We start from the raw sequence: 144,179 nt of genomic DNA on the forward strand, positions 1-144,179 counted from the left end.
GCCCATTGAAAATTTGCAAAATGAGCTGTAGTGGAGTGTTTTCCTCTTACAGTAAGATGGGCAGAAGAGTGGTTCTGGCACTATTAAACATCTGTAGATCTAAGCTTTTAGCTATGAAATTCCTGTTAAACTTGAAGAGTCAAGTGACTAAATTTCTTAATAAATCTGAAAATTTAAGGGACCACATTTGTTAGACTTATTTTGCGATAACATAAATGCAAATTTGACATCCTAGCATTCTGGGATAGATAAATTATATAATTACTTTTATTTATTCATATCACCTCTGTGCCAGCTGTTAGAAAATGAATTACCATGTTGACAGAGAGATGGATTGTAGGTTGTTCCATGTTCACATATTTTATTTAAACTTAATACTTCAATATTTGAAATTTTTGGATACTATGTCTTTTTCTTTTACTATTTGTTTGCTCTCACTAAAGCTTATTCTTTTATGCCCTATTTAAAAGAGCACTTAAGAATATACTTAGATCATTCACAATTTAGATCAGTGCTTGACCAAATGCTTAATTTTAAATGTGTATAAGTTCCATTAACTTCAATAGGATGGGAGTATATGCATAAAGTTAAACATATATTAATCACCTGCTAAAGTTGTCATATGCTAATAGGTTTGTGCACAGCACAGTAGTTCACTTAGGTGATACATATGCTGTCTCAGTGCTGTGTATGGGACAACCACCAGGAAGCACATCCGTCTCATGTGCTTTCAGTCAAGCAATGTAGCTAGCTTACAGAGATCCTGAGTGGCAACACACCTAAGATAAAGAGTCTGAGAGTGGTACCGAGGTATATATGTGCTAAGATAGCTACACTGCCTAATTTCAGAGGTTTGGCATGTGCTGAACAGGTGTGAGTGGATGAGGCCTGTATCACTCAAATGTCATAGTGTGGCTATAATTATTTAATTAGACTGATGTAACAGTAGTACTTGTGCTTGCAGAGATCTACCAATGGTATTTTAACCATTTCTGAGTAATGTTTTTTGAATGGCAGTTACAGTTACTTGTTCTTCCTGCTATTAACATATTGCTCTGATAGAAGATCACTTTTCAAAAACAGGACCTTTACTTTGTACATGGAAATTTCCTCTGTGACTCCCATTCTGTTTCCCTGTTCTACCAGTCTAAGTGCCCATTTTCTTTCTTTTCTTAGGCATCTAGATCAAACAAAATAGCTTCTGAGAATAGGTTTGTCATTTTCAGAATCAGAATGCACTTTGTGTCTGTTATAGGCTGTGATGTATGAAGCAGAAAGAAGATTGATTTTCACAAGCTACCATGTACCTGAAATAATGAGAGTGGCAAATTACTTGTTCACTGAGCAAACATGACAGGAATGTCATAGAGGGAATGTATAAACATGCAAACATATAGGGGTCACACAGATGTTACTTTTACAAAGGGACCTTACCCACCAGAGAGACATTTTTAAATCTGCATTAGTTTACAGAAGAAAAGTTGAATAAAACTTTATGTACCTACTTGCACAGGCAATAGAAACTTACTCAACTAATAAATAATGTAAGATTCAGTACAGTATAGAGCATAATTTAGGTGGGTATACTGCTTTTGTACATGGACCCCAAGTCAGGGGTCATTTTTGTTATTTCCTAGTTATCTGGACTTCCTGGAAAAAGAAAATAAAAGATAGGTTATGGGAAGCTAAGAGAATTCTGGTTGCTAATATTCTTTTGGCAGAACTTTTATTTCTTAAATGATAAATCCGTATTTAATGGAGACGCATATATTTTTTGTGTGTCAATAGTGCGTTTGTAGGATACTCCCTTGTCACCTAGAAAATGTTCTAGTGTTTCCAGAGGACAGCTAGAAGGTTTCTAAGGGAAGCTTGATTGAATTAATTGATTGAATGCCATTTCATGTTAAAACACAAGCCTGGTACTGAGAGAAAATGATTGATGGAGATTTTATTTCAGGTTCCAGAGGGTAGGGAGGAATGGGACAGATTAATAATCACAATATCAGTCGCACTGTCCTATAAACTACATGGTTTATACCTCCATAAATGGTTTATACCTCTTTGCACTATTTCCCATTGTTTCTGGAATGCCAGTTGTTTATTCATCATCAGATACAGGCTGATGAAGTCCCCAAAACTGAAAGGAAATTCATTATTTGACATTCTATACTATGATAAAAGAATTAAATGGAAATCTATGGTTACACTGATGACCATGGCCTGTGTGAACAGTGTATAAATATTTCACACCCAGTCTTACTACATCTGTTTATGATGTTGGTGCCAAGCAACATTCCATTAAGTCTCTCTTCTCTGCCCACCCAACCCTATTCTAGTCCCAAGGGGTTTGCACCATCAAGCAGGAGGGGAGCAAACGTTGTTCCTTCCTGGGTTCTGTCCTATTGCCATATCCTCTCTACTTGCTCAGCAGTGAAACACACTGCACAGCTGGGAAGGGAGAAAACAGCAGCAGAAGGAGCACCGAGGTAGGACCCACACCAAGCTGACTGCAAACAGCACTCCTGGGTGGCAGGTGACAGATTAAAAAGACAAACTCCATCCCTGCTAGCTGCCTTGTGTTGACCTAGTAATCAGCAGCATTAATAAGCCACCCATCCCCAGAATGGCTGTATCACTAAGCAATAAAGGAGAGTTTCAGCTTTGACAAATTAAATAAGTGGCCACTGTCATGCCACACTAACAGCAGCTTTTCAGTCCTGAAAATAATTGTATTCAAGGGCCTTCCACAACATAAACCAGCATTGACTCTACCTCTTATATTTGTTGTTTCAAATAAACCAATGGCTGTAATACTTTCGACTTGCTTATTTGTAGTGGACAGTTTCCATCTTTTTATTGTCATCTCATTCATCCCACCCTTATTCCAATCAAGTCTTACGGAGTTGCATGCACTCAAACATTTGAAAAATCAGGCCATTTGTATTTTGTTGACTAAGTTATAACTTCTGATTAAGATCCCTAAGGGCCCCTCTATATGTTATACTTAAGGCATGATTAACCAATTAATCACACTGTAAGTTGTGACCCATCTACACATTCAACCAATTAATGGAGTCAGTGGCGATGTGTACGGGGTGCACAGGGGTACACGTGCACCCCCTGAGAGCGCTGGTGCACCACCTCACAGCCAGCATTCCTGGGCAGGAGGTGGGCAGGCGAGAGTGCTGGTGCCCCCCCTGAAAGAGCTGACTGTGGAGTGGGGGAGCCAAGAGAAGCGGTCCCCCCCCAGCCGATTGTGCTCACCCAGAAGTGCCAACAGGACCCTTCACCTCGGTCTGTGGGATTGGCAATGGGGGGATCCTCCACCCTGGTTGCTGACTGGCTGCTGGGAGAGGCAAGTGTCCCCCCGACTCATGAGGCACCAGTCACCCATGAATGGAGTGATAAAATAAGAAACAAGCTACAAAGTTATTCCACAACAAATGTGGAATACCTTTGTAGCTTGTTCTAATCATGCCAGTAATTAAACATGTAACCAAGTGTTCTCCTTGTGGCTGGGAGTCCTATCAACTGAGGGGCTCCCAACCACCGGCTGCTAGCCCCACAGCTGACAGGGCTCACAGTGGTGGTAGCATTCCTGGCACTACCCCCACTGTGAGACTTGTTAGCTGTGGGACTTGCTGCAAAGAAAACACTGCCCCCCGCCCCATGTGAGCCTTGTCAGGTGTGGTTTTTGCAGCAGGGCTCACAGAGGGGGCAGAAGGGAGAATGCTACCACTGTTATGAGCCTTGTGAGGTGCAGGGCTTGCAGCAGGGGCAGCAAAACATGTAGCATGGCAGAAGGCATGATTGCGTGGATCATACATGAAATCCCATTGCACCTTTACCTGCAGGTGTAGAAGGGCCCTAATTTTAAGTGGCTAACTTTGTAAACTTGGATCTGGAGTTTCTTCAAGTGAAACTACTTCAAGCCCTTGAGAAGTCATCTTCAGTTGTGTGGGGTATATGCCTTATTTTGAAGTTTTTCTTTCAGGAGTCTTCTAATGAGAATCCATTCCTTACTAGGTATAGTCACACTAACTAAAAGTCAAAACAAAAATCTCTCTTATATTAGGATAGCCAGTTTGAAGATTTGTGGACAGAAGGCAAACATAAAGCACTTAAGAGCAGGACAAAAGCTCTAGTGCTAGTATCAAACAAGAGATCTCTCTGAGTTAGTTTAGAAGACGCAGCCCTATCTTGCCTTATGCCTAACTAACAGACTAACATAGCTATACCTCTCCAGTGTTTAACAAGATCATACTGTCTCCCTGAAAGGCAGATTTATATATTTGGGGAAGCTATTTGGCTACAGGTTTGGAAATCATAAGTGTTGGGTCCTCCTCAACAATGTGTCTGAACCTGGCTTGAAGAGACCAGTCAGTGCTGCTTTGGGACTGCTCTTATGAGGCAGAAAAGAGATCAACATGTAGCATGATCATGCAGTACATTTTTTCCAGAGAGCTTGTTGGTTGATGGGGTAGTGCTGTGAATAAACAGAATAAGGGGAAGTGAGGGAATATTCATTTTAATATTGACTTATTAATGTATTAGGGGAGAAATGTGGAGATAGCATCTCAGTCTGAAGCAGTGCATATTTTTTCAGCTCAGAAGGAAAAGTATTTCAGTTCCATGCACTATAAAATAGTAATAATTTGGTTCAAATGATCAAGTTTATAGCTTTTTAGTGTAAATGATGTAGGATAGACATCATCATCCTCTCAAAATGTGATCATCCTGCAGAAATGTTTCTTAGCCATCTCCTTAGGGCTCAGGGAGAATGAAAAGTGAGGAGAGGTTTCATTGTAGTACTTTTCACCAATTGCTGCAAAACTTTAATTCTTAAATACAAGAGCAGGTTGCTAAATTAGATGCTTAGAACTTTCTAACTGTGAGGGCTCTTACGCACCAGAAAAGGTTTACCTAGAGAACTTGTGCAATCTCCATCACTAGAAGTTTTTAAGTCTAGGTTAAACAAAGTTTGGAACAGTTTATATAGTGATGATATTGCCTTGAACCGGGGCTGGGTTAGAAAATCTCTTGAGGCCCCTTCCAGCCGTGTTTTTTGTGATGCTACAGTTCTTGTCTTTCGGCAGCTGAAGAACCATTTTGTCTTTGTGTAAAGTTGCAGAGAAAATAACTGCTCAACCTTGTACTTTAACTTTGCAGCTGAGTATCATCACATACTGCTAAAAGTTATAATAAAACTAGGATGATGCAATATAATATTAGTATGTCACATTGTGATTACTTTGTGGGTGCTTGCAGCTCCCTGCAGCTCTATACATGCATTAATGCACCATAGTTACTGCTCATTATGTTTAGTACCTGTACTAACTCAATGTGAAATAACTGGTACTACTCCACAGTAGCACCAGTGTTCACATTTTAAGTGCTGCTAATGCTCAGTAGACTAATTCTACTGAGCATTAGCTCATTAGCATGGCTTTTGTTGTGATGTGTTAATGTGCTTTTAGAGTCTTGTGTAGACATGCCCAGTATCTCCTATCTGTGCCTGGTTATTGGGCTAGATAGGAGAGATGGTTGTGAATCCCACATGACTCAGCATTCTGCTGACCACCTCATGTATGTCTAATAACATGGGGATCTCTCCTATGAGGGTGCTGCATTTGCTAGTGCTCTAATCAGATGCATCCCCTCTATATTGCTCAGGGTTGCAGGTGTCTGTACAGCTAAAGCCTGAATGCCACTGTACTAGGGTAAAGGGCCAGATCGATCTTGGCAGGTCCATGATGATAGAATGAAATTATCTTGCTTCAGCAAAGCCAACCTAGACTGAATTCATCATGAGGTCAAGGTTAGTAGGGTATCTATTGATGACTTCCCCTGAGAGGCTAGAGAACACTGATTGAGATTACATACAAGCCCTGCTGATGGAGGCATAAAACATTTGATAAGTCCTAGATACAGCCTTTCTGTTGAGGTTGAGCAACCTGGCAGATTAGGGTTTGGAGACTATACTAATACTGTCCATGTTCTGCCTTTTTTATAGTAAACAGGGTTTCTAATTCCAGGGCTGTCAATCAGACACCTGTTACAGTGATTAAATTCACCTTAAAATTGTAAAAAAAAAAAGGAAAAAAAGAAAAAGAGCTTAAAAAAGCTTCATTTAAATATTTTTTGTATTTTCATTTTCAGGATGAATAAGAGATATTTACAGAAAGCAACAAAAGGAAAACTTCTTATAATAATATTTGTTGTAACACTCTGGGGGAAATTAGCATCTGGGGCAAACCATCATAAAGGTAAGGAATTCCACTCTGTTTCACTACATTGTAATATGTACGGCCTCCATCAGCAGAATGACAATGATGTAGCTTATTGGACCTGTGTCACTTTTCTGTGTGTATTTGTTTCTCATAATAAGTGATCCACAGATCAGTAATAGGAGAAGTTTTCAATGATCAGGGTTATTTTAATTCCTTGAGGACTAGTCCCATATGAGTTTAAGCAGTCCAACTGTACTTTTATGATTGTATGACTGGAACAACTTCTTTGCTATTTTGTTATCAAAGATGGTCAACTTGAAAGACCGAGTAAACATAAAATAAAAATGCTTCCATCATAAAAATAGATGCATCAAACAGCACATATAAGTGCTGTAGATGAATTCCTGAAATGAACCTCAGAAAGAAACAATCTTCAATAACATTTATGCTGCTATTGCATGCAAATTACCTGTCAAGGGTAACTTCATGGAGAATACGTACTGAATATTATTGTCTAATTCTACACTGAAATAAAGTGCTAGGAAAGCCTTGTTTTCCAGTGTGCCTCTCTCCTATGCACACTGGTGCCTGGAATATGACACTGAAGCAGTCCTCTAGTAACTTCAGCAATGTGAAGCATCTTTCTGTCTGGCAATTCAAGTCTCTATTCTGTATAAGCATATGTGTGATGGTTCCTTGACACCTGTAAATGTCTTTCCTTTTTTTAGTCTTTTTGTTTGTGGTTTGTGTCCCCAAGCCAAAGAATAATTTCCCTACAGCATGAGTTAAGTTTCCCTGCAGTCCAAGGTAATTTTGAAGTTCACTTCTTACCCTGTGCTGTCTGCTTATTGGCAATTTATTCTCTGATTCCAAGTAGACTGAATATATTGAGGCACATAAACATAAAAGTAAGGAGTTAAAATGAGAAAAAGATAATAAAACAAACTATTCTCTTTCTTTCAAAGTAACAGGAGGGTTTTGTAGGTGCCAGATACATTTATGTGATATGGAGATATGTTTCTTCAAAATATATAATCAGTTAAGCATTTTAGGATACCAAGTCCTTTTCCATTGAATTTCTTCTAAGTTTTCAATATTGTGGTGGATAAAACATGTTCTTTCATCATTCCCCTTTGGACCCTGTTCAAACTTTTGTTTGATACCAGTTACCTATCAAAGGTTTGACCTCATCCACAGTGGCCAATCAAACTATATTATTTCATTATTTCAATCAGGATCCTGTTTAAATTGCATGAAAATGTGATTGTTACTTGGATTAAAAAGTGTATATAAAAAGGATTGGTCTTTTAAGCCAGTTACATTTCATATTAAAATGATAAAGCTGTGTAAAAAAAAAAAAATATTTGTCAAGTTACTGCGGTGCAAATGAGAAGAGATACTGGCATACCAGGTCCAGTTTTCTGCAGAGATGTGTACAAAGGAAATCATAATGGGGCTCTATTTCTTTTCTGTTCCATGCTTGGCATTCTGAATCCTAGCCTTAGAGAAAAAATAACTTGAAAAAAAATGTCATGTACACAAGCCAGGTTATTGGATTTAGGGCAGGGGTGAGCAATTATTTGGGCCCCAGGGCCACTTAGGGAATTTTGGTGAGCGGTCACAGGTACCCTCTCCTGTGCTGGGTCAGCACCTTCCCCCTTGCCCTTGCAACAGCTCACCGAAACTCCCTAAAGTGGCTCTGCTCTGTGCTCAGCTGGGCAGCTGGGATGGGGCCATGAGTAGGCAGGAGGCAGCATCCAAGAGCGGGATGAGTGGGTGGGACTAAGGCCAGGATTGTAGGGTGGTGACAGTATGAGGCCATTCCACAATCCGCTCCCTACACAGCCCTGCAGCGGATACCAGTTCTGCGGGCAGAGACATATGGGCAGCTGATCACAGCTCTGCCCTGGCCCCATGCTGTCATTGCCCCATAATCCTGGCCCCACCTCCAGTCCCACTCCCAGACACCACTCCCCACCTCCCCATGGCCTCATCCCATCTACCCAGCTGTGTACCCTGCCCACATGGGTCCCACCCCCATCAGCGCGTGTGGAGCAGATGGCCTGGGGTACCTGGGCAGCAGGGCTGGGCCTGGTGGCAACAGCAATCAGAAAGAGCTGCTGCAACTAGAGCTGCCAGTAAGACTCGATGATGCTCTGGGGTCCCTTCCAGCCTGAATGTCTATGAAGCAAATCTGGGCACTGCACTGCCCTGGCTTTGCTGTGTGCATGGGGATGGTGGGATCAGGCTGTGGCCCTGTGCTTGGTCTGGGTGGGACTGAGAGACCTGCTGTGGACTGAACTAAATCCCTTGGCACGCTGGATCTGGTCCATGGGCCTTATTTTGCCCATGCCTGCTTTAGGGACTTTGTGTTGTGTTTCTGCAAGTTAACATTTTTTTTCCAACTGTAATGCTGAAGGCCGTTTGCAAATAGGGGAACAATGGGGAAGTTTTATTCTTGTGGGAAACACTAAAGAAAACAACATGACTGCAGTATTTAATTTAGCGCAGGCATCTATGCTCATATTCAGATTTGTTTAGAAAGAAAAAATATTCAGAAGGATTTTTAGCTTGTGGTTTATTACATCTGAAGAGCTGCTGCACTTTCTATATACTTTCAAAGGCACAAGTGGGATTTAGCTGTTCAACTTCCATTGCCTTTTGAAGAAATTCACAGCCTTACTTCCCTTTTGTACCTTTGAAAATCTCCTCCACAGTCTACAACAGGAATGGAGTTAAGGTGGACCCAAGGAGGGTATGACCCCATTCTCCTCAAAGTACATTTTCCAAACACTGAAAAATGCAGTAGCTTCTTAGTGATAATTACCTATTGCATCATTAGTCTTCATTTATAGAAGTCCCTAATAACATATTGACATGACAAACTTAATGACTGTGAAGAAGCCCCTGCAATCTATTAGATCAATTATCTACATCTTTACAAGAATCTTTTCATCCTATTGACTTAGGGCCAGATCTAAGTCAGCCTTATGTAGGTCCCTACGCAGGCCTTAAAGAGCTATTTAGTGACTAAGGTCCCCTCCTACATACTACAGGTATTGCACAATGAACTGTTTAATTGTGTATTTACTTTAAGACCAGCCACACATGCAAAGTAGCTATCACATAATAAAATGCTCCAACCAGCTATAAAGTTAGACATTGAAAATGTTAACTGGGGGGGCTTCTAACCACAGAGGTGCACCAACCTGAAACCCCCAGGCTTTAGGGATTGAGGCAGCTACAGTCCCTAGGATTTGGGGGTTTCATACACTCCCAAGTCCTAGGGATCATGACTGCCTTGATCCCCAGGGCCCAGGGGTTTCACACACCCTGGCCTGGGAGATCATAGCTGGGCCTGGGAGATCATGGCTGCTGCAGTCTCTCAGTCTCAGAGGTACATGGGGCACCCCTGTGGCTGGGAGCTTTCTCCCTCTACCAGTGATAAGATGTGATGGGATCTAATGTGAGATCACACAGTCACACCTCCTGTCATGCACATGTGGTGTGGGAGGAGGTACAATTGTGTGTTAGATCCTATTGTTTCTTTACCTGCTGGTGTAGAGGGGGCCTAAGTCACAATAATTGATCCATATCAACCCTATTTCAGAAGCAGCAAAACTGTTTTGGCACCTCTTCCAAAGTCCGTGTTTCCTTAGAGAGCTGCAAAGCATGCATTTTCACTCTGACACTGTGCTCATTCATGTGGCTCATTACAAAATACCATGGTGTTTTGTAATGAGCCCCATTTCTAATGAATCCCACATGGGGAAGGAGCTAGAAAAGGTGCCCTAAACCTAGACTGTCTTATCTGCTTCTGACTGGATAATGGTGTCCAATGGGCTAACTCTGCCTGCTGTTGAAAACATTATAAAAAGACAATGATTTTTACAGTGAGGAATATTTGCACCTTGGTGCATAGCTAAGGCAATGAATGACCAGAAAAAAGAACTGCCATAATCTTCAGGGAATTAGTGAGATACAACATCGATGTCGCAGCACTGAGTGAGACAAAACAACCGGATGAGGGGAAGCTGTGGGAAGAGGGTGGGGGCTACACCTTCTTCTGGGAGGGGAGCCCAGGACAGATGTGTTCACAGTGTCAGCTTTGCCATCAAAAACCAGCTCATCAGACAACTTACAGAGTTCCCTGTGGGCATTAATGAATGTCTTATGACCTTTCATTTTAAGTGCAGGAACAACCAGTACACCTTTGTCATCAGTGCGTATGCCCTAATGCTTGATGTTGATGGTGATGTGACAGAACAGTTCTACTTTAACCTTGATCACATTCTGACTAATACTTGCAAGGAAAAGATCATTCTCCTTGGTGACTTCAGTGCCAGAGTTGGATGTGACTTGGAACTCTGGAGTGGCATCATTGGGAAGAAATGGGGACCTGAGGAATGCCAACATCATGACTATCTTCAAGAGAGGAGGAAAGTCTGAGCATTGAGGTATTGCCCTCCTTTCCACACCAGGGAAAATATTTGCCTGCATCCTCCTGAACTGACTTCTACCTCTTGCTGAGAAATCCTGTCAGAATCTCACTGTGGTTTCAGATCATCCAGTGGGGCAACTGACATGATCTTTGTTGCCCATCAGGTCCAAGAAAAGTACCAGGAAAAACAGCAGGACCTGTATATGGCCATCTTCAATCTCACTAAAGCCTTTGATTCCACGAGTCATGAAGCCTTGTGGAAAGTCCTGGCCAATTTGGATGCCATGAAATGTACATCAAGGTCCTGAGGCTTCTCCAGGATCAGATAACTGTGACCATCTAATGTAGCAGACTGGAGGCTTTTCTATTTGTAATCCAAACTGGGGTCAAGCAAGAATGTGTCATTGCCTAACTCTGTTCTTGATTTTTTGACAGTCATCTTGGTTTTCATTCCTTCTTGAATTGATGTAGAATACTGAACAGATGGAGGGCTCTTCAGTCTAGGATGTTTTTAGTCAAAAGCCAAAGTAGTCAAAACAACCATCCTTGATCTTCAATACACCAAAGATTACACCATCCTTGTGCACACCGAGAAAAAACTTCAGACCATGTTAGATCTTTCTGGAGTAGCCTACTAAACTTTGGGCCTCTCTCTCAACATCAAGAAGATTAAAGTGCTGTATCAGCCTTCCCCAGGCCATGAATATGACCTTCCTCCCCAAATTACCATCGAGGGGAAGACCCTAGACGTAGTCGAGCAACTTTACCTCAGTAGAGAACTCTTTCCAACATAGGATCTGATGTGCCTCCTTTTGGAAATTGCTTTAGCATGTCTGTATTCATTGTGATCTCTGCAAAAACATGAAGATCCAAGTCTACAATACAGTCATCATCCTTGTTCTCCATAGGTGACATGTAGAGGGAGTGCAGGGGGGCACATGCCTCCCCCGAGATTGGTTGCCACCAAAGCTGTCGCCAGCTTCTGCTGGAGGTTGCTGCTCACCACTGCCCACCTGCTCCCCACCCCTCCCACCGCTGAAGCAGCCAGCAGCATCTTCAGGTGGTCCCTGCTTGCTGCTCACCATCCCTCCCTCCCCCCCCACTACCGCCACCAGTGTCTGTGGGTGGTCCCTGCTTGCCACTGCCAACACTGATGCTGGCGCCTGTGGGCAGTCACTGCTCACCACCCTGCCGCTAATACCACCAGCGGTGTCTATGGGTAATCCGTGATCCCCGCTAACCGCTGCCGACCCTGTTGGGGGCATCTGTGGGTGGTCACCAAGCCCTGGTCAGCACTCGCCACCCCACACCCCCCGCCACTGACCGCACCAGCAGCATCTGCAGGAGCTCCCCCGCTTACTGCAGTTGCACTCCCACCACTGCCACCTCGCTCCTGCTCCTGCTGTGCCCCCCCAGCCGCGGGGGGCATGCATCATTCATGGATCGACTCCATGGAGGTGCTTTCTGTTGAGGCACTGCAACATTAACCAAGTGGCAGCCCATTTTGAGGTAAAGTTCCTTGCCTTTGAAGCAGAGAAAGGAAAATAAGAGAAATCCTAGCCAATGGCCTACTGTCCCCTGCAGAAAGATCTGCAACTTCTGTGGACAATTCTGTGGCTCAAGGCTTGTGCTCTTATGTGATCTCAAGGCCCATCAGTGATAGAAATCATCCTTGAATCAAGGAATTGCTGACAAAGAATGGAGAAGGGGCTAAGGGAGGCTTGAAAATCCTTAGCAAAAGTCCCTAACTGTTGCTCCTATGGTGTAGTCTGGAGACTACAGAGAAACCAGTTATCAGGAACTGCTGAGAACTGGAGCTGGCTAAGCTACACTGTGGGCTAAGGAGTGGGACCATGTTACTGCCTACCCCCTCTGGATCTACTCCTAGAGCCCTTTCCCAGGAAGTTGGAGACCTGGGCTCATGCCCTTCTCGCTCAGATGGTGAGGAAACTAGAAAAGAGAGCAAGCAGGAAGGTGTGTGAATCTGATTCAAGAAGGATGACACTCCCCTGAGAACAGAGAGTCTTGGTTTCTAGTCATTGGTTACAAAAATACTTCTGAAAAGGAGTATTGGAATACAGGATTCTCCCTCTCCAGGAAGTGCTGTTCTTCCTGGTTTGCTGAGTCATGCTCTTTCCTGTTTGCTAAGCTTAATATTTATGCATCATGCATGAAGGACTGCTCAGTTTCTATAAGACAGGTAGAGGTTGCAACTATAGAGCTTTGCTTTAGTTCAGTGTCCTGGAAGATATAGGCTTCAGTCCCCTCAAAATGAATCTGGGTCTGCCACTTCCTAGGAAAGGGCTTTAATTGCTAGGATGTTTGGTGAAATTTGGATGGCATTACTACCATTAATATGTTCGAGTGCCAAGATGAACTCAGTGTGCCTGCTGGTCAGATAGGTGCCTCCATTTTTGGTGGTCTGGATCCTGTGGTATGACAAAGGTGTTTCTCTTGCAACCCTAAGTCAGATGCCTAAGCTCCAAGAAAAAGAGGAAGTTCAGACACATTCCTGTGCCAGGTATTTCCTGTGGGTGAGAAGTAAGTTCATCCCTGTTCTAGATCACCCATGGGAGTTGCCTAGGTCTCCCCTTTGACTGCATAAAATACCTATGGGAGCACCCCATGAGCATGCACATACATGTCTCCAGGGATAAATAGCAGTGGTGCATATTTGTACTGCTGCTACTTGTCCCCAGGCACGCCCCTACATGTGTGCTGTGGCACATGGCAAATTTCCCCAGGTGGGATAGGGGAGGCTGGGACCAGCACCTGGGCTGGTCCCAGCAGCCTTTCCTGGGGTCCTGTGGGCCTCCTGGGGCTGCAGCAGTGGTGCATGGAACCTGACCAGCAGCAGAGCATGGCTCTGGCTTCAGGCATTACATGCTGTTACCATGTGAACTGCATCCCTTTTTTGGAGATGTTTGTTTTTAGATACTGGGATTTCCCGGTATCTAATGTTGTCCCTACACTGCACATATGCAGTGCAGTAAACAGATTAACAAGTACTGCATGTGATTTGCAGTGCCCTAAAAGGCTATGAGGTGCTGCAAACTGCATATTCCCACTCATGGGGTGCAACCCATGTGCCTAACCCTGTTAGTTTGCATCACCCTTCTGGGAAGGTGCCAACAAGGTTGATGTGGATCTTGGTCATGAACATGTTAAAAACCAATTCTTACACCCAGTTTTTCCCCTCAAAACTAGTGTAAGAAAAAAAGATGATGACTACCTTATTCATATGGACAGCTGATTCTGACAGACCTACATTTATCCTGGTTGCACCCATTTCAGAAATATGGCAGACATTAGCAACTTGAAATCAGTAACAAAAAAGGTAAGAGCATAAGGCCTGGGATCCAACGCCAGTCTCTTAGACCCAGATGACAACTATATTCTTTGGAGCTGCAGTAGTCAAGGTCAAGACTCAGAATTATAGATTCATTCTGTTCAACATGAAACGGATTGTCAGTATGTCCATCATCATCTCCCACGTGATCTCTGTCCAGATGCCCAACTCAGCTTGCGTTACTGAATCTGGCTTGATGAGACTGCTGTCCCCACATTGAGTTAGTTGTTTTAGTCCTTCAACCTAGATTACAACTGTGTAACTCACTACTAGAAGAGAAAAGAATGATGACTAATTTGAATGTGTTCGAAACCAAATGTATCCTCTTTTTGACTTAGGTTTTCCTCAGTAAGCATGCATGGGGATATGAGCCCACTTGCACGCTACTTATTGCTACCTGTGGGGAAGAAACAGAAATTTTATTTCTTTTTAAATGCCTGGGAGGCACTCCTACAACAGTGTTGGATGTCTTACCAAAACCTGGGTATGTATAAGCCTATGAATCAGTACGCCGAATTAGATACTATTTGTGCTGCTATAGCTATATGCAGGAAGACAAGCAAAGAATGGAATATCAATCTTAAAAGGGCACCTTCAAGGTTACTAGCCTAAAAATGAATCTACCTTGTGAGTGGCTCTACCAGAAATATTTCTACCTTACAAATCCATAAATGTATTTTATTTTAAAACTGATACTGATCCTCCTCCTTACCCCCAGTCCATGGAAGACAAATAAACCTGTACAAATAAATAGTGTTCACCGACAGATATGGCAGGAAGGCATCAGTTCAGCATCACTGGCTTCTTGCTATTTCTATCATAGGGAACATGAACTGATTTGCTGAACATTATATTGCATCACTTTTTAAGGTTTCAAACATGAGGAATGATCATTTTGGAAAAGAAATATACTGATAGCTTGCTCTCACTTCTTTCTTTTTAGGTAAGAGACTACTGTGGTACAGCAATTTCTAAGCCTACAGTTTAGGACAATGGTTTTCAAACTTTTGGGGATTGTGCACCTTTTATTACTTACAGGTTGCAGATAAAAGAAATTAACACTTTGTGTCACTGCAGTGTTTCCACAACCAAACAGATATTGTAGAGCTGTTCTTCATTTTTAAACTTTTCTTTCTTTCCTTCTGTTTATTATTCTCTTCTTTCCTCCTTCTGCTTTGTCAGTCCTTCTTTTTGTGTACTCCCAGAAGTTTATGATGTCACCCCCAGGACAGTGTGTACCCCAGTTTGAAGGACATTGGAATTCCATGACTTTGGGTTTTTTGCTTGTGCCTGTTACATCCTTAACATTACTCCAGCTTTTTTGTGTGCTGATAAAAAAGAAGTATGCCACAAAGTAATCTAACTAAAGAAATTAAGCATAGTTTTGAGATCTGAGCATAAGCTAATGAACCTCAAAGTGCAAAACAATAAACTTTATATTGAATTTTAAATCCCTGGATAGAACAGGTAGTTATCCAATAGCATCTCTAACAGTAAATGTTTCTGCTTGTCAGGAGAAATTTGTTACTGAACCAAAAAATACTCAATGTAGATAATAAGGTAATTGAGTCTCTTTGGATTTACTCGATGCATCTGGGCAATAAATTATTTTCATTTAAAAAGTGTGCAAAGATTGAGAGACCATTTGATTTGAGAAAAGAGTAGGTAAATTATTTAGCTGATGCCTGTAAGTTGGTTAAAAACACAGACATGGTTTTTTATTGATTTTTAAAAGTATAATCATGCTCCTTATTAACACAGCCTGTTGCACTAAGATTTTCAAGAGGGTTGAAATCAATGTGTGATGTTTTATAGCAAATGTTATATAGCAGGAGTAGCTGCCAGGGTACCTGGGAATGGGATTTTTGTCTTGCAAGAGGTTTGATGTCATGGGATTCAGAAAGTGCTGTTCCGACTCTTCTCTTGATTTGCACTCAGTCAAATAGGAGTCTGAGTGTGAGCATCTTGGCATTAGCAGATAGAAGATCAATCTCAGCACCTGCTGCAAGAGAGTAATTGTGCTGAAGTTGGGCTGAAAGGAAGGGCAGCTGAACAGAGAGGCATAGATAAAATGATGGCCGGAAGAGGACTGAGCAGATGGAATAAAAAGTAATAATACTTTACTCAAGCTCTACCCACAATCCCAGACTTCTACCAGAGTCCCAGAGGGCTGGATGTTCCTGGTTAAAATGATCAGTAGTGCAGTAGCTGATTGAAGCTGGTATTTATATTATGAAGGTTGATGTTAATGCCCTGCTGAACTGAATGAAACCAAACTTGTACCTTTGTTGAGCCTCGTGGCTCAGGCTGTGCAGACTCAATGAAATGGCAGTGGTTGGGTCTGGTTCAAACGATTTTTCTAAAACCTTCCATGGGTATTTTCCAATTCTTCCAGCACCCCCAGTGCTGAGTGCATAACTCCCACAGATAACAATGGTGTGACCATTAGAGTTGTGCAGGAGCTGGGACACATTTTGTCTGTAGCAGTAACGAACTCCTATGTTTCAAGTGCTGCACAGCCCTGTATTCAGCACTGGGTCTGACTTGATGTGGGGTAAGTTTATGCTGCATCTTGTTAAAAGGTATAATAATAGCTATAGCTGTGTGCAGGGGTGGATCCAGGTGGGAGTACAGTGATGTGGATGCACTTCCATTTCACTTGACCATGCTATGGGAACAGCAGCCAGGGACTTTTTTTTTTAAAGTCCCAGAAGCAAGAAAGAATCCTCGCTCCCTTCCTTTCTGTGCTCTGTGGCACATCTCCTCCCTGCTTCTGCCCCACTCCTTCCCGCCCACTACAGTTGCTGTCTCCAGCTGTCCTAGGATTGAGGAGAGCTCCAGAGCTTTTCTTGCCTGCTCCAGCTACATCATGCAGAACCAGGCTCACTGAGGGACAAAAGCAGCAGTAAGCTCCTCCCTGCTGGGACTCCCTGGTGTTCCCTGCCAGCCTGGAAGCAGGCATGGGGGAAGGGAACCTGCCTGCTGCCACTGCTGCCACTAGCCAAACCTGGCTCCATGTGCAGCCTGGCTAGAGCTGCTCAGGAATGGCTCTGGAGTGCCCTCCCCTCCTGTCCCACCATTAGCTGGGCAGCAGCGGTGTGTTGGGAAGGAAGGAATGGAAGGGAAGGGGAGAGAACGTGCCTCTGGGCATGGAGGGAAAAGGGAGGTGGAGGGGAGAATTTTACTTGCCTGAAAGACTTTTTTTTTTAGTCATTTGGTGCATCTACCTTCTGTACCATCTGCCTTCCCCAGTATATGGGAGAGTGGGAGAGGGTGTGCAGCCATCTGTGCAGTGCAGGTCAGTGATCCCACACTTCCATTTATAAAATCCTGGTTCCCCCATAGTTATGTGTCATTCCTCATGACAGTCTGCCTGCCTCAGATGCAATGGACCCAATTCGCTAATGATTCAGAGCAGTTATGAAACTACAATTATGCCAAATTATAGTATGTCAGGTTTGTGGTTACTTTACATTACTTGAGCAGGTCAAAGTAGCTGAAGCATGTCAGTGAATGTGGCACAGTGCCTCTAGAGGCTACTAATGGCAGGAGTTTGGCTTAAAGAGACAGTTTAGCCTTTTGGTGTCACTACAACATTTCCCTTAGATAAGTTTTCCTCTCTGAAGAACCATTTGCCTATAATTCATCCCATTACCTGTATTTTATTTACTATTATATGTACCTTGCTGCTTCAACATGGATTTTAATGCTTCTAAATGAATTGTATTCACATGTCCTGTTACCCCCACAACTTTATTATGAGTATTACTGTCTAATACTGTTCAAGTTAAATATGCACTAGAAGTTTATAATGAGAGCATACATTTTAGACATTCCTAGAAATTGATGAATGGTCTTGGTAAACTGCTTCATCGCTTGGCTGTCAAGCATGGGCACATCTACATGAGACATTTTATTGCACAGTAGAATAATTTACTGTGCAGTAAAGTGCCATCATTTACACATGCAGGCACTTACTGCATAGTAAATTACTCTACTGTTCAGTTGGTCTACTGTGCAAATGTTGGTAGGAAATTAACCATGCAGTAGCTACTGTGCAGTAGTGTATGTGTAGATGCCGACCAGGAGCAAATATGCTCCTAGTCAGGTCCACCACCAGGGGGCCACCCTCAGTCTGGCCTCAGGGCCATAGGGCTTGGAGCTTTTCCAGCCCCAGGTCTGAGGCAGCTCTTTGTCTACCCGTTTAAAACTCTGTGGTGGTGCTGGAGCCTGTGCCGTCTGCTGCCTGCCTCTGGCCACCAGGTCCCACAGCAGTGGGCTTGTGCCAACCACAGCAGCCTTCATGGACCCTGGTATTGGCCCCTGGGTTAGCCCTACCACCTGCCTACCTGATGCATGCTGTGCTCCTGTGCTTCAGGCACCTGCCTAGGCCCTGCAGCACTCAGACTCATGGCCACAGCCCCTGCAGGCCATCGAGGGAGCCATGCTGCATCCCCAGTGCCACAAACCATGTCCTGGGGGCCCAACTGGTCCCAGGATAAGACTGCAGACCTTGTGGCACTGTGGGGTGATGCTGAGGTCAAGAGCCAGTTTTCCAGGGGTGGGCACTCCAATTCCCACATCTATGAGCCCCTGGCAGGCCACGAGTGGAATCATGGGCATGACCTGTTGATGTGGCAGTGCTGCATAAAGGTGTTCTCCAGCACAGGCAAGCTGCTGGAGCCTCCATTGTGGCCTAGCAGTGGTGATGAGATGTCAGCAGCGGAGGGCTCCTTAGGTTACCAGGGGCCAGCCCACTCCTGGCTTCATCCAGCAGCTCTGGCAGCCCAGGCTAGCACCTGACATGACCTGTGGGTGCACAGCCCCAGCCAGGAGGCCAACCCAGGGATGGCACCACCTACCCTGAAGAAATCCAGCTCTTTCCCAGAGTGGGAATATGCTTGGCTAGCCAAGCACCACACCCTTGCACTCCAGGACACCAGCAGGAGCTTCACAATGCTGCCAGTGGGTTCAGATTCAGGCTGCCAGGGGCATCTGCAAAGCCTACCCAGCAAGCCCTGCACTGTGATGAGGGTTCTCCCCTCCCTTCCCTGCCCCTGGACTGGCTGAGCTTCCTCATGGCCCCTGGAGTCCCCCCACCACAGCATGCAGGGAGGTGGGAGGCAGTGCAAAACTTTTTTGAGCAGCCAATGCCCCCTCAGCTAGGCAGACACAGGCCTCTTATGTGGAAAAGTGTGTTGATGCCTGCGGCAATTGTGTCCTTGGCTATTGGGGCAGAAATGCATCATGTAGGCATAGGTACCCCTCTAGATAGTGGTGAATGTTTTGGGGAAGTGTGGGCTTTCCTGCTGCACCATCAAAGCTTGGGGCCCTATGCCAGGTTCTCAGGTGTGCCTGGGGCACCATGGTGATCAGCAGCTGGGTGTAGTGGGTCAGGTACCCCTTGGTGCATGCAAACAGCTCATTGTGGTGTGCTCAGGGCACTCTGACAAGGGGCACACTTAAGGTGCAGCCCATGTGCAGGGAGGGGTCTGCCCCAGGGTGCCCCTCTGCAGAGGCCCTCTGGGGAGAGGCTGGGGGTGGCACTAGCTCCATATCTGAGTTGACCGGTAGCCCTCACCCCCTGAACCTGGGTGCCATGGTCCTGGCAGCACTGGAGGGGACTGCATGGCCTGCAGGAGGAAAATTGGGGAATGGGTCTGGAGCACCTGTGGCAGAGGGCTGCCAGAAGGCAGGCCAGGTAGGCTGCCAGTGGAAAGCACTGAACAGGCCACCTGCCCCTGCAGAATGAGTAGGGATGGTTGTCTTGGCTGGTGGCTTCCTGTACCAGGGCCTGCCTGGTCAATGTACCATGGTCCCTGGGCATCTGTGTGGGCACAACTCCTGATGTGAAGCTGGGCAGCATATAGCCCCTTGGTATAGTGCATGTTACAACAGAAATATTGAAAATGCTCACAAACAGCCTCTTTCTCCTGGCTCTGCAGGTCCAGCAGTTACATACAGGGGAGAGACACTGACTGCCAGCAGGGATGAACCTTCAGGGTCGCTGTCAGCCTTGGCTGGGGCCCTCCATATGCGCTGATTCTGGCCATGGTAGATCAAGGACTGGACCATGCTCTTGGACCTGCTGGTCACCATGGCAGAACAGTGGGTGGCAGACTCGCAGGCCTGGCATGCTGAGGACATCACACATGAGCTGGGAGGGCCTTGGACAAAGCCCATGAGGACTGGGCATTCAGGAACAGGCTTCTAGCTTTTGAGAAGAGGCATGTCACCTCCTTGAGAGGATGCTAGAGGCCCAGGAGTGGCAGGCCACTATGGTGACCAGGACAGTGAACGCCATGGAGGAGGACCACTGGGTGCTGGACAACATCCTGACCCTGGTGGCATCCTTCGTGCCACCCACTGTCCAGCCCCTGGCCCTGACCCCACCTGCCCCCTTGCAGCTGTCCACCACCCAGCAGCAAACCCCACAGTGGGCTTGGGCTGAGCTCTAGCAGCCAGGGCCCCCTGCCTCTGCCTCTGGTCCCCTACTAGCTGGCCTCCCTGCCTGAGGGTCATCCTGCGTCCCCTCCCTGCTGCTTGCACAGGCTCTGTGCAGCCCCTAAGCAGGAACTGCCGACAGTGGAATCAGCACTGTGTGTGGGCTCTGCTGGCCCTGGCCCCAGGCTGCAGGAGGGACAGCCAGTTGTGCCAGCAGAGTAGCATCTACCCTTGCCTCTGGCTGAACCACTGCCCACTGGCCTTGCTGTGGCATGAGCATGCAGAGGGGTATGGCCAGAGGCCAGGGTGCTGGGTGGTTGTCTCTGAGATGTGCTCTGTAGGTGCCTCCACCCTCCTGTCTCCCATCCCAGGAGGGCACCCAATGTACATAGTTTACATGGGGAAGAGGGTAGTGTTTGGAGTGGTGCGGGTATGTTGTTTGGGAGGGAGGGAGGGAGGGGATCTGTGGTTCAGGAGAATGGGATAGGGGCTGTGTTTGTGGAGGGAAATAAAATTTTTTGCAGAAGACTGTCCACAATAAGCATGGTGCTGGGGGTGCACGGTGAACCCTGGGGTCTGTGGCTAGGTGTCCAGGTGGCCTACAACAATGGGTGCAGGAACAGGTGGTCCACCAGTTCCTCACATATGGTGCCCTGGTCCCCACTTCTGGGTGTGCAGCTTGACCTGGGCCTTGGTGGGAGACAGGCCCATCTCTGTTCCTGCTGTCAGAGATGGAACTCTCACTGCTGGGCATCCTTTGCTCACTGCACCTCCTCCTCCCAAGCCTCATGGAAGAGCTCTTTCCAGGCCTCACAGATGTTGTTCAGCACACAGGCTGCAATGATGATCCAGGAGATGTTGGCCTCTGTGACCTCAAGGCAGGTGGTGAGGATGCTCCAGCATCCCTTTAGGTGGCTGAAGGCACACTCCACCAGTGCATGGATCCAGCTCAGGCAGCTGTTGAAGTGTGCCTGGCCAGGGTCCAGCTGGCTGCTCTAGGGCTGCATGATCCAGGGGAGAAGAGGGTATGTGGGGTCTCCAATGAGGAGGGGCAGTACTGGCACTTTGCCCACCTGGAGGTCTGTCACCCCTGGCGTGAAGCACCCAGTCTTCTCCAGGGCTGGTAGGGAAAAGTTAGAGAAGATGCAGGCAGCATGGGCAGTGCCAGCCCAGCTGGTGCTGACATTGATGAAGGTGCCCTGGTGGTTGACAACAGCCTGCAGCATGATGGAATGAAAGCCCTGCCAGCTGTATTAGTGGAGGTCACCACAGGGTGATGGGGATGTGGGTCCCATCCAGGGCCCCAATACACTATGGGAAGTCCAGGGCACAGAACCCTGCCAGCACCTCCAGGGGGTCATGGACACAGAGCACAGTGTACCCGGGTGGGTGCCACAGAACTCCAGGACAGCTTTTCCTCGTGATCATCTTGTGCACACCAAAGAGATGGCTGACATGGCGCAGGCTGGTGATGTGGCCAGCTTGAGCAGACTGCGACAGCTAACTGGGTCTCTGTGAGGAGGGGCGTTCACATGGTGGTGGCGTGCTACTCCAGGTGTGGGAAAGTAGCCCAGGTCATCTGGAACAAGTCCACCCACTGCTTTTCATTCCAGGTGCATGGAACAATGTGCAGCCACCAATCCTGGTTGTCTGGGTGGGCCCACAGGCAGTGGGACTAGAACCCCAGGAACGTGTGGATGTCACCCATGGCAGCATCCATGTACATGTCACCAGCGTTCCTGCTGGGAGCCAGGTGACAGCCCAGGGGATGAGTGGCATCAATGTCGGGGCAGGAGGCCTTGGATGCTGTGGTAAGCCTGGCAATGTGGCATGGTGGCAGACAGGGCTGAGAATTACAGGGGCCAAGTGGCAGTTGCTGCGGTGGTGTAGTGTGGTAAGCAAGGCAGCAAAGAGAAGCCCAGGGCATGGATTGTCACTGCCGGGACCAGAAATGCAGGTAGAGCAGCCATCGTACAGACTGTTGATAGAGTTGAGAGAGAGTTGTGCCAGCATGCTGCAGACTGCTCTGGGCCAGAAGTGCAGTGCCCCTGGCACCCAGATAGCTGTGGCGAGAGCCTCCAGCTCTGTTTGGCTGCTGCAGGGGGCCAGAGCAGGGCCAGAAGTAGCTTGGAGTAAGCTACTGCCACAAGGAACAAATCTGCTCTCAAATCGCTGCATGTGTAGATGCCTGCCTAGGGCTGGTTTACTGCACAGTAAACCCATATAGTATGAATTGCACATATAGATGTGCCCTATGTGTTGTACATACAAAGAAACATTACTTTAAATAAAATGTAAATAGATTAGTTAAAAACTGCTTAAAATATATAGAATATCTTGTATTATATAGAAAATGGCACAGGGGAGTATATCCATTCCTACCAGCTTGGTAAGTCTTGTTGGCAATATGTACCTTAAAGTGAGTTAAAACCATTTGAAAGCATTTTTGTTAACTGGGAAATAATTTGATCACCCTTGGTCTTCTGGAATAATGTCACTGTCTTAAGAGAGAAAATCATCCACTTCTTTGCTGACAGCTCTTTTTAGAGGTTCAGGAAAGAACAAAGAGTGCCTGAAGACATGCAGGGAGGCTGATCTGTTGCGCTGTAATTACAGCGTGTCAGAGTAGACTCAGTTAATCAAGTCTGGTGGAATATGCTAATTAGTGTGCCTCCAGTATCATCTGCATCTTGTGTCCCCACACTTCAAACAAGTTTTAGTTAAAGTATCTCCACTGCCATTTTGAAGCACAGGAATACTGATACATGAAATGCTGCAGGCACTTTAATTAGAACAGCTCTCAGATCCACTCTAATTAACGCCCCCCACCCCTTTGGAGCACATGTAAAAGTGCTTATAGAGTTTAAAACTAGATGTCCCCTGTGGTTCCAATGTATTATAACCTTAACATTTTGTACTGCTGTCATGCACTGTTGTATCTGAGACCCAAATCCTTCTAGTTTAGATGCATATGTAACGCCCATCACAATCAGCAAGAGCAAGGAGTCCAAATAACTTTCAAGAGCTGGCTTTTCCACAAAAAATACACCATCCATAGCAAACTACCAAAGAGAGAATCTCTTTCTCATTTTCCTGAGTTCTGGTATCCTGAAAGAGTCTCTGAAATGAGAGTTTTGTCTGGATTTGAACTAAATTTTTATTCATGCTGCTGCACAAAACCGCTGTATGTGGAGATACCGCTCTTCTTCACAGGTGAATTATTTGTGCTGAGACCTAAGTGATTTTGCTAGAAGCAGTATAGCCATGTTCATATAGTACTGCATTCAGGCTAATTAGCTGTCTCTCAGTATAGATAATTATCCTGCAGTGCTACACCAGGGCAGCTACATTACACCACTTTTGGTTCCGGTTAGATGGCTTCCTGTTTTGGAGGTCTGTTTTTGGCTTCTGTTCTATGGAACATCTAGGATTGTGTCCTGAATTTTGTTACCTAAAATGCTGCTTATGTCAGTTATTGTAATCTAAAATTTAATACATTATTTATTATACTCTTGAACTAAGAGCGTAATAACACTGACTGGATTTGTACCACTGCATAAACACAAACAAGCAATTGCTCCAACAACTCTGTTAATAATTACAGTGAATTATTGGTATTTTATTTACAAATAGCCAAGAGAGGAGCTGAGTTATTCCTGCTTTCCCTATTTGTTCTTTTTGCTGTTGACTCCAAAGCACTTAATATTGGGACCAGTTACAACCCAGTGCAATAGGACATGGTTGTCATGAAATGTATTTCTTTTACACTGATACTTTAAACAAAATCTAAGTTTATGTTTCTTGGTTATGTATATATATGTGTGTGTGTATATATATATGCGTGTGTGTGTATATATATGTGTGTGCGTATGTATATGTAGCAGGGCACTGAGGTGCCTGCTACTTGTGGATCAGTAAGTGAGGAGCCCAGCTGTTGGTTGCCAGGGTAACCGGTGGGAGTCAGCTGACCGAAAGGGGCAGGGCCTGGCTCCAGGCTGAAGCTAGGCAGAAAGTTGCCTGCTAGCAGCCATAGGGGTAGGAACTCTGCCAGACTGAGAAAAAGGAAGAGGCTAGAATGCACAGGCAGTTGTTTGGGTGAAAGACTGAGAAACCCGGTGACAGACTTGAAGGTGATTATAGCCAGATGGCTTAGGTTTACGTTATAGTCAAAGGGCTTGAATTTGCATTGATGGTTTATGACCAGAGGAGCGGGTGAGGCTATAAGGGGATGGAGGAGGCCTCATAGGGGAGCCATGGCCACGTGGAGACCCCAGAGAAGCCCTGGAGAGGGGGCAGCAAGAAGCCCCAGAAAGGGGGCTGCAGAAAGCCAGAGCACCTGTAGGGTGTGGTTGTGAGACAAGGCTGTGGAAAGCCAGAGCGCCTGTGAGGTTTGCTTTTGAGACAAGGCTGCGGAAGCCATAGCACCTGTGGGCGTGATTGCAAGATAAGGCTGTGGAAAGCCAGAGTGCCTGTGGGGCACATGTCCGAGACAAGGATGGGGAAGCCAGAGTGCCTGTGGGGCGTGATTGCAGGACAAGGCTGTGGAAAGTCAGAGTGCCTGTGGGGCACATGTCCGAGTCAAGGATGGGGAAGCCAGAGCACTAGAGAGGGTGCAAAGAGTGAGATAAACCAAACAATGTCTGGTACATCTGCATGGCTTGCGGCGTGGTACAGGGGTGGTTGGAGCCACACATAGCCCATAAGGCTGGGGTGTTTGGAACCCCATTGTATAAGCAAGTATCGGGGTAGCAGGAACCGTGACCAGGAGGGCGAGAGGCAACCTCCCTTTAACTTTCATAAAGTTTTCACATTGCAGGTGAGAATGAGGGTGAGTTAATGCAAACTTGGCACTGTAGGGGGCGCTAGGGGAGAGCACGGCAACCCTAGGACATTTCCCCCCACCTGGTACAGTATATGTAGCTCTTTAATGTTTCCCAAGGTAAGAAAGGGGAGCAGGAACAATAATTTGAAGATTATTCAGTTTGTACCTAAACCTGTAATCCTTTTGTAAAACTTTAATGGGATTTTCCATGAGCAGGTGTATAAGATCTGTCCTTACAGACGTACAGCTGTGCAGTTCCAGTATTTGCAAAATGATGGCATCAAAGATTCTAGTCTTTTATTTTCAGTTAGACAATTAGTCTTACGTTCCAAAAAGCAATACCAGATTTCTTAACATTTTTCCACTTTTTCATGTATTAGTAATGTTTTCTTCTCTAGAATGGCTAGCTCACCCATGCATACAGACCAATCAGCAATTTTAATTTATTTAGCTGATTTCCAATTTAGAGGATTAATGTTTTCCTTCTCCCTGTTAGGAAAATACTTTAAAGGTTTTAGGATTTAAAAACCTGACATCATGCTTACCCTGCTGTTACTTTTTTCTAGCATGAGTAACTATGTTAACATTTCCATAATACAGGAATAAGATTTGCTTTTTCAGTTTCACAACCTGAGGTTTTATAATTTGTGCTGATAATAATACCTGCATTCATTACGAGTCTCTGAGTCCAATATATATTCTAAATAATGCTTTCTGCTCGATTTCTTTTACTTTTATATCTACAGAATGTCACATGCTTATGCTCAGATGCCACAGTGATGACAGGTCTTTTAAGATCTTAAAAAATCCTCTAGATAACTGGACTCATTCAATTAGTCTTGTTGTCTTAATGGGTCTGTGCTCTTAAGTAAAGAGATTAGAATTTTATTCTTTATTTCGTTAATTCATTAGGTTTCCCACTTTACGTTCCATTAGTATAGAACATGTAAATTACTGAAGTCTAATTACTAGGTTTCGTTAGTTTCTTTCAGTATTAGAAAATCTATATTTCTAGGCTTACAGTCAAATTCCAGATTTGCTATCTGCCTAAATGTATCTTGCCAAATATTATTCCTAAGTAACCTCTCTCTTATTCTGAAAAAGGGTGGAAACATCTTCAACAGAACAGAAACTTTAAAAACCTCATTAATCCCTTATTTTCTTGATTTACTATAATGGAATTTCCTATTCCCAGTGCAGAAAAATTAGAACCATGTTTAGGAAAATGATTGAAAAATAATTATTATACCTGGGTGTAAAGGGGTGCAACTGAGATTTTGCCCTGTTACTAGAGGTGCACCGATATATTGGTTCATATTGTATTGGTAACGATCAAAGGAAAATTGACATTATCAACAATTGGCTTTTTTTGACTGATGTGGCTGATAATGTCATCGATAAATGCCACATGCATATGCACAGCTGCAACATGTACATGGCTAGGAATGCATCCTGGCAGCTTGGAAACCAGTATCTGGCTGATTTAAATCTGTGAGAGGGAAGGGGCAGGGGGAGAGAAGGGGCTGTACTGGCTTCCTTCTAGTGGGGGGGACTGGGCCAAGGCAACACTCAGTACAGGCCTGCTGAGGCATCCAGAAGAAGACAACTGTAGCTTACTGAAAGGATCACAGGTCACGTGACTGGAAGAGGTGGAGTGTAGGGCCATAAAAGCCTGGTTCTTGGAAGGGACCCTCAGACCCTGGTAGGTTGAGAGGAGTAACTCTACAGGCTCTGGGGCAAAGAAGGCTCTTCTGGGTACAGAGCTTACATTGAAGTTAGGCGAATTTGTGTTTCATATTGATTATGTTCTTTTACTGGGAAGGCATGGGCATGGCTGTAGGAGAGATTGGAGGCCATGAAGGGTACTCTGGGAAGAGGTGCTATTGAGTGTTTGCTTCGGGGAGAAGTATACCTCAGTGAATAACTTGAGGAACAATAGAGCCCAGAGGCCCAAGGCTTTTGGAAGTGGGCTCCCAGAATCCTAGTGAACTGTGTGAGTTGTGCCAGAGCCTGGTGTATTTAGTAGAATGGAGCAGGGCACCCAAAGCCACATTATGGCTCTCCAGAACCAGCCTCCCAGAGCTTACAATAACAACCAAGGCATGGGAGACGAGGATAGGGTAATACCTAGAGAGAGACCACAGTGGAAGGGTCAGTATAGCTGCCAGGGGGTCAGTATAGCTGCCAGGGGGCACCATGGGCTTCCTCTGAGGTAGGTCCCATTGCACCTTGTTAGCTGGTTTACAGTAAGTAATATTTTTTTATGTGAATACAAAATAATATGCTGTCATCAGTATTAAATATGGGTTACTTTATAACTGCTATGAGGTTATATGTGATGTTGAAGGAGATATCTCTCTTGAATATAATTTTTTCCCCAGCTTTTGCATATGCTCATTTTTCACAAATCATTTAGAGAACATGAATCAGGCATAGTTTTCAGATGCTAATAACAGCTGATTTCAAAGAAATGGAGTGGATTTTAAACAGTCTTCAGATTTTTCCTATTCTGATGTTTCTTGTTAGCTTATAGCGACAGTGGAAACTCATCTTGTGGTGCTGTGTTTCCTTCCATCTCTTGTTTATTGCTATCTCCATTCCTTTTCCTTAGATAAATTCTTGCAGCATTTATAAAAAAAATGTAAGCATTTAGGAAGGTCAGTAAGTGAGCAAGTGAACATGAAACAAAGTGCTTCTTTAAAAGAAGAAAGATGAAACACAAGAGGCAGCTTGATTCTCTAGCCTTGTGGTCAACTCACACACCTGGTGGGGAGGACTGAAGGGAAGAGATTTTGATTCTTGTTCCCAGATTTCTTTCTGTCTTTTTTTTATAATTTAAAATGCATTAAGAGTCTGCAATAAGGGTCATAATCCAGCACTTCCTCCCCTTAGGTAAGTGCTCTAACTGCAAGGTTTCAGAGCTGTCTTTCTTTTTTCACCCTCTCTGGCTTCATTAATCTTGCATTCCTTTCTGCACAATAGCACAGCTTCAACAGGGACAGGTAGAAGTGTTCACATTTCAGCTTTGGTTCTACCTTGGTGATTAGGATGCTGTCCTTGGGAAATGGATAAAGTGTATTTTTCCTACCCCAGGCTGAGGAGGGCATAGAAACCAGTATTCTGTTTCCTGAATTAGTGCTCTCAACATTAGACTGGTTAATAAAAGATGAGCTACTATTTTGGCTGTTTTTTGTCAGTAAAAGAAAATTTTCAAAGAATGGACGTAGGCACCTACTGTCAGGAAGAGGGTTTTGGGCTCTGAAACCCTGAAAAGATGCAGGTGCCTCCCTGAAGCCCTGATTTGGGCACTCAAGTTCTAAGAGGGATTTTGAACAGACACCTATGCTTAGTGTTTCCTCTTCTCTGGGTGACTTTCATATTCTATGTGCAGGGTTTTTGGATCGCTCTTCTGAAGTACCTAACCATATGGGAAAGAGGATCATGCTTGCACTATGTAGGGGGTTTAGGCACTTTATTTGGGTTCTGAATTCCATTCTGGGGATCAGGCACCTAAAGCTTAGGCTTTGTGGAATCTAATTTGTAGATGCATAAGTCTTTTTAGCCTCATACCTTTGCATCCCCATCAGGATTTCTAACAATGTGGTTGTATTAGACTTATGCTGCCAGAGGGACTTTCCTCACTTGTATCTTTGCTTTTTGGAAATCTCATCTCAGTTGAAGGTTTTCTTAGGGAAGTGGGGAGTTATGGCTTTTCCACTAGGTTTTCTGCTAGTGTTCAGGAGAGTTACATGCTTTACTCCTCCCTACCTGATTTATGATATACACATATTAATTAGTGCCTGTAAAATGACACATTTTAGAATAGTTGCTCTTTGATTATACAAGAGCTAAGGAAATGTTCAGTGTTGGTCAACTATTTTAGGAAGTAACAAAACAAGCATGCTTTTAATTGGTTGTATTTATAGAGATTCATCCAGAGGAAACTATTTAGTCCTTTCTTTGCACTTTTTAAATTGCTTTCTGGGATATTTCACACAGGGTCTCCCAAAAGGTCTCCTTTATACTGGGATCATGAAAGAAACACAAACAACTTACCTATTCCTGATCAGCAATTGAAAGTTGTGAACTGTGGAGGTGACATATGAAAGAGAGAGGTTGTTGGTGCTGAAGCAGTTTTTGAGAGCCCCTTTCTGTTTTCTTAAATGTCTATTTTTATTGTCTGTTTGTAATTTTGTTATTGCAAAACATTCTAGAAAATTTCAACCCCCCCAAGAGTCTATCTTTGAAAGGGCTTTCAGTCTGGAAATTTCAAGAAGCCTCCCTCTCTCAAGATGGCCTCACTGACATTCAGAACTCATATTGTTTTTCTTTTAACTGCCAAATAATTAGGCAGGTACCTACGGAGCCAAATTAAACTTTAAAGGAATTACTTTATCTCTTACATTAAAATATGGCATGATCCTGCATGGCTAACAATGAGATTTATGATGGATTAGGGCTGGTATCCTTTTGGATACCATGCCTAATAGTCTGTGATGGATTAGGGTTGGTATCCTTTTACTAACCATAGGCTACATTAACACAGTTCAGTCCAAAGGTGGGCAGGAAGTGGCCTTTGTAAGGTATTCTGCTACTGAATGGTACATTCTTATTCAAAACCTACTAACTACAGGAACAAGAATAAAATTGTTGGTGTTCTTTGTGGGCCATAGGTTGTTGAACCCTGTATTATGCATCTTTATCATCAGCAAATTCCATTTTATTTTGTGATGGCCATTTTGACTGTAAAACTGTTCACAGAGGCTGTCAGGAGAAATTCTTACATAAGAGGACTAGGTGTAGGAAATCTTTACACCTAGATAGACTTCCAGCCACTGGAGGCAATTAATTGATTATCAACTAGGAGAATTTTCTTTCCCATTGGACTCAAGTGATGCATCAGCTAATGGGGTACATGATTATTCAGTGGAGGTTTAAGTTGACACAGGAGGTTATATGATAGAGAAGACTGGAAATTATACAATGGGAGCTGCTCTGGGCAGCTCTTTTGCAAGGACCACAGTAAGATGGCAAAACAGTTCCGGATGAGGAAAGGGAAGAAAGGAGGAGAACAAGGTGAGGCAGAATCAGGAACTTTCAGAAGGGATGCTGACCAAGTCCCAAAGATCTCTTGGAGTAAGAAGGAAACTGAATCAGGGTTGGGTATAAAACTTTTCTTGTTTTTTTTTCTGTAGAGCTATGTAGTTTATTTGCTGTCTGTGATTAGAGTAGCGGTGGGCGGATGAGAACAGGATGGGTTTCAACACTGACAAGTGCAAGGTGCTGCACCTGGGGAGGAAGAACCAGCACCATACTTACAGGCTGGGGAACTCCCTTCTCATCAGGGCGGAGGCAAAAAAGGATCTTGGAGTCATTATTGATGCCAGAATGAACATGGGCCAACAGTGTGGGGACGCGGTCAGGAAGGCCAACCGCACCTTGTCATGCATCCACAGATGCATCTCAAGCAGGTCCAAGGAGGTGATCCTCCCCCTCTATGCGACACTGGTCAGGCTGCAGCTGGAGTACTGAGTCCAGTTCTGGGCACTGCACTTCAAGAGGAATGTAGACAACATGGAGAGGGTCCAGAGAAGGGCCACTCGTATGATCAGGGCAGGCCCTACAAGGAGAGGCTACGGGACCTGAACCTGTTCAGCCTCTACAAGAGAAGGCTGAGGGGGGACCTAGTGGCCATTTACAAACTAGTCAGAGGGGACCAGCAGGCATTGGGGGAGTCCCTGTTCCCCCGAGTACTACCAGGAGTGACTAGAAATAACTCACAAGCTGGCAGAGGTTAGATTCAAGCTAGATAACAGGAGGCTCTATTTCACTGTCAGGATGGCTAGGATCTGAAACCAACTTCCAAGAGAAGTGGTGCTGGCTCCTACCCTGGGGGTCTTTAAAAGGAGGCTGGATGAACACCTTGCTAGGGTCTTTTGACCCCAGTACTTTCCTGCCATGGCAAGGGGTTGGATTTGATTATCTGCTCAGGTCCCTTCCGACCTTGCCAACTGTGAAACTATGAAGAGTAGGGTTGGTTTAGAATTCCTTTTGCAAAAATTGTGTTCTTGCTTGAACTACCACATGCCCCTGAATGGTTAAACTATGAAGCAGAGTACCCATGAGAGTATAGTTCTAGGGAGGATGTGGTTAAGCAACTTGGATGTTTTGGGGGGCCTGTGTTAGTTCTGGGTACCTAGGACACTTGCACTACAGGCACTAGGAGTTTCTGCCATGAAATATATTAGAGGTACAAGAGCCAGAGAGTATGGATGAATTCTGTTGAGCTGGGGGTACTCAGAAGCCTGATGGATCCAGATTTTGGATCCAAGAACACCAGGCTTGTGTGTGTCCAGTGTGGGGAGCTCAGCCAGATCAGTGTCATCTCACTTGGAGAAGTGGGCCATAGTAGTGAGCCATGTTACACCCCATGCAACAGCAAATGATAATATTCTTTCCCAGTGTCTTATGGATCAAGTGAAACTGCAAAAGGCCAATTTTACTTCCAAAAAACCTAGCAACTGGCAGAAAATACTGATCATAAAAACCACAAAATTGAGTACACTTAACTGTTGTTTAATACATTGTCCCCCCCCATTTATAGATAGATAGATATATTCTGCCAATTCATAACTAATGGAGTAAAGTTTAGTACAGGGAAAACTTTCCTCTAAAATACACTGACATTTTTCAGATTAACTGTAGAAATTTCATAAAATGGAAACCAGAATGTGTACTAAGTGCTAGACACTACAGTGTAGAAAGTAAATATACTTTCAGTGAGTGAATATTGAGAAAATAAGACATCTGGAAGAAATGGGAATTTTGGATTCTTAATTGCATCATTTACCCTGGAACATCTGCCAGAGATATTAACAGCAACGATAACAGTATTGGAGAGAAAATGTAAAATGAAATAAGTAGGGGAGAAGAGTAATATTGTTGTACTGTAGTACACTGTCCATATTAAGAATAAGACTCTTCCGCCTCCTCCCCACCACCCCCCTCCTCTGGTTTTGGCTCAAAAGCATTTCAGTGAAATGAAATGGCAATTTTCCATCAAATGTTTTCAAGAGCCTCTGCTTGCAGTCAGAGCTTCACATTTATGAAATATGGAAAAATGAAAACAAAACTAGGTTGAAACTGCTATTACTCCTTCCTAACAAAGGGATCTAATCATTTTTATTTTTAACCTCTACCATAATGCACTAAGTTGTAAAGAGATGGGCAACAGGAGACAAAGGGTACTCTCATTCAGGGAGCAGCTGAGGGAAGTAGCTTTTTAATGCTGCAGTCAGTTTTATGGTATTCTGAAGGTTTTGCCATAGTTTAGAATAGGATTGTTTTAATTATGCTGGCGAGTGTAGCCATACAAGCTGTGAGGGTATTCAGGAATTTCTCAAATTCTGTGTAAGCACACATACTTCTCCCCCAGCCACACCCCTGACAATTTACTCTGTATAACCTACTTGGCTGGGGAGGTGGGAAGGAGCTAGCCTCATGAACTCTTTCCTTTTAAGCCAAGAGAATTTCCATGAATTCCATTTTGCCAGGATCTCCTTCGCTTTGCACATCAAGAAGTAAGAACTAAGTATCCTTCATCCTTATTTCATATCATTACACTCTTTTCCGTCCAGGGATTTGAAAGTCAACACATGGTTACTTACCATCTTTCTGTCATAATAGTAACACAGTTGCATTTCTTTTAAATTTTAGCTTGAAGAACTTCTTAGATAGATATGGAATAATAAGAAAAGCACTAAGAAAAATTGCCCAGTTCATCAGGAAGATGGTGTTATTCTTTTACTAAGATGATGAACCCTACTAAGTTTCATCCCAGGTCAATATGCAACCCACATTAATGCGCCTTAGTGTGTGCCTGTTTAGACACGTGCCTAAATTGCCTTAATGTACATTAGGCTAATGCGCATTAAGTTTAGGAACATGTAAACGCATGTGCAGACATGCCCACTGTATCCATTCAAAATACAATCTCAAGATGGAAACAAATAAAAGATGAAAACAGAGGGTTTTTAAAACTTGTGCCATGTCTTATTTGCTTTTTTAAAACAAATAGTAAGTGTGCACTATTTTTTGTAAAATGTTCTGTTTTAGAACAGCTGTTCTTTAGCTACACAAGTGCCAAACAATTTTTAAAACTTAGCTAGCTTTTTCTGGGAATGCTGAAACAAAGACGGTCTTATTGTTTCTGGGCTGAGACCCTCATGTATAGAATATCACCTCAGAGCAAAGTCTTAAGTTCATATAAGGGACATCATATGGGTTTATAGCAGAAGGTTAGACAAAAGTGTAACAAGATCAGGATTAAGTGCATTGCTATAGTAAATATTTATTAAATTATTAAAATATAAATGATATCCATTAAACTATGACTCATTCTTCCAGGTCACGTGATCTTTATCACTGTGGGCCTGAATCTGTTCCCCATTTTCTTGAGTCCTGTTGAAACCACAGCAGAATAATGGCACTTCTGAAGGGACAGGTATCCAAATCTGGTTCTTCAAAAAATCATGATTTCAGTTTAGGTTATGCCTTTCTCAAGGCAAATCTTCACTTCTATTGTTTCATAACTTCTGTCTAATGAGTTGGTTCTGTCCTAGCCATATATTGGGTTTTTTCATCGTTTACATTTTAATGCTATCATGAGAATATACACCTCAATATAACAACACTAGAAGGGACTAATAAAATAACAGAATTATAATTATGCTCTTGGCTGCTAGTAGAACTATCCCAAAAGTTTACTTTGTCTAAGCAAATCTATTGGACTGCTCACAACCTAATTTTCTCTAATGTTTTATGATGGCAGTGTAGTGGCCTATACTTAAATAATGTTATGGTCATGATCTGAACCAACAAACACAATAAAATTCCAAGTTGTAGCTGACACATGACTCCTGTGTGATGTAGCATGGCATGCAGCAGTGGAGGAGTGATAAATGACAACCCTTTAGATTTTCAAGCTTTTGTCAGTTTGGGTTACAACCTCACTGTGTTTGGACATGTGGGATTTTTGCATCCATCATGCCTTTGTGGTACCTTAAAGATTTTTATATAACAAAGAAAATACAATAAGATATGGGATTCCTAAAAGACAACCTTATTGACAACACTTGGAACCAGTATTCTGCATCTATAAAGTAGGATTGTTAAACTTTAGATTATTTCTATTATTGTTATAGTCATTTATTCAAATGCCTTATCTATGGCCTAGAACCAAATAATGATATAATTTTAATCTTGAAATTCATTTGTGTCCTCTATAATCCACTTTTTTCTCTGAAAGAGAAAGCGTATCATGTAAGTTGGTTTTACAAATTGGTCTTAATGTGTTACTATTAAAACTGGGAACCTTACAAAACCATTTGATAGCTATATAGTCCATGCTTCAAGAATACTTTTGCTTCTTCTGACATCAGTGCCCCATTTTGACATGAATGTCACCCCTCTGCCAAATGCTCACATATGTCTGGAACCTAGTAGCTGTCCAGTGGAGAAGAAATCACTGAAGTGAAGTATGGAAATATTCTAAATTTAACTTGTTTTACTTGAATGCATTCATCAGTCCTGTAACAGAGGTGGCCTCATAGCAGCTCCCATATCTCAGGTATCTGAGTCCAACACACTAATGCCTTGTTTGTAAGGAGCAATTTTGGTCACAAGAACTGGCTATGGGTGCTTACACAAATTACATTTTTCATGCAGTTGGGCCCCTGAAAGCTCTCTGCAGCCATAACGTAACACACATGCATGATTGCTGAGCACTTTTAAAATGGCCGAGCATGTGGAAAACCCTTGATAAATAAGGTATTAACTGAAAGTGCTATAGAACAGTGTACCTTAAGGAATGTGTGTTCCCCCCTTGAGGGTTAGCTTTTTGTGCCTTTGCAGGGCTATCAGTGGGGGAAGGAGGGGAAGGAAGAGAGGAGAGAACAGTACTCAGCTGCTGGTTTGGTTTTGCCTGGCCAGAGCTGGAGGTGGGGAGGGGTGGAATGGAGTACCCTCACCTCTCATTCCCCCCAATCCAAGATACCTTGGCTGGATATTAGGGGGAGTTGGGCCCATGAGGCAAGGGGACTCCCTCCCCCACCCCCTGCCTGGGACTCTTGACAGTGGTAGTAGCAGCTGCTGACTCGACTTTGTTGTAGCTAGAGCTGGGGATGAGGGGCAGGGCTGGGGAGAGGAGCTGTTTGGCAGCCTCCTTGGAGGCTCCTGGAGCACTCTTGACTTCTGAGCAGGGTGAACATCTGTTGGGTTGGGGGGAGCATGGGCTCTAACTCATGGCACTTTGTGTAAAGTGCCATGAGTTAGAGCACAACCCCTAAACATCTGTAGGCAACTTATGCCTATAAGGCTCTTGGCAGGAGGATTAAAGATCTTGGAGTACAAGTTGTATTCTTATTGTTTCTTTCTGTGGAAGGCAAGGGTCCAGGCAAATCATTGTATCCCAGAAGTGAACACGCAGCTGAGACAGTGGTGTCGATGTGGAGGTTTTGGCTTCTTCAACAATGGGTGGATTTTCTTGGGAGGAGGACTGCTATCAAGAGATGGGATCCATCTGGCCAGCCTAGTAAGGAGGGCTTTAAACTAAGTTCTACAGAGGATGGTGGTCAAAATCCTCCAGCAACAGAGCACACAGTCCAGAGGGAAAAGGACTTGAAGAAGCAACTTAATTCTGAGAGAGCTCCTGAGAGCTACAGGACTGCAACTAGTGGTGCAAAAGGGAAGTGAGTGGGTCAAAATGCAAAATACATATGGTGACAAATTATAAATGCAATAAATATGGGGAATAAACAAGATAAGTTGGAAGCCGTGACCTATGGAAAGAACTATGATCTCATGGGCATCACAGAGACCTGGTGGGACAGTTCTTATGATTAGAGTCTCAACATTGGGCGTTATGCTCTGTTTTGGAAGGACAGTTTTGGGAGAAAAGGTGGTGGCATTGCCTTGTATGTCAAAAACATCTACTCTTGTTCCCTGGTTCAGAGGAGGATGACAGCAAAGTGGAATGCATTTGGGTGAAGATGAAAAGAGAAAGATGCAACACCAATATTAAGGTGGGGATTTATTGCAGGCCACCAAATCAAGAAGAGGAGATGGATGAAGTACTATTCAAGCAGGTGACAAATATGTCCAAAAGTTATGGGCTGGTACTGATGGGATACTTCAGTTTTCTGGACATCTGATGGAAGAACAGTGCAGCCAAACATAAAATGCCAAGCTGGTTCCTAACTCACGTTGAGGACACTTTTTTGTTCCAGAAAGTGAAGGATACAGTGAGGGGATCATTTATTTTGGATCTTGTACTGACCAATAAGGAAAAATAGGTGGAGGATGTGAAGGTAATGCATAACTTGGGAGGAAGTGATAGCAATATGATAGAATTCCATAACCAGAGTCCAATATGGCTGTACAAGGAGCTTCTAAAATTCCTCAAATGCAAAAGGAAAGCATACAGGCAATGGAGGAATGGGCAGGTCACCCAGGAAGTGTACCAGGAAATAGCAAGAACCTTCAAGGACAAAATCAGAAAGGCAAAGATAAAGAATGAGCTGCACCTTGCAAAGGAAGTTATGGACAACAAGAAATTCTATCACTATGTTAGCCAGAAAAGAAGGGCCAAGAAAACTGTGGGTCCTCTGTTAAGTCAGTGAGAACTCCTAACAGAATATGCAAAGAAGGTGGATCTATTCAACAGCTACTTTTCATCAGTCTTTACAAAAATATTAAGTTGCAGTCAGATACCTAATAAGTATCATCTGGACAAGGAATCAGGTAAGTTGAGGGAGGAGTTAACAAAAGATAGTCAGAAAGTTTTTGGGGGTCCGAATTAATTCCAGTCAGCAGGGTCAGATGAACTTCATTCCAGGGTACTGAAGGAACTGGCAGAGGAGATCTCAGAGTCCTAGGCAATGATCTTCATGAAGTTCTGGGAGATGGGCCAGGTACCAGAGGACTGGAAAAGGGCCAATGTAGTGCCCCTCTTTAAAAAAAAAAAAAGAGGACCCGGGGAACTACAGACTAGTTAGCTTCACCTCAAAGGAAATTATTGGGGCATGTGTTAACAAAGGCCATTTACAAGCATCTTGAAGAGCAAAGGCTGATCACAAGCAGCCAGCATGGATTTATGAAAAACAAATTGTATCAGACTAAATCAGATCTCCTGCTTTGTCAAAGTAAGTACTTGGGTGGATGTAGGAAATGCTGGGGATATAGTGTGTCTGGATTTTAGCAAGGCTTTTAACAAGGTCCCACATAACCTTCTCATAAACTTGAGAAATTTGGAATAGATAAAACTTCTATAAGGCAGACAAATAACTGGCTCAATAGCTACAAGCAAATTATTAATGGGTCCATGTCAGAATGGCAGGAGGTTTCCAGTAGAGTCCCACAGGCCTGTTGTTGTTCAACATATTTATTAACAATTTAGATGCTGGCAAAGAAAGCTTCTTGAGCAAGTTTGTGGATGATATGAACCTGGGAAGGATTGTGAACACACTGGATGGCTCAAGTGCAATTCAGAAGGATATTGACAGACTGGAAAGTTGGACTAGAGCTAACAGGATGAAGTTCAGTGCCAACAAATACAAAGTTCTACATCTTAGGAGGAATAATAAAAAACACAAATATAAAGTGGGTGACTATATTTTATAGCAGCACTGTGGAAAAGAAATTGGGAGTCTTGGTACTGTGATGCAGTCACAGAAAAGGTGAATGCAGTTTCTGAGTGCATCAATGGAAGCATAAGGCACATGGTTGGTGATAGGCCTCTCTACTCGCTACTGCTTAGTCCTCATCTGGAGTACTGTGTCTAGTTCTGGACTCCACAATTTGAAAAGGACATAGAGAAGTTAGAGGCTCCAGAAGCAAGAACAAAAATAGGGCTTGGAAAGTAAGTCATACAAGGAGGGACTTAAGGAGCTAAGCATGGTTAGCTTGTACAAAAGACACTTAAGAGGGGACAGGATAGCACTCTTTAATTACTTGAAGGACTGCCATAAACTAGAGGAAAAGCACCTTTTCTTTCTTGCTGCGAAGGCAAGGATGCAGACCAATGGTTTGAAGTTGCAACAAAGTAAGTTTAGATTTGATATCTGGAAAAACATATTTTCTATTACAATACTGAGGCAGTAGAATAGACTGCCTAGGGAAGTTGTGGACTCTCTATCAGTAGAGCTGTTCAAGAAGAGCTTCGACAGCCACTCGTTGGGGATTCATCGTTTCATAGACATTAGGGCTGGAAGGGACCTCGGGAGATCATCGAGTCCAGCTCCCTGCCGCAGGGGCAGGAAGTCAGCAGGGATCATAGGATCCCAGCAAGATTAACATCCAAATATCTCTTGAAGGTATTCAAAGTAGATGTTTGAACCACCTCCGGCAGCAGTCTATTCTAAACCTTGGGGGTCAGACAGTAAAGAAGTTCTTCCTTATGTCCAGCCTGAAATGGTCATGGAGGAGTTTGTGATCATTCGACCTTGAGGCGCTCTGGTGAACAGACATTCCCCCAGATCCTGGTGAGCACCCCTGATAAACTTATCAGTGGCCACCAGGTCAGCCTTGAGCCTGTGCTTTTCCAGGCTGAAGAGTCCCATGGCTCTCAGCCTCTCTTCATAAGGCCTGTTTTCCTGACCTCTGATCATGTGCATGGCTCTGCTCTGCACCCTCTCAAGCTTCTCCACATCCTTTTTGAATTGTGGAGCCCAAAACTGGACACAGTACTCCAGCTGCAGCCTCACCAAGGTTGAGTACAACGGGAGAATGACGTCCTTGGATTTGCTTGAGAAGCATCTATAGATGCAAACTGGTGTTTTGTTTGCTTTACTAGCAGCATCGGCATCACACTGAAGGCTCATGTTCATCTTGTGGTCAATTATGATCCCCAAGTACCTTTCGTTTGTAGTGCTAGCCAGCGTAGCACTGCCGAACCTAAAGGATACTGCAGGTTTTTCTTCCCAAGGTGGAGAACCTTGCATTTTTCGGTGTTAAACACCATCAGGTTCTCATCTGCCCATTTTCTGAGCCTGTCCAGGTCAGCCTGGATCACCCTCTTGTTCTCAGGTGTGGATGCTTTACCCCAGAGTTTGTTGTCATCAGCGAACTTGGCCAGTCTGCTTCTGATACCGATGTCCACATCATTAATGAAGATGTTGCATAGTATAGGCCCAAGGGCAGCACTTTGAGGGACCCCACTGGTCACAGTGCACCACAACGATTGACTTCTGTCAACCACCACCCTCTGGGTCCTACCATGGAGCCAACCCCAGCCAGGGGATCGTGGTGAGGCCGAGGCCACAGTTAGCCAGTTTTGATTTAGGCATAACTTTGCCTATTTTCTACCATGGATATTTCCCATGTTTCTGGGCTTTGCTCATTGCCATGCCCCCCGCTCCCATTCTGCTACATGTTGCAAGATACTGTTAAGCTTTCCCAGAGGTATTGAGCTACAGCCAAGACTAAGACTGTGACTAGAGCATGCCTATATTCCTGCTGGGACCAAATACAAAGGTTCCTGGCTAGAGGGTTCTTGCTTAGGGTCAAACTGATTGCCATATTGGGGGTCAGGAAGGAATTTTACACCATGGTCAGGTTGGTATGGACTGTGGGGATTTTTGTCTTCCTCTGTAGTGTAGGGTGTGACCCTCTACCAGGGATTTCTTGAGCATATATTGACAACATTTCATAAAGCAGGATGTTGACTGCCATGGTTCCTCTCTTTCACCTGTGGCAGGTTAAGGTGTTATGTTTGTGTTGTGTCAGGGTTGATGGTAGGCTTATGCAGAATTTGGATTAGACTTTTTACTCTATGGTTTAGATAGGGATGATCCTGCCTCAGCCAGTGGATTGGGCTAGATGACCTCTGGAGGTCTCCTCCATTCTTACTTCCTTACGATTCTCTTTATGATTCTGTGACTCTAATGAGAGTTGGGCTCTGCTCACACAGCTGCTTCCTGAGGCCTATTTACTCTCCACAGAATCTTTCAAAACAGAAACAAAATGCTCATAATGCTTTCCCAAGACTGAACATTTGTTCACATGCTATAGAAAAGAGCTTGGAAAACAGCACCACCTAGTGACATCTCTTATAACAATAGAAACATGACAGGGCTTGATCCTGCAAACATTTGTTAGATGTTTACTTAGCTGTGTTGTTGAAGTCAGATCCTAACCCTCCTTCTTCTCCCCCTTTCATGGGACTCTTTAGCTTGGAAAAGCGCAGGCTCAGGGGTGATCTGATGGCCACCTATAAGTTTATCAGGGGTGACCACCATGATCTGGGGGAATGTTTGTTCACCAGAGTGCCCCAAGGGATGACAAGGTCGAACGGTCATAAACTACTGCGAGACCATTTCAGGCTGGACATAAGGAAGAATTTCTTTACTGTCCGAGCCCCCAACGTCTGGAACAGCCTGCCATCAGTGGTGGTTCAAACATCTACATTGAACACCTTGAAGAGCAAACTGGATGTTTATCTTGCTGGGACCACAGCTGACTTCCTGCCCTTTGGGTGGGGGGCTGGACTCGATGATCTTCCAAGGTCCCTTCCAGCCCAAATGTCTATGAAATCTATGAAATCAATGCCACTCCTGAAATCAGTAGAAGACTTGGCTTGAGAACAGACAGTGGTGACATGTAGGGAGTGCACGGGGTGCGTGTGTACCTCCTCAGAGTGCCAGTGCACCCCCTGTCAGCCAGCGTTCCTGGGCAGGGGGGGCAGGTGAGAGTGCTGGTGCTCCCCCTGAGAGCACTGGCCAGGAAGTGGGGGTTTTCCCAGAAGCACCAGAACTCTCCCAGAAGTGTCAGCAGTGCACCCAGAAGTGCCAGCAGCGTGCCACTGCCACTTGCTGGTCAGCAGGATCATGGGATTGGCTGGAGGAGAGCCCCCCCAGTACATGTGATCAGACATGGGGGACCGCCCCAGTCAGTGGGATCGACTGTGGGGGGACCTCCTCTGGTCAGTGACTGGCCACTGGGGGGACAAGTGCTCCCCCTGACTCAGGAGGCACTAGTCACCCATGACAACAGAACTCAGATTCATTTAGATCCACCTGCCGTGTCCTTCAAAAAAAGCACCTGTAGTGACCGCTCTTTATTGTGTTGTTATTTATACAAAACTGTATAAGTAAATTGAAATTGGTAACAAGACAAAGACAGATGGATGGTATGTGTAAGTAAGGATGTACACTTTAGAAATCTTACTTGTGTTATCTGCAAGCCTTTCAAATATGCATATGGAAGCTAACACAAAAAAGTAGTGTGGTCCATACAGTGATATGAGCACTGGACGGATATTCAGAACACTTGGCTTCCTTTCCAGATTCTGCTTATTGACCTGCTGTGTGACCTCAGGCAAAATACTTCACTTCTCTCTCCATCTGTTTTCCTTCCGAACTTTTACATTTTTTTCTGTTTAGATTTCACGACAGGGACTGTGAGCTCATACAGTATACAGATGGGAACTTCCTTTTTAGTGGGAATCTTCAGATGGTATCATAGTACAAATACTAATATATGCTTTCAGAATTTGAATTAGAAATGTGAAGGCATAGTTCCATGGTACATTTTTTGTATGTTTATTCAGCCAGTTACAGCAATTTTCTTAAATGTATATGACTTGCATATTTTATGGAAAATGGAGCAATGAGGTAAATGAACAGGGGCTTTTTAAAGTCACCTCTGTTTATATAGGTCCAAATTCTGCCCCTGTCATTTTCAGTTTCTAAAAACTGCATGTATCTGTAGGGATCTGGATTTTTGGTTTGCTGTGGAAAAATGTGAATTTTTTCCTTTAAAGGATAAAATTGTGGGTTTCTCTTTTAAGGAGAAAAATGCAAGAAACTTGCAGGTTCCAGCCTGCAAGGGGCTGCTTAGGGCTGGGGGGAGTAGGATGCAGGGGGCACCCTGTGCATTTGCATATGGCAGCTGGGCAGCAGTATAGAGCAGCTCCCTTCAAGTAAGTCTATGAGGGTAGAGAGGGGGAGGGGGAACAAGTGACACATTGCATGGGGAAGGCACAGACCATGCATCGGAGAGGCAGGGGGGGCAAAGCCATGTGTCGGGGGGCATGTGTGCCCCAAAACCCTGCTGTGCATGCCGAAAATGGGGAGGGCATGTGCGTCCACCACCCTGCCATGTTGCCTGTGCTCCTCTGCCCCCTTGCCACATTATCTGTGACCCCCATGAGTCACCTGTACCCACACACCTGCCCTTCCCCACACACCTCCTTCCATCCTCACACACTGGAGAGCTGGGGTCAGGAGTGAGGTGCACTACCAGGGCTGGGAGGCTGTGGTTCAGGAGTGAGGGGCACCGGCAGGGCCAGGGGCCTGTGGGCTGGGAGTGTGGGGCGCTGGTGGGTGCAAGGTGCAGTGGGCTCTAATGTGTGATCCAGAGAATCACCCTTTCTACCATGCACTGGTTCCTGTGTCCATGAGCCCTGCAGCTGATGTAGACTGTGGGGCTTGCAATGGGCAGTGGTGAGAATGCTGCCACTACTGTGAATTTGTGAGATTCACAGTGCCCCGGCTGTGAGTGCCACACCTCATGAAGCTCTCAGTGATGGCAGCATCTCCCCACTCCATGCCCTGCAGTTGGTGAGGCTCACAGTGGGGGCAGCACAGGGAACCCTGCCACTAAATGCAAGCTTTGTTAGCTGTGGGTCTGGCAGTGGGTGAAGAGCCACAGAGGAGCACTTGACCACACATTCAGTTAATGGCATGATTAGAACAAGCTACAACATTATTCCACATTTTTTGTGGAATAACTTTGTAGCTTGTTGCTTGTTTTATCATGCCATTAAATGGGTGAATATATAACTGCATCGCAATTTAAGGCATGATTAACTGGTAGAGAAGACCTTAGACATTGGTCCTCATATTTATAAAACCCTTCTGAAATGCAATCACTCCCTGCTAAGGAGTAACAGGCTGTATACTGTATGTATTCGTATTTTTGTGATGTGATTTTTTTTTCCTTCCTTACAAACACTAATTATCCCAGGCAGAGACATAAATGCTAACCTGGCAGTATTTTGTTATAAAACAATTTGCTGGTAAAGCAGCGGTAAACTCCTGGAGTCTGAAAATTCTCTCTTTCACTGCATATTTAGTTTCTGATCCCCTGTGCCTTTACTTCATTTTACAATTCTCTGCTAAATGCCAGTAAACCTTGTGGTAACATTTTTCTTAAGATTTCACTGACTTGCAGGTCCTGAGATAAGATTCCTACCATGTTTGTGCATTTGACCAGACAAAGCACTTCATGTGTGGTATTTTGACTAATACTACATTATGTCCCTTGATGCACTAGTTTTTTGGAGGGGTGAATAAAGGAGAGAGGCAACGCTCCATGCTCTTTCCCTTTTCTTATTTTCTTTTCTCCTGCAATGGCACTGTACTGTGACAATTTTTGGTATCAAGGTTGATTGAAGAACGTTAGACTCACTGGAAGGCTCAATTGATCCAGCCTCTGCACAGACACAGGATGCATAGTTCTTAAACTGTTTCAGATAGATGCCAAACCAGTCTCTTCAAAATCTTTTCTGGAAGGAAATTCCACAACTTTGCTTAGCAGCTTGCTCCATTGTCCTCTTGTTCTTAAATTTTGGAAGTTTTTCCTGAGATACGATCTAAATCTTCTTTGCGGCAGTTTAAACTTATTGTCATGTGTCTTGCCCTTTATGGTGAGGGAGAATATTTCTCTATCTGCTTAATGGCAGGTTTTCAAATATTTTGAAAACTGCTGTCCTGTGTCCCCTTAATGTCCTTTTGTTGAAATTCTTTGCTTGAAGTTATTCAATCAAATTCATATCCAGCTAATGGTCATTCTGCCTAGCCTCATATTTTTCCAATTTATGGCTAAGGTATGTGGGATTTATGCTTGGTCCCTTTTAGAACCACAAATTTCAGAATCTCTAGAGTCTTTAGCCAAGAGAATTACTGAACACACATTTAGTCCCATCTGGCCTGGGACTCTAGAGCTAGAGCCATATTTGTTCTGTACCTTTGTAGGCACACACAGAACATTGTAGATAGTTAGCTACAAACTCATCAATGTCTGATGTTCCTTTAGTAAAAAGGGTTGTATATAAATGGTCTGATGTGCCTCTAGTCCTATGGTTATATATAAATGGCAAAATATTCTAGTACTTATTCACAGTATGTTTTTAGACACCACAGGACATCTCCTAATTAGCAAATTGGTCATGGTGTGCACTTGTTCAAAATAGTGTGCTATAGTTTGGCCCTTAATATTTTCTTTGCTTCCTAAATTTGCAGTTTTACTATAGAGCTTGGTCTCCCCCTTCTCCTTATGTACCTGCAGTACAAACAGTTATTTTAAATGTACATTACTGACATCTATTCTAAGTATTTCTTTGCTTCTAGCAATGTCTAAGGTATGTTTAAGACCAACTTACTAGCAATGCATTTAGATATTGGTTGGCTAGGGAGACAGTGTTCTAAATTCTTGTTTTTAATTAACCTAAAAAGCTTCTGTCTGGTTGTAACAGGATGCTCCCTAGTGGCCACCTTAATTGTGCCTGACTCCCACTCCCAGGGTTTTGCCCTGCTTCCCTACCTTGATGTTAAAGATGAAGAGGGGATGCTGCCCTCAGAGGCTGGTGAGTTCTGGCTACTCTCTCCCTCTATATTAAGTCCTTCTCTTGGACTCAACGTTGCCCACCTAATTGGCTTCTAGCCCTGCTGCCCACAGTCTCTCAACTTTAGGGCTCTGACCCCATCATCCACAGTCTCTCAGCCTTGGGGTTCCAACCCTGCTGGCCCTAATCACTTTAAGGGCTAAATTCATGGACTCTGTCCTGCCCTACAGCCATAACCATGCCTGGCAGATGTCACTCTGTCCACAGTCTGGTCTTCTTATAGAGGTCTCAGCCATCTTCCCTTTATCCTCCCCTTTTTCTGGCTCTAGGCTTTCAGCCCTGGCCTACTGGTTCAGGTCCAGCTTTCTCAGTCTCAGCCCTCTCTGTATTTTAGGTCTCCAGGCCCCTTGGCCCCATCTGTTTCCAGGCCCCTTTGGTCTGTCTTGCACCTCATCCCAGCCCCCTGTCATTCCTTACCCAGGACAAGGCTGCTTTTGCTTCAGCCTAGCCCCCTGGCATCCCCAACCAAGGGCAAGGCTGCTCTCCTTGCATACCAGCTCCTGGCCCTTTTAATGAGGTCAGCCTCCTGAACCATCTGACTATGCAAGGCTGCTGTGTCCTGCCTTTAAAGAATTTGGGCTTCTGTCCCACGCAGCCCATTGGGTCTCAGCCCCTGAAAGGGCTCGATACTGGGTGCTCTTGTGGCACCCTTGTGGCTTCCTCTGAGCCATGTCTTGCCCTCTGGTGTTACTCTGTGCCAGTTATAGATAAACCCTTCTGGGTCTCCCTGTGTTCCTGACCACCTCCTACCCTTTGACTGTTGAGTCTATAGCAGCTCCTTGGGCACCTAGTTGGTTGTATTCCCCTCTGTTATCTCTATGGCCAATGGCAGTCCTACTTGCAGTGAAAGCCAGGGTCAAACTGACCCCTCTAGCTGATAAGCCAGGCTTATAATAGGCTGGGGCTCCACCTTGTCTGGTCACATGGCTCAGGCCTCAGCCTGCTCTCAGGTGTTGCAGTTTAAGCCCTGAGCCACAGCACTGCTAACTCCCTTGTTTTTCTTTAACCCCTTGTGGGGTTCTGTGGCTATATACAGCTTTGTAGCTGGCCCCTACTTAGCCACCTGCTGAACTGCCGCCCTGTAATGCTGGTTCCCTATCTCTCAGGTAGGAGGGATTGGGGGCCCCTGCTACACTGGGCCTCTGCACCTTAAAGCACCATCAGAATCTGTATATTTGTATCTGGTCAGTGGCCTAGCTTATTTTGTGACAGTCTCTAAATGAAGTCTTAACCTAGTTTAGCCTACCGAGACGTTCTCAGCTTGAAAGTTTCTATGTATAGGACTTTGGAAAGGAAAAGATTACAAAAAAAACCCAACAAAAAAATCAAACAAACAAACAAACAATTAGGATTATCAGAGCTCTAAAAAGGAAGGAGTTCCCTAATTCCCTGAAAAAGTATGCCTGTACTATTCTTTATAATTTTCTAATTTTTCAATAGGCTTTTTTAAGTTTGGAACATTTATGCAGCTCTTACTATCTGATGATTTTAATAAAACACATTTATGTATTTGTAGTAATGCTCACAATTTTAAAGCTTCTGACTATAAGTAATGCAATGAAACGGTTTCCACCAAATGCCTTTATTATTTAGGGTTTCTTTTAGCAATAAGTGCAATATCCAGGCAACTTTCTAGACACATTTGAAAATAAATCTTAGACATTTGGGGGACTTAAGCATGTGCAGTGAGGCTGTTTTGGTGTGCTATAATTACCATACCTGAGCGGACTCCAGAGTCACATATATCAGCATCCCTGTGCTGAAAAATGGTGGCAAGGGTGGTTTGCCAAGCTTTAAAGCGCCCCCTGCTGCCATTTTTAAGTGTGTGGATGCTGATATGTGTGATGCTCCAGGCGCTTTAATTAGAGTGACTTTTGAAGCTGCTCTAATTAAAGTGCCCCTGCCACTTCCAGAGCATGTGTATAAACCCCCCTGAATAATATCTTTTGGGGTCCTTGAGCAAAGAGATCCTTGATTGCACTGCCCTTGTGAGTTTCCTTCTACAAAGTATTTTTCACTTTCCCTTGGCCTGCTGATTTTTTTTTTTTTTTTCAATTTCCTTGAAGAATAGCTAGTTTTCTTCCCTGGCCATTCAGGTTCAGTTCTTAGATTCTGTCTAGATACTTATTGATTCATCATGCCTGTGGCTTAGAAACTTGCTATTTATATGTAATCAATAATGCAGAGGGAAGTTTGTAGCAGGGGAGATCATTCTAAAAGAGGGGATTTCACAGGACTAGACATGTGCCTTGTTAGCCATTTTTTTTCTAAAGGCCTAAGTTAAGTTTGTCCCCTGACTCTGCACTTCAAAGAGTTTGCCTGGGGCTCTACAGAAAGAAGCTGAAACTTAAAATTAAGATCTTTCTTTCAGAGGGTGTGCTGGCTTCTGGAACATTCTACAGAGTTTCTCCTAATAGTGGTGGTAAATTCTCCTAACAATGTTGGTACAGTAGAGACTTCCTGAAAAGAAAGAGTTGTTTAGGAAAAAAACAAACACACAAACAAGTATATCAATAAATAAAAGATATAATGTAGTTTGAATTAAACCAGGTATGTTTATGCATATGTGCATTTTGTGGGGAGGATATTGAAAGATGGAGTTAATATATGGGGTTCTGGTTTTATTGACAAATCTTCTGGGTGCATCTACACAAGATGCTTTACTGCTTGTTAGACTAATCTAATATGCAGTAGAGAGTCACCATCTACATATGCACAGCAATTGCCATGTAGTAAATTAGTCTAATGCACCATTTTCTTGTACCTGTAGATACAGGTACTAGAAATTGGTGTATTAAACTAAAGTGTTGAAGCTTACGTGTAGACGCCGACTGGGAGCAAATTGCTCCTACTCAGCCTAGACAGCACAGGGGCCACAGGGGTGAGAAGAGCAGTCTTGACTCGGTGGGACACTGCCTGTAAGCCATGTGGAGATTGGAACCCATCCTGATCACCACAGGACAGGTAGAACTGTCCTGGATTTTGGGTCCTGAACTCCATGTAGCTGGGAGGCAGTGGCCTGACAGCCAGAACAGCTGTCCCTTGCCCAATGGAGATTGAGACCAGCCCCCATGCCCCCTGCCTACCTGAGGCTGGCACCTGGGGAGCCTGGATCTCCCCCTGGCTGCTCCTCTAGACTGAATTGCTCCTTTCAGGAGCAAATTTAATCCTGACAGGCACATGTTCATGTGTGTAAGAAGGTAGTTTAATATACCCACATTTTCTGTGCAGAAAATTCAGGTGCATTAGTTGTACATGTAGATACACCCATTGAAGAGGAAAATGTAGAATAAAGCTGTAAAATGGAATATAACCTACAGTAATATAGATTATGGAAGTAGAGAAACTTAAGAAAACATACTCAACATTAGTTCAGGTAAACAGGCTATCCAGAAAATAACAACAAAAACAAGAACAACCTGAACGATTTTTAAAGAAGTGGAAATGCAGTACTTGAGAGGTTTAAGCCTGGGGGGAATTTGAATGCTATTTCAAATTATGATACCATATTTTGAATTAGATAGTCTTCTTTTTAGTATAATACCCAGAACCCTATGGTACATGATGGGAGTGTAATATCAATTCTCAGACTGAGAGCAAAATATTTTGCCATACCAGGGAAGTTTGTACAGCAGTATTGTCACAAGTACAGCACGACCTCATGTAACACCATTAGCAATGAAAAAAAAAGTTTCTGAATTGTTCATATTCTATATCTATATACATGGGCTGATCCAGGATTTTGAAAAGCTGGGTGAAGATGGTGTGGCACATCATCACCTTTAACACAAAACTTTTTTCTAGATACAAATAAACTAGAAGTTTTAGAAAGGTGTTAAGTGGCTGCAATATATTATTCAACTTAGAATTAAAGGAAAAACAATTATAACTATTGGAATGTGCACTAGTTTGTTAGATTGTATATGAAGTTTAAAAAAGCCACAAGATGGTAGACCAAAAATAGTTAAGTAGTCAAAAGCTATTGCTTCATTAATCCTACTGTCATTATAGATTAAAAGTACATCTCATATTCAGACTCATTAAACAAAATCTAACCTTCTTGAGCATTTCAACAGTGCTTCCAGTACTTCACTGTCAGTAATTTCTACACCTGTATTAATATTACCACACCTGAGTTAAGGTTTTTAGCTTGAGCTAAAAATAATCTGTGAAACAGAAGAGAGACATTACCAGGAATGGCTAAGAGAAAGCAAATTTCAGAAGAAAGGATAATTTTAAATAGTGGAATATTAAGATCATTAAAAAGGTTAGAGGGTCATTAGTATCTGTGGAGTAGAGAGAGATTAGTAGGTAACAGGAGGTGATAATGAGCCATGAAGTCAATTGACTCTCAGCAGCTGCCTGAATAGAAATGCTGCTGCCCTTCCCAGCAGTTGGTTTAAAGTTTGGGTGGAGGCGGTATCAGAGGGATGTGTAATAGCACCACTCCACCCCCTGTATCTGCCCCAGTCTATATAACATACTCTGGTTTAATCAGCGCATTGGTGTTACAGTGAACATGCTGCCCATTCAAACAAGAGGTGTTCATGGCTATCCTTAAATAATACTGGTAATCTTGCAAGGTACTACCCTTAGTTTATTCTTCCATTTTTGAGAAGAGAGTAAGAAAGTTATAAAGGGCACAAACCTTCAGGTTCCTTGATTTCTCTTAGTTTTGCTCTTATCTAGTTTGTAGCAGAAGTACTGCAATAATTGCACTAGCTGGAGACCTTCAAGTAAAGAACAATGGTAAGGTGCCTGTATTGACTCTTTCAGTTCTGTAAGCAACATTTGACTCCACTGACTACAAAAGTTCATTTATCCATTGTAACTCCTTGTTGAGTTAAACATTACATCCCCCTCTTCCCCCCCCCCCATATTAACAGTTTCCAGAAGATATTTTGGGACCGTTACTCATCTACCTATTGAGAAGTTTTGTTTTGGGTTCTATAGTGTTTTATAAATGGTGTGTTATAAACCAGTCCTGTTTTACAAATAGGGGAGCTAAAACAGAAATTAAGGCCCAAATCCACAAAGGTAATTGAGTGGCTAAACTCAACTGGGGGAAAATCCATATTCATATATTAGCCATCTGTATAGGACTTACCATAGATTCAGAGAAAATTAGTGTTGGAAGGGATATCAGGAGGTCATCTAGTCCAACCCCCTGCTCAAAGCAGAACCATCCCCAACTAGATCATTCCAGCCAAGGCTTTGTCTAGCCGGGTCTTAAAAACTTCCAAGGATGGAGATTCCATAACCTCTCTAGTTAACTTGTTCCAGTGTTTTACTGCACCCCCTAGTGAGAGAGCTTTTTTTAATATCCAACCTAAACCTCCCTTGCTGCAACTTGAGAGCATTGCTCCTTGTTCTGTCATCGCTGACAACATTCCAGCTCCATCCTCTTTAGAATTACCCTTCAGGTAATTAAAGGCTGCTATCAAATCCCCTGGAGTCATCTCTTCTGCTGGCTAAATAAGTCCAGTTCCCTCAGCCTCTCCTCAGAAGGCATGTTCCCCATCCCACTAACCATTTGCATTGCCCTCAGCTGAACTTTCTCCAACTTGTCCACATCCTGTCTATATGGGACAAAGGAGGGGGCAAAATTGGATGAAGTACTCCAGATTTGGCCTCACCAGTGCAGAATAGAGAGGAATAATTACTTTCCCTCATCTGCTGGCAATGCTCCTACTGATGCAGCTCAGTATTCTGTTAGCCTTCTTTGCAACAAAGGCACACTGCTTACTCATATCCAGCTTATTATCCACTGTAACCCCCAGATCATATTCTGCAGAGCTGCTGCTTAGCCAGTTGGTTCCAAGCCTATCCCTTTGCACTTCTCCTGATTGAACCTCATGACATTTCTTTTGGCCCAATCCTCCAATTTGTTTAGGTCACTCTGCATCCTAACTCTACCCTCCAGCATATCTAATATATCCCCCAGCTTGGTGTCATCTGTGAATTTATCGAGGGTGCATTCCATCTCATCTTCCAGATTTTTAATGAAGATATTGAACAAAACTGGCCCCAAGGCAACCCATGGGGCACTCTACAGGCTGCCAGCTAGACCTCAAGCCAATGATCGCTGTCTGTTGAGCTCAACAATCCAGGCAGCTTTATATCCACCAGGCAATCCATTCAACCAACCCATACTTCCTCAGCTAGCTTGCAAGAATGCTTCCAGAGGCCCTATCAAAAATGTTGCAAAAATCCAGGTATATCATGTCCACTGCTTTTCCCATATCCACAGAGCCGGTTATTTTATCATGGAAAGCAATCAGGTTGGTCAGGCATGACTTGCCCTTGGTTGATCCATGCTGATTGTTCCTAATCACCTTCTTCTCCTCCAAGTGTTTAGAAATGGATTCCTTGAACCATGATTTTTCTGGGGACTGAGGTGAAGATGACTGGTCTGTAATTTCCTGGATCCTCTTTCTTCCCTTTCTTAACTATGGGCATTATATTTGCTCATTTTCAATTGTCCAGGACCTCTCCCGATTGCCATGAATATTCAAAGATAATGGCTAATGGCTCTGCAATACATCAGCCAACTCCCTCAGCACCCTCGGAGGCACAGTATTCAGCCCCATGGACTTGTACACATCCAGCTTTTCTAAATAGTTCCATATCTGTTCTTTTGCCATTTTTGGCTGCTCACCTCCTCCCCAAACTCTGCTGCCACGTTGCGGTACTCTTGGAGCTAACCTTCCCTGTGAAGACTGAGATAACAAAAAAGCAAAACGTTGAGTACTTCAGCCTCTTCCTCATCATGTGTTACTAGGTTGCCTCCCTCATTCAGTAAGGGACCCCCACTTTCCCTGATCTTACTCTTATTACTTACATACTTGTAGAAACCCTTCTTGTTACCTTTCACATCCCTTGCTAGCTGCCACTCCAATTTTATGCCAAATTCAGCTGCCTAAATCACACAAAGCAAAACAAAATTAGTTGTGCTATAGTGGCTCAAAAAACTCAAGTGCTCAAATTCATTTGGTGACCGTAGTTCAGACTGTAATGAAGTTTTAATGAAAATTAATGAAGGCTTCTGTGCATGCTTGGCACCTGGCTCCTGTCTAAATTCCATGATCCAGGTAGGAGGCAGAATGATGCCTGAACTCTACCTAAATCCCCAGAAGGGTCTGATAAGGAGTGCCCGAACTAACCAGTAGACACTTTCACTCAAACACAGAACAGGAGAAGAAATAGGAGAGGAAGTGGCTGCTGGTGGTATTCTGATAATTAATTTTAGGATGATTTCTCTTTTTATCCAATGACTAATGTAAAAACATATAAACATCCTAAAGGGTTCCCTTTCCCACCCTCCAGTTGCAAAAACTAAGCACTTGCACACAGGCAGTGAGTCTGTTCTGATGCACTGGAAATCCAGTACATTAGAGTAGACTTGATTAATTGAGCCTGCTGGAGCACATAAAGTGGCATGTCCAGTGCTACGTCAGGTACAGGTGTATAAGCGGTGCAGCATCCGTCAGCGCTGAGAAAATGGTGGGTGGTGCGCTTTGAACTAAAACACGTTTGATATTCTTTAGCTCAAAGTGCAGTGCTGCCATTTTCTCAGTTCTGACATGTGCTGCACCACTTATACACCTCCACCCGACGCAGGGCCAGGCATTTTTAATTAGTGAGGCTCACTAATTAAAAGCACCCTGTGCTGTGTTGGGAGCACAGGTAAAAATGCCCTGAGTTTCTGTTAAGCTCTCTTTTTACTTTTGTTCTGGTCCTATGACTCCTAAATTCTTGGCTGCACACTGGCCAGCTTTAACAGGAGCAGGGGAAAGTAATGACATTGTGAGTCTAGTACATAGCCTAGTATTTAGGACATCTTGGGGGATGTGGCTTTGAATGGCCTCAGAGAGGCCAGAATCCAAGTCTCTGTTTTTCTGGATGAGTGCTCTAAACAGTAGGTAAGCACCATATTTCTTTGCATGCCACACCCCCGCAAGTAAGACATGCAACATGTTTCTGGAAGGCAGAATGTAGAAAAAAATCTTGTTCCATGGTCATGGCTGACTTTGTGACATAAAGTAAGTCCTCCTTAAAAAACAGATGCCCAAGAAGTATGGCATCCCAGGAGACAGTCTGGGTGAAGCAGCAGGAACGTTGTAGTGTACAGGACAGCAAAACAGCAACAAAGCTAAGTAGCAGCTGTGCTGAAAAGGACCTGACAGTTACAGTGGGCAATAAGTTGAATGTAAGTCAATAGTGTGCCCTTGTTGAGAAGACTAGTGACATACTGGGCTGCATTAATAGGAGCATTGCCAGCAGATCAAGGGAAGTGATTTTCCCCCTCTATTCGGCACTGTTGAGGCCACATCTGGAGTACTGTTCCCAGTTTTGGGACCCCTGCTACACAAAGGATGTGGACAAATTGGAGAGAGTCCAGTAGAAGGCAACAAAAATGGTGAGGAGGCTGTAGCACATAACTTCTGAGGAGAGTCTGCAAGAACTAGGCTTATTTAGTCTGCAGAAGAAAGACATGCCCCCCCGAGTAAGGTGACACCAGTCACCCATGGCAGACCATGCCATTGGAACAGCAGCGAGGGCCTTTTTAAATCCCTAAATCAGGTAAGAATCTCTCCCCCACTCCTTTCCTCCACATGCTGGGTGTCCTCTCCCTTCCTCTCTCTGCTCAGTAGCAACTTTTATTCACCCCCTCCCCAGCCTACATATGCTGCTTTCCCTACTGCCTCTGGCTGACCCAGAGGTGAGGGAAGACCCAGAGTCATTCCTGCCCCAGTCAAGTCATGCTGTGTGGGGACTAGTGCCCATCTGCAGACAGTAGCAGTGGTGGCAGGAGGTTTTTTCTTCTCCCTGAGTCTGCTCCTGGGTTGGCGAGGAACACTCAGGGGTATCAGGCAGGGAAGGGGAACCCACCCGCCATGGCTAAGCCCAGCTCCTTCCACAGTCTGGAGCTCTCCCTGCCCCTGGGACAGCTAGAGACAGCGGGCACAGCAGTAGTAGTGGGCAGGACATGAAGAGGAATTGGAGGGAGGGAACATGCCACTGAGCATGGGGGAGATGGAAGGGAAGTGTGGTGCTGAGACAGGGCAGGGATTCTTACCTGGTTTGGGGACTTAAAAAAAGCCCTGGCTGCTTCTCTTATGACATGGTTCAGAAGGGAGGTGAGCCTGCTTCACCCCAAAAGCTATATGTCCATTTCAGGAGACCCCAATTGCCCTTTACTAGTCCTCAGTTACTCTTACCATTGTGGTAGCTGAGATTCACTGAAGTACTTGAATAACAGTCTCTAAATATAGAAGTATTAGGTAACTGGAAGCAGGATATTCTAAGTGACTTTTTATTCTGGAATTTAACTTCTATCTCATTTAGGACAGCCTAGCTGCATCCAGATGAGTGTGGCTGTTTGTTTTGCCAGGGACAAGTAGCAGTGCGGGCAGTGAACGCTGCTGCCACATATACCACCCGACTTTTTTTTGGCACAAGTTTTGGTGTGGCAAAGTAGCAGTGCAGGGTGCAGTGCTGCAAACAGGTCTGAGGTGCCACATACTGCACGTCCGCACTCGTCTGGATGATGTTAATACAGACTCTTTTCTCCATTCATGTCGAGGCAGCAATTTTTGGAAGTGTGGACCAATTGGAGCAGAATCTTTTGTACGAGCTCCTGATTCAGTATTTTATATTTGGCTAGGTACAGACATTTAAAAAGGTGGAGGTGGAACTGATCTAAGTTATGTGGTTTTCTGTGAGTAGCGTAGTTTAGATCATTAGCAAACAAAACACCCATTTGTCCTTTGGTGGGGTGGGAGGGCAAAATTGAGACCAGCTTCTGCCATTTTTAAACCAGTCTGTGTGTGCTGAACTTCTGTTCTGTTACAGTATGGATCTGTTTTGTGTTCTGAACTCCTGTTCTGTTGTGGGTATAGGCTGTTTTCTGATCACTTATACCAGTAAACAAGTAATGTCTATGCTTGGCTTTTGTGCCATTGGCCACATGCCCTGAATCAGTGCAGGTCACATTTATGAAATAAAATAAAATAAAAATAAATATCTATTTAGGAAATATGTAAAAGCTATTTCTCAGAAATTGTGCAAATAAATGTATAAACTGTGAGCTGTAGTACTGAAGACAAGAAAAACAGTCTTTTTCTCTCTGTCATATCTTGAAGTCTGTTCGGAAACGTGCTGTTGCTTCTTGCTGAGCTGAGATTTTTGGCATAGGGCCCATCAAGTGTGTTTGTTTGTGTGTGTATGTGTGCGCGCACGCGAGCGAGAGAGAGAGAGAAAAAAGTCTGTCTGTCAAATGTTCTTTTCAGTGCTTGAGAGCTGGATTGGTCTTTTCCTGTGAAATCATATAATTAGTAATCTTGAATCTCAGTCTGTCGGAATATCAGTTAATTTTCAGAATGTCTTCACACTTTACTGTATCATTTGCTTAAAATGTTTGGTAATAACTGAGGAAGCAATTGTCCTTTTACCCCTTGCAGTCTTTATAAACTGCTCTCATTATGGGCTCAGTTGAGCATCTTGTGCACAGGTCTGTGTGGTGGGTAGTGTCAAGCTGCACCATCCTCAAGGAAGTACAGATTAGTTAATTTGATTAGATTAGTTACAAGAAGCAAAACATCTCCATGCGGGGAACTATACAAACCACGTTTCACTGCTTTAAGGGATACAGCATTGAATATTTGGTCACTTCTGCTACTTAGCACAGAAGAAAATAACAGGACCCTGGCTACACCTCTTCCCACCCCCATTCCACTGTATTTTTCTAGCCTGAACATTTCGAGCTACTTTTGAGCAGGTTTGAATTCTTCCAGGTGCATCAGAGGTAAATCTGCTGTCTTTAGGGTTTTACAAATGTGAAAAGGCTCCTTCCTCTTTATCCAGTAATGACGTAAATAATCACCCCCACAACCCTTGCCTCTGAGCTGTACATAGATCATTCTTATATACTAAGCTATGGTGTCAGGCAGTGTTGTCTTCAAACACCCTGTTAACTCCATGCAGGATTCTTCCCATACCAGATGCAGTGTAACTTAGTTGGACTAGCACTTTGTAGACTAGACTAATACTATGTAGACAGTAGTTTGATGGTCTGGAAAATACACATTTTTTAAACTGTAGATGACTTACAAAGACAACTGTGTATCTCTATTCAAACAGGGAGTCATTGAAAATAACTAAAACTGTCTTGAGTTTTCTCTACTTGTAGAATTTCTGTCTTTAGTTATAGTTTCCTAGTGGATCCTCATCTGCCATAAAAACAAAGAGAAGATTGTTTGAGTTGGCTTACCAGTGCCAAAGGACCGATTGAATAAAATTAGCCTGAAAAAGGCCCGGAGGATAAAGTCAGATGGCTGAAAACTCCAGGTCCAAGAGTTTCTACATGAAGTGCTCCATCTGTGGTTTTATGTTTTGTAAAGATTGTGTGCCCAGCTGGGGCCAAGCCAGTTTGCTGTGATATTCCAACAAGTGTTTTTCTCACTTGACTCTGAAGACTCAATATTGTCCTCCATTTCGGTACATAGATGGTGCTCTGGAAATACGTAAGGCTTGATTTCACTGGGTCATTAGTGAGCTGCTCTCAGGGGACTGTTTACATTATAGTTTTCCTTGATTTTTTTCCAAGGGTTGGGGGGGAACGTCTTCCCGCACAGATGGCTACAACTGGTGCCTGGCAGACGAACTGACGGATGAGATTCTTCTCTGGCACCAGGCAGCAAAGCAGGCTTGGCAATGCGATTATGTCAAACCATTATTTTGTTCTGTTTTTAAAGGCTACTGGAGAAGTTGTTGGTGCCCTGTGTCATATGAGTTCTGCTTGCCATCCTTCATCCAAGTGGACTAAGTGGGTTAATTGCATGGTAGAGGGAGCTCTTCGAGCATAGTTGGGCTAACATCTGTAGGATAATCACTTATCAAGAATTACTGTTATGGTTTTTGCACCACTCTCCATGGAAACAGTAAGCTGCCTCCAAGAAGAAAGGTAGTGGTGCCCTGCTAGAGATATGTAGGTTCTACTGTATATACGTTACTTGCCTTTGCTTATGGGTACCAGTTAAAAAGGTATTCAAATAAGCCAAGTATTTTCTCCTTTGTTTTTCTTGAAGATTCACATGAGTACATGTCCCATGAAGCAAGAACATATACCATCTTAAGGGACTGTGAGGAAAAAAGATGGTGCTGTATATTAAAGTCACTAAAAGTAAGCAACTCGTTGTAAATATAAGTAGAGTACTTGAATACTTTACCTGTGGTGGCCTTCTCTGCTTCATGACAATGATAAGAAACATAGAAACCTAGCACAACTTGCAGATTCATTGCAGGGCCATGATAGTAGTTTTAATATATTTGAAAGGCTCCCATAAAGAAGAGAGAGGACAACTATTCTCCCTCACTGAAGAGGGAAGGGCATGACATGATAGTTTAAATCACAGTAAAGATGATACTGCATGAACAACTTGCTTACTCTTAGAACAATAAGGCAGTGGAATAGATTGTCCAAAGAAATTGTGGCATCTCCTTCACTGGAGGTTTTCAAGAGGGGACTGGATAATGATTGAACAGGGATGTTTATGAATAGCATTTTTGCATTTGTACAAACTGTACAGATAACTCTTGCAATCCCTTGTGACCCTATGATTTTTATAATCTTTTCAGTTTTCCAGAAGGTCAGTTTTAAAAACTTATGTCTCTAGGAGGAAAGTATGTGTCCTTGGAACATAAGACTGACAGAAACCCCTTGGGTCAGTCAATATCCCCTTGGATCAGTCCCCGTTATTCACATTATCACAGTTATCCAGTGCCTCTTAAATAGTGTCCATTCCAAACCCTCACACAGTTGCAAGGCAAAATCCAGGAAAACTAGGAGCACACTTCAAGTGAAAGCAGGGAAAACAAGGTCACTCTATCACAGGGTGCCGTGATGTACAGGAACAAGAAAGGATTTTGTACTTGATGGCATTTGTTACATCAAGTATTATGGAGGTTTCCAGCAGTATCTTTTGTAGCAGTTGGCCTGTCATGCTAGACAATTTTGATTGACCATTTTGATTCAGTGCAGTAATTCTTATGTTCCATTTCTTACAATATTTTTTAATATGTGCCACTCTAGGGTTGTTAATCAAACTTTTTAATGTGAGAGGTTACCTTGAGAGTCTGTGTAAATTTCTTAGGCAGCTATTTTTGGTTGCATGATCTTAGAAACAAGGTTTTCTAAGACTTATGTAAATGTTATTTGTTCCTCCCCTTCCTATGTTGTTTTCTTTTCTAAATGCTTGGTAATGCTAATGGATTTAATTTATTAGGTGCACTGGAGTAACACTCTAAACAAATACTAGCACCATGAAGAATCAAGATGATTTTATCGTATCTTTCAACCCTCTTAATTCCCAGTTCTGGGGCTGTTTGAGACCCATTTTAGCTTACTAAAAGCCTACTAATTTATACCAGCTTGTGATTGCCGGGGATCATGCTTTCCCTGTTAAAAAAATCCAAAATTCTCTGATTAAAAACCCCCAAATCTCTGTTTTTCCACAATTAAAATAAACGCCACCATATATGTGTGTGCATCAATAGAACACAATGTTTTATTGATATTTTTACAATTTTAAAGCGCATTTGAAGCCTACCAGTGCCTCAATCATTATAATAAAATAAATTCTAGATACTTATTTATTTTGGCATTTCATTTTTTTTTTATCATAAAAAATCAGAGCTCCCCCTGCCTCCCTTGCTCACCAGGACATGAGTCCAGTTGCAGCTTCCTGCCGCTGCTTTGTAGTGCTGAGTAGCCAAGGCAACCAATCAGAGCGCGAATAAAGCATTACAGACAGAAACACTAAGGCTTTTATAATATTATAGTGTGTGTGTGTATGTGTATGTGTGTGTATTAATAACATGTATGACTGAAGCAGCTGTTTTATTATATATGGGAAACAGAGAACATCTATGGGGAAAGTACCTGAATACTGTATACATTTACATATGGCATGCACCTTTCCCCCCGAAAATTAGTTGAGGAAATTGCAGTACGTATTTTAAATGAAGTAATGTGGAGAGCAGAGAATACAATTCTGTGGGAGCCAAACAGCCCAACTCTGCTTCTTGAATTCGATGGGCACCACGTCCTGAGGCTAGTGGGTTAACAGAACAGCCACAGTTCTTGCTCTTCTCCCTTCCTCCTACAATACAATACTCTTTCCAACATAGTATGAAATGGTGCACAGGGCAACACACAGTTAATTTATTTTTCTTACAGCTTCCATAGTGTTTCTATCTGTGTTATTTGGAAAACGATGCAGTTTGAGTGCTATAACTATTTTGCTTCAAAAGAGATTTCACTACCATGATATGCCTTATTGACACCATTGAGGACGTGGAATTACAGTTTTGTGTAGAACTGATTTTTTTTCTCCCCACTTTATTGAAAAATCAGGAAAAGTATTTTGTGTTGACTAAAATATTTTGTTCAATGCAAAATGGAACATGCACTTTTACATTTAGGCTTATGAACGATTTTTAAAACCTTTTAAAAGTAGAGTCTTCAAATATAAAAATATTGGTCTGCAAAAAAATGGGAAAAGTTTTTTGTTTTAAAAATGTTGAAACAAAATGTTTCTGTGTTCTGGGGTTTTTTCCTTTTTGCTGCTAAAGGTTGGCTGAATTTGACTTCAATTTGCTAATATAACTAAACTTGCATAATATCCCTAATTTTTATACCACACACAGTAATGCAAAAAAACTCAAAACCCATTAGTTGTCACTCCAGATATTGTCACAAGCCACTTAAAGTCAACAACCTAAGCAATCTCTGCTGAATAAATATACCACTTGGTGTCACAATTATTGAATGATGTTCCAAGATTGTGTCAGTGAGCAGACAATCATTTGCAAAGTAATTTGGCTTGTTGGAGAAATATGTAAAGATATACAACAGCAAAAAATTATATGTTTTTTATAATTGTCAGATATGCTTGTCAGAGCCTTATTCAGCCCCTGAGATTTTAAGGTACTGCCAGATCCTGAATGTAGCTTGCCTAGGACTGTGCATCTTGTGATTGTGAAACATATTAAAAAGACACAAAAATTACTAAAAGGATCCGAGTGCTGAAGCTCATGCGTGATTCCATGGAAAGTGGGAGGAATGGGAGTTTCAGGGCCTTAAGTCCTCCCAGCTCTTTTGTGCCCCTTCTGTCTTCAATTCGTTAGTATATATTTTTTAACATGGCATAACTATTGTGGGCTTTACTTCATTTTTTATGTTAGACATTAAATAAATGTCACAATTGGACTTAATGTAACGTCAAAAAGAGAGTAAGGAACAAACAGCAGTCTCTCCAAATTTAGAACAGAGGCACTGCTATTTGTGAAGTGACTGAAATGCCAGAAAACATCTTGTGGAAACACAGGGCAAAAATCAAATTCAGAATGAAAATAGTTTTTTATTGCTTAATGTCACCTTGTGAACCACTTAATCACCATGTGCCACTTCTTGGTATACAGTGTTTGTTGTTGTCCAGGCCACTTAGTATCACAGGACTTTGTCAGTACTTGTGCAGTTGACCTGATATGGGCTTGGCTGCAAAGTCATTGCCCAAAAACAGAATTTTTGAAGAAATAAATGATTCATTGTAAAAATATGTAGCTCAAATGTGAAGTCCAAAGTTGCCTTATTCATAGATGCAGTGTCATAACTCTGGAGCAAGTATTGCACCAATCTTTTCAGTCAACCTTCATAGAAACTGGGCTATCATTATGTCCAAGGCTTTGCAGCTATTAGGGTGAACAGTCCAGTCATAATCAGTGTTCTACATCTTTTCTTGTCAATGGAAAATTCAGATTGTGTCAGTAGCAGACTTTTCATTGATTTTAGTGAACTTCAGATCAGGCAATGAATGGCTATCTTCAGTAAAGTTGATTTCAATATGAATGAATAGGTGTGTTTCCATAGCTTTGATTAATTCAAATACAATTTTCTCCTTTGCTGCTTCCCTTGGGTGAGCACAACACAAAGAAGTTGAAATCAAGCATAGGAAAGAATTGTTGAGTACTTTACTTTTTGCAAATCTTTATTTGTCACTTAACAGAGGCGGTCTAGTTGGAAACCTTGGCTCAGCCACAGATTTGTGTTTTATTTTACATTGTGGCCTAGCAGCTACTAGATTTTTTTTATTAAATTGTCTATAAACCTATGAAACCAGAGGGGTTTATTTTGTAATTTTGCAGGGCTATTCATATCCTTCCTATCTAGAATGACACACTGAGACTGACGTGACATATTGAAATTGCTGAAGTGTAGAGGAAAGATAACCTACATTTGTTTTCTCTGTCAATCAGTATGAACAAAGCAAACATTCTATGTATGAAAAAAACCCCATTGCTTTCTCTGGTCACTTAATAATAACATGTCGATTTAGGGCCTGAGCTGGCAGACATTATAGTGAAAGTACTATTTTTGTTTATTTTCCTCCTATCAATAAAAAGTCAGACTTCTTTAGTCATTATGAGTGAAGAGTATTGAATAATCACTCAGTGAAAACCGAGCAAGAATGTGGCAGATTGGTAATTTGCTGAATATGGCATGGAAACCTCATTTCTCACACAAATCACTGCATTATAGTCCTTAGCATAACTATAATACCAACAGTTTGAAATAAATAGGAACTACTTATATGAGTAAAGGTTTGAAGTACAAGATCACCACAATAAGTCAAATAGGATGTTTTGCCCATTAGGAGTCAGGGAAGCCTGACTTCATTTTAGATACTGGAATGAAATTTCACAGAAAAAATGAAGTTTCTACTTCCCCCCCACCTGCCCCCCAGTTTTGTTCATGTCACTTGCTGTTGCCTCTTATTTTAGCTAAGCCCCGATTCTATAATTAGCCTGCAAAATTTGTATACAAGCTGAGATTCATACACTGTGATCATTTTGCATTAAGCTGATGTGCACTTCTAGGCAAGATTATATGGTCTCGAAGATAGGGATTGTCTTCTAGTCTGTGTCTAGATAGCAGACATGTCTACACAAGATGTTTACTGTGCAGTTGACTAATTAATTGTGCAGTAAATATTTTGGCATCTACACATATGCCTCTATTAGGGTCCACAAAACTAATAAACTCCATAGCAGGATAGTACTTATAAATACAAATACTACCCTGCTGCAGAGTTTTTCACACACAGCAGCGCACATGTAAACGCTGCCTGAGCTGGCCATGCGCCTCAGCCAGCCACCTGCCAGCCTGGGATGTTCTAACTGGGCTCCACATGCTGCACATAAATAAACTCCAAAGCAATATACTCAGGAGTTTTTTGCTTCTGGGTGCACATTCAAATGGCATATCTGGGAGCAAAGAACTTTGGAGTAATAAGCTCCAGAGTTTATTCACATGCATGAATCACATGTGTAGACATACCTAGTACCTAGCATAATGGGAGCCAGACTTGACTGGATCTGAAGATGTCTCTGTAATACAAATAAGTGATAATAATAATGCAGAATGAAGTTCAGTAGGTCACCTGTTCTCATTTGTAATATATGTGATTTGCATATTACATCTTCACAATGACTTTCGCTAATCCAGAGTGTTAATGATGGACATAAAAAAATCACAAAATGTATGTTTTTGCCATAAAATGCATGCATGCAAATCCTAATGATATCACTTTCATCTGACCTTTGTGAAAAACTAACTTTTCAAAGATACATGACTTTCTTGCATGTGTAAGCAGGATGGTGTAGAAAGTATACATATCTTTAAAGACCACTATTAAATAAATTGTTACCTAACCTTATTTGCATGCACATCTTTAACTGTAAAGGCAAATTAATTGTCATTCCGGGTACAATTATTTCTGCTTTCCATATAGCACTTTAATGTTACATAGTATTGTAATGTATTTCAGAATTCTTATATGTAATTACTAGAGAAACATTTCATGCTATGTATACGCACATACTGCAGGACCTGATTATGCAATACTCACTTACCTGGGTTATCATTCTTGTCTTCAATAAGGATTAGTCACATTAGTAAAATTTGCAGGATTAAGTCCTTATGCTAGACTTCTGAATCATGATTGTCTGAAGAATTCCACTAATGACATTCAGATTCCAAAACATCTTTAGAAAAGCAAGGCATATGCTTTGAAGTCTATGCTATGAGAAGAGACAATCCCAAATATGAATCTCATAAAATATTATCTCAGTTTGGAATGGTTCAATGGTTTAATAAGGTTAATTTGTATTAGGTTGAGGGAAATCCTTTATCTACTGCATAGAAGCTTTCACTTCACATGAATGTGACAGATATTGTACTTACTGCACTGAAACTTAATTATTTGATAGCACAAGGCACTGAAATCCCTCCATTTCCTTGCAAGGAATATTCACAGTAAATTCTAGATGGTAAACAGAAACCAGAGGATAGTTGTCTTAGATTTTTATTGTGCTTAAATGCTGTATTAATATTTTCTGAAGAGTTTTATTTTTGTTTACCCTCCCCCCAAAATTAGACAAACTTCACTAAAGAGTCTGCAACACTAACAAGGGCATTTAATTAATTTTTAGCCCTAATCCAGTCTTCACATATTACAATGGCCTCTGAAATGCCTTTCCATTCCATTCATAAATTTAAATGACTGTTACATTTAATTAGATTACTTTGGCATAAAAGTCTTAAAAATACCCCATTTTCTCTCTCTAATGACCACAAAGTGAGAAATTAGCTGCCTTTGAAAAGTTTTTGTTTCAGCACAATTTTTTTTCCTCAAAGCATTTTACAGCAAACTAAATCCACTAACTAGCTTGCATTTTAGATGACTATTGGTGCATGTAGGTGATGCTTTATTTCTGCTTAGAAGGTGTAATACGGAGTCTCGAGAGAGCCAGTCAAGCTGTGTAAAACTATTAAAGAGAAGAGTGAAGAGACAAACAAAATTTCAGAATCAATGAGACAAATCAGAATACAAATAAGGTCTTAAATCTAATGGAAAGAAAAATAAGCAGGAACACATTCACAACTTGTCAGTAAATTTACTTTCCTTTACAGATTCAGTGTCAGATTTTCAGTGCATCTTATGTCAAGACCAGTAAAAGAATTTGTGTTAGCATGTGACAGTATGAAATGCATAATTACCTATTATAATAAAATTAACATATTTTTTTCAGAAAGGGTATCTAATAGAATAAATATGCTATATAAAGATATATAGCATTATATAATATATATACTTAATACTGTGGTATGATATATACTCTTGTATATAGTACTATACTTTATATAAGAAATATTATGTCCAGAAAAACAATATGATTCTTTGAACCAGTATTAACTCATTTAATTGTTTGCAAAGGGATTTAAAGTAATTTTCACTCTGACTACTTTACACGAAAAAGCCTACAAATATCTGCTCAAAGAAGAATTGGGTACTGGTATAACATAACTCACTAAATTTTCATAATGGTGCCTGTTGATTAATGTAAACAACATCCTTCTCCATTGATTTAAAAATATGTTAAAACTTGTAAAATAAATAAATGCATACTGAAGTGCAGTATTTCAAAAGTTGAAATCTCTTGAACTTCTGATTTGATGGATCAAATGTCAGTGTGCCACAATATGACTGACTCAGTTTGGATCAGTCACATGGTGTTAATTTCTTTGTAACATGGATGATATGATAGAACATAATCCAACCTGACACACAGTATTGTGCTAAAACAGAAATTTAAAGAAACTGATTGATCAAAATGTTCAAAAAGTGTTCAGCTGGCTTTGCATTAGTGAAAAATCTATCCTTTCTTGAATGTTATATTGTAAACAGTAGCTTCTGTTTCTCCGCTTTAAGAGCCAGATTGCGAGATGCCCATAAGCAGCTGCATGGGCAGAGAGACAATGAAGTCATTATACAGGGACTGTTTACAATAGTTGTCCTTGCACTCTTGAGGTGCATCCAGACAAGCGTGCACATGAGATATGCAGTGCTGCAGACCCCTCTGTGATGATGTACACCACACATGCTGCACATGTAGGTGTTCCCTACACTACTAATTTGCAGCGCAGAGTTCTTTTTTGACACAGTCAAAAAAACCTGCACCTAAAAAAAGTGGGGTGGTGCAGTGGTGGCAGTGTGTGCTGCCTGAAACTGGAACCTGGCTAGCCTGAGCCATGCTCTAGCTGCTGGCCAGGCTCCCTGCTGCTGGATCACCACAGATACTGGCCCCAGCCTTCCCTACCCAACCTGGGGCAATGTGCCATGCACAAAAGCATATGTGCACATATTGTACCACTGATGTTTGTCCCTGGGGAAATGCATGTTCCTACTCATGGGGGTGCACCCTAGGAACAGACATTCAGAATGCTGGAGCCTGAATTGATTCAACCTTTGCAGGCTAGCCTAACCTGGCTAGGCTGAAACAGTTTGTAACAGGACAAACATTCTCTCTGGACTGAGGAAATGCAGGCACATGCCTACAGTTTCTCAGTCCAGGTGCTGGGGGGGGCATGGCCAGACCAGGCTGAACTGGCCAGGGTAGGGTTTAATTCTCCCCTCTCTGTCACATTGGCAGGGACCCAAGCTGGGTCTTTTGGGTGCTCCCTCCTCACTGCTGCAAAAGTGAGGCACCATGGCTCTTGAGGGAGAGGGGCGCATGGAGGAGAGTTAGTCTCCCTTCTACCCCCACTGGTTGTTGGGTCTGCCCACTGTCACCACCATGCTTGCTCCCTGCTATAGGTCCCTGCTGTCTCGTCCGCCTCTGTCATTGCCCCCTCCCACCAAAGGGGCTCTGCTTGGCTGTGCCTTCGCCCCACTGCTGCAGTGGGAGGGGGAAGGGCCTTTGCTGGGGACAGCAGCCCCTGTCATAATGTTGGGGAGTGCAAGCCCCTTCCTGGCAGGATGGAGCATATGGTGCTGGACACTGCCCCAAGCACAGACAAAATACACCTGGCAGAATACATTATCCGGCAGAATATGCCACCTCCTGCTGGGAGCAGACTGGCCCCGAGCTCAGACCGAGTTTGTCTGCTGCTCAGTCTGCAGCCACCACTTGGTCTGCTCTTGGGGCCAGCCCCCTCCCAGTAGGGGGGTGCTTATTCCGCCGGATACTGCCCTGAATGCAGACCGAGCAACGGCTGCAGCAGGGCCAGGCAGACCCAGCTGTGGTGCCCCTGGGGGCAGAGTGGGGAACCCCATTCCCTGGCCCCCCCCAGTGGTACTGCAGGCAGTGTCTGGCCCCTTCCCCACCCCTACCCAGCCACTAGAGCCGTGACAGAGAAGCTACGGTGAATGAGACAGCAGCCCCTGTCCCCAGAGCCTCTTCCCAGTGGCGGCTGTGCTGCAGGGCTGACAGAGCTTCTGCAGAGTGTGATGGCACTGGGGGTGGGGCTTGCAGGGCTCTGGCCCTCTGAAAGCTAGTGCTGCCATGTGCACCTCCCGCCCCCTGCCCCCCCAATTCTGCCAGCCTGCAACACAGCACCCTGCTGGGAAGGGGCTTGCACTGGCCAAAATTATGACAGGGGCTGCTGGTCCCAACAAAGGCCCTGCCCCCTTCTGCTGCAGTGGCAGGGCTGGGGCATGGCCAGACAGGGCCCCTTGTGGAGTATGGGGGCACGGTTATTTCTCCTCCCTCTGGCATCTGGTAGAGGGAGCAGCAGGGGGCCTATTCCATGGCAGGGAGTGAGCACAGTGATGACAGCAGGCAGACCCGGCTGCCAGTGGGGGTAGAGGGAGTCTGCCCTCACTGCTGCAGCAGTGGGGCACCATGGCCCCTGAGGCAGAGGGGAACCATGGTGCCCCACTGCTGCAGCAGTGAGGGGGAAGAGTCCAGCAGACTCAGCTCAGGTCCCTGCCAGTGAGAGAGAGTGGGGAATTAACCCCCTCCCTGACCAGACTCCTGCACCTGCGTGTTTCCGCTCAGGCTGGGAAGCAGAGGGGCAGGGCCAGCCCTGCTGGGGTGGAGCAGAGTACTCAGCCCAGAGAGCATGCCAGGATGCTGGGGGAGTCTGATTTAACTTAAACCAGGAAGGGATCTAGAACAGACATTGAATAAAACTGGTTCGAGCCAAATTAGTTACTACATTCAACCAAGTTTGTCTCAAACCAGTTTCAGCCATTTTTAAACTGGTTTATGTGTACTGAATATCTGTTCTGTTATAGCTTTAAACCAGTTTCTGATCATTTCAACCAGTTTATGTGTAATGTCTGTCCCTAGTCTTGGAGGTATTAGAATTTGCCTGTTCTTGCTCCTGATTTTCCTACAGAGAAAGACCTGAAGGACAGACAGGGAGTCTTGCTTCCTCCTCTTGCACCCATTGCTTCACATGCTTATTTTGCATGCTTCTTTCTCATCTAAAGTGCCTCTAACTTTGGATGCCCAGCCACTGGGACTGTAGATGTCCATCTACAGAGACCCTGAAGTCAAACTGCATAGGCCTTGTGTGAATTCATGTATTTATTTTTTAGATGTCTATCCTGTGCTATCTGAAAGGCTCATGGTAGCTAAGACTTAGGTCTGGTTTACAGTTTACCTCTCTAAGGATATGCGATAGTTGAAGCACATAGAACACAAGCTTTGTAAAAGGCTTTATAAAGCAATTACTCTTTAATTTAAAGAGGAAAAGAAAAATGAAAATCTAAATAAAATAATAAAACATTGACCTGCTGTTCCGATCTCAGTTTTCTTAGCTCTCTGGAGCGTTCTTTGGAATTTGGTTCAGGGTCTTTCAAGAGGTCAGAGTCCTTCCTCTGTCCCTGAACTCCTGCACGTGGAAGAGGATGCTGGAGTCTCTCTCTCCCTCTCTCTCTCTTCTCTGGAACAGCCAGTAAGAGACACTTTTAAAGGTTGAAAGTTCTGTTCTCCTTTATCAGCTGACTGCCCTGTCTTCCCCCTCATCAGATCAGGATCCCCACACAGTTGACCCTTTACCAAGTTACCAGCTTACCTTGAAAGAATGGTCCTTCTGGGTGGTAGACAACTGTTTGTCCAAGCGTGCTTCTATGATTAGAGGATCATCCCATTTTTATGACTCTTCACTGTAAGCCCCTGACATGATTGATGAAATATGTGCTCCACCTAGGGAGGAAAAACTGCCATCATACCTGTAGGCTGGGGGGTGAACTTCTCAGCACCACTGAGGCAGAAGGAGATCTTGGAGTCACTGTTGACTCCAGGATGAACATGAGTCATCAATGTGATGAAGTAGTCAGCAGAGCCAATCGCACCTTGTGCATCTGTAGGTGCATCACAAACAGGTCCAGGGAGGTGATTCTGCCTCTCTATGCGGCACTGGTCAGGCCGCAGCTGGAGTACTGTGTCCAATTCTGGACGCTGCAGTTCAAGCAGGATGCAGACAACCTGGAGAGGATCCAAAGAAGAGCCACTTGTCTAATTGGAGGCCTCCAGGGAAGGCCTTATGATGAAAGGCTAAGGGACCTTAACCTTTTCAGCCTCTTCAAGAGAAGGTTGAGCCCTCTCTCTCTTTGTCTGCCTTCTTTTTTCAAGAGAAGGTTGAACCTTGTGGCGGCATATAAGTTCATAAGGAGGGAGCAACACAAAGTAGGCGATGATCTGTTTAGCAGGCCACCCCCTGCAATAACAAGAAACAATGGCCATAAGCTATTTGAGAGTAGGTTTAGACTGGGCATTAGAAAAAAGTTCTTCACAATCAGGGTTGCCAGGATCTGAAATGGGCTTCCAAGGGGGTTGGTGTTTGCCCCATCCTTGGGGGTCTTAAAGATGAGACTGGATAGGCACCTTGCTGAGATCACATGATCCCAGGTTTGGTGACCCTTTTCTTGCCTGCCAGGGGCAGGGCTTGGCTAGATGGCCCACTGAGGTCCCTTCCAACCCTGGAATCTATGAATCTAGAATATCAGTCCAACATGGATATAAAAACACAGCAGAGAAGGCAGACAAATTCCACATTTAAAATATCAAAGATATATATCTTTGATATTTTATATATATATAGGGAATTCATACTTTGGAATTCATCCATTATACATAGGAAGATGCTCCAAGTAATTAAAGGGGCCAAAGCTTAACATTCACGATCCAAGCTGATAAGTAGTGGCTGCTCAATCAAAGGAAGGTTGTATTACAGTGGTTACAGGTTCTTATATAGTGGAATATGATGCAAGGAAGAGACAGAAGGTTAGAACAACCTGTGAAAAAAACCCAGTCCTGTAGAACCATGAAGAAAGCCTCCTCAAATTTTTATTAATTTATTTTTCCATTTTAGGTATCTTTGTATGGATATAGTAACCCTGGTGTTTGTGACAGACAGGGAAGCGAGAGAGTCTGTGTTCCTGGTACATACTATATTTACTTGAATACAGGATAAGGTTTCCCCCCTAATCAGCATTGAGAAAAAAGCACCCCATCTTATATTTGCATACAGGGAAACCTCATTAGATACAGTATCTATTATTAAACTGCTGCCAAAAGCAGCATGTACTCAGCAATGAAAATCAAAAGAAATTAAATTAAATGCAGACAACACTGATTGTGATTATAAAACACATGGCCCATATTTGGTAGACATATTAAAGGGAACCTTTTTTCTATTACAAAAGAACTAAAAGAAACTACATTAACACAAAACTTGACAACCTCCACCTACAACAGTAGCTTGCTCTTATTATACCCCTTTTCACCATTAATGCACTAACCTCTCCTAAAACTCTCCAACCCAGGAAGGAGTAATAATTTTCACTCTGTCTCTTTGCCCTTTTGGAAGAAACACTGCTGTGCCTCTTTCCTCTATCTCATCTCTGCCTTCTCTTTTCCCATCTTGGCAGCCTCTTGATCCACATAATATTTCCATACATAACTCCTAACACTCTGTTCTGGTGAAAGCCAGCCAGTCCCTTGAATAACAGTGGGTTTCTCACCTTCCATATCGCTACCATTACACAAAGTAGTATGGTTCTCAGTCTCTGTGGGTTTATACACATGCTTCAGGAATGGGAGTGGGTGCTTTAATTAGAGTGGCTCTGTGAGCTGCTCTAATTAAAGTGCCTGGAGCTTCACATGTATCAGCGTCCTGGCACTGAAACATGGCAGTTGGGGTGCTTTAAATAAAGCTCTTCCAACAAGCTTTAGTTAAAGTGCCCCCGCCACCATTTTTCAGCATGGGAATGCTGATACATGTCATATTGGAATCTGCTGGAGTATGGTAATTACGTGATTGATTGAGCCTGCTCCAATGTGCTCTAATTACAGTGTGCTGAAGCAGCCTCGCAGTCCTTTGGGTATTAACCCATACAACACCATTTCATACATTAAGTCACAGTTCCTATCGATTGTCCTAAAAAAAATGACACAGTCCCTCTCGGGGCAATCTTTCCTTCCATTTCGGCTACTGTGTATAAATTAGAAATCTCTAACACTTTCTTTTCAAGCTCCATCACCATCCATTGCAGTCTCCCTTCTACAATCGCTTGCACTTGCCACACTTCCACTTCCTTACATTTGAGCAAAATTGCGACACTAGCTACTTGGTTTGCAGCCAACTCTGATCATCACAATGGTCCCCATCCCCATATCTTTTCAAAACGCTTGTAATCCCTCTGTCATGGGATTCTATACTCCTGCAAACATATTATGCCTGCCTTTACCCCACTCATTATTGGCATAATCTTATCCCACCTCTTCCTTGATAACACACCTCTGACATTTATAGATGCAATACATAAAGTCATGCTTATCCATTTAAATTGCATATCTCTACCACCTTACGAGTCTTCTATGTTGCCGCTTGATGCCATTGGCTCTAATCCTCCCCCTCTTTGCATCCCTATAGTCTTTGACAGTTATTTTATTGCTTTAACATTTAAGAAAGATCCCCTTTTCCCCTCTCCTGCACCTTTAAGCTTCTCCCCTCAGCTTTCCCCTCTTCATTTGACCTAGGCCAAATTAGCTCCAGTGAGTTTTTTATCAATCTCTCTCTCTCCCCCTCTCTCTCTTTATCTGTCTTCTTTTTTCTAAACTTCATAGAATGTGATTTTTTTCTTTTCCCAATTGACTCTTCGTCTTTCTCCTGCTCTATCCTTACTCCACCTTATTCTTCCTGTATTGTTCTCTCCTCTTTCTCTTTGCTCTCATCTGTCTCAGAGTCACTTGTTCCACTTGTCTTTCCTTGTCTTCCCTCTTCTGTTGCCAGCTGCACCACTTTGCCTACTGAATTTCACTCTCTTCCTTCCTGGCTCTTCCTTTTTGTGGTAGCTCCTCCACTGCATACATTCTGAATTAACATCTTCTTCTTATCCTTTCCTGTCTCTGCTGCTCCTCTATATATCTAGCTTTATTTGAGAAGGACCATAGGCATCAGTACTGTAAGAGTCCCTCTTTCCTGCAGATAACATGCTCCAGTATTTCTTGGCACTACACCACCCTGTGTCCTTTCCCTTCATATCTGTAGCGTATAGTATACCAGCAATATGTGGCCAGTAAGGCTGTGCAAAACAGCATCATTCCATTTTGACTTCCATTTCAACAGGACAGTGCTGTTTTGAGTTTCATTTGTTTCCAAACCACTGTTCTGTTTCCTTTCGTTGAAACTGTTTCACTGTTTCAACGATTCGGCCATAAGCTATAATGGGGAAGCATGAAACTGCCTATAACTTTCTTGCCTGATTCAGATAAAACTTGCAGGGATGGTAATCCCTTCTGAGGCCATGAAGATTGCCAAGTTTCAAGGAGATAGATTTAAGGGTTTCTGGGATAGATTTAGGGGTTTCACCTCATGCTGCTGACAAGCAAAACTCGTGACATGGGTTGGTGACACTGTGCGTGTGTTAAGGCGTGCCTTCACTGGTGCTGGGGCCTCTACATGACATGGTAGTGTGCCCCAAATGAGGCTTCCTCCTCCCCTACAGTCTCAGTCTGGTCCACTACTTTAAATAACAACAGGTAGAAAAAATAACTTAGTGAGCACTAGCACAGTAGCACCAGCAGCATCTCAGGCAGCCAAACTGTGACACAGCCTTTCTTTCATCTCCTGCAGGAGCTTTTTCTCCAGCAGCTGCCAGAGAACTCTTCCTGCCAGCCCCAGCCCTGGGGCTTAGATGTGCCCAGGGCCCTGTGTCCTTCCAGTCAGGTGCTAGGGGTGTTGGTCTAAGGACATGGAACTGGCTGACAAGGTCCTTTCCATTAGGTCAGTCTAATCTGGTATGTTTTAGCAGATGAACAGAAATATATCTTAGCAAGCTTTTGGGTTGAAAAACCCTTTGTCAGACTGAGGAAGCACATGCAGTTGGTGTGTGTGTGTGCTGTTCCTGGATGGAGGGAATAGTAAAGAATACAGAGGCTGGCATGCAATGCAGGCAAGAAAGCCAGTCAGTAAAAATGGAAATAGAGGCATCAGGGGGTGAGAGGATTGATTCAAATGACCATGGTTGTCATGGGTGACTTCAACTACCTGGACATCTCACGGGAGGATCACTCATCAAAATCTGTGCAGTCTCAAAGCTTCCTATCATGCGTGGATGACCTCTACCTGACTCAAGATGGGCCAACAAGAGGTAAAGCGCTGCTCAACCTGGTGCTGGCTACTGGAGATGACCTAATCGGCAACCTAGTGATTGATGGGAAGCTGGGTGACAGTGACCATGAGCTGATCACCTTCACCATCCACCGTAAAGCTGGCAAGTCAGTCAGCAACACGGAAGTCCTTGACTTCAGGAAAGCTGACTTTGACAAGCTCAGGAGGCTTGTCAGTGAGGCCTTAAGGAACCATGACCCCAGGGGGAGGGGAGTTCAAGAAGAGTGGTTGCTCCTCAAGGGAGTGATCCTCAGTGCACAAGCTAATTTGATTCCAACTCAGAGGAAAGGCATCAAGAGGGGACAGCAGGCCCCCTGGCTCTCCAAGGATCTAGCGGACCTTCTGATGCTAAAAAGAAAGGCCTACAAAGGATGGAAGATGGGATTCATCTCCAAGGAGGATTATTCTGCACTGGTCTGGTCCTGCAGGGAGCAAACCCAGAAAGCCAAGGCTGCAACTGAACTCCAACTAGCCTCAAGCATCAAGGACAATAAAAAGTCCTTTTTCAGATATGTGGGGAACTGGAGGAAAAGTGAGGGCAACATTGGACCCCTGCTGAATCAGATGGGATAATTGATGCCCAGGAAAAAGCCAACCTATTAAATGGGTACTTTGCATTGGTCTTTCGTCAATCCCATGGGATGCCCATGCCCACCACGGGACAGGGAGGTCTGGGTGAGGGAGATCCCCTGCCCTCCATCAATCCTGGTGTCATAAAGGAACACCTTGAGAGGCTGGATACCTTCAAGTCAGCTGGCCCTGACATTCTACTCCCCAAAGTACTCAAGGAGCTGGTGAGCATCATAGCCCAACCTCTGGCACAGATCATAGAATCATAGAAGTAGGGTCAGAAGGGACCTTGTGGAACTTCAAATGACTCAAACGACTTCAAATGGCTCAATCCAGGTAGGCATCAAGCCTCTTCTTAAAGACCCCCAGGGTAGGAGCCAGCACCACTTCCCTTGGATCTTTGAGAACTCCTTGTGCTCTGGTGTAGTGCCCGAAGACTGGAAGAAGGCCAATGTGGTGCTTATCTTCAAGAAAGGGAGGATAGTGGATCTGGCAAAATATAGGTCTATCAGCCTGACTTTTATCCCGGGGAAGATCTTAAAAAACTTTATTAAAGAGGCCATCCTTAATGGACTGGCTGATGCCAACATCCTGAGGGATAGACAGCACGGGTTTGTTGCGGGTAGGTCTTGCTTGACCAATCTCATTTCCTTTTATGCCCAGGTGACCTGTCACCTGGACAAAGGAGAAGAGATTGATATCATATATCTTGACTTCAAAAAGCCTTTGATCTGGTATCCCATGATCACCTCTTGGCGAAACTGGCCAATTGTGGCCTTGGGTCCACCATGATCCACTAGCTCGGAAATTGGCTCCATGGTCGGACCCAGAGGGTAGTAATTGATGAAAGTCAATCATCATGGTGCCCTGTGACCAGTGGGGTCCCCCTTGGCTCTGTCCTTGGACCCATATTTTTCAACATCTTCATTAATGATGTGGACATTGGAGTCAGAAGTGGACTGGCCAAGTTCACCGATGATAACAAACTTTGGGGCAAAGCATCCACACCAGAAGACAGGTGAGTGATCCAGGCTGACCTGGACAGGCTCAGCAAATGAGGAGATGAGAACCTGGTGGTGTTTAACACTGAAAAATGCAAGGTTCTCCACCTTGGGAAGGAAAACCTGTAGTATCCTTATAGGCTCAGCAGTGCTACTCTGGCTAGCACTACAGACGAAAGAGACTTGGGGGTCATCATTGACCACAAGATGAACATGAACCTGCAATGTGATGCTGCAGCTAGTAAAGTGACCAAAACACTGGCTTGCATCCATAGATGCTTCTCAAGCAAATCCTGGGACGTCATTCTCCCCTTATACTCGGCCTTGGTGAGGCTGCAGCTGGAGTACTGTATCCAGTTTTGGGCTTCACAATTCAAAAAGGATGTGGAGAAGCTTGAGAGAGTCCAGAGAAGAGCCATGTGCATGATCAGAGGTCAGGAAAACAGACCTTATGACAAGAGGCTGAGAGCCATGGGGCTCTTTAGCCTGGAAAAGTGCAGGCTCAGGGGTGATCTAATGGCCACCTATAAGTTTCAGGGGTGACCACCAGTATCTGGGGGAACACTTGTTCACCAGAGCTCCCCAAGGGATGGCAAGGTCAAACAGTCATAAACTACTGCAAGACTGTTTCAGGCTGGACATAAGGAAGAATTTCTTTACTCTCCGAGCCCCCAAGGTCTGGAACAGCCTGTCATCAGAGGTGGTTCAAGCACCTAAATTGAACACCTTCAGGAGCAAATTGGATGCTTATCTTGCTGGGATCCTATGACCCCAGCTGACTTCCTGCCCTTCGGGCAGGGGGCTGGACTCAATGATCTTCCGAGGTGTCTTCCAGCCATGTTCATCTTGGAGTCAATGATGACTCCAAGATTCTTTTCCACCTCTGTGCTGACAAGAGGGGCGTTCCCAACCTGTAGGTATGGTGCCGGTTGTTCCTCCCCAGGTGCATCACTTTGCACTTGTCTGTGTTGAATCCTATCCTATTCTCATCCACCCACCCTTGTAACCTGTCTAGGTCCAATTGTAGCCTGTTGCTTCCTTCTAGTGTGCCCACATCTTGTCTTTTCCCCTGCAATAAAACATCCCTTTCAGTTCTTTCTCACCTACTGCCACATACGTCTTCCAAAAATCCTCATAACCTTCTTGGCTCCAATATGAAATTTCCCAAGACTTCCAGTTAGGAAAGGTGACCGGGCTATTCAGATGTTCTACTTTAATATTCAACATTTCAAACAATATTTTTTTCTATAATTTTATGTCTATTCATTGTCTGATTTCTCTGTTCTCCTTCCCCTGTTACTACTGATCTTATTCTCAGGTGTAGATTACCTGCCACTCCGTCTCTTGCTTCTTCCCATCTTCTTTCTCTTTGCAGATCTGGTTTATTGCTCTCACTAATCTTCCTCTTCCCTTTAATCATGGATTTTGGGGGTGGCGGGGGTTTATCTAGACTATGCACACACACACACTGAGCACTGCTGAGCTTTGGGGTTACTATAGCTTGAAATGCTGTTGACTCTGGTGGGGCCCAGCCTAATGTAGCATATGGTAAATCATGAGTCTTTTGGCTTTGGATTAATATCGTGCATAGATTGTGCTATATATAAAAAGGTACAAAACTTCTGCTTGAAAGTGTGTGTAAAGAGCACCTGCACTTAAACCTGCAGCAATTTCATAAAAGGTAAATTGCAGCAATTCTGGATGGACTAAGTCTATGGGTACCCATAGTAATTTGCCTATATGCAAATTATTATAGGCACGTTTATTTCAAGGTCAGTGTTCTCAGATTTGCCTCTCACTTTGCTGTGCTCAGGGAAAGCGGGGTCCAAGAAAGGATAGGAGGAAAGGGCTGAAGAGGAAGGAAGTTGGGGGTGTGTGCAGAGGGCAAGGGGTTACCCGATCCCTCAGATTTATTTTCCTTGCTGTTGCAGTGGGAGGGGGACAAATTCAAAGCAGTCCTCCAATAATTAGATTCTATACCTGGATTCTATTATTAGATTCTATCAATAGTACATACGGATTCCAAAAGAGCATATGTACATATGGGTATTGTATGTACATAAAGTATATGTAGTATAGTACATATGGGTATTTTAATGTTGGAAAACTTTTATTTTAGGATCTCACACTAAGAAAATAGGTTTTATTAACTTTTATAAAGAGACAAAAGTATGTAATAAATTTGAGAAATGGATACATTTTTATTATACCTTGATAATGTCTTTGCTTGCTTCAGTGAAATACTTCAGTATACATTCTTCTCTAATTGTTCTTACCTCACCAGGAGTTTTCTGCATGAGTTACTTATACTACATTTAGAAAAGAATTCAACTTTGCATTAGAGTGCTAGCATCATCGTAATTCTAGTTTCATGCATGGCAGATTCCTTTATAGAGCTAAATTTAATGTATTTCTAATTAAAAAAACTTGGTACTTAGGAATGTTATCACCATCATCATCTTCTTCTTGTTTGCACAGCTCACCATGTTAAAACTGGAACCTGTGAGGTGGTGGCACTCCACAGATGTTGTAATAAGAACAAGATAGAAGAAAGGTCACAGACAGTCAAGTGCTCCTGCTTTCCAGGGCAGGTAGCAGGTACCACTCGAGCAGCTCCTTCTTGTGTTGATGGTGCGACTTCTTCTATTCCTTCATTTTGTTGCATTTTTTAGTGGGTTTTGTAACTCAGTGTGAACACTGAGACTTTCCCTTAAGCCAGCATTCTTTAAAAATGGTGTGAAGGATTCTGAGTTATGAAATGTACACCCAGGATGAATGGGAGAAGAAGATATGAAAAATTAATTATTTACTATTACTCTACGGAAACACTAAATCAAATTATTAGAAGCCTGTGAAAGAGACCTCCTGAGAAACAAACCTTGATCTAACTAAGAGTACCCTTAGTGTCATATCAGTTTCATTTAATTAAAAGTGTTTGTGCTAATGCTACATCAGCATATCAGTTTTGCATACTGCTGTCTTGCATGTTATTCATATATTATTTTGCAACAAAGAAAATAACAATCTGAACTATATGTATATATTTTTGGCGCATTATCAGTCTTAGCCAATTCCATCTATAATGCAATATTAATATTGTACTTTAATCTCACATGAGATAGTATTTGGGTAAATATTGGGCTATTTTATACTTCTCTTTCTCTGACAGAGGATCAGAGTTGTATCACCCAGAGCTGTTGTTGTTGGCCATCATGGAAGCTATAAATAAGTCATCTTTGGGGAATAAATTTAATCAGCATGTACAAACAAAATATACTAACTTAAGCCACAGAAATCTACTGCAAAACTTAGAAACCTAGCTGGCTAAGAAAATACAGTGATGGCAAAGGAATGCTGTGAAATTAGTACTTGAAGTAACATAAATTTAAATAAATATAAATTCATTACACAGAACCTTTCATAAATAGTCTTATTTTATTTAGAAAGATTCTGACTCACATGCAAATTAAAATGTAGATATCAGCCAGTAAATTTATCCTAAGATTTTGAGGGAGACTAAAATAAATGCTGTATATTAATGACACATTAATGCAGCCATTCTGTGAATATATAAATATCTATGTTTTCCCCTCCTGTAGCTTCGATAGTGGAACAGAAATGGTGGTGCCACATGCAGCCATGTCTTGAAGGGGAAGAATGTAAAGTTCTTCCAGATCGGAAAGGATGGAGCTGTTCTTCTGGGAATAAAGTGAAAACAACTAGGGTAGGTACAGTACCAAGTTAACTTTTTACCACCAGCTAACATGCAAATCCAGACTAACTTGGAAACACTGAAAAGGAAACAGGATGGAAGAATAGTGAGGTGGGTAGAGAGTTATATCGACATTGGGCTTTCCTGGGCCTTCATGCTTATCACAGTTTACTTTGCAGATGATTGATCATAGTATTCATTATTCCTGTCATCCTCAGGTGAGCAATAAAGAGAATACAATCAACCCGTTTCTCATTAAACAATAATGACAATTTATATAACATTTGATAGGTGTTTCCCTCCATGACTGGCTGCAAAAATCCTTCACATCCTGCTAAGCCCATGTTAATGTTCCAGATTCACAAGACATTGGTTTACAAGGTGTAAAACAAATGCATTTTTATTAGTTACACAGAATTACCAGGTTTCTACATAGAAACTGATGAATATGGTATGTATTTACTGTCATTACAGAACAATCTTCTGGTGCTTTATGTCTTGTAAGATTGAGAATTACTAAAACATTTTATTAAGGTTCCTTTTTGCATCTGACACTTTTTATATTGTTGTTTCAAAATTGCATTAGAAGAAATCTATCTAACATCATGTACAATTTACAGAAAACAAAGTAAATTTGGGGAATCTGAAACTTTTTATTTGCTAACAAAAGTAGAAGGATAACAAATTTCCTTAGATAACTTAAGCCGTAAGTATCTAGACTTCTCAAAACCTCAACTTCAAACACCAGTAAGGTCAACTCAACCTTGTGAGACAATTTAAATATCCATCATTCAAGCAGACATGCCCATGTGAGTTGCTATGAGACTGCTCCTGTACTTGAAGTTATTTAATAATATTTTGCAGGACCAAGCCCTTAATTGGTTACCATATAAATTATTGTGTTTGTTTGTGTGTGTTTCTTTTAGATGGGGCCTCTATGCCATTTGTAGACACTAAAGATTTTATAGCATTGGACAAAAACATTTCTCTTATCTATGTTGCAATGTATTGTGCACTGACTGGCTACACACCTTCTATTCTTTATGTATGAGTTTTAAACCATTCTGACATTTTGGGGGGGTGAAAGCTACTTTTTAGGTAAGCTGTTCTTTTAAAATATCACCTCAAATTATTAGTTTTAGCACTAATCCCTGGTTGAACAACACCCTCACCTAATTTTCATGCATCCATATGAATCTATATGCAAGCATGTATATATTTATATATATATAAAGGATGTGTGTAGCTAGCATATCCAAATAGAATAAGATGATTCAACAACAGTTGAATCAATAGTTGAACAGATATAGAAAAGAAACTGGAGAAAAAAATGTCTTTAGGTTACATCTCTCTCTCATGTTCATCTAGTCTTCATCGTTCTCACCATTCCTACTTTCTGTGACCTCCCTATAAATAAATTATGTCATTTTGAGAATGATACCTTAGGACAGCAATTATTTCTTTATACCCATAAAGGTGAACAACTTTTTCATCTGAAGTAACCTGTTATCAGAAAGCAAATCGTTCTCCCTAGTATATGGTGGCTACAGCTTTTTCATCAGAGAATTCTCTAGTTTCAAACAACATATTCTTAGAAAACTAATAAAAAGTCCTACATAGAGTCAGTGGGCATGTCTATGTATGATATTAATGCAAAGCAATAAACTTAACATACAGCTGAAACCTAAGCATATTGAGCCAAGTTGGAGCAGCTCTGGCTGACAGGGAGCCCCAGGAACCAACCTACCAACCTGGGGCTGCTCCAACCCACCTCAACGTGCTTTGGAGGAGCTAGCTGGGGCATGAGGGTGCTCCAACGTGGAACTAGCCAGCAAGCAGCCCTACACTAAAGCACCCTTGTGCCCCCAGCAGCCCCATCAGCATCTACAAATGCGTTGCTGCACATTAAAGAATGCCATTGCAGGATAGTACTTGTATTTACAAGTACTAACCTTTGGCAGAGTTAATTAGTTTCCTGCGGTCTAATAGGAGGACATGTGTAGATGTTGAGACTTTACTGCGGAGTTAATTAGGTGGCTCCACAGTAAATATCTTATGTAGATTGCCCACTATTAAGAGGCCAAGAATAATGAGCTTTTGATTATCAAATGAAATCATCCATATGTGATCACCATTTATAATATAAAAGCAAAAAGAAACGAAGCAAGCTGGAAAGTTTGTGTTAATTAAGAACAAAGCAGACATGAAAGCTTTGTTGAACCAGTGTAAAGCTCCATTTCAAGCTTTCTTACTCTGGGATACATATGGAACTAGTAGTTAACTAGTAGCCTTATTAACTGCACGGCAGACTGGCTATAAAGTCATAGGTGATTTCAAAGCAGAACCTGGAGCCAGTATCTGTCTTGCCCATGTCCATTAATGTGCTAATTAACATGGTCTTGAAGGCTGATGGTATACCCTTCTTAATGTTTGTGGTATCAATCACTGGGCATAAACGGCAAGTGAATAATAGGAAAAGATGAATCATTTTTTAAAAATATGGCCTTGTTGAAATATAATATATAATTAATAAATATATCCTTGAATAATTACTTTGGATTACTGTGAATATTGTGGTACTTATAAGTCAAACGTTAAAGATATGCAGGTGGAAATTACTTACTTTAGGAATTTATTCAAAGCCATGGCTGCCCAGCTTCTCACCAGCTTGGGGCCACCACCAGGAGTTGCCCCTGCCTCATGGGCACCCCAGTTTTCCCCCTGCTGTGCGTGTAGCATCACTCACCTGTAGTGCAGGCTGCCTAGCTTCTTTGTCATGAGCAGCCCGGCATCTTCCTGCTGTGTAGGCACACTGGTACTGTAGGCCCTCTCATGCATGCATCTTGGGCCCCCTGATCCCCTCCTGCTATACTCTGTAACCCCCAGGAGCAAGGCAGGAAGTACAAGCCAGAGGAGGGCAGGGGAACCCAAAGAATCTGGCTGCCAAGGGTCAGGCCAGTGGTGGCCAGGTGTGAACCTGTGGGCCACATGCTAATCCTTTGAGGGCTGAATGTGACCCATTGGCTGCCAGTTGGACAGCCCTGTTTTAAGCATTTTGGAATGATATTAAAAAAAATCACTGTCCTACTTCATCTCAGTCCTCCCTTCCTTGCTCCAAGGGCCTTATGGCTAAGAGCAAGCACAACTCAGGGGCATCCAAACCCCAAGCCTCCTGGCTTGGGCCTGCAATAGGATGCCCGCCGAAGGTTTTGGAAACATCTAAAGCCCCAGGTGTGGGTGGAGGATGTTTGCTGGTAGTAGGGCCACTGATGGTTCTAGACTCCTGGATCTAGAATTATAGTTTCATAGTTGGTAGAGTCGGACAGAACCTAAGTAGATCATCTAGTCTGACCTCCTGCCATGTTACCCCTGGTAGTGCTCGGGGGAACAGGGGCTCTCCCATTGCCTGCTGGTCCCCCTTGGCAAGTTTATAGGTGGCCACCAGATCCCTCCTCAGCCTTCTTTTGTGGAGGCAGAACAGGTTCAGGTCCCGTAGCCTCTCATTGTAGGGCCTGTCCTGCTGCCCCCAGTCATGTGAGTGGCCCTCGTCTGGACCCTCTCGATGCTGTCCACATCCCTCCTGAAGTGCGGTGCCCAGAACTGGATGCAGTATTCCAACTGTGGCCTGACCAATGTTGCATAGAGGGGGGGGATCACCTCCCTGGACCTGCTTGTGATGCATCTATGGATGCATGACAAAGTGTGGTTAGCCTTCCTGACCGTGTCCCCACATTGGCAGCCCATGTTCATCTTGGAATCAATAGTGACTCCGAGATCCTTCTCTGCCTCTGTGCTGATGAAAAGGGAGTTCCCCAGCCTGTAGGTATGCTGCTGGTTCTTCCTCCCCAGCTGCAACACCTTGCACTTGTCCATATTGAAGCCCATCCTATTCTCATCCTCCCACCTCTGTAACCTGTCAAGATCTAGTTGTAGCCTGTCCCTCTCTTCTAGCATGCTCACTTCTCTCCACATCTTAGTTTCATCTGCGAACTTGAACAAGGTGCTTTTCACCCCCTTGTCCAAATCGCCGATAAAGATATTGAACAGTGCGGGCCCGAGGACCAAGCCCTGGGGAACCCCACCGCCCACACCTCTCCAGGTCGAAAATGACCTGTCCACCACCACTCTCTGGGTGCAGCCCTCCAGCCAATTTGCAATTCATCTGACTGTGTAGGCATTGACACCACAGACGCCTAATTTTTTAATGAGGATGGGGTGAGAGACAGTGTCGAAGGCCTTCCAAAAGTCCAGGAAGACTACATCCACCACGACACCTGCGTCCAAGGCTTTTGTGACCTAGTCATAGAAGGCCACCAGGTTGGTCTGATAGGAACTGCCTCTAATGAACCCATGTTGATTGCCCCTAAGCATAAACTCACCTGCTGGCCCTTCTTAGATGTGCTCCTGGATAAGTTTCTCAAATAGCTTCCCCAGGACCAAGGTAAGACTAACGGGCCTATAGTTTCTTGGGTCCTTTTTCATCCCTTTTTTGAAAATGGGGACCATATTGGTCCCTTTCCAGTCATCAGGCGCCTCATCAGAGCACCACGAGTGCTCATAAAGCTGTGTCAGGGGTCCTGCAATGACCTCTGCCAGGTCCCTAAGCACTCTGGGGTGGAGATCATCAGGACCTGCTGATTTGAACACATCTAGTCCTTCCAGAAGTTCCCTGACTAGGTCCTCACTGACCCTGGGCCTGCCAGCATCTCCCCTGGGTCCGTCCGGAATCCCAGTGAGGGGGATGTCCCTGTCCCTGCTCAGAAAAATGGAAGCAAAGAAGCTGTTAAAGAGATTAGCTTTGTCATCTGGTGCTACTACCAGATTACCAAGCATGTGCTGCAGAGGCCCCACATTATTTGGTACCTTCTTTTTACCCGCTATGTATTTAAAAAAGGACTTCTTGTTATCTTTGATCCGGGTCGCTAGTCCCAGTTCTATCTCTGCCTTAGCCTTCCTGATAACCCCCCCTACAATCTTGAGCCAAGGAGGTATAATCCTCCTTGGTGATGGCCCTTCCTGTCCGTTGGGTGTACACCTCCTTTTTGGCTCTGAGGCATTTTGGTTAATTTGGCCTCGGATGGAAGTTATAAAAAAAACCCCAAAACAACTTCATCTCAGTATGTTTAATAGTAGAAAAAGATGATATTTATTTATCATGGAAAAGCAGTAAATGTAGAATGACATTCATAATAATTTTATTCCATCACATTTGTATTTAGGTGGTTTGTAAAGTTTGTGTCTATGTTGTCAAACAGTTATGAGAGGGCAAATGCTAAACTAGCACAATAGTGATTTAATTATATTTAGATAGAAATCTGAGTGTGACTACCTATCATAGCATTTCACTGGAATGGGAGAGGATATTCAGAAGTAGATTACGAAAAATAATAGTAAAACTCCCTTAATTTCCAATGAAAGCCCATTTTCCAAGGAAAAGGGATGTAACTGAAAAAATACTGGCTGCTGACAGATTTGAAGAAAACAAACAAATAGTGCTTTACCGGAAGAGGCAGTGCATTAGTTCAACCCAGCTTCTGTATAGATTGGGTGCTTTAGCAGGGGTTTTTGACCCTTTTATATAATGCTGATTCAATCAGCTATTAGATAAAAGCATCAAAAAAGCAGTGCTGAATTGGCCAATCTATACAGATGTTTGGCGAATAGGGTCTAACTAATGTGATGTCTCTTCTGGACATGAAGCGAGCTTGGTGTGGGGGTGTGTAGATTTTAAAGTAAAGCACCTTTTTAATTTTTTTTATTTTTTACATCTGTAAATAGCCAATGTGCCTAGAGAGAGTGAGTGTATTTTTTTTAATTCTGTTTTCCTATTGGCTTAAGCCTGTTAGGAAATGCACTTCTCTCCCAATATTCTTTTCTGCATGGCAATAATGAAATGAGAGACTGAGGATGATTAGTTTTAGCTTTTGAATTTGCTGTTACCCAAGGCAGTCATTAAATCTTGCTAGAGTCAGAACTGACATTCCACTTATGGGATGCAGATGCATTGGCTAAGGCAAGACCACTCCCTCTTTCCACATTAAATGGCTTGTACTGCTATTCTGTTCACTCCATAGCTATAACCTAACTTAACTTAGTTCCCATCACCCATGGCCTGGAGCTGTTGCCCTGGTGGCTTGCCCCTTAAATTGGCTTAGGCAGAAACCTGTTTTCTTACATTTTGTGAATTATAGTTGAGTTCTTCAAGCTCAAATAGACAGCGTGTCTAAGAAGTGGGAGATTTCTATTGCTTATCAGTCCTACCTACAAAAGCTGTGAGAAGGGACAGTCATATCAAATATGTAACCCTAAGGGGATTGCTGGTAAAGATGGAAGATATACACAGTAAAGGTGGGATGAACTAGGTTAGCTTGTGGCACATTTAATATGATATTATGTTGGAGAGATTTTGTTTCTGTTGTTATTTAAGCAATAAATAGGGCAAGCTTTTTTTGCTGTGATTTCTTATGTTTTCTTGTTCTGTGTATTATGCTACTTTTTTTCACTACATCTCTCCCTCCTACTTCTTTAGATTTTTTCTTTGAATTATGTAATTAAATTTGTCCTTTGTTTTACCCAAGCCCTGAGATCTATTCCATTTGGCTAAAAATGAGTAAAGAATTATTCAGCCATATGGAATATCAAGGTACTTCCTCTCTGCCTCAAACAACCTCATATCCAACCAAGTAGCGATGGTCCGATCAGGTATTCACTTAAGGAAGTAAATTGCTAAGAATGCATTCTCCTGGTTAGGAGATGTCCAGGACAGCTAACAACTATGAATACCTTACAAGGATATACTTAGGGTTATAATTGCCCAGGACTGTGGGCAGTCCTCCCTCTCTTCCCTGCTCTGCTTTTTGGCTCCAGAGGTGGTAGTGGGCAGGATGCAGACATGGCAGCTGAAGTTTACAGCTGCTGAAGCGGGTTATCAACTCATTCTTTTTGCTGCAGACACCCATATTGAGCAGGCATGTTTTTGGTGGTAAGAAAATGGGATGACATCTCTCCATAGCAGCTACATTTGAGCACACTATAGAGCTACATTTGTTAGAGTGCCATAGGCTCATTGACACACACTCGTGGAACACCATTGCTTGCTCTGGGGGCTGGAGCTGGAAAGTGCACACAGAGCTGGGGATGTGAAGGTGAGGCATCCCATGGTCTATTCTGGCAGCCCCTTCCCTCTCCCTCCTCACTCCCCTTAAGGCAGCTCTTAGAGTTCATGCCTCTTATACTATTAGATATACCTGATTGTAAACAGGGAAATGAGTGTACTCATAAACAGGTGTACAGAGAATGAGATGCACCTACCATCTTTTAATTTTGGTGTATACCTGGAGGTATTTTATTAGAGCCACTTCAACATGAAAGCCATAGATGTGAACATCAAGAAATCCCAGAGGATTTGAATGAAAATGCATTATTAATATATTGCATGAGGAACCCTAAACTGTGAGATGCTCTAAATCTCTGTTTGGGTGTCAATTATTTATTTGAGTTCTTCTCTATATTTTTCTTTTAATGTATGCATTTTTATTAGCATTCAGTAAAGGTGGAGAATGGGAGGAGATTCAAAATTGTCATACATTTGTCATTTTCAGTGAGTAAATTGTTTGGGCAACTTCCTTTCTGCCCAGACAAATTTAGATGAATGAGCAGGTTTACTAAGTAATTATAAATATTTTATTATGTGTGAATACATTAAACTCTGAAAGCCTTTAGTTACTCACTTTAGCTGACAAAATGCTTTTGTGAGTTTCTATTAAAGAAATCCTTCAAAAACACTAGAAAGCAATATCCCACACTCAAGTTATTTTGTTAGGAAGAATGATTCCTTTTTTAATTTCAGTTGACAAGAAGGTATGCACACGCATTCATTACATCAAGGAATGGGGTTTTCTGTGGGGGATTTTAAGTCATACACACAGAAGCCAGCTGTGCTTGTAATGGTTAATAACATGTTTTCCATTGCCTTTAAAACTACAGGCTTATTTCAAATAACAGAGATGCTGTTCTAAGGAAAAAGATTTAGAGAAATAGGAAAGTGGTTGTGTCCCCTACTTTTACTCATAATCTATAATACCCCATAAATACTTCAATGCCAACTGTTTTTAGAATAAGATACTATACAAGAAAGGCAACACTACATTTTGAATGTAGCCTTCCTTTGATAAACCTCTGTAGTGGCAAACTATTCAGGAATATGTTTCTTTATATATATAACAGCCATGGTTTTGGACACCTTCAAATGACAACATATTTTAAAATACGCTTAAATATGTATTCTGTAAATATGCAACCATGCTTCGATTAAATATGTCACATTTTCAGATGTAAGAACAAAATTCTAAGAATCTGCTGTCCAACAGTAATTGGCAGTCATTGTACAACATTTTAAACGTGATTACTAGATGTAAAACTATATAAAATTAAAATCTGATAGCGTGACAGAAAAAGATCATTTATATTTCTTGAAAAATCACAAGATAAGATATATGTCAGATCATATAATGTCCTTCTAGTAACAAATTAAAGAGAAGGGGTTTTTCCAAATGTAATTTCCGTTGTTTTTTCCCCCCATGTGTAATATGATGCTGGATACAAACTGTTGAAAATGAATGGTCTAGGTTTTGAAATGCTAACCCAGCCACACTGAACTCTTTTGAAATCAGTAGGAAATGGAGGTGTATGGTCACTTTGAAAATTGTGCTAATATTCTTTAATGTGTGGGGAAAAGCAGAATACAGGATAGAGAGAAATCAATATTGAATGCATTACTATGTAACTATATTTCAAACCAATATTAGGAATAGACTACCATAAAAAAAATAAATATTTCAGGGAAAGAGAGAAATAAAAGAGAAATATTGCAGGGGGCAGAGAGAAATCCATATTGAGTATATTTATCTACATTCGAAATCCAAATCTGCTTTCCAAATCGATACCAGAGATGGATGACTGGTGTGAAAAAACAAAAATATTGCAGGGACAGAAAGAAATCCATATTTAGTGTGTTTATCTACATTCCCAAACAATATTAGAGAGAGCCTGAAGTCAGATATTTGTAATATTCATTTAATCTAATTTCAAATCATGGCATCCAACACTGGGGAAAAAAAATGAACAACATGTTCTTGGAAGAGAAGAAGACATCACATCCAGGCTTGCCAAATGGCCAGCCATAATGCCAAAGGTAGATTAATATGCAAAATCCCAACTCTAAATAAATAGTTTTGTTGCTCTCTATTAATACTGCCATTTTCACTTCATCTGCTTCTCCCTCACATGTAGAGATGCTGAATTATTTCTAAATTTAACACAGCTGCTACTAGTGGCAGCATTCATTTAAAAAAAAATATTTTAATCTACTCTTAGATGCTGCTGTATATTCTCTAAGCATATAGAGTAAAAGTTAATCTAATGAGATGTCCTCCTATATAGGCAACGTGCTGACAATTTAAAGACCAGACTCCAAAATCAGCCTTCAGGCTCTCTCTAACAGTCCCCTTTTGCGATTGCCTTCGTAAATAGCTGAATTACCTTAGAAGATTGGTTTCAGAATCTGGGCACTTCTTTTGCCTTCTATATAAACATTAAATCAAAGCAACAAAAGTGAATGACTTCTAAGATATCATAAGGAGAGAAGATTTCTAAAAGCCAGCAGGCTTTTAGATTAGACAGTATATAGGTCAAAAATGAACTCTGAATCTGCATCTGGAATTCAGTTGTCCTGAGATAGATGGAAGCCCATGCACACTATGGTACCTAAGTTGACATGTTTTTCCTGAGAGAAGCTCCGCCATGTAAGCTGGTTGTAGAAATATGTCCAATAATCTAATATTAAGGTGATAAGACATGAAGACCTCTTCCTTTTGACTATGGACCTTACTAAAGTTAGCTTTTTAGGGTGTGTGTAGAAGAAACAGGGGCCCTAGATTGAAGTGGTAGGCTTTATAAAACACTGCTTCCATTTAGGGCTGATTAAACCGTGGTGTCGTGCACACACTCTGCACTTCTCTGCCTCTCCGGTGTGGAGGGGAGGGTGAGCTGCCAGGGGGCGGAGAGGTCCCTGGGCTGGGGGAAGACTGGTGCTTCCCTCTGGCAGCAGTGCTCCCCACCCTGACGCGGCACTTGCCCACAGGCACCTGGTTGGGTGATCCTGGCGGGCACCGCAGCCATGGAAGGAAGCACCGGGCCCTTGTGCAGCTCAGACAGGCAGGCTCCGACGGGAGGGGGAGGAAGGATCAGGCTCGCTGCTTTTCTTAAGTGGAGCCTGCTTTGCTGGGCTGCTGCCAGGCTGCCTGCAGGGCTTTCTACAGAGAGCTGCATGAAGCCTGGTGCTTCACCCTGTGGCTGTAGGGCTGCAAACTAAAACTCCTTGAAGGAGTTTTAGTCATTTAAGGTGCACTCCTAGTCATTTAAGGTGCATTATGCCACCGAATTTCCTACAGCAACTGGAATTAATTCACAATACACCGCCGAGGCGTGCAAACACCAACACCATTGAAGTGGTACAAAAGCATTTAGCCTGCTTTTAAGTGTCATGCACACATGGCTCTTGTTTTGTCTACACACAGCCTTAGGCGGACATAAATGGGAAAAAAAACGCATCTTTCCCCATTGCTGCTGTTCAAAAGTCAGCTGGGGATACTGAGTTGATTTTACATGGGAATGAAACAGCAGTGGATGAGGTGTGCAATCCTGAGACTATAGCCCTACTAACAGAAGTAGGGCACAATCTGTCACAGAGACAAACTCCATGATTTCACGAAGGTGTTTCATGGAAATAACATTCTCTCCATGTTATTTGTTTTGAGCTTCAGCCAGCCGATTTACCTGTCAGTTCTGATCTGAACCAGATAAAGGCAAATTGAGAAATAACCATATCCAAATGTGATGAAAAAATGAAATTCATCTGGATGTTACTGTACCTGAATGTATTTCTCTCTCATTTAGTAATGTCCTATATGTAAAGAAGAGATTGAATTGAATTAGTTGGTAACTGCCACAAGGGAAATGTCAGGGAAGAAAATTATTTTCCAGCACCCTTTTTTGGGTTCTCTAGGAGACAAAAGAATAGAGCTGCTAGAAATCTACTTCCTTCATCCCTGCCAGGATCCAAAGCCAATCCCCAGAACCTGCAGTTAATGAAATCAAGGCAGCAGGTACGGCCAAAGGAATAGATAGACGCTTGGATTTTATCCATTTCTTGGAGAAGATCATCAAACAATGAGACAATAACTATGACTATAATATAATCAGCTGTGCTAGTGGACTGAATGCCATTCCTAGCCTGTCAAGTTTTAGTGTAAAAATAATTAAGTGCTGGAACATATTGCCAGGGGAGGCTGTGGAATCTCCAACATGGATGATACGGGTTAGACCCGTGATTCTCAGCCAGGATGCCCCAAGGTTCTTTCAAGGGGGCTATGAAGTGCCATGCCGCCCGGTATGCAAACATGATGCACAAGATAAACCCCAATATTTCTAATGGAAATTCATGGTGTTAAAAACATTCTGACATGTAGTCTTTTTGAGTTCTTTGCAACAGAAGTACTGCTCTATTAGTAAAAAAAAAAAAAAAAAAAAGGAGTGTAAACTAGGAACTGGCATTTTCTGAGGGGTGCCATGACCCTATCAAAGGGTGCCTTGAGTCTAAAAATGGTTGAGACCCACTGGATTAGATAAATATCTGTCAGGAATGGCTTAGGTTTAGTTGATCTTGCCTTTGGGCAAAAGGGTGAATTCGATGACCTCTTCAGGTCCCTTCCATTTGTATTTTATATGATTCTGTAAAAGGTACCCAGCAAATTTAAAGAGTCTGGTTATTGCTACAAACTTCTAAAAACAGAAGGCTAGAGAAAGGTTGATAATTAGCATGATTTTAAGCATCAAGAGGTAGCATCAATGTTGCCACAGCTATTACTGCTACTATTGCAACTAGCATATGTGCTGCCATTGCCCCTTCTACAATCCCCAAGTCCTTACAGTAAACAATACAGATGAATAAAACAAGGTAGTATATGAGAGTTTAGAGAGAATTTCCTGGCCTGGCAAGAAAAGGAAATTTATCTTGAAACCAAGCCTGATATTAGTGTCAGTGAAGCAGCTATGTTAGTTGATGATCTGTCCTCTTCAGAATCACAAGAGGTGCATGGGTACTTTAGACAGCTGCAGAGGGACAGAAAATGGAATAAGTGTTGCTGTCTTTGCTGCCAAGGCTGAAAGAAATATTGCCTTCCTGCTAATCTATTCTCTCAATCTTTTATTCCTTTTTTCTTCAAAGTTTCCTCAAAAACACAAAGAGAGGTAGGCCATAGTTAGAATTAAGGTGAGCTTTGTCATGAAGTGAACCTGCTCTTGAAAAGTTATATCTACTGTATACTATCATGTTATTGATAGACTAGATACTAAGGGAAAAAGACTGGATAGTTGTGGTTGGCACCATCACAGCTGTGGTAACACATTTCTCACACTAAATTGTGTTAGTATAAAAATATTACTGACATTATGCCATAAAATGAAACAAAAATCTTTCTTTGCTTTTGCTGATACTAGTGTAAAACTTGAAATATGTCTAAGAATGGTACCATAAGCTAGAAGGGGTAAAAAGTGACATAGCTATCTGTCATGTAACAATGGTAAGTAACAGTAGGAATTGATTTCTTCTAATACTGAACCAGGAACTTTATTGAGAAAAAAAGTCTTCATTTTTAAGGCTATTCTGTCTTCTGTTCCCTTTCAGAGCCCCTACCTAGATTCTTCACCTTATGCCTGGCTTTCTGCTGTAGATTTAGAGAAACAGTAGGCATGCCTTCATAGTTTCTAGTAATATCTTGTGGTTCATAGAAAGACTGTTATCACAGTTCAGCACTGTGTATAGACTGTAGCAAAATACTAGTCCTGGAAGAGTGATTATACTTTACTGCCACCTCATTATTAATATGGCATTTTTTTTCCAAAGCCCATGGCCAATCTATCACTGAAAAATTTGCAACCACTTGAGCATATACTTGTCATAGCTACCCTATTGCCCCCAGTATCTCATTTATCATTAAAATTTCAATATACAATACGTACAGTTTTTCAAGAATAAATGCATTTCATGAAAAATATATAAAACCTCATCTCTCAGGTCATGAGCCAACTTAGGATAGAGATAGGATGAAACTTTCCCCGTAGGCAGGTTACTTTCTTGTCAGGGACAAAGTATTGGTCTGCTCTGCTGTGAAATTCTTCTGTGGTGAAAAGAGCTGACTATCATAACAGGGGACACTAGGCAGTTGGGCGGGGAGATGCTGTTTCACAGTCTAACTGGAAAACTTATGGCTTTGGAGTCTGTCAGCATATGTGGATGGGCCAGTCATAGGTTGGGCACGCTAAGTTCTGTCCTCCTACCAACCCAGTGCTGATGCAGAATAGACAGACTCGTAGAATCGCTGTAAGTGGCTACCACTAATGCAATTTCTTGCTCACTCTTTTTCTAAGTGCAGCCACTAAGCACACTTGAGTAAGTCACCAGATAGTGGCTATAGAAGTAACTGGACATCATAAAAATAGCTACTGTGGGCATCAGCACATTCACTGGATTGTATTGGCATGCCTGTGAACTAAGCATGTCCACTTCCCGTTCCCAAAACTCCGTTCATTGGAAGCCTGAAATTTAGGCCACTTGAGGCCTGCTAGGAGTAAACAAGCTCCAGAAGAAACATGGTCTTTACTACTAGGAATTTACAGTATAAGTTTAGATAAAGCAATACAAATGATAATTAAAGAGGGCTAAAAGCCTAGGGAGACCAGTAGTTATGACAAAGGTCACGGGATTGCTTGTTAACGTCTGAATTTCTTGAGGTTTTTTTGGCTAGTTTTGGGGTCTGCAGGGAGATCTGCTTGTAGGGCTCAACTATGCATGATCTGAGTATTCACACTAGGACAGTGGCTCTCTGCACTTTTTTCCCTAAAACTCAGTGAATTCTCAAAACTGAGGAGATACAAATTTAAGGTATCAATAGATATTTTAGCTCACCTACATTGCAGCTACTGGGCCTGATTTCCAAACTAACTTTAACTTGGTCTTCCTCCTGGTTCCACAAGTTTTGTATCACAGCTACTTGCAGATGCAATTTTAGCATTTTTTACTTGGTTTTCAGGTTGAAAAGTTGCACAGGATCTCTGTTTTGTGAAATCGATGGAACAACTTCTATTGGCTTCAGTGAACTTTGAATCAGGCACATAGATATCTATTTACAAATACAAATAAGTTTGACTGTCAGAGCCCCACACATCAAATCTGAATGTTAGGACTTCTGGGCATTTCTGATGTCAAGCTAAGAAATGGATTTCCACAGACAAAAGTGTTGTTGAGAAGTAAAGCCCACTACAGATGTTCCAGTAGATCCACACCAAAGCAAGCTTTTACTCTCAAATGGATGTAGTGAACCTATTTTGTTCATTTCATGCACCTATAAATCCTGGGGTTAGTGAGAAAAAGGTTAGGGGAGAAATAAAAATTGTAAGGAGATCAGGCAAGATGAAATGCTTCACTCAAGCGTGTAGCCTTTTTGAGAATGAGGAAACTGTCAACATGATACTTGAAAGAAGAGAGTTTTGTCCCCTTGGCTATTACAGGAGGTCTCCCTAACTTTTATGTGAGGAGAGCTTCTATACAAATTATAAGCAGTGAAATCATTTATGTCACACTTTCAGCAAGGTTACTTTACTAACAACTTATTTTGTAGCATGTATATTTTGATATAAGTTAAGACTGCAACCTGAATTCACTATTTTCACTCACACAATACGTAAAAGCTTCCGTATTTACCCTGCAGGCAAAGGAAAATGCTTCTGTAATTTTAAAGGAGAAATATCTAATGGGCTACAAGTTATATTGATTAAATCAATTAATTAATAAAAGATATTTCAAGCATTATTTTCTCCCTCTATCATCCAGTACTGAAGGGTTTTCTGTCTTTGTCCCAAAAGCTTCCACATGTGAGGTTTATTTTTATTCAGTTTGCTGGTGAGTTTGAGATACTGTTATCATGTCTACAGAACATTTTTTTTGCATCCATGATAGACAGCAGAGATGTTTCTTGAAGGCTGTGCCTAGACAATTTGTTTTCTCTACTTCTTTATTAGGTGGAGTGGGCACAATGCTAAGATCAAAGAGGCTTCCTTTCTCATTTTCAGCTCCACTTAACTGCAGGGTCTCCACCTTTGCTGCAGGAGTGCTAGGAAGACTCTGGTATTTTGGTGGCCTGTTCCAGTATATGGATGTTTCATAGTTTCATAGTTGGTAGGGTCGGAAGGGACCTGAGCAGATCATCAAGTCCAACCCCGTGCCATGGCAGGAAAGAGTACTGGGGTCAAACGACCCTGGCAAGGTGTTCATCTAGCCTCCTCTTAAAGACCCCCAGGGTAGGAGCCAGCACCACTTCTCTTGGAAGTTGGTTCCAGCTCCTAGCTGTTCTGACAGTGAAGTAGCACCTCCTGATATCAAGCCTGAATCTGTCCTCTGCCAGCTTGTGACTTTTATTTCTAGTCAGTCCTGCTAGTGCTCGGGGGAACAGAGACTCCCCCAATGCCTGCTGGTCCCCCCTGACTAGTTTGTAACAGGCCACTAGATCCCCCCTCAGCCTTCTCTTGTGGAGGCTGAACAGGTTCAGGTCCTGTAGCCTCTCCTTGTAGGGGCTGCCCTGCTGCCCCCTGATCATGCGAGTGGCCCTCCTCTGGACCCTCTCCATGTTGTCCACATCCCTCTTGAAGTGTGGTGCCCAGACCTGGACACAGTACTCCAACTGCGGCCTGACCAGTGTCGCATAGAGGGGGAGGATCACCTCCTTGGACCTGCTTGAGATGCATCTGTGGATGCATGACAAGGTACAGTTGGACTTTCTGACTGCGTTCCCACATTGTTGGCCTATGTTCATTTTGGCATCAATAATGACTGTAAGATCCTTTTCTGCCTCTGCACTGATGAGAAGGGAGTTCCCCAGCCTGTAGGTATGCTGCTGGTTCTTCCTCCCCAGGTGCAGTATTTTGCACTTGTCAGTGTTGAAACCCATCTTGTTCTCATCTGCCCACCCCTGTAACCTGCCCAGGTCCAATTGTAGCCTATTCCTCCATTCTAGTGTGCCCACATCTCCCCACATCTTAGTGTCATCTATGAATTTGAACAGGGTGCTTTTTACCGCCTCATTCAAGTCGCTGATAAAGATGTTGAATAGTGTGGGCCCAAGGACCGAACCCTGAGGAACCCCACTGCTAACATCCCTCCAGGTCAAAGAAGACCCATCTACCACCACTCTCTGGGTGTGGCCCTCCAGCGAATTTGCAGGCCATCTGACTGTGTAGGTATCAATGCCACAGTCCTCCTAGTTTTTTAATGAGATTGGGGTGAGAGAAAGTGTTGAAGGCCTTCCTAAAGTCCAGAAGACTATGTCCACTGCAACACCTGTGTGTAAGGCTTTTGTGATCTGGTCATAGAAGGCCACCAGGTTGGTCTGACAGGACCTGCCTCTAATGAATGCACGTTGGTTGCCTCTAAGTATAATCTCCCTTGCTGGCCCCTTGTGGACATGTGCCAGGATAATTCAAAAAACTTCCACAGGACCAAGGTAAGACTAACTGGCCTATAGTTTCCCGGGTCCTCCTTTCTCCCTTTTTTGAACATGGGAACCACATTGGCCCTTTTCCAGTCCTCTGGCACCTTGCCAGAGCACCATGAGTGCTCGTAAAGCTGTGCAAGGGGTCCTGCAATGACCTCTGCTAATTCCCTCAGCACTCTGGGGTGGAGATTGTCAGGACCTGCTGATTTAAATATGTCCAGTCCCTCCATAAATTCCCTGACTAGGTCCTCTCTGACCCTAGGCCTGGGTGTACCTCTCTTGGGGCCTAAGCAGATCCCAGTGAGGGGGATGACTTGGTCCCTGCTCAGAAAAATGGAGGCAAAGAAATTGTTAAATAGGTTAGCTTTGCTGTCTGGTGCAATGACCAGATTTCCTAGCATGTCCTGCAGAGGCCCCATGTTATTTTGCTGAATCTCCTTGTCAGCTGCTTCTACCTCTTCAGCTACCTAGTAGAGTGTTCATCCAGGAACAAGGAGGAATCAGAGGGGAAGGAGGTGCTTGTGGAGTGGCAGATTTAAGGATCTCTCTCTCCCTGTCTTATTCTGCACTGTAGTTTCTTTGGATCATTACCATGAGGGACTGACCAGAAATTTCAGCCCAGGATGGCTTACAAGTTTGCCCTTGAAACCTGATGTCATTCATTACCTTAAATAGACTTTCATCTGGAGACACAATTTTAACCTCTTAGGGTAGCTGGCCTAGGGTTTGAAGGCAGGTCCTGAAAGACTGAGGTTCAGACCAGTTTGCATTGGATGATTCTGGTACCTTTATTCGCAGAACAAAATGGGTGAGCTGGTAGTTCTTGTTCATTTTATCTTAAATAAAACTCCACTATGCAGCTTATATCCAGGGAGAAGCTTGGATAGCACCTGCTCCTTTTCCCTCAAGAAAACTCAAGGAAAGCACATTTCAGATACCAGAATCACTGGAAGAGTTATTAGAATAGTCCAAAATCAGGGGGAAAAAGTCCATCATTAGGACTGCCTAACACTGATACCAAATTCAGTTGCATACGACCACCAACATTTATTTCTGTTCCAAAACTGATTAGTCCTTCTTTCATCCCATAGGAAAAGCTCATTTTCTTTGGTGGAGCAAGAAATCCCAAGGACTTTATGCTGTGAAAAATATAGCTCTCTAAAATGGCCCTTGAAAGCTCCTCCCTTGTATTAGGTGTAGATGGTATAATCTTGACTTGCACCATCCTGTCCATAGCTGATTCCTTTATGCTTACAGAGTAAAAAAAAAAATCTCACTGAGATCTAAAGGGACATTTTCAGTAAAAGATCTCTCAGATTAATTTGGATATTGGAACCTATGGTATTGCCAGATTTTTGGGTAGTTGCTTCCTTTGAAAGCTGAATCCAACACATTGAATGTCTAAGTTTTATAGAAATGGGATATGATTTCCAAACAAACTTTATCCAGGTACCATTCAATAGGTTGAATGTTTGATAATAGTATAGTAAAGAAAAGTATTAAAGATTTTGTAGATTTGAATAGTATTGGGCCAAACCCATCCCTTTTCTACAGGGTACAAAGGAGTTACCCTTTTACCACAACTGCAAGTTTCACCAGTTCCAAAACAATCTTTCCTTTTGCCACGCTCAGTCAAATATTAGAAAATATTTTCCAAACCCCATTCAGCACAAGCCACCAAGTTGCATCTATTTTCTAAATGTAGCCTGCTAGCTTAGGAAACCCAGGCACCTTTACATCTGCAGAGAGGCTGCTCTGACATGTTGTAACTACAACATGTTAGAGCAGACTTGATTAATTGTGTCTGTTGGATTGTGGTAATTACTACACTCCAGCAGACTTCAGCATCATGTATATCAACATTCCTGCACTGAAAAATGGTGGTGAGGGTAATTTAACTAAAACTTTTTTGATAAGCTTTAGTTAAAGCACCTCTGCCGCCATTGTTCAGTGTAAGGATGTTGATACACGTGCCACTCTGGGTGCTTTAATATCGAGCAGCTCTCATAGCCACTTTAATGTGCTCCCACCCCAGTCCCAGAGCACTTCTATAGACACCCCTCATCACCATCAAAGTAAGACTGAAGAACTTTGGCAATTAATTCTGCAAGCAGATGGGTTATTGAAATAACCCCATTAGGACTTCTTCTAGAATTTCAGGATCCCACTCCCCTGTCTCTGTTTATCATCTTTTTCCACAGGCCAAAATAACAGTCATTTCTTGACAATGTGGCAAATCTCTTCTCCTTACAGGCATTATTTTAATGAAAGCAAGAATTGGCAAGATTTTTGTGAGTTCCTCTTCAAGAACTTTCAAAGTATAAAAGGAGACAAGTTCCCATCCTGGAACTTGTCAAAGTTGAATATAATAGTTTGCAAATTCCATTTATGTTTAAAGGCATTTGATGTTGTCTCTCAAGATTCTTTGTCCCCTTGACCTCAGATAGGTGTATCATATCCATTTAGGTCTCACTATATAACTCTTACTTGTACTTTGCATACATCATCAGTTTCAATCCATTCCTTTTGGCCTCTCCCCCTCTGGATTTTAGAAAATGCATGGTAGCATCGCTTAGCTAGTCTGAGTCAGGAAAGCGTGCATACTTTGCATACTTACTGTTCCTCAGGACACCGAATCAATAGAATTGGTAGAAGTAGTTACTCTTTATACTGACAGGATTATCCAGATTCTCAGGAATCATAGGTTAAATTGATTACAAGAAAAGTCCTGTAGCTCAGCATTGAAGCTCTCCTCCTATAGAATTCCCTTTTTTATCACTGAATTACCATCTGCTCAATCTTTCTTTGTTTCTAAAGTTTGCACTTCCATGGGAGAAATCTCCACAACACGTATGTAAGAGGATCTCTGAAAAGTCCAGTGGTGACAAAAGTAAGAACCAGTGCAGTGTTAGTAGGGTCATACCAGTTTGTCAAACTACTCCATGGTTCAGGGCAAATAGCCATTTCAGGAATGATGTTACAGCCTCAATTTCCTAGAGTTAAGGATATAAAGAATGTAACATTCTACATGTTCTTGAGGAACATATGATATACTTGTGGACAATGAACACCACAGGGTATGTATGTGAAATTTCATGTCTGTCATATCCTCTAGCACTGAGGGTGGATATTCTATTTTTTTTATAACTGGGCAGTACTTGCTTTTCTTTCTGTCTTTTCTTCTTCTTCAAGTTGGTTAGTAATGTTAAGAAAGACCATTTTGACTACTTCATATTGGCCTATTTACATCTATTTTACCCAGCCACCTCCCAAGTATCTTTTTAATACCTGTGGATTCTCATTCACCAACTCCCCTTTCCATGCCCCTCTATATCTACTGTCAGAGACTTGGAACCTCTTTGAAGTCTTAGCCATTACAGCTAATGTCTTGGTTAATATTTGAGGGAGTTTTCCTTTTCAAATTGAGATTCTTTCAGTTAAAAGTAGAAAAGGGAATACAGGGAAATTTGTTTGTGATGTAGGTGGAACTATGCTTATCCCATCTCCACAGCTTGGTTAGCTATGAATCCTTGGAAAGAGAGGATATGGAAGATGTACTAGGTTTATGTAACAAAGATTTCAGGTGGAGAGTCCTCCCATCTTTCTTTTTTATTCTTCCATAGTGAACTAAGGCAGGAACAGGATGACAGTTGTTATTTATTTTGTCACCCTCCTATTATTCTACTCTTTGTCACTTCCTGTAAGTAGATGGACAGGTTGGTGGGTACCCATGCAGGAGAAAATTTAAATTAGTTTTTCTTGATGCTAATTTCATTTTCTCTTAGTGACTACCTACTGCTCTGTCAGAAACTACCTGTCCTGGCTGAATCTGAAATTTATTCTTCTAGAAAGAAGAGATTGTTTTTGCTCTGATAGATAAGGAACTAAATGGAGAGAGAGGAAAATTATCAGAACATGGTACTTGATTAATTGTTTTTTTAAATTTTTTTTGTCCTGCCTGGCTATTTCTTTGCTTTTTTCTAACTTGTTCTATAGTTCTTTTATATTCCCTCAGCTATGGCAGTGTACCTGGAGGCCAAATATGTGTACTACCTCAAAATGCCAGCAGTGGGAGCTGGCAAGCAAGTTTGGGGAAAATTACAAGAGGAATTTCTGAAGCTTAGATCAAAGGCAGGAAACTCATCAGTAGTGGACTAGCAAACCAGCAGGTATCTACATAGAGGTAAGCAAACCATTTTTAATTTTGCCATGAGCCCAAATGGTTTGTTAATATCCTTTCAAACTTGCTTTATAAATTTACTTGAAAAGTGATTTGCCACATATATTTAAAGAAAATAGGTCATAGTTAAGCTTAGCTATTCATGGAATAGTTTCCTCATCTGTAACAGGATAAAGAACACTTTGCCACTTTTACTTTCAGTTTGAAACAGGTGGAAAGTGCTAAAAAATATAATTATTTAGCTAACAGTAAAATAATACTGAATTCCACCATGCTTTGTCTAGTTGGCAGCTGGTATCCAGGGAAGTGCCGTAGGGGTCAGTCCTGGAGCTGGTTTTGTTCAGTGTCTTCATCAATGACCTGCAAGATGTCATAGAGTGCACCCTTAGCAAGTTTGCAGATGACACCAAGCTGGGGGGCAGTAGCAGATACACTGAAGGGTATCTCTAGGATTCAGAGTTACCTAGACAAATTGGAGGATTGGGCCAAAAGGAATCTCATGAGGTTCAACAAAGACAAGTACAAAGTCCTGCACTTACGACGGAACAAACCCATGCACCAGGCTTGGGGCTGACTGGCTGGGCAGCAGCTCTGCAGAAAAGGACCTTAGGGTTACATGGGACCATGAGCTGAATATGAGTCAGCAGTGTGCCCTAGTTGCCAAGAAGGCTAATGGCATCCTGGGCTGCATTGGTAGTTGTGTTGCCAGCAAGTCAAGGGAAGTGATTATTCTCCTCTATTCACCACTGGTGAGACCACATCTGGAGAACTGAACTGTGTTCAGTTTTGCCTCCCTTCCCCCTCCCCCCCATTATAGAAAGGATGTGGACAAATTGGAGAGAGTCCAACGGAAGGCAACAAAAATGGTGAAGGGCCTGGGGGACATGACTTATGAGGAAAGAATGGGGGAACTTGGCTTATTTAGTCTAGAGACGATAGGATGGAGAGGAGACTTAATAGCAGTCTTCAATTACCCAAAGGGCAGTTTGAAAAAGTATGGAGCTACACTATTCTCAGTGGTGTCAGATGATAGAACAAGGAGCAACATTCTCAAGTTGCAGCAAGGGAAGTTTAGATTAGATAATAGGAAGAATTTTCTCACTAGGAGGGTAATAAAACACTGGAACAGGTTACCCAGAGAGGTGGTAGAAGCTCCATCCTTGGGGGTTATTAAAACCTGGCTAAACAAAAGTTTGGTTGGGATGATCTAGTTGGGGATGGTCCTACTTTAAGCAGGGGGTTGGACTAGATGACCTCCTGAGGTCCCTTCCAACCCTAACTTCCTATGATTCTATATACAAATGTATTATATGATGTCATAATACTCCTAGTATGAAACTTTCAGTTTTCTGCTAAAATAGGGAAACAGTCAGAAGTATTGCGTATTGCACATGCCTGTATACATATACACACACATTTGCATGCACACAACTTGTACATTCAAGTAGAATTACCTTTTGTAAGAAAATGATCAAAAATTAACTTCAGAGGAAATAATGGGCTGCATTCATCCTTTGTCTTCACTGACGGTGATTGTCCCAGTGAGTTCTATTAGGTAAGGCTGTGCGTGCACATTCCAATAATCTGGGAAAATTCTCCCAGGGTTGTTCTCCTGGTGAAGAATTTACCCAGAGAAATGTGCAGAGACATTCAAAAGCTGAGGACCTGAAGAGTGGAGAGATTGCAGTGTTGACACTGCTGCTTAGTGGAGGGGAGGAGAGGGCCTGTGCCCACATCTTGACATGCTCTACAGGATCCCTTAGTTTTCCCAGCAATAGATGATAGTGTCCATGGGTGACTCTAGCATACCTATGCTGGCATCCACTGAACACCAGGCAGCCACAGTTCTTAGTCGCCCACTAATCTTCACCCACCACAACTTGTTGTAATTTTAGGAACTAGAGGGCTACATCTGGTTTCTTCTGTGTAGCTTAGACCTGGTCTCCATCTCAGGTTTGCTCTGCAGGGCTCCTTCATGTCTACACCTGACTCCCTTACCTCACATGGATAAGTTAAGTCCTTGTCTCTCTTTTTAATTCCTTTTTTGCTTTGGTTTAACTCTAAATAATGGAACAGGAGATAAGTAAGAATAAAAGTAAACAACTAGAACAACAACCCCATCCTCAAGAGGGTTGTTGAGTCCCTCAAACATTCTGTTTATTATACCCCCAGAGTTTGTCTCTGGATACCTTCAGGTCAACAAAACATCCCCTCCTCAATTAAACAATTGACTACAGAACCAACCTCTGGTTTCCCTTCAGTTCTCAGACCCCAAGAGAGAGTGCTTCATCTTGGGCTGAGGGTTCTGCTTTCCTGTTTCTTCTTTCTGTCTGGGCCCTTTTTAATCCATGTGCGTGATCCTCTCACTGTGGACCCAGGGAGAAGCAACTCTGGCGTGGTGCTTATCTGTCAGCTATCTGGCCTTCTGTCTCCCTCTCCTGCAGTGTTCAGCTGGCTGGCTTTTATTTCTGGCCTCGCTCAGCTTCCCCATTGCTGGGACAACCCCTCTAGGCAGCTAGAGCTTGTGAGGTGAGCTCTGGCGCACTTGGGGAGCTGCCTGTTTTCAGAGTTGCTTTGTCTCACGGCCGGTGGCAGTGTTCCTTACTCGCTCCCTGGCTGCCCCCCCAGGTGAGTTCCTGCTTTTCTATAATTCCTATTACAGACAGTAGTGCATATGGTAGCCCTCACTGGCTGGATCAGGCTGCCCATGGAGCCTGTGTTTGTCTGCAGTGAGTAACATGCTATCTCCTGGTAGGGAGGTGGGGAGGATGCTAGAGGCCTGTGTTCTTTTCTATAGAGAAATCACATGTACAGACATTCAGTCTCCCAGGAGAAGCTGTCTTGGGAGTGATTTAACCATGGTTGTTCCTAGATTATATTTCTCTTGGAGTGGCCATTTTTAGTCTGGGAGAAAAAGCCTGCACATCTGTACACTTGTGGTTTCTCCTGGGAGATCAATGACTCATTCAGGAGAAACAATGGCTGTACAATATTTAATTGATGTTGGAAACCATAACATTCAAGAAAATATAAAATAAGTACAAAAATACAGACACACACACACATTAAAATAACAACAAACCTTTTGATTGTATTTTAACCTTTAAGAACAAAGGTAAAAAAACAAGTTGCTTGGGTTATTAGGTAATAAATGTTATGTTATGTTAATCTTATTGCAAATTTTTCTAAAGACATGCTTTCTAATCTCTAATTCTAAGGCCAAAAATGTAAGAAATTAATATCCACTGGGCATGTCTACACATGCATTAATGTGCCTTTGCTACTACACATTAAGTTTAATACCTCTAATATGAGGTGCTACATAAATGCACAGTAGCTAATGCTACTTCACAGTAGCAAAGGCACACAGTGTTTTTCTGACACTTAATGCAGAGTAGACTAATTCTACTGCGCACTAGCGCAATAGCATGGCTTGTGTAGGCATGCCTACTTAGTAGCTACATAAAGTGGTCTAATTTTGGGGCATGCTGAATACTCTGTGTTTCCACTGGCCAAAATGTTCATAATCCCTATTTCTGATTATCAGTTGATCATAAGTTTTACATATGGCTTAGGTATTTACATATAGATCTAGATGCCTGTGCTGGGCTAGTATTCTTATCTACATACATGTTAAATCCACAAAATTGTTGCTTTTTTTTTCCTTTAATCACATATGGGGAAAAAACATTTATGGAAAGCTTTTCCAGAAAAAAAAAATTCCTATTTCATGCTTCTTTCTTTTATATCACAGGTCTAACATTGGACATACTTTCAAACACCTTTTCAGAATTTGGATTGTCAGGATTATGAATTTCTGGTGGTCAGACATTAAATGAACATTATTGATTAAACTGTTTTTTATAAGTAGAATACTTTACTAAATATAAATATGTTTACAACTTTTCCCTGAAATTACTAATTGCTTCCTTCTATAATATCATGCCTTTTTTAGTAAAAGAAAAAATCTACTTCACTTTTGTTCCTGTCATCCTGTACCTTTCACTTTATAAGTAAAAAAAAAACCTATATATTCCATAAAACTGTTTTGTTTTCTATAACTAATTCTATACCAGTGTAGTACCTGACATGTGTTTGTTTCTTAGGCAAACGTGTAAAACTCTTCAAGTCCGAATGGAGAAGTAGAAAAAAGGAGGTTTCTGCTGTGCCTGATGACAATTTTTGATTTTTCCACACACAAAAAATATTCTGGCTCCACGTTGGAGCACTAGTTGTGATGAATCCTAGTCTTGGTCGGATTCTAAGGAAGGGCCAGAAGGTTCGTTGAGGAGTAAAGAGTCAAAACCACTCCAGAAAATGTGTTCCAGCCCTGGTTTATTACTCACAGAGCAGCAGGTGTGTACAAATACAGGTTTCCACAGTCTTAACAGGATTTACTGTACTTTACTCTTGTCTATAGTTACACAGTGTGCTCCAAATGATCATGAACTGTGGGCTATTGTTAGGTAGATTAATTGCTTGTGTCTTAAGGAAAGCTGTTCAGGAGACAGTATACTCTAACACTAAATAGCACAGATATGTCAGCCAACTGCTTCCTGAAATCATTTGTCTGCCTTTAATTGTCCTTCTTCGATTATCCTGCCCTCAAGGGTAGGCCAAGTTCCTTGAACCTGAATGTACTATCAATATGTGTCTTTGCACTGTTGGAAGTCAGTCAGACACTGTAGAGATGGGACGGTACGATAAACTATTTAAAACAGAATAGAATGTTCTTGGTACATACACTTAAGCATTCTGTGCATTCATAGGCAACTGCATTGGACCACTCAAAATGCCAGAAAACAGTTAGCATATGAAAAAAGGGAACTTGAAATATATTCTTAAAGACAGCTAGAGGTCGATTATTTTAAGAGCAGTGTTTAAGATACAAATTTTAAAGCAGGATTGCTTTAAAATGAACAGCTAATTTCTTACACCTTCAGCTTTAAAACTGGTTTAACATTTACTCAGGAGGGATGGTTTAGCTTAGTAAACTCAGTTTGTGTTCCAAACTCTTTCAGATTTACTGGCGGGAAGAGGAGGTTGGCTTGGATCTCATTTTAGTGTCACAGTTCCGGTCATGTATTCCTTGCTCACCAACAATTTCCTGCTAAGCAACTGAGAGTTGTGGGTGCACACAAAACTATGGTATTATGCCTAAACTGGCATTTAGGGACCCAAGAAGTCTTAGTTTAGAATATATTTGTTTTCTTGCTAATTGTAGGCTCTAAGGAAAATATTATATACAAATCTAATGTATGACCAATCTCAAATAGGCATGTTTTAAAATAGGCTTAAAAAATTTACAGCTTGGTGTCTTCAGAGACATTAGATGCTTTAGAGCTATTAAGATACATTGGGAAATATCCTGTTTCATTGGCAGAGCAAGCTTATTTTATTGAAGGGAAGTGCAACTTTGAAGTCAGGAGATCTAGGATATTCTCCTACAAACTTGGGAAATAGCTTACACCAACATTTTGTGAATTTCAATGGGGAAAGATGGCCACATTTTCAAATGTGCTTAAGTCCTATTTTCAAAAGTGATTTAGGTCAGAATTGTAATATAAACAACAGCCTATATAACTGATTTCAATTAGAGTCAAGGTCAGTTGTTCTCATCCAGGGTGTCATGAAATTCTTTCAGAGGTGCTGAGGGGTGCTACACTATGCTGGCACTGTTAGATATGCAAACATGTACCATGAGATAAACTCACTGCTCCGTGACAAGAGGTTGTATAGGCATCCTATGGCAGGCAGAGCTCTACAATCTATCCCTATAGCTCTAATTAACTCTGCTTAGCACAAGCATGGCCAAAACTTGCTACACTACTTGTGGTTTGGGAAGTACAATGTGTGAGGAGTATTTCAGCATGGTGCTTTCTGGCATGGTAAGCTGGTGGAATTGATGTATCCTCTGCTTTTTACTTTATTAAATCAAGTTTACTATCAAGTTTACCTCTATAAAATGTGTTAGAATAGCGTTAGAGTTTCTAAAGCCTTTGAAGCACTGTCTGAGCACCCAGGTATCTGACTGCAGACTTAGGTTAGTCACCTAAAGTGATGTGAACTAATTACATAGTATATATGGGTATTGGTACCAATTGTTGGGCACCCAGGCTTGAACATTTTGGCCTTAATATTGCTTTGCTTCCAGTTTGCCATTGTTGTTGAAGAGGAGTAGTAAAATACCTCACAGAAGTGTTGTAAAGCTTACCTAATTAACATTATAAAGCATGTTGAAAGTCTTAGGTGGAAGGTGATTTAGAAGTAGTATTATGCCGGCTAATGCCTTCCAGGTTTACAAGTTGATCTTTTTCAGAGTGGATGAACATGGACAAGTGGCAATGCAAACTGTCATCTGCTTTCATAAACCACATATGAAGGATAGTTTATGACAAACACATTGTACAGATTTCAAAGTTCCAAGAAACAGTGCATATCCATCTGTTCAAAAGATTTGTTTCCAGGCTAGATCTTCATTTGCAAGAGTGCACAAAATGAAAATCCATCGACAGATGTTTGTTTATGGTTGTTTGGGCCCACACCAGTCTTGCATTCTAATACTACTGTTAGACTTTCAGAAAGAGAATGTGGTTATTCTTCCTATAGAAATGTATGATTAGCACAACTCATTCAGGTCCAGTCCCTGTTAAGAAAGTTTTGTATTGCAGAAGAAGCTAAGCCTATTTTATTAAAGTGTTTGTGATTTTGTAATTCTAACTATGAAAATGTGCACGTTAATTAGAAAGCTAAAAAAAAAGGTATGTGCTATGTGCAAATAAGAAAGGCCTTTGTTATGGCAAGATTATGGAATTATGCCTGTATTCCTGCCTGTTATAAATATAAGGCTTATAAGTTCTTTTCACAAAAGTAAGGATTTTCAGGAGATATTCCATACACATAGATATATGCGCTCCCATGAAGATATATTTCCATATTAGCATATTCCTCTAATGGGATTTTATCATGTTTGTCTTTTCTTCATATCTTTTTGAATTTACAGTAAATACATTGCACATAAGCAGGAATGTTTATGACATTCCTCTTCCTTAATTTATGTCTTATAGAGAAAGGTGGTATAAATCCCTGTATCTTGGTTACCTGAGATTATCCATTATAGGGCTTTCTTGCAACCTTTCTTTTGAGAAACTCATATATTTTTATTATTTTCAACAGGACTTTGATATTTGACAGATACACTCTTCAGCTACTAGGGGCCTTTGTTTTTTTCCCCATGCAATTCCTTGTCATGTTAAAAAGTACCTTTATGATACACTGGAACCATCAGAGGGTTGCCAAAGCCATTGTAGTAGAACCTGGGAGAGAATAATTAGTTGGGGTTTCCCAGTTTCCCATCACTTGCATTAATCCCTGGATTCTCCTTTTGCACATGCCAATTTGGACTGAAGGTCTACCAACTCCTATACATGGGGAAGAGTGATATGACCTCATACCCCTCTCTCCCCCCACAGTGTATTTGAAACATGGTACGGGCATTTAATTACATTATAAAGGGATTTGATTTTTCCTACAGAGTTCATCCAGTGCACAAGGCTGATATCCAAGGGAAAAAATTAAGGGCAGGCATAAATTTAGCAAATACTTAATCTTTGAGTACTTGGCTTGCAACCTAAATAATTTTATTTTAATGTAGTTTTTATGTATGGATTATCATGTATGGTAAAAAAAAAAGAAGAAAGCTTTGTCAGTCAAAAAGATGACAGTGTACAAACACTGTACATTGTAACAAGCAGCTGACGAACAAGGAATGTTTCATTACTCCCTGATTTCAATATATTGTGTGCTGTTGGCTGATTGCTTATTTTATGTTATAAAACCATAAACTAAGAATAATTAGATGCCTCAGTTATGTTTATAAACAGTCCTATAATTAGTAAATAAATATAGAGGTATTTGTTACTCTGAAGAAATAAAGTATTATAGATAAACACACTGTACCATGTGTTTAACTGTTAACTATATCACTAGACCTAATCTTGCAACTCTTATGCGAGTAAATGACACTAAAGATGTGAAAAGACATTTGCAGGACCTACCTTAGGTTTAGGCGGTTTAGTTTAAACTGCCTCAATCTGAGCTGGGATTGACATGAGCAAGCATTTGCTGCTTGCCAGGAGGATACATGGGCAGCTGGTGGCAAGTAAGTCACAGGGGAGGGCTGGCAGGTCTGCAGAAGGAGTTAGTGGGGGCGGGGGGGAGGGTTGTGGGGAGGCCAGCCGGGTCAGGGGACCTGCTGGTTAAGTGGGGAGAAACAGCCTGGTCAGGGTCAGGGGGGTGAAAACAGTATAGCCGAAGGGCTGTGGATAGTGGCTGTTTTTCCCTAGATCCAGGGCTGTGGCAGACCCACACAAGCATTTGTTAGGTCAGCTTAACCCATTTAAGGTTGGGTTAACTCATGCTGATCTAAAGTTATTTCTTGTCTGATGAGGGCTAACTTTAGATTGGGTGTAGATTTTGGGGGGGTGACCTAAGCACTGTAAACATGTGTACACCCAGGTATTTAGATTCCCTTAAGCTTAGTTAGGGTGAGCTAACTAAATATAATGCTTGTACACACGCTGTTGCAGCATGTCATAAACTGGAGATGGGCTAAAAAGGCTGCACCCTTAAAGACCTGACTTTATTTTAATGGGTATGGAAAAGAATAAGGTGGAAGCAGTTGCCACTATGTGGGTGATCTGTTATCAAGGGAGAGGAGGTGCTATTTCCAACCTTGGGTGTTCATTGGGGGAGTGCAGTTTTAACCAGTAGTCAGACCTGTAGGGGTGGAGGACAATATTGTCAATAGTACCAATGCCATTTGGCTAGCTATGTGTCTCTTCTGCACCATGACAACCAAGGTTTAGAACTGCACAGGCTAGTTTTGAAGCTTCTTCCTCTATGGTACTTCCTGAGTTATATAATATAGTATAAATTAGGGTTTAATCTTGCTGTAAACATTTACCTACCTACAAGAACACTGTATAAAAATTCAGTTGAACTTAATTATATATTGTTTTAAAATAAACAAGTGAGTTCACATACAATTACAGCCAACTTACAGCAGTCACTCAGCAACTTAAATTAAAAACTCTGCAACTGCAGAGTAATTATACTTTAATTGCACATTTACTACACCAAAAGTAAAAAGAATCTAATTGTTTGTATTTATAACATAAGCACCATGTGAAAAAGACATTAGCATAAAGGGAGCAATTAACTTCAAGTATGAACAAATTAATTCAAATCAATAGTTAGGGTGTTTAAGTTCTTTTTCCAGTTGTATCATGTCCTTTTCCAGTTGTATCATGGAGCAGGAGCAAAGTTAATTTTCAAACATATTCATTATTAATTGAAAAGCTGATTAGAATTGATTTGGGTCTATTTGGCATGCTCCTATTCTCTTAGGATTTTAAGATTGAATAGGTACTGCTTTCAAACACTCTTTTTTCCATAAAAAGTATTGGCACAACATTTTGCTGCCCAGCTGTGCTCATATGAAGAGCTTGCTTAGCATCCAAAATCAAACATTCCTAGAAATAACACAGATAGATAATAGATAAAATTGAATTCCTTCTTTGTGAAATTGACAAGAAGTCTGTTCACCCCTTAATGTACATGTATAAAACTACCATTATTGTTAATGGCTGATGTGTACTTGAATATCATTAATATCACATGTCTACAGAAAGGCATATGTGGATGACTATGTGAGGTATTTAGAGTAACAAAGTGTGTCCACATGAAATGCTAACTGACCAGTAGCCTAATAACACTGTGCATAGCATGCTGGCCAAAAACTGTGCTAATACGCTACTGTGCAATAGTATTAAGCTACTGCGTACTAAGCATCACTAAAAACCTGTGCACCAGTGCTACTGTGCAGTAGCGTGAGTTAACCAAGTACTAAACTTAATGTGCAGTAACTATGGCGCATTAATGAACATGTAGACATGCCCATAGTGTATATAACCTGTAAATTAAAAGGAAAAATAAGCAAACAAGTGCCATAAATCCTGTTATGGGCAGGCAGATGAATACCCCAAAGAAATAATAATAAAAAAACAAGTTCAGGATATACACCAAGGCAAGATTTCTTTTCTCTTTTTTTATACAGATACATGTATACATGATTTGACACCCAATATGCAACTGTGATTTGCACAACTGGCACAGAGATTATAACAGTATATATTGTATGTATCAAAAACCTCCTTTACACATTACAGTTAAAATGTGATTAACCAGGCAATCACACTTTAAGTTGTGAGCCAGTTACACATTCTACCAATTAATGGCATGATAAAACAAGCACTAATCTTCAAGGTTATTTAAAAAATATGAAATAACTTTGTAGATTGGTCTAATCATGCCATTAATTGAACATGTGCCCTCCTGTGGCTGGGAGCCCCATCAAATGAGAGGCTCCCAGCCAGTGTGCTGCCCTCACTGAGCTATGTCAGCTGTGGTGGGACTTTTAGTGGGGAGAGCACTGCTGCTACTGTGAGTCTCATCAACTTTGGGGCTCGCACTGGAGGCAGTGGAGAGAAGGCTGCTGTTACTGCATGCTCCCCACCTCACAAGGCTCACAGCAGTGCTGGCATTCTCCCTTCTGCCCCCTCTGTGAGCCCTGAGCCCCACACCCAATGAAGACGGCAGCAGGGGCAGCATTCCAGTGCTGCCCCATTGTGAGCCCTGCAGCCCATGTTGCCTCATGATCCCAGTTCCCCTGCATCATAAAAAGGCATGATGGGATCTAATGTAAGATTGTGAGGATTACATATTAAATCCTATTGCACAGTTACCTGTGTAGAGGGGCCCAAAGTGCAAGTATGTGTGGGTTTGTGTATGTGCATACATCACTATGGTTTAGGATTAGATTTTTAAAAATGTGAAACCTTCAATCATTACAAAATAGTGTGCCTGACTATAGAAACTGCACATAAAACACTTGCATGTTCAGGCAGTGTAAACATATCTAACCTGTCATGTATATGTGTGAAAGTGATCAATTTGCTCATCCCAGTTAATGCTATGGACAATGCTATGGCCATTTTAATTGTGACAGAAATATATAGAATTCTATGAGCATTTCTACCCACATTCAAAGGCTTTCTATTTAGAAAACTCACAATATTAAATTATATTACATGCTACTTAGCTACTGGTGTAATACATACAGAGTTTAATAATACTAAATTTATTATCATATACCTTTGACCACTACACCTGTACTTGCCCAATAATGTCTCCCAAGGACTTATTCTATATTACAAACTGTGGTAGGGCACCACCCACACCACTTTAAGGGGCTTGAGCAGGCTGTGGAGCAGCTGGCAGGTGTGGTTAGGCCCAGTAAGGCAGTCATATGACTGCAAGGGAGCTACCAGATTAGATAAGTGCTGGGCAGCCAGGGTATAAGCTCAGGCCCTAGGAGCTGAGCCAGCAGTTACATCTATGGAGCCAGAGGAATGACATCATTCAGCCTGCTGACTACATTTCCCAGAACATCTGAAGGTCAGGGTTCGAACTATGGGGATGGAGGAGGTTCCTGGTTCTGGGTAAGACCTGAAACTGCACTCTACTGGAGTTGGATGGTGTGGCTGGATGGTGTGGTGGGGCTGCCTGTGGCACGGTAGTCTCAAGGAAATGCCACACCTGTGCCTTCCCAGTGAAACGCAAGGGTGGGACGCCATAGAGTCTTAGCACTTGCTGCTTTGTGGGTACCCAGTGGAGGGGAAAGGCTAGGGGAGCACACCCTGACAGAAAAGCACAGGGTCCAGGCCCATTAATTGGGGGTTGAGACAAAGGCCAAGGCACATTGAGTGGGACCTGACGCCCATGAGGTGTAAGGCCCAGGTGCCTGCTGAGGGGCAGAGAGGCCAAGGTACGTCTGAGGACACCTGAGGCCCAATGTGGGCCGGGGGCTGAGTGTGGCCCAGCTAAGGGGCTGGGGGAGTTGGAAGTAATTTTGGATGCCATCTGTGAGGCGTGGGACATAGTATAAGGGGAGGTTCAGAACCATGTATTCACTCTTCATATCAGGGCAACCAAATGGGCAGCCTCCCACATATAAATACCATTTTTTGGAAACATCAAAGACACGGGAGGTGCTGCAAAGTGGACTGCCTTAAACAGGTGGGTGGGCCAATGTTGGAACCACCCTCGAGATGGCTCCCTGTCACACAAACCTCTACACCACTTAAAGTTACTGTCATAATATAGGAGAATAATGCCAAAGAAATGTTTCTCTGCCCTGAGCTAAAATTTCAGTCTTATCTGGAATTCTCCTTTACTTGCACCAGATTATATTGCTCTTTGGTGTTGGATTGATAACATTCTAATTTGGATCAGTGACAGATTTAACCTTATGACTTCTCAAAGTTAACTAAATATGCTTCCTACCAACTTTAGATGTCTAGCAAGTTAGGAATATTTCTTCAATAGTTAGATGTTATACTTAGACCATACTGTGGAATATTAAGTGATCTTAAAGTTAGAACATACACTAAGCATTTATATGTTAAGAGTTAATTCCACTTCCTGCCTGCAGTTGCCGTGAGAGGGCTGATGTTCAGGCACATAGTCCGGGCACCTGGGGTACCTATACATGAGTGCTAAGGCTGCTCTGGTGTGCTGGAATTCCAGTGCATCAGAGCAGTCTCAATCCACTGTGCTGGAACATGGCAATTGCTGGGCCCCACGGCCTCTTGCATTTCATGTGGGCGCTTAAACTAAAGCTCATCAAACAAGCTTTAGATCAAGTGCCCCTACTGCCATTTTAAAGCTCAGGGATGGTAATAGAAGAGATTCAGTGGTGCTTTAATTAGAGTGGCTCTCGGAGCCTCTCTTACTACAGCGCCTCCACCCCCAGAGCAGGGGTAAAAGTACCCCGTGGCTCTATCCCTGCTCCAAGGAAGGGAGTGGTGCATCCTGGTATGCTGGAAGTCTTCAAATTCCCTTTTTTAAATCTCTGTGGAGCAGACTGAAGTTACCCTGACATGAGGTAGGTAGCATGGCCCAGACCTTAACCTTTGCCTGAAGTGGCATAATTTGAGATCCTCAGAGGCCACTTAGTATGAGTTAATGAGCTTTAACTTGCAGACACTCCTGTTTTAAGGTACACCTGAGGTGTACCTTCACCCTTAGAATGTGCTTCAGAAAAGGTGTCACTGTACCCTTTTTACAGGATGTAACCTAAAAGCCCTTCTCTTATTCTGCTTGGGTCCTGATATACCATGTGGTGTAAAATGTTCATAAAGCTCTTTTGGGGCTTTTTTAGAGAGTCTAGCATTGCCAGTATAGCTTTGGTTCTCCCCTGTATTCCATCTTTGCACTAATTTTAGTGAGCTTTAATTAAGTGTTCCCCAACCAGTGTGCTGAGGTACAAAAGTGTGCTGTCAGAAATGAACAGGTGTGGAATTTTGCCATGGCAATGAGCAGTAATGACCTACAATAGGTATGAGGCTGGGGAATGCCTTAACAGGTATGCTGCAGAAAATTTTTATTAATGTAAATGTGCCTTGGGCTGGAAAAGGTTGGGAAACACTGCTTTAGGTCATGCCTATTTAATTTATTACAATTTTCTGTACATTTCAAATTAAGGTAGTGTATAGCTACCTGGCCAATGTAAGTATATTTTTACAGCAGCAACACAATGGCATCTGAGTCCATTATAAAGACTCCTATATGCTCCAGCACTGCAGGTAACAAATAACAATTAGATGCTGTGTCAGCCTTCTATGCATTCAAATGCATGGCATAGTAGCATGTTGCCTGACTTTTGAATTATTTCTTCATTCTTCTTCAGGAAATTATGCAAAATAGAAATGTTCATATGGGGAAGTTTGAGCCAATGGAACCAAAGTAAAATAAAACCAGTATGGAATAAATAAATATATGTATTATAGAAACCACAAAGCACCATTTTATTATTGCCTTTCTAGCGCGATTCCTAAAAATTGCTCAAAGTAATGAAGTTCTAAAACAATCCTGTTAATATTCTACTCAAGGTTTCTGCTCTGCAGAGCTGACAAGAGCTGTATGCAAATAGTTTTGCTCATGGCAAAGGAATGTTTCATCATCAAGGAGCATGGCCCGTCTCTCTGTGATCAAAAGAGAAAACATGATGATGTTGTAGAGTGTTATTATGACCAATCCAATGGTTTGCTCCTCAGAAATAGGGATAGTTTCCCTTGACACAATTTTATATTTAAAGTTACTTGATCATTAATTGTATACACTGACACAGCAGAAATATTCCTCAAAGTAAGATTTCTTTGATCTGACAGATTTTTTTTTCCTTTTTATGCTGAGAATCCAAGCCAGACTTAAGGAAAATCTAATTATGTGAAATATTTTGTCTTCCCTTCGTTCCCTGAGGTCCTTCTGTTGGCTGGGGTGAAAGTATTCTAAGTGAAGTTTTTGATAGTTATTTTCTGCAGAGTGACTAATAGGGTAAACATATCCCCTGTTTATTCATGCATACATTCTTTTCAAATCTGCCTGTCTCCACACTAAATGATTATGCTTAACAAAATGTAATTGGAGTTTAAAAAAAGTCCGCATCCTAAAATAGCAAGATAAATTAAAGAAACAAGGAAAGCTCTAAATCAACCTTATTGTTAATAATTGTTATTCAGTAATTTTATGAAAGCAGAGAAGATCTTATGATGAAGATGATGGAGGTAGTATAAAAAGCTCCATTAATATTTCTGGTTTTGTGTGAACTGATAGTATATTGTCTTTGGAATTTTTCGGAATTCCCCACATTTTAAAGTATGGTCACAATTCAGATAGCAGGTTCCTTGCCCAGGCCCTGGTCCATCAAAGTATTTAAGCGAATATAAAACTTAAATGAGAAATGCCATTGGACAATAGTGAGGCTAATTAATTATTTAAAATTAATTTTTCGTGTTCTGAAGGATATGGGTCGTAGAGAGAAATTTCCATTTCTTAAAAAATCTGACTTTTTATCTAAAGTTTTGATTTTCTGTCTCTTTGCAGGTAACCCAATAGCTGACGACAAATCAAGTCAATCTCAAGGCTGATGACCTTAAATACAACATATAGAAATTTCAACAAGCAGTCCTTGAAGTGAGATTTTATACTGCTGGGGAGTGTCCTTCAGAACCAATTATTTCAGTGAGAACCTCACTTGTTATCAGCAACAGTCTTGAGATCAAAACTACTGAAAAGTCATTGTGAACTTCTGTGTCACATAGATTTCAACTGATTCAACTGTGTACACTTGTAAAATTTTACTTGCTGAGGATTTTGTGGCTGCAATCTCAAGAGGTGATGCTCAAAAGGTGCAGAAAAGGCAGCAATCTTTCGGGTTCTCCATTCCAGACTGACAGCTTTTCATCTTTGCAAAGACAGCCTTCAAAATGTACTGGTCCTTTCACTCGAAAACGTTTCTTGGTCCTACATTCAAATTGTTGGTGGGACTGCACACCACTTTAATCAAATTTCTGTTGCAGAAATTGTCCTCTGGCATGGCACAGTTTTAGACATTTTTATTTGTATTCTAATCTTAAAGCTCCAAAATGCTACATATTTCAACATCTTGAAGTTGCTTTTGTTATAGGAATGGAAATATATATCCATTGTTAATAATTATTGTTGACAAGTAATAGTTATCTGAGTACATCAATCATATTAAAATGTATAGTCAAGCCTGACATGTTTCCCTAAGGCTAACTAACTACTGCAGCTCTTTGGCAGTTAAATAAGTGGTGGTCAAAACTCAATTACTATTTGCATTAGAAAGTATTTTATACCTTACAATATACATTTCTGTTTAGTTTAAAGATTGGGGTTCCTGCTGTGTACTTTAGTTTCTTAACAGTAAATTCTTCTAAGTTCACAATAAGCAGTAAATGATACTAACTAGTTCCTTCTTGTAAAGATAGAGAGGGATGCATGTGATTTACAATTCTGAGATTGGATGGTGATCATTCAGAATTTCTTTTAGTTATTATTTAAAATAGAACCTATCTTTTGCTTGGATGCAAGTACTGTCCAGATGCTTATGTAGATGTCTTCTCAGTCTCCTTGTTGATAGAGGAAAAATAATTCTTTTCAACTCTAGTGTTCATTAATATTTTGCTTACTCTTGTCCCGGCCAGATCTTCTGGTCCTTCCTATAGTCATTTTCTCAAAATAACATTTATTTTCCTATTTTCTACTTCAGTAGTAATTTTTTTGAACTCTGTGATGTGCTGTTCCATGAAAACCCTTAATATTTAAAGGCCTTAAACATCTATGAACTTTTTTCTAAGTTATTACAGAATGTATAATTTTATACTTCATTTAATATATACAGCATCATCTGGAATAATAAGACAAAGGGGAGCTGACAATTCTTTGCTGTACTGTATTGACACTGCATAAGCATGCCAACTGGAGAGAGTGAAAGAGTTATATTATATGCTTTGTTTAGTACATTGAAATGAAGATCATGCAAACTCAGATTTAGTCAGAAAAACTGTGGGGGCAATCTCATTCAAATGGCCTACATGGTTACTAGCATCTTAGAAAAAGAGGGAAATCTTTTGTATCGTTACAAGTCATTTGACATGGCTAACTAGATATAAATTAGGTTCCATGATGAATGAATACCCTGGGGTGTGCTGATCTGTCACACTAACCAAGGCTGTTCTAAGACCATTTCATTACCTCTGCTGTATTATTGCACAGGAGAGCTAAAAATTAATGATTGTTGGAAATAAATTTGGGATGTATATTTTGTCATTTTACTGAGGAATAATCAAAAGCACTGGTGGGGAAAGATATTCTTTTCTAATTCAAATTTAATTAGGAGAAACTGTTTAAAACAGCAGTTAACTATCTCAGTATTTTAAAATGGATTACCATTGTGTGGATTGATGCTACAAGAGGTGCAAGAGTGAAAACAGCATCTTAAGGAGATAAATCCTTTATTTGGGACAGTTGAAACTATAAATGTGTTATTTTCTAGAATATGAGTTTGGCCTCAATTTTGGTCAAAATTCTGCATCATGCTTCTCAATATTTGTTTTCTTTGACTTTGTTCTTAAAACCAACACTGCAAATACTGTATTATATACAAGTGTATCACATGCATATCAATAGGTGAAAATAAATGGATTTTCAAATATACAGAATAGATTATCTGCAGTAGATTAATGTTGTGACTATTCAAAGCAAGTGAATAAAATTGTGATATAAAATGCACTCCCCTGTATGGATCTACACTTTGAAGATCTTTTCTGTTTACCCATAGAGCAAAGGAATTTTTCCTCATGAAGCAAGAAGGTCAGTGACTCTATTAATCTTGTGTTTCTTAAGGAAAAGTATTCTACTCTTTTCAGAAAGAAAGAACAAGTATTTGATCATTGCCTTGGAAGATGCACATGTTTTTGATCAAACAATAACTGTAGACTGTTACTGTAATGGTAAGGTCAAACAAAATTAGGAATATCCATCCCATGGGAACTGATGACAAACATGCATTTGTTTTCAGTCTTGATTGGGAAAACAATTAAAATTTTGTTTTCTCCTACAGAATAGCAATACGGGAAAAATGTTTTGGAAAATAAAGTATGTAGCCATTCTTGAAATCGAAATAGTTTGCTTCGGTGAGGTGATCCAATTAAAAATATAATAAAAGAAACACTTTCATTTTGAGCCAATTCAACATTAAACTGCATTTTCCTGTTATGGTGCCTTTTTTCATAGAGACTAACATTCAGGAACTTGATGGTAACTTTCTTTCTAAAGAGGCATGCTTCCTGGCTGGACGATGATACATTTAGAAACATCAGACTCTCTTGATGCACAGACAGCTTTGTCAGAGGGAAGTCTGCATTGCATTATTGAAGCAGTAGTCCTTCAAGTAGTCTGCCCCACAGGAGGAAATGAGATCCCAAACTGCACCTACTATAAGACAATGCACTGTTTGTTTTAAACTTAGAAGAAGTGGTGTTCTGGTTAATTCAACAAAATGGAAAATAATTTCTCATTTATATCATTCCAACAAAATACTTTGAAACATTACATAACACTTTAAAAAGCACTTGTAAGAATGTATCTTGCTTATGTCTTCAATATTGGTGAATAGAAGTAAGCACTTGCCTGTGAAATATCACTGGTATTGCCACTTTTAATATCCCTGGATTGATTGCTTCCAACATTCTTGTTAAAGCAGCCATCCTGATTGAGAATTTTATTCTGTAGAATTTAAGTAATTTGCTAGAGCACCACACTTAATTCAAAGCCATTTTCTTTCATATAATGGGTTTCAAACATGCTCAAACGCTTTACATCGTTAAACAAAATGCATAGAATTATTTTGCTTTGAAACTACAGCATGGTATAAAGTAGATTATGCTTTAAGTGATCTTTCCTGTAATTGTAAATCATACATGCCTATACAGTTTGTTTACAACTTGTGATTACTTAGCTATATATCTATTTATACAGCACACAGATATCTATACAGTATGCATATGAAGCACTATGCTGTGATTGACACCTTCCTGTTAATTTATGGACTCAAGCTTGAAATTTCTGTGCATCAGCCATTATCTGAGATAATGGTTTTGGTTTTGATGTTCAGTGCAAATGTTATCTTCATTTTTTGTTGTTGTGGTTGTTTTATTTTCTTCCTGATAGTTAGTGCCGATAGTTAAGTAGCTCAGCATCAAAAATGATACAGATAAACTATCTGATGGAATTAAATGGTTTTCTCACAATTTCAGTCCTATTAAATGCCATCAAGAATACTATATAATCGCTTTTGTAAGTCTTCACAGTTCAGTTCTTTTTTTTTTTTTTTTTTTTTAATGTTAAGGCATTAGAAAATGTTCCCAAATTACATCTGTACAGTTATTTATACAAGAGCTTACAAAAAATCTGCTACCACTTTACAGTCATTCCAAATATTTTAGTGAAATGTCCTCATTGTCTCCCCATTTTGCATCCTCTCTTTGTTGCATCACGTCTGTTCTTATTATAAGATGTAATAAATGTAAGATCTGAATTTTCTACTATATCATTCTGACAGCTGATGACATGTATTGCCAACATCTCTTATTGTAAAGACCATCTTAAGAGTGCCTGGCCAGAAAACATTTTCTAGTGACATATCAAATATTATTCTATGCCTGCATGTGCACATGCTATATTTCTCTCTCTCTCTCTCTCTTTCTCTCTCATTCAGATTAAGTGGTATCCCAGACCCAGGAATAGCAAAGGGAAGCTCTGGTAGCATGGATAAAACATCCTTTCCTTTCCCCTGTTGCTGAATTTGGGGGGCAGGATGGGGAAAAAGCAAGTATCAACAGGTTCCACAGCTGATTGAAAGGAGGGGCATTAGCAGGTCTCATGCTGGTGAGTTCATGGAGCTCACAGCATGTCTGGGGCTCCAAGCAGCTAACCTGTTGGTGAGCACTGAGAACTCATTGGCACCTAGTCACAGCAAGGAGTTGCAGCCACATTCACCTTTAACTGTGGGGCACATGCACAATAAGTTCTTTGCACTGTGCCTGAGCCCACTATACTCCTGTCACTGCAATGTTGGATCCACCCATGTTCTTATTCAACAGTACCTTAACAAGAGGTGTAGACCCTCAGAAAAAAAAATCTGTTTATTAGTTGCATACCTCTTAAAAAAGACATGAGATGTTCCAGACATTTAGACGCTACTGAAGTGGACTAGATTTGAATCACTAGAAATGGTTTATTTTCCTTTCTTGCTAATCTGATGAAACATTTTCTGGAGTTATGATTTATTCCCTCATTTCTCAGGAGCAATGTGTAGGTAGCATGGAACCATATTTCACAATTATTCAAAATATTGATCTTCGGTGATGGAAATCTGGGAAGTCCAGTGCTAGTTACATGCAATTCCTTTTCAAGAACCCATCTTGGGCTGAAAGAATATTAACTGGAGCATTAAACATCTTTAACATTTAACTTGCTTTGTCCAGCTTTAACTCCCATTGCCTGGATGTGGCAGAATTCTACCAAACTGGGTACCTGCTGCTTTATTCATGACACCATCATGAGTAGGTATCTGCTAATCCTTTAGCTTCCTGTACTACGTCTTTTGGTTAGTTCTAGAAGCACAAATTGTTTACATAGCTGGGCCGTTACTTGAGAGTAAAGCGCATAAAACCTCCCTTCAGTTATGAAGAGTTTAACTCACTGCTTTCATTTCCTTTACCTTATTTTTCCCTCCCTTGAGATAGGATTTAGCAAGTTCTGATGAAAATCTAGTGCAGCTGAGAGAGGTAAGTGCTTTATTAATAATGTCCTGGAAACTACATAAGAGGTTTCAGTACTTTTGGGTGCAGTATACTAGTCATCAGTTCTGCAGTAGTTTCCAGCATAGGCCATTCAGCTGGAATGCAAATATTTTTGTCTCAGCATAGATAATCTGTTCTTTAATAGGCCCACTGATCATAAAGCTGATGGACTGGCTGCCTCTGTGTGGCAGATTACCTCAGTAGAATTTACAAATGGAAGATGATGATTTTGCTAATGTCCATGAGCAGGTAGACAGAACTTGGTCCCAGCTGCTTTGTCTAATGTTCATGGCAAAAGGGACTTGAAAACAATGCCTCCATATGCCATAATTGCTTGAATTATTTTTCAGGCATATTCCCTTGTCATCCTTCATATGTAGAACTCATTAGATTCCTAGTGGGAGAACATATGGAGGGGGAAGATGATGGAAAACACTGTAAAACAGATTGTATATTTACATTTATATTATAAAAGACCTCTGTGTACACAGCAAACAAAATGGAGAAAGTTTGAACTCTTCCTTCCCACGTCATAATCGAGTAAACATTTATGAAACTATCATCTCAGTACAATTAGAATACTCTTAAAAGTATTGCATGGAATCCTGGATCCATTAATGTCAAATGGGAGTTTTGCCATTGACTACACTGCACCAGAATTTCATCCATGTGTCCTAAAGTCACAATGAAATCATGAATTTGCAAAATGCTATGCTGGAGTCCCACTTATTTCCTTAGACTCTTTGTGAAGTCAAGAAACCACTCACATGGACTTGTCTACAGTTTCAGGTCTTAGCCTTTATATTTGCTACAGCCATGACTTCTGTGTTGTGACTTCTGTGACTTTTAGGATTTTACTTTTCCACAAAACTAGGCTTTTTCACTCAGTTGGCTAGTGAACAGGGTTTTTCCAAGAGTTTGTATTAATATGCTTCTTTATCCAGTAGAAAGGTGGATTTTTTCAGTGGTTTTAAACTATTAGAATTTTTTTTTACCTTTTCATATGATTTCCTATGATGAAAATACAATGACAACTTAAACTATTGTGTACAATGACTTTTCTTGTTTTTAATTTAAAATGATCATTTCATGGTTTTGTCACAACAAAAGAAAACTGTTCCCCTTTTTCCCCAAATATTCATGCGTTCTGTAGGGAGAGTGTATTCCACTAGAGTTAAGATGTAATGTAGTTCAGTGACTTAACAAACAGGAAGAATCATTACCGCTCAACTCTTAAGAATAAAATGTCTGCAGAGTTAGTGCCACTTCACTGTGCTCTGCGAGCTGAACAAAGTGACATGGCAGATGGATGTATTTTAGGACACTGGGGAATTGAGACCACTACCTGACTAGGGAGGAAGCAATGATGTGATGTTCTCTATATTAAAATCATGCTATATGAAATAATGCTGCTGGGGCAAAGAGCACCACTGGCAATATTTTATATAGTGTTGCTTCTTAGAATGGTTGTTCTTAAAAATGATGGCAGAGTTCATATTGGATGTGTGAAAACCCCAAAACAAAAGCTATCCAGGAACAGGAATTAGAACCATTGAGCCATTTATGTTATGTTCATACACCGGTCATTTCATGAGCCCATGCCAGTAGTTAAAATGTACCTCATGGCCTGATGGAGATTGTTGATGTCTGATTTCCACCTGTGTGCACTGCAAATCAGTGGGACAAATGCATTTTCCAGATTCTTATTAGTATACTCCTTTCTTCATTACATTACTGGTTATTCATTCTTTATGATACATCTGTATCATCCTTTTCATCAACTATTGTGCACTTTTTTTATAGTGTTAAGGCCCATGAAACACCTTATAGTTATATGTTTGTTTGGTAATAGGGTAGGAAACTGAAAGACATGCTGAAACAGAGTTGGGAGTTTACTTACTGACTTGGTCTTGGGTATGGATGTAACCACAGATTACTAAAGAAACTACTACTATTATGATATGAAGGTATCTCTCCTATTATCTATAACAGTGGTTCACAACATTTTTAGACCCAAGAAAATGACCCCGGAGATTCCAGGTTCAAAAACACCTGTGCTGGAAAATAAGCATGTGGCTCCAGTGGTGGCAGTGCACATTGTCCAAAACCAGAGCATGGCTGGCTGGAGCCACACTCTGGTTGCTGGCCAGGCTTCCTGCCATGGCTGCAGCCCCAGGAGGCCCTCAGGACCCCAGGTAAGGCTGTTGGTGCTGGCACAGTTGCTGACCCTAGCCTCCCCTACCCCACCTGAGGTAACCTTTGCTTCTTCAACCACGCTTTTCATGGAAGGGTGATGCTGGGATGTGATGGTCTTCATCTCTCTTCGAAAGGTAAGAGCCTGTTCTCTAATGGGTTGGCTGATCTACACAGGGTTTTAAACTAGGTTCATTGGGGAATGGGAATGCAGAAGACAGAGAGAACCTAGGAACAACAAATCACAAGCCATGTGTTGGAACAGTCCAAGTAAGTACTAAAGGGCCCAACAGGCATTAGGACATGGGGGAAATAAGGACACCTATCGGGGGGCTTAAGTGTCTCTATACTAATGCTAGAAGCATGGGGAACAACTAGGAAAAGCTCACACTCCTGCTTGCCAACAAAGACTTAGATCTGGTTGGACTAACTAAAACCTGGTGGGACCCTACCCACAATTGGGCAGAAGGCATTGAGGGCTACAAGCTGTGCACATGAGATAGAATGGGGGGAAAATGGAGAGGGGCATTGCCCTCTATGTTAAGGAGCAATACACATCTTCCAAAATCAAGATGGAATCAGAAGAGGGACAAATTGAGGTACTGTGGGTTGGAATACAAGGGGGTCAGGTTGAGCAGGACGTGGTAGTGGGGGTCTATTTTAGACCACCAAACAAGGAGGGTGAACTAGACATGGAATTCTCAAGGCAGCTCTCAGAGGCAGTACACTTAAGGGACATGGTTGTCATGGGTGACCTAAACTACCCTGACATCTGCAGGGAGGAGCAATCAGTTAGATCTGATCATTCATGTAGGTCCTTAACCTACATACAAGACCTTCACTTAACACAGGAAGTATACGGTCCTACTAGGGGAAATTCCTTACTGGACTTAGTGTTAGCTACAGGGTATGACCTGGTAGGAGGTTTGCAGATACAGGGTAATGTAAGGGATAGTGACCACCAAATGTTGAAATTCACTATCCAGTGAAAGGTGGGAAAGATAACCAGTAGGGCAGAAGTGCTAGACTTCAGAAAGGCTAATCTAATGAGCTCAGGAGATTAGTAAGAGAGGCACTGAAGGACAGGAGCATTGATGGGATGGGAGTCCAGGAAGGGTGGTCATTCCTCAAGGGAACAATCTTCAGGCACAGAAGGGAACAATCCCATTGCACATAAAGAGGGGCAAAGGGGCCAAAACCTCCTCTTGGCTGAACAGGGAAATCCAGGAAAGTCTAGGGGCAAAAAAGAGGCATACAGACTGTGGAAGAAGCAAGTAGCCACCAAGGAGGAATATACCTACTGGGCTCACATTTGCAGGGAGCCTCAAAGGCCAAACCAGCAATTGAACTCAGGCTGGCATCAAAAATTGAAAACAACAAAAAGTCCTTCTTCAGGTATATAGGGAGCAACATAGGACCCCTACAGGACAGACTAGGGCAGGGGTTTTCAATCTTTTAAAGGGATGTACCCCTTCTGTGGGTACTCCTTCTGGACTGTACCCTTCTGGCTGGGCAGTAGGGGGCATGCTGACATCAGTACCCCATCCAGCCAGCTGCAGGAAAGTCTGCAGGGGAGAAGAAAGGGGGCAGGGAGAGGGCGGGGATGGCTGGGACCTGGCAGGGATAGGGAGGGAGCAGAGCTGAGCTGGGCCTGGGATCAGGCTGCCACTCCTCCCTTCCCCCACACCAGGAGCTGAAGCAGGATTAGCCTCAGCTGCACCACTGAGCTGGAGGGGACAGAGTTCATGGGACCCCCGCACCCACCCCCCAGGCTCTGCGGAGTTGGGCAGGGCATGGGACAAAATTGCAGCTCGTTTGGGAGGCACAGGGAGGAGTGGCAGCTCCCACCACTGCACGTGTCCCAGGAGGACATGGGGGGCATGTACCCCAGGATCTGCATGGGGCAGAATGGGCTGCCACTGTGGGCTGTGACCCAGACAGTGCTGGGCACTTCCCAGCAGTGGGGGAGACAGACCATGCTGCATTCTGGATGGGTGACAGTGGTGCTGGGGGGGGACAGGTGGGCTGCACTGAATCTTGGGGTTGCTGCAGCCCTCTGCCAGCACCACTGCTGCCCTCCCCAGCTCATTCTGCCACCCTGCCCTGTAGGGAAGAGCCTGGTGCAGCCCTGGCCCCAGTCCACAGCAGCAGTATGCCCTGCCCCTTGCAGGTCTGGCCGACCCCTGGATCCCCATGCCACTGCTTCCCAAGTACCCCTGCTTCTCCACACTGCTGCTGAATACCCCTGGGTATGTATACTCCCTGTTGACAACCCCATGGACTTGGGCAATTGGTGACAGATATGAATGCCAGAGCTGAGATCTTCAATGAGTTTTTCACATCCGTATTCCTGAACATGGATAAAGACACATTTCCGAGTTGGATTATAGACAGGCACAAGAGGGACAACAGCCCACCACCAGTTAGTGCCAACCTAGTGAAGAGACACTTGGAGGGGCTAGACATGTTTAAGTCAGCAGGCCCAGATGATCTTCATCCTAGGGTGCTGAGAGAATTAGCCAGTGTCATAGCAGGAACACTGGCAAAACTGTTTGAGCACTCGTGATGCTCAGGAGAGGTCCCAGATGACAGGAAAAGGGACAATGTAGTCCCTGTTTTCAAAAAAGAGAGGAAGGAGGATCCACATAACTACAGGCCAATTAGTCTCACCTCTATCCTTGGGGAAACCTTTGAAAAATTTATTAAGGAACACATTTGTGAGAGTCCAGCAGGAAAAATAATGCTGACAGGCAACCAGCATGGATTCATAGCAGGTAGATCCTGCCTGACTAACCTTGTTTCTTTTTATGACTAGGTCACAAAATGCTTAGATGCAGGATTCAAGGTAGATGTCATTTACTTGGATTTTAAAAAGGTCTTTGATATGGTATCTCATCCCATTCTTATAAATATGTTAACTGGCTGTGACAGATGATTACATGGTCGGGTGGGTGGCAAATTTGCTTATGAGATGCACCCAGAGAGTGGTGGTGGATGGGTCGGTACTGACCTGGAAAGATGTGGGCATCAGGGTCCCCCAGGGTTTGTTCCTTGGACCAGTGCTGTTTTTTTTATCAATGACTTGGATGAAGACATGGAGACCACTCTGTCCAAATTTGGGAACAACACCAAATCATGGGGCAAAGTAAACACATGGGTGGGCAGGGAATGGTTTGGTGGATTTGGACAGGTTGGAAAAGTGGGCAGAACAGAACAGGATGCAGTTTAATAAAGGTAAGTGCAAACAGTTGCACCTAGGGAGAAATAATCACCAGTACACATACAGATTGGGAGATAACCCTCTAAGTAGCACAGTGTTAGAAAGGGATCTTGGAGTCATAGTAGACTCCAAGATGAACAAGAATAATCAATGTGATAATGAAGTGACAAGTAAAGGTAACTGCACTCTATCATGCATTAGCAGGTGCAACACAAACAGGTCTAAGGAGGTGATACTTTCTGTGTATGCAGCATTGGTAAGGCTGTAGTTGGAGTACTGCATCCAGTTTTGGGTGCCGCACTTCAAGAAGGAAGTGTATAACCTTGACAGGGTCCAGAGGAGGGCTATTTGTATGGTTAGAGGTCTGCAGGTTAGGCCCTATGAGACCTTATAAGGAGAGACTGAGGGACATGGATCTCTTCAGCCTTTGCAAAAGAAGGCTGAGAAGTGATCTTGTGACCATCTACAAATTAACTGGTGGGGAGAGGGTAGGAAGGGCAGCAAGAAATAGGAGACACTCTGTTTACCAGGGCACCCCTTGGGGTAACTGGTAACAATGGCCACAAACTGACAGAAAGCAGATTTAGATTGGACGTCAGGACGAAATTCTTCATGGTAGGGGTTACCAGAACCTGGAATGGGATTCCAAGGGAGGTTATGCTCTCTCCTACCCTGAAGGTCTTTAAGAGGAGACTGGAAAAGTACCTGTCTGGGTTCATCTGACCCCAGCACTCTTTCCTTCCCAGGGCAGGGGGTTGGACTTGATGATCTATTGAGGTCCATTCTGACCCTAAAAATCTATGAAATACAGAGGTGTCCAAAAACTCTGAGTTTCTTTCACAAACAACATTTTAACCAGATTTTTAGTTGTGTGGATGAGATGTACAGCTATACAATATCAGGATGATTCCAGGCTCCAACTCCTTGAGAGCAGCATACAAGCTGCAATCAGTGACTGATGGCATGAGCATAGTGTGAGTTTCTGAAAAGCAAAGGAGAGTGGGGCTTTACTTCTTTTCATGACATGCTCTTACTGTCTAGTACAGGGATGGGCAAAGTCTGGCCCACAGGCTGGACCCGGTCAGCAGTGGATTCCATTTCCCAGCTGCCCCTACATATGGTTGTGGCCGGTCTCCATGGAGACCCCAGCTGCAGCTTTGCTGTGAAAGCTCAAGGTTAGGGTTGACATGGAGACGAGCCCCAGCTGCTCTGGCAGGGTGTGTGGCAGAGCAGGGCTGGGGGCTGTCCCAGAGCCGCTGGGGGCTGTCCCAGAGCCACTGGGATCTTGCAATGGGGCCCGCCGGCTCCAGAGCCATGGCAGAGCCATAATCTAGCCTGCACACGTGCGTCAGTGAGGCGCAGGCAGGGGATTGCAGTTGTGCCTGGGCTTCTTGCAGTGGTGACAGCCTGGTCTTGAGCAGGGGCAGAGCCATGATCCACTGCCTACATGCCCCTGCCCAGAGCGTGCAGGCAGCAGATCATGGTTCTGCCATGGCTCTGGAGCACGCTGCCCGCATTGCAAGATCCTAGCAGCTCCAGAGTAGCTCCCTGTCCTGTCCCTGTCCTGTGCCCTGCCAGTGTGGCTGGTGCTGGTTTCCATGGCAACCCCAGCCTTGAGCTTTCACAGCACAGCTGCAGCTGGGGTCTCCATGGAGATGGCCTCAGCCACTGGGCAGGGGCTGCAGGGAAATGGAGTCTGGCAGCCAGCCAGATTGACCATTTTGCTCACCCATGCTGTAGTAACTTAGAGCAGGGGTTCCTAACCTTTTATGTTGAGGACCGGCAAACCACGGACCGGAAGTGACTATGGACTGTCAAACTGTGGACCAGCAGTGACTGGCATACTGCGGGCAGGCAGCCAACCCTTTTTTTATACTCAGTATAAAAAAGGGTTGGTTGCCGATCCACAGTATGCCGGTCACTTCCAGCCTGCGGTTTGCTGGTCCACAGTCACCTCTGGTCTGGCCCCCAACCATTCTGTGGCCCAGCAGCCAGCCTTTTGTGGCCCGGGGATTGGGAACCCCTGGCTTAGACCTCAGTAAAAAAGAAATGCTCACAGGTAGTTACTATGTACCCGCTGATGAATGATAAAGTTCCTCCTATGACTTGTGGGCCCAAGCCCTCAGTCTTTCCAGAAAAGACTACACATAGAAGGAATCTCAGTTCATGTATCGAAATTTACCCCAATTAGCAGTGCCAGACTATACCACTTCAATCCCACATGTCCCATAAAGCAGGGCTTTCAAATGTGACCTGAATGGCACAGAATCCTGTAACAGACCTCTGCACAGGTTTACTTTTCGCTCTTCCTGCTCGCAGTCATCTTTTGCAAAGGATTTAGTAAATTCTTAGGGATACTCTGCCCCCATGCTGTCAATCTAGTTGGTAAAAATATCTGCTTTTAAAAGCAGGTCTATATTTATTGCATCTGATTGTCTGCAATAGCTCCAAAAAGGCTTTTTTTCACTTGGTGTCACACCTTTCTGATTATTTAAATATCTTGAACAGGTGTAAACTCAGTCAGCTCATTCACAATGAAAACCTGTGGTGCCTTAAGCAACTTGTTACTAGTCAGAGGATTGTCAAGGTGACCTTTCCTGCTGTTTCAATTACATAGCATTGCCATCATTTAACTATTAGAATGATGGAAAGCATGCACTTTGCTATTTCAGTGGCAACATTTCCAAAGAGAGAGACCTAAGAGAGTGGGCATATAAATAATGTGTTGCATTAAGGAGTTAAGGAAGACTAAACCTGGCGGAGTCCAATCTTGAAATCTAAAGAAGCTTTCTAACATCACGCTTTCATTAATAATGACTCATTTTGCTTGATTTTTTTTCAGCTCTGGATCTTGACCCCCAGTAATTACTGAAATGCATGACCTCTGAAATGCTATTGAAATCCACGTATCACATTTAAAAAATGAAGAGAAACAGAGGTAGCACTGCAGATGTGTCAATATGTAGTAACAAGTAAAATAGAATTATTAAAAACACTTGCAACTGCTGTTCTATATGCCATCTACTTTAAGAGTTAATTTAGACTTATAAAAATGTAAGCTGCATTTTGAAAGAACAGATATAGAGAGAGCTGAAAAATATTGAAAGATTTCATTTCCAAATAATTCTGTGAAGAAAAATAAGCCACATAATATTTACCAGGTTTGATTCAAATGATAGTAGCAGCAGAAATGCCTTACGGACTGCCTTGGTAGTTCAGGATCAGTGGGGAACTTTGTGGTCCAATGTCATTTGTCCTGCCCACAACCCGATTACTATTTGAAAATGGAGACAGAGAGCAAGGAAACTAGGATTTATTCTAATAGCTTCATACCACCCCAAGATTTCCCTCAATCCTTAGCTATGCCTTCCTGGTATCTGGGTGGTTGCTTTGTGATGATAAGACTATGTAAAGCAAAATGATATAGGGATGAGAATTTGATCCATACTTATTTGCGGGGTTGAACAACACAAAAAAGAAAGATACTTTTCCTAAGTAAAAATGTAAATGAAAGATAATTATAGTTCATATTCCTAAAGTGATGTGAGGAGAAAAACACTTCTTGTAATGTTGATGTCTATGCAAGTGCAGCAAATTGTACATTGTTGCCTTATTAATTTGAGACTTTGAAAACATAGTTCTGAGCCTCCTCATTACCATGTTAAAATATAACGATTGCATGGCAGTGAGATTAAATACATTCTATTTTCTTTGTATACACAGAAAGGTTTACCTTTGTGTAGTTGTGGAAAACACAGGCTTGCTATTGACAAATCTTTTCTGTCCTTAAAACTATAAGAACTGTAGACTGTAAAATGGTACAGATGAGGCTTAGCTTTATAAAAAAAAATCTGAAATAGAAAAAGGCTTTCTTCCCATCACTGCTTAGGTGATTTATGTGCATGACTCTCATTAGCATTAATGGGACTTATCTGCATGAATTATCTGCATAAATCTTTATGTGTCTGATCCAAAGCCCATTGAAATCAATGGCAGACTTCCCATTGTCTTCAGTGGGCTGTGGATCAAGCACTAAGTGCATAGATGAGTTGATTTGAATTATTGGTCCTTGCAGGTTTAAAATGCTCTGTGCATACTTAAGTATACTTTCAGAATGTGAGCCAAAGACTTGGGCAAGACATGCATTGTTGCAGAGAGTGCTAATCTGTGCACACACTGGGGAACTGTACGCTGCAGATGCAGGTGCAATCCAGAGATATAAAAGCTGCCTTTCGAGAAAAAAAGAATAGTCTCAACCAAAATTAGTCTGCATGGAGATTTATGCTGCTGCAATACCTGGACTCAAAGTTAGTTCCAGATATCTGTGCACTCGCCTGAAGTCTGTAGTGTACAGCACGTGTAAAAAGCATCCCAAAAGCAACCAGTGACTGCCAGTGTTACAATGCAGTTGCGGTGGAAGCAGTTTTTTTCTGCTCTCCTCCCTTCTTCAAGTTGGTGCCCTGGGCACGCTGACCTTGTTACACCATTGAGCTGAGCCATGGAACTAGAGCTTGATGCATATTTATGTAATGTTCTCTGTATAAAGGTTATCAGAGAAAATGTATTTACAATTTCTGCCTAATGTAAGGCCCCAGATGTCTACCAGGACAATGTAAATGCCCTTAATATACATGGGTGCCTATGCACAAGTGGGAACGCTGCTCCAATGTGCTGTAATTACAGCACATTGGAGCAGATTAATTGAATCTGCTGGTGTGTCCTAATTAGCTTCTTGTATATTCAGCACCCCTGCCCTTCAAAATGACAGCAGGGATGCTTTAACTAAAGCTTATCAAACGAGCTTTAGTTAAAGCACCACTGCTGCCATTTTGAAGCATGGGACGCTGAATACATGAGATGCTATGGGCACTTTAAGTACAGCAGTTAAGCACCCCTCCCTTGCACCCCCCCCCCAAGCACATATGAAAGCATCCCATAATACTCAGACCCTAAATTATTAAAGAAAAAGAGGGATCTATTTGAAGTGAGATTTTTGATGGCTGAATGTCCTTTGTTGACCTCCCAATATTGTACAAAGTGATGAAAATATCTTGAAAATGAGAACTATTTGATTACATTTGCTCATGCAGATACTCCTCCATCAGGCTCAAATCTTGTATCAGTTGATGTTGCCATTAAGATCACTGGGGCTAGGGTTTTACCCTCAGTATTTAACTCTCTATTTAACTCTGTATTTGCATTGGATATTCTTCAGTTACATACAGAGAAAGGCAATTCTAGTAAGGCTGGAATATGGGAAGTGAGAAAATGGCTATCAGATCAGAAAGGATCATGCTGGGGATAGGAAGCTGCCTGGTAGGCGTTTTACATAACATGTTACCCCAGCCATGCTGATTTCAGTGGGAAATAGGTGCAGAAGCTAATGCTGCTCAAAACATTTATTTCTACATAGTACTGTGAAAAGCATAATTTCAAACCATTGAATATTTAAGCACTGAGTTCTTAAAAATATAGATTGGGTTTGTCCTTCTGCTGTGATAAATGCTGCCCTCTTTGTAATGTAGGGATCATGGGTTTTACAAGAATCCTTTCACCAACAGATTGCATAGACCTCTCAGTTTGAACAAAATTAAGCATAGTTTTTTCAGCTCCAAAAACATAAGCCCTTGATGCTTTGAGAAAAACCAGGAGGATCTCTGTAGTCATGTTTGATTTATTCTCTAGCGGTCAGTCATTAGAGGGAAAGGTGACTAGGCCTGCTATTCCATTCACTCGAGTGCAGTCATGCAAATGCACCCAGTAGCCAGTACATGGCATGCTGCCTGTGCATCTGGAACATTTCATATTCTGATAAACTGATGATTAAGCACGTTATTTAGATGCCATCTTACCTTTTATCAGAATACACTTGCTGGATTATTCATGAAAAGATGAACTTATGACAATGGCTTCAAGAAGAATTTATATTTGATGCTTGAGCTTTTAGGGCATATTTACATATCTGACACCGTTCCTGGGACTGAGTATAACTTGAACCTGCAGCATCTGCTCATATTTTAGTTCTTTAACTACCTCGGCTGCTATTTACCTCTTTGCCAGGTAAGCTGCAGTTTGGTTCCAGTACATCTAACAGTTTACTACAGAGTATGAATACAGACAATTTTCCAGTGGAATTTCCAGAACTGTTTGTTCTTGTTTCTTCCAGATCTTTTGCCCTCTACTCCCTGGAAGCTGGGAATCAGTTTTCTATCATCCTGTTAAGCATTTCATTCCTCATTTTCCTTCAAGGCTGGTTCCAATCTTCACTGCCAGGTAAATCCTGTTCTGCCAAAGTTATTATGTGCTTCTAATGTGCGGCTGGAGGAGCGCACACAAATTTTGTTGACTATCTGGAAGGAATACTCCAAGCACCACTATTTCAGCTGCAGTAAGGCAGTGTCTGGCGCTGAAATGCCATCTCAAGCCAGTGTGGTCAGCTGAGCATTACAGTGCCAGCAGCAGAACAAGTACGTCAAACAGGTCTACCAAAAGATAAAGGACCCACCTGCTAGAGTCCATGTATCAGGTCCTTGTCATGAAAAGCTTGATGGAGCACTTGTCTGTGTTTTGAGCACAGAACCCACCACCTTCCATGACCTTTTCTTTTGAAGGGGAGGTGTTCTTTACAGAGAGGAGGAGGAAAAGAGCTGCTTCTGCAGGATCCCAGGGTGCAATTGTGGTCATGGCACTTCAGCCAAGAGCAAATGTACAGTACCCTGAGGAACTCTGCTGAGCAAGGTCTTCCAGTGGACAACCCAAGAGAATTCTCTGATGGCCATAAAGGAGTGAACTTGTGGATGTACCTGAAGAGGTGGAAGCAGAAGAACTGCAGTTTTAGCTCAGTAAGTGCTGCATACTATACTTTTTTATTATTTTGAGGGTAGTCTTGTTGCAGAAATGGAGGAATTTCCTGATAGATGGTTAATATATTTAAAGTGAAGGAGGATTTTGGATTCCTTTTGGATGTAACCAATTTTGGTCAACGCTAGAAACCATCAAAGAGGTTTATGTAACAGTTTGCTCTCCCTCCCTCCAACTCTTGATTCCCCTCCTGTACATGCAGTCCAAGATTGCTTCAAAGTGGGTAAAAAAAGAAATGCAGAAGACAAGTGGTAATATTTTTCAAAGTATTGCATTATTGATTTTAATTATCGTTGCATCCTGACATACCACTCAGAAACTTGTTATATGAGATCAAAGATGTCTTTTTGTAAAGTCAGGGTGTCAAACATATGGTCTAAGAGATGATCTGGCCCCTGGAGCCAGTTCATCTGGCCTGCCAGGATACTGGTGGAGCAAGCACCAAGGAATTTGGGGATGGGGCTAGTAGGGATGAGGCCTACTATGGAATCTGGGACCCTGTTATACATAGGGTCAGTGGCATGCAGGTGAGAGATGGCTGTGCTGACATAGCCCTGCTCACCCTACAGTTGCTTGGCCTGCCGCCCTTGCTGCTTGTGCTGCTTCTACTGCAGCAAGTGGCCACTTGGTCCATGGCTGCTGGCTCCACCACCTCTGCTGCTGTCTCCAGCACTTGCCCCATGGGTCTGGCCTACAAGAAGCCCCATGGTTGTGATTTGGCCCAAGGCATAGGGTGAGCCTGATACCCCTGCTGGAATGTATGTTATAATTTAAAAATATATATCATTCCTAGCTTAAAAATACATATAAAATGAAGTCTTGGCAAGTAGGACTTCTTAAAAATGAAGTAGTGACTTTGCTTGTCAGCTGTAATGCCCCATTAGTATTTGTCAATGTTAAAAGTTACCAAAAATTAGCCATGTCCTTGCAATTAACTTCCCATGGAAAATGTCCTGGGAAGGAACATAGGTGTTCTTTGGCAAAGATTTTTCTGATGATTCACTTGTTCTGTAGAGATACAGCACTGTCTGAATCATTTGGTTTTTTTGGCCTCTCTCCCATGGCTTTTCTTAGTGGGCAACAGAGGAGGTCAGGTCTGCAGTATCAATCAAACAGTGTTTACCTCAGCAGATTACTAATGTTCTCCAACTCTTTCCACTCCTGGGATGTGATGCTTGCAAAAAGATGTCTTTTTGCAATGTGTCATCAGGAATTCCAGTTGGTTATATTAAATCATAAGAGTAATCCTTGGTCCACTTCTAACTGAGGACATCCTCCCACTGAGCAATATGCCGTGCTGTCACTAAGCTTGTAAAGTTCATCTTACAGAGATTGATGAAATTCCTGCTCTAGCCTTATACCACTTTTTCCCACTTAGTGTCCTTCACAATGCGTAGGACATCAATGAGTTGCTCATCCTGAAAAGGTCAGGGAACTTAGGCTGGGAAGGGAGTTCCACTGTGAATTTCTTTCTGACATTGTCATAGACAGGCAATGTGATGTCTATTTTTAGCTACTGAAAATATTAACATTTATTTTTAAAAGATTTTCCATACTGTAATCTGTTATCTTGCTGAATTTTCACCTGCAACCTCTGGACAGGCAAGCTTACAAGTGAGAGAGAATGGCAAACTGTGAAACATGTGACCTTGTAATGAAGTCATAATCTGGGGAGGAATTCCTTTCTGGCATTCCTAAAACATTAATGAATATAGTTCTCTTTCTTTTCCCTTGCAGGCTCCTGGATTTGAAGGGCCAGCCATCTTACTCATGAACTTGAACATGTGGGAATGGCTACAGAGGGCCAAAAAAAAGGCAGCACATACATGACATCAATGCAAAGATACAAAAGCTGAGCGCTGAATTCAGGACATTATTAAAGGCCTGGGAGGAATGGAAGCACAAAAATGGGACAGATTAATGAAACAGGGCACGATGGAAAGAGAGTGGGCTGAGAACTCATTGAGTGCCTGTTCAGAGTAGTACTCAGTTGTTTGTAACACCCATTAAATCCACATGCAAATGCATGATTGTGCAGGCTTCTGAGCAGCCACTGGGCCCTGGGCAAAGCCACACCAGGCACAATAAGGTGTCAGGTTCCTATGGTGAAACCTGTACAGAGCCAAGCCCTTGTACAATTTCCAGAAAAGAAACAAATGCACGTGGCTAAGGTAATTCAAGCTTACCCATAAGCACTCACCCTTATTTATCAGGCACAAAGAACTTGTTAAGCTCCTGCTCCAATACACTCTCATAATGTTAAGGCTACCTCGGATTTGGAATTGTTTGTAGGTCTCTGGAATATAGCCAACTCAGGCAACTACAGGGTCAAATAATCTCTATTCATTTGACCCCTGTTACAGTACCATGCCACAGGTACTACCATATATAAGAGGTGTAAGGAAAACCAAAATGCCACTGTAGGTGTCACCACCATTTGCATTTTAGTTTTTCTGACCATACATTGCTGAATAGTTAAAAAAATGAACAGTTACTCCTTGCTGGCAGCCAGCAAGTCTGGCAGCACAGTTCTGGAACTTTTCCTTGCATATATTTGCAAGTTTAATAAAGTTTTGTGTTTGAGTTAAGCATTTGTTGTCATCCAGTTAATTGTAAGGGAATGGGAAGCCCTAGCTGCTACAAAAGATTTTATTAAAGTATTAAAAACCAGCAAGCAATCTACACAAGCCAATTAAATAGCACCCCATGTGCCCAGACAAGAGAGCACAGAGACTTACAATTAAATTGATATTTTCTTTGGCAAAGAAATCTACCCTTAACCAATGCAATCCATAAAATTAATCAGCCATAATATACCCCATATAGATTAGTAGCTCCCTAACTCAGGAGTTTAAAATAAAGCAAAAAGCTTTAAAAACTTTAAACTCCTGTAACATATCATTGCAGCATATTCCATGGTATTTCACAGACCAGTGCTTTAGTAATCATGTAAATCTCCATGCGGTGCATGAGTGTGAACATATATTGTATCCTTAATCTTCCTTGCTTCCCTTAATCCTAACTCCATATCATTTTGAGGAAGCTTTTTGATTGTACAAATAGTCTAAGAAAATGACTGGCATCCGGAGCACATGTCATTAACATCTTTTTCTGTAACTTTGCATACATACACAGGTTACAAGCCACAATCATACTCATGAACCATGGCAGTCTTGGAGGTGTCACCATCTTGCCTTCAGCCTTTCAAATGGTGCAGCTCTGGAAAATGTATTATCTCAGTGGCTTCATGATGCCTAGGCATGGATTCCTAAGCAGAGGTGGCTTACCTGTGGTATGAGTAACGCAAGTAGCATGGGCAGCTTCTGTGTGTGGTAGGAAACACCTTGGGGAGAAGATGTGCAGCACAGTGGCAGATAGGGCAGGAAGCAGAAATCAGAGCAGCAGATCAGGCAGAGAAAGGAGATCGGAATGGCGCTTTGGGAGGGTGCAGGGTTAATTCATGGCACTCTTCTCCAAGAGGTTGGCTCCCCCAGTGTCTTAAGTCATGGGAAGAGGACAGGCAGATTCCATAAAGGTTTTATTCCATATGTAAAAGTTCTAGAGTCACTGCTGTGTAGAGCAGCAACCACAGTCTCCATTGTCTTCCACATCTGTCTTCCCATATTTCCATTATGTCTTCCACATCCAGCACCCTTGTGCCTTTTCATAATGCCTGATAGCTGTCCTGGCATCTCGCTGAATGACTGCTCATACCACAATCATTTGGATGATGGTCATCCCAAGAGAACCATGGTTCTTAGCATAACCACTAATGCACAAAACTGACCAGTGAGGTGGGTTTTCAAAGCTGCCTGTGATAGTGGAGCTAAAATAACTTTCTTCCTTAAGGCTGGTAAGGAAAGATGAATTATTACATAATGAGTTGTTACATGCACGACAGACCAGTTCCTAAAAAGACTCCACTCTGTGTGGCATTATGGAAGCTGAGATATGCTCCAAAAATTCTAGTGCATCACACAGGTATTTAGGGCTTAGCACATTTTAGAGAAAATTATGGATAGGAGAAAAGCAAGTTTTCCTGCTTCACAGACCATATTCACAGATCATGGATAGCTTGCAGTAAGGATATATTCTTTCATGGAGAAAAAAAAGAGTATAATAGTTCTAACACTTAGACAATTGAATATATCTCGGTTGTTCAGGAATTTATTAATAGCATATGGAACAGTTCACTTCTTGATGATTGGTTCACATTTTGGTTTAGAATTGCTGTCATTTAATGGCTGTTGTTGGCTCATGCAAACCTGGTCACTTAATCTAATTAGCTTATTGTAATATAGGCAGATATCTATAATACATAATGATTGCTAATGACTTATATTAGCAGATAGACCAAGAATGGAATAGGCAGAGAGAACACTGTGCACGCCACTTCCAGTAAGCATGTTGCATCTCCTCTGTAGATAAATAGAGAATTTCAGACTCCAGTGCTGTCAGTAATCAACCGTGTTACTAGAATGCATTAAAGGAGATTTACTGTTAATTAGTAAGAAAGAAAAAATTATTGTCTCCTTTAAAATGTTCAGCATGATAAAGGAGAATTACTCTTTTGTTACATCATGACTGCAAATCACTCTGTTTCCTTCATGAAAGCATAAGAAATGAGGCTTCTAAGAGAGCCCAATTAAGGCACAATTGTCCCAGCAATGGTTAATCTCTGTAGTCCCTGAGATGAAGTGAACTGATGTAATCTAATACATGTTAATGGAAAATACAGTGCAAAGGTATTAACAATTATCACATTTGAGCAACAAATGGAATACATGCCATTATTTGATCCATTCACATTTAATATAAATTCAAGATTAGCCAGAGAAAAAGATTAGCCTCAAGGAAACTGTGAAATTGTTTAATTTGACAGGATTTAAAAAAAACACGCAGAAGAGTCTGATTGGGAGGTTACTGTAGAAGGTCTAGAATATATTACAGAATACAGGCACATGGTAGACTCATAGATATTGACTAGTATTACAGTTATGCAATAGACAGATGTCATGATACCTACAGTTATCTCCATCTTGATGTGCCAATGTTTAATGTATGTCTTTGGCACACTTTTACTAAATGTATTCTTGATTAACACATTTTTATTTTATAGGTGGATGGATTTCATGAATTTGTAATCAACTAAAAAGCAAGGTGAAAGTTGTATGTGTACCACTGTAGCTTTCATTCCTGAGATTGAGAAACAATGGATGCAAGAAAGGTGATCTATGCAACTTTTGTATGTCCTTCCAAGCAAGGTGGTGTAGTTCTCTTTCCTCAGCTCATGGGCTGATCATTAACAATTGCTTAGTCAACCCTTTCATATCTCTTAATTAGCATGACTGTAATTTAAATTGAAAGGAAAAAAACCCCATTTGTATACAACTTTAGAAAATATAAAAAACCGCAACATTTAGTTACATTTCATCTCTTTGTTTTTCAAGTACTTTGTGTCCTCACAGAGAAAGCATGACATTTCAGTATCCCACTGGCCTTTGCCTGTGCAGCAGTGCAGCAGAGGGTGAGATTTTTTCCTCTCTGCTATGAACAGCTGGCTTTAAAGGGCAGCTGTTTCTCATCTGAATGAAAAACAGAACCTTGTATATAATACAATTTTCCTCATTTCTTGTCAATACTTACACTATGGCAATACTTATGAAAGACATAATTTTGCTAGTGATAATTTAAATTGATTCTATTTTTTTTCCCTGAAAGGAGAAAGCCACATAGATTTTCTTCACATGTTTGCATATATTTAGATAAAGAATCCAAGCATGCTTGAAAATAAAAAAGCTGAACTAGTCTGAACCTGCTGGATGTGAGCCAGAGCTATGAAACCCAAAAATCACGGTTTGATTTTCACCTACATTAGACTTTCACTCTGGTGCAACAAAAGGAAGCTTGCACCTCTTTCTGCCATGCTTCCTAGTGCTGGTTTAATTTACAGCATCTGAGGAGCATATCTAATTTATGCTCATCAGTGATTTTGCACCATGGACGCCCCGTCTCCAAAACATCTCTTCATTCTGTACTCTGGGCAATGGGGGATGTTAGTGCAAGAGGTGTTATCCATCACTAGATTTGTGTCAGAAAAGAGATTCTTTGCATGAGGGAAACTCTTCACCAGATACCTTTGGCCAATTTACCTTCACTTTATGGTGCTTGAAAGGTGGAAAATAGACCTAGCTGTCCTAAGAACCCAGAGGTCCAGGTTTTGTTGGAACAACATCATGAGAAAAAAAAATATTCTTTGTAGAAATATATTAAAAAGGTAATCTTGAAGACTAAGTACTTCAAGAGCCTGTAAAAAGAGGATGGGTTGGAGGAGAGGGGTCTCTGGGAACAGGTTGGAGCTGCCCCTTGCTGCAGAGGGGCTGGGAATATGGCAACAGCCCCTTGGAGGTGGGGAGGGACAGAGACTTCTGGCATACAGCAACACCTGGGTCATAAGCTCCAGCCTGTCCTGGCAAAAGGCAGCTACAGTCTATCTTGGACTCCAGTTATGCTGGGATCACATTTACATTGTGACAATATGTAATAACAGCATAACATAAACCTCACCTCACAGCACTTCATTTTAGGTTCATACTCACTGAACTTTTTGGAGAGATCTCAAATTTCATAGATTCATAGTAGATTCATAGATTGCAAGGCCGGAAGGGACCTTGGAAGATCATTAGGTCCAGCCTCCTGCACCAAGCAGGAAAGGTAACTGGGGGTCAGGTGACCCCAGCAAGGTGACCATCTAGTCTCCTCTTGAAGTTTTCCAGGGTAGGTGATAGCACCACTTCTGGAGGGAGCTTATTCCACAGTCTGGACACGCTGACTGTGAAGAAGATTTTCCTAATGTTGAGCCTGAATCGATCTTCCAGAATTTTCAGCTAAAACTATGCCATGCATCTATTCAGACTCAAAATAATGGCCAGCTGGAAGATGGCATTCACTTCTATGAATGTTTTGAACCTTCCCATAGGCTGCCTGCTCATTTGGCTGAATTTGTGAATGCACCTGAGTATTCAGAAATGCAAAGTTTTCAAAAAGGCTTCCCTTAGTATGTCTATATGACATTAATTAGAAAAACACAGAAAAGCTTAGTGTAGAGAAAAAAGTTACTGATAAAATGGACTTCACATCTTTTCCCTCTCCTATTGTTCAAAATGTCTGTTTCTATTACTGTTCCCATGCATCCCCACTGTCCACATTTCTTTCTTGTAGTGGCTTCTCTTCAATTGCAGATCACATTCTTGGAAGGGCCAGCACGTGTAGTGTGCCTAAATTAGCTAATACCTGGCAAGCTTTCCACAGTGGGGTATCTTCAATGCTGTATAAAGTTCAGAATCTCCTACTTTTAGGGTCCTGACAGTGGCTTCAAGCAGTAGTTAAGAATTTTAAATGCCATTTTATTGCTCCCATTTGATTTTTACACTAAGAAAGTGGAGCAATGCAGTTTCACAAAATGGAGCTGCAGAGGATGAGATTGATGGATACTTTCATTCTGTGCAGGACCAGACACCTGGCATAGAAACATCATGGGAGAGTCCCAGGCCAACTGAATAGAGGATGGTCACCTCCAGATCTAGGCAGTGTGTGGCTGTGACTGCTTCCTCAGTGCAACTGGGGAAGAGATATGAACCGCTGGCAGCACTAGAGGATGATGCAGCAGAGGAAGCCATGGGGGAAGACATGTCTGCAACAAACACCAGGCAGGCTGAATGACAACTGAGCAGCTGGAAGAAGGGATGACAGGTCATTGTGGTAGGCAACTCCCTCCTAAAAGGCATGGAGGGGCCTTCTGTCGACTGAATCCCATGGCACAGGAGGTTTGCTGCTTACCTGGAGCCAGGATCTGGGATATCACAGCAAGAATTCCCAACCTCATCTGGGCCTCCAATTACTATCTCATTGCCCTCATCCATGTGGGCATGAATGATGCAGCCAGGACTGCGTCATGAGTGACTGCAGGGCTGTGGGAGCCAGGCTTAGGAAGTTGGGGGCACAGGTGGTCTTCTCATCCATCCTTCTGGTTAGTGGTCACCATCAACATCAGGGGAGTCAACCTGTGGCTCTGGAGTTTGCGGATTTTGGCTTCTACAATCATGATCTTCACATCCATGAGTGACACATCCTGGGATGAGATAGTCTTCATCTCTCTTCTAAAGGTGAGAGTCCGTTCTCTTAGAGGTTGGCTGATCTCCTCTGAAGGGCTTTAAATTAGATTCATCAGGGGATGGGGAAGCAGAGGATAAAGAGAACCTAAGATCAGTAAGCCACGAGCTATGCACTGGATCAGTCCATGTAAGCACTAAGGAGCCTGCTAGACATCAGGACAGGGAGGTACAAAGGGCTCCCATCAGGGGGCTTAAATGTCTCTACACTAATGATAGGACCATGGGGAACAAGCAGGAGAAACTTGCACTCCTGCTTGCAAGCAACAACTTCGACCTGGTTGGACTTACTGAAACCCGGTGGGACCCTACTTACAATTGGGCAGTAGGCATTGAGGGTTACAGGTTGTACAGATGGGATAGAGTGGGAAAAAAGGTGGTGGGGTGTTGCTCTCTACGTTAAGGAACAATATACATCCTCTATAATCAAGGGGAAATCAGAGGAGGGCCAAACCAAGGTACTATGGGTCAGGATACAAAGGGGTCGGAGGGAAAGGGAGTTGGTAGTGTGGATCTACTATAGACCACCAGACCAGGAGAATGAGCTAGACGTGGAATTCTCCAGACAGCTCTCAGAGGCTGTACGATCGAGAGATATGGTTGTCATGGGTGACCTAAACTACCCTGACATCTGCTGGGAGGAGCAGTCAGCCAAGTCTAACCACTCACATACGTTCTTGGCCTGCATAAAGGACCTCTATCTAACACCTCTAGTGGGAGGTATACAATCCCACTAAGGGAAATGCCTTGCTGGACTTGGTGTTAGCTACAGGGGATGACCTGGTGAGGAATTTGCAGGCACAAGGTAACCTAGGGGATAATGACCATCGATTTATTAAATTCACTATCTGGTGAAGGGTAGGTAAACTAACTAGCAGGGCTGAAGTGCTAGACTTCAGAAAGGCTAACTTCAATGTGCTCAGGAGATTATTTAGTGACACATTAAAGCTCAAGAGCATTGGCGAAATGGGGGTCCAGGAAGGGTGGTCATTCCTCAAGGGAGTGATTTTCAAGCACTTGTGGCACTTCAGTCAGGTCCCATAGGACTGGAAAAGGGCCGATGTGGTCCCTACTTTCATAAAGGGGTGGAGGGAGGATCCAGGTAACTATAGGCCAGTTAGTCTCACCTCTGTCCTTGGGAAAAGTCTGGAAAAAGTCATTAAGGATCACATTTATGGCAGCCCAGCAGGTGAAATAATGCTGAAAGGAAATCAGCACAGGTTCACTGCAGGTAGATCCTCCCTGACTAACCTTGTTTCTTTTTATGACCAGGTCACAAAATGCTTAGATGCAGGATTCAAGGTAGATGTCATGTACCTATACTTCAAGAAGACCTCCAATATGGTATCACATTCCATTCTCATAAATAAACTGACAGGCTGTGATGTAGATAATTACAGTCAGGTGAGTGGCAAATTGGCTTAGGGGTCACACACACAGAGTGGTGGTGGATGGGTCGATATTGACTTGGAAGGATGTGGGCAGTGGAGACCCAAAAGTCTTGGTCCTTGAACCAGTCCTATTCAATGTCTTCATCAGTGACTTGGATGAGGGCATGGAGAGCACCCTCTCCAAGTGTGCAGATGATACCATATTATGGGGCAAAGTTAACACACCAGAGGGTAGGGAACAGATCCAGGCAGATCTAGACAGGTTGGAAAAAATGGGCAGAATGAAATAGGATGCTGTTCAACAAAGACAAGTACAAAGTGCTGCCAAAAGAACTGCCAACACACTTACAGGCTGGGGGATAACTTTTTCAGCAGCACAGCAGAAGAAAGGGATCTTGGAGTCATAATTGACTCCAAGATGAACACGAGTTATCAGTGTGATGAAGTGATCAACAAGGTTAAGCACACTTTATCATGCATCACCAGGGAAGTGATGCTTCCCCTCTATGTAGCACCAGTCAGGCCTCAGCTGGAGTAAGGTTTTGGGTGCCACACTTCAAGAGGGATGTAGAGAAGCTTAAGAGGGCTCAGAGGAGGGCCACTCATATGGTCAGAGGCCTTCAGGGAAGGCTCTATGAGGAGAGACTGAGGGACCTAGATCTCTTCAGCTTTCACAAGGGAAGGCTGAGAGGTAATCTTGTAGCTGCCTATAAATTCCTCAGGGGAGGGCAGCAGAGGATAGGAAATGCTCTGTTTACTAGGGCACTCCCTGGAGTAACTAGAAACAAGGGCCACAAATTGACAGAGAGTAGATTTAGGTTGGACATCAGAAAAAACTTCTTCACAGTAAGGGTTACTAGAATCTGGAATGGGCTTCCAAGGGAGGTGGTGCTTTCCCCTACCTTGGGGGTCTTCGAGAGGAGACCGGACAAGCAACTAGCTGGAGGTCATCTGACCCCAGTGCTTTTACCCGCCCTGGGCAGGATGTCAGATTTGATGACCTACTGAGGTCTCTTCTGATCGTAACATCTATGAATCTATGAACTGTTCTTGCTCCCCAAGCTGATTTAGTTTCAGCCTCATTTTAGTGGAAAGGTTATGGGGGCTTTCATCTTTTATGAGGGGGTTCAGCCCCCCTGAACTCCCCCATAATTTGAACCCTGCTGGCTATGTCCCTTTCTATTCAACCTTGTCCAATGTCCAAGTGGCAGCTTAAAAAGTATTTACTATGTTAGTAAATCTACTCATCATGATGGATGTTTAATCAGTTCTGCAAAAAACAGAACAGACCAATAAAGCTATATTATTTATTTCTGCTTTCATTTAAGTTCCATCTATTACCTGGCATTTCTAACCTAATCTCCTCTTTACATTTCTCTTTGGGAGCATCTACATGAGGTGGCACATTGCCTTAGCAATGAGCTATGGTGACATAGAATTGGCGGGCACAAACTGTGATGCCACTGAGACTGTGCAGTAGCAACGAGCTACTACACAGTAGCTCATTGCTAAATCAAGTATCAAATGACTGTGCAGTAACAATTGCACAATCAGGCTTATGTTTAGATATACCCTTTCTTTCTTAATCCTCCTCTCCTCTGTAACCCTATACATGTGTCTCTGCTACCTGGTAGTCCACTGTGACCCTGGAATTACTGCTGAACCTCCAGGTATGAGGACAGGCCTTCCCCTGTTCATCTTTAAGCAAGCTCTTGTCTACAGTGGGTTTGGATTTTATCAAAGTGCACAGATGTCAACCACAGGAACTTTACCAACAGCAATTCTACTACTTCTGACTTTCATGTCTAATGCCATTTTACCCTTATGCAATATAGAGCTACACTTAGGGCATCTATATACATGCTCTGGAGTGGAGGGTGGGCACTTTAATTAGAGCAGCTCTGAGAGCCTCTCTAATTAACGTGCCCCCAGTATCACATGTATTCAGTGTCCCATGCTTTGAAATGGTGGCAGAGGTGCTTTAACGAAAGCTTGTTTGATGAGCTTTAGTTAAAGTGACCCTACCACAATTTTGAAATGTGGAGATGCTGGATACATGTGATGTAGGGGCTGCTGGAGCATGCAAATTAGCACATTACAGTAGACTCACAGCAGACTCGATTAATCGAGCCTGCTCTGATGTGTTAATTAGCAAGCATTGGAGGAGAGGTCTCTCATGTGTATAGGTGCCCCTAGGGACAGACCTCTGCTCCAGTGTGTACTGTTTAGCACACATCAGAGCAAACTGCGAGTCTGCTGGACTGTGCTCCAGCAGCCTCCATGTCATGTGTATTCAGCGTCCTCGCATTTCATCTCATCCCTACTTTATTTAAAGTGCCCCCCTCCCCTAAGCACATGTTTAGGCACCCTAAGAGTCTCTGATGAGAAGTTAAATCCCCTAAGCTTACCAGCTTCTGCATGCCTTCTGACTGAGCCCTGGTCTACAGATCTTCAGGCTATTTCTTCTGTTACCTGCATTCTGTATGGCATGGCTAGTATTGTGAATATTTTCTTGACAACTGTTTTTGGAGAGAAGAACAAGTTCAGTAAATGAGAAATCCCTGACCCAGTTGCTTATGGTGCTTTTGTTTGTCTGCATTTTTCCTTTTCACTGGACTATGTTCAGAGATGATTCTTTTGGGAGCTGAAATTTCTCTTACTCAGCAAGTCAATAATAAATGAGGATCAAGTCTTTTAAGGATCTTTATTTTGCTTTAGCTCCACAAAGGAGAGCAGTAATACTGAGTTTCTCCCTCTATGCTACAAAAGAATTTGTATTACATGACTGCTGTGTGGGCAAAGTAGCTTCAAAGAAGCAGGAGGCAGCTTAGAAGCAAAACCATTCTATCTGAAAAAAATGTTTAGACCTGACTCTTTCTTTGGAAAGGTTTTCTGAATGTGTTGTGTTTTTTGTCTTAATACTAAAAATAACAGAACAATTTAAAATCATAAATGTCACTGTTGGTAAAACATAGGCTGAATTAGAATCGTCTACATAGCATAAAATCTGATAGCCATTTAAATGATTCAAAAGAAAGCTGAGGACTCAAGCATGGCAATAAGGGCACAAGCCAGGATGGAATTATTGTATTTTAAGTATAATAGAACACTTAGTGAATAATAAGCAGGGATCTGGGTTTTGTGTTTCCCATGGAACAACAGAAAAACCATGGATTTTCCCTTTTAACTAAGAAAAACATGGATTTCTCATTTTAATGGAGAAATGCACAGATTTTCCAGTTTTGCAAAAAGCTGTCTGTAGGCTGGCAGAGTTCCAGCCTGCAAGGGGCTGGGGGGAGCTGGAGGGCAGGCAGGCAGGGGGCACCATGTGCATGCCTGGAGAGCAGCTCCTGCAGGTAAGTCTGTGGGGTTGGGAGATGGGGGATTGAGGCTCTCATAGGGAGGGAGGGAGAGAGGGAGTTGAGCAGGGCTGGGGTTGAGGCTGCTGCTGCAGCTGCTGCCCATCTGGGTGCTGTGTGGTGCTTGGGC

General features: G+C 42.4%; 1 protein-coding gene and 1 long non-coding RNA gene across 4 annotated transcripts in view; one reads left to right on the forward strand and one right to left on the reverse strand.

Annotated features, from left to right (window-relative positions):
* Positions 1 to 6,159: 6,159 nt before the first annotated feature.
* FAM19A2 (family with sequence similarity 19 member A2, C-C motif chemokine like) lies at positions 6,160 to 115,778 on the forward strand. Of its 3 annotated transcripts, XM_019543319.1 has the most exons (6): positions 6,160 to 6,266; positions 76,543 to 76,695; positions 77,664 to 77,788; positions 77,956 to 77,994; positions 102,670 to 102,919; positions 113,570 to 115,778. In XM_019543319.1, exons 1-5 carry the CDS (start codon positions 6,161 to 6,163, stop codon positions 102,679 to 102,681), a joined length of 435 nt encoding a protein of 144 aa, XP_019398864.1. In that variant the 5' UTR covers position 6,160; the 3' UTR covers positions 102,682 to 102,919; positions 113,570 to 115,778. The 3 variants fall into 3 exon arrangements, with proteins under 3 accessions (XP_019398864.1, XP_019398865.1, XP_019398867.1); XM_019543320.1 differs by lacking the exon at positions 77,956 to 77,994; XM_019543322.1 differs by lacking the exons at positions 77,956 to 77,994; positions 102,670 to 102,919.
* Positions 115,779 to 126,156: 10,378 nt separating this feature from the next.
* Positions 126,157 to 144,179, reverse strand: part of LOC109316102 — a 22,006-nt gene continuing 3,983 nt past the window's right edge. Inside the window, exons 2-4 of the long non-coding RNA XR_002102690.1 lie at positions 142,937 to 142,946; positions 134,878 to 134,884; positions 126,157 to 126,228 (exon numbers count right to left, since the gene is read on the reverse strand). This is a non-coding gene — a long non-coding RNA (uncharacterized LOC109316102). The remainder of the gene's footprint in view (positions 126,229 to 134,877; positions 134,885 to 142,936; positions 142,947 to 144,179) is intronic.

This window comes from Crocodylus porosus, unplaced genomic scaffold (genome assembly GCF_001723895.1).
Source record: "Crocodylus porosus isolate Cpor-Errol unplaced genomic scaffold, CroPor_comp1, whole genome shotgun sequence".
Taxonomy (NCBI): Eukaryota; Metazoa; Chordata; order Crocodylia; family Crocodylidae; genus Crocodylus; species Crocodylus porosus.

Bases quoted from the DNA above. Each gene is read 5' to 3' on its own strand.
- FAM19A2 (XM_019543319.1), top strand. From the start codon at position 6,161: ATGAATAAGAGATATTTACAGAAAGCAACAAAAGGAAAACTTCTTATA. The intron at 6,267-76,542 runs GTAAGGAATTCC...TTGTTTGCACAG, and splicing joins TGGGGCAAACCATCATAAAG to CTCACCATGTTAAAACTGGA. The intron at 76,696-77,663 runs GTGCGACTTCTT...CCCCTCCTGTAG, and splicing joins AGCTCCTTCTTGTGTTGATG to CTTCGATAGTGGAACAGAAA.